A 131,290-nucleotide genomic window follows, 5' to 3' on the forward strand; every position below is an offset into this window, starting at 1 on the left:
CACCAGGCACCTATTTGCATCTTTAAGCACCTAAATACCTTTGAAAATATGGTCCTAACTCCATAACCCCCAGCCCAGATTGCAGGAACTATCCAGTTAGGATGCTTAATTTGAATCTAACTATTCTCCATGCCATAGCAAAATAGGTTACGTATTTGAGTAATGCAACAACTTTTGTAAGAACTTCAGACTTTCAGCTTGCTTTGTTACACCCCAGACCAATGTCCAGTGTTTCCACATTACCTTCAACAGCTCAGCCAAGACAGAGTTGGGACTCAGAGCAGCGCAGTGGTGTCAACTCTACAGCCGGTGCCCATATTCAAATAACTTTATAGACATGACAAATTATACCAGTCTGTCAAAGCTGGTGTAACAACATATTTTGAATAACAAATAGAGCAGCGGTTGAAAAATAGATTTTAATCTCTTTACAGCACATTTTTAATCTGATGGCAAACAGCAATGTATCCTGAAATTGCTACTGTTTTTCTCATTGCTCTGAAAGACACGGGCAGTTTTTCTTCTTCATTGTTTAACTTACAATATTTTATTGTTTCTGATCATTTGAGACAGTATTTCTCAGTAATCACCTTGCTTTTGTACAATGGAGAATATAATGCTTCTCTGTTTAATTGCCCCCCCCCTTTTTTTTACATTGCTTGAAAACCTGACCTGTTTTTGCTTTCAGTCTTGGCTCAATCCTGCAATTACATAAACATGTGAGCAAGCCCATTGACTTTATGGGACTAGTCATGTGAGTAAAAGTTACACATTTGTATTTGCAGAATCCGGGTCTTAGATCCAGATCCTCAAAGGTATTTAGGCTGAAAGTCAGGAGCCTATATATCTTTGAGGATCCGGGTATTAGTTTGTACCTGCCAGCTTGCATGTCTAAGACACTATAATCAGAACAGGATTACTCAGTGAAGTGAAAAGTGAACACATTTAAATTGGACAAGGAAACACTTTTTACGCTATTTGTTTTCTTTTGATTTATGCAAAAAAGTAAGAGGGGGCTAGTCCAAAGTTCTAGGAGGTCCTGCCATAAATTAAAAAAACAAATACATTTAGAGCCAGCAGAACACACAAACAATGCAGTCATCCTGTAGATCTCACTGCCTCAAGATAATAAAAGCCCAGAGGTAGGTATAAAAAAGCTGACCTTAACAGAGGGCTAAATATTGGGGGAGAAAATGAAAAATTACAATAGGGTCATATGAACAAGAGAGAAATCAGTGGAGGACTCTATTCAACATCTTAGCTGCCTTTACTTAGTTGTAAGGAGCATGGGGATTAAACAGGAAGAACTGGAAGTATTAGTACACAAGCTAAATTATGACTTAATTGGCATCACAGAGACTTTGTGGGAGAAATCTGATGACTGGAATATTAGAATAGAGGGATATTGCTTGTCCAGGAAGGACAAGAAGGGGGAAAAAAAGGTGGAGGTCTTGCATTATATGTCAAGAATGTATACACTAGACCTGAAGTCCAGAAGGAGGGGAAAGACACATCAGTTGAATATCTCTGGATGGATGAGGCATTTCTAAAACAAATAACAGAAATATCCAAAACACAAGATCTGCAAGTAATAGGAAAAGTTAGCTACCCAGACATCTATTGGAAAAGTTATGACAAAACACAAAATGTCCAATAAGTTCTTGGAACGTATTGGAGACAACTTTTTGTTTCAAAAGGTGGAGGCAGTAACTGGGGGAATAGCCATTTTAGACTTGATTCTGAAGAATAAGGAGGAATTGGTAGCAAATCTGAAGACTGAAATCAATTTGGGTGACAGTGAATCATGAAATGATAGATTTCATGATTCTAAGGAAAGGAAAGGAGGTGAGAGCCCCAGAATAAGAACAATGGACTTCAAAAAAGCAGACTTTAACAAACTCAGAGAGCTGGTAGGTAAGGTCCTATGAGAAGAAAATCTAAGGGGAAAAGGAGTTCAGGAGTGCAGTTTCTCTAAAGAGACAACATTAAAGGTGCAACAATAAACTACACTAATGTGAAAGAAAGATAGGAAAAATAGTAAAAGGCCAATATGGTTCCATCAGGAGTTCTTTAATGACCTGCAAATCAAAAAGGAATCCTACAAAAATTGAAAACACTGACTGCTGAGGATGAGTACAAAAGAATAGTACAAGCGGGTAGAGACAAAATCAGAAAGACTAAGGGCACAAAATGAATGACACCTATCAAAGGGCATAAAAGGCAATAAGAAGTTCTATAAACTACCTTAGGAGCAAGAGAAAGACCGAGGAAAGTGTAGGTCCTCTACTTAGCGAGGAAGGAGAGCTAATAATGGACAACATCAAAAAGGCTGAGGTCATGTCTACACTACAAACTTTGATGCAAGTTATGATGGCATACAGCCATCAAAGTTTTTGCATTGTTTGTGCATGTGCATATTTGGCTGCGTGTGTCTGTGCCACATATACATATATGTCAATGCAAAGGGCAGTGCATCACAGGTAGGTTTCCCAGTGTGCCATGCAGTGCTGCCCAGCGTGATGCCTTTTGGGAATTTTTTGCAATGTCTTGTGGGACAGAAATGATTTACCCATGAATCTATGAGGGCTACGGGATCAACTTCTCAGTATGCAACTTTCTCCATCCCATAATACCATCCATATTCCATAATGTTTGCACCTCTTCTTTAAATCCTACAAATCTGTGAGGCACTTTTTGGTGTCCACCATTTCTGACAGAAGCATGGAGCCCACAGAAATCTGCACTATTCTCATGAAAGTTAGGATGCTATGATCCTCCTGTATTAGCAGACCTGCAGGAAGTACTGTAGCAATGGGTAACATGACAATTTCTTTGAGGCCAGTTTGCTGAGGAACATAGTGAAAAACAAGCCCAGGTTGTTGGTGACATTCACAGAGCAGCTGCAGATGGTTGAGACCATTCTGGGCTTCAGAAATGAGCATTGCCTGTTGGGATTGCATTGTAACGAAGGTTTGGGTTGATGAGCAGTGGCTGCAGAATTTTTGGATGTGAAAATCCACATTTCTGGATCTGTGTGCAGAGCTCACCTCAGCCTGGCAGTGGAGGGACACCAGAATGAAAGCAGCATTGACAGTGGAAAAGCAAGTGTCAATCACATTCTGGAAGCTTGCAACACTGGCTTGCTACTGGTTAGTGGGAAATCATTTTGGAGTTGGAAAATCCACATTGGGGACCATTGTCATCCAAGTGTGTTGGTGTAACATTCCCAACAGTACAATCTGGACAACTGAACAATTGTGTCCTCTTCAACCTGGGGTACCTTTCACCCTTCTTTCCTGTGAGAGCACCCACTCCTGGTCTGTTCACATACAGTCACAAGCATGCAAAATAACTCCTAGCTGAATGACGAGTCGGGGTTCTCAAACTTCATTGCACCGCAACCCCTTTCTGACAACAAAAATTACTACATGACCCCAGGATGGGGGACCAAAACCTGAACATGCCCAATCCCTGCCATCCTGGGTGCAGAGGGAGGGAGGAGGATTAAAGCCAATGCCCAAGGGCTTCAACCCCAGGCAGGGGGCCTGTTACCTGAGCCACGCCACCCAGGACTGAAGCCCTCAGGCTTCAGCTTCAGCACTGGGAGGTGTGGCTGGGGCTTGATCTTTGGCCCCGGGTGGTGAGGCTCAGGCCTTGGCCTTGGCCCCAGCCAATCTAATGCCAGCGTTGGTGACCCCATTAAAATGTGACCCATACTGACCCACAGTTTGAGAACCACTGATATGAGTGAGTCTAGCCAGCCGTTGTTGAATTATGTTGCAGAGTGACACCAGCAAATTCTCAGTCCCAGACTTGCCCCCAGAAACGTGCAACGTGTGCTGCCCAGCTCATTCCATCTGTGCAATACAAACTCATAGAAAGTCTCTCATTTCATTAATAGAAAATGATATGCAGAAACTCCGTTATCTCCAGTGGAGGTTCCAGATACTTTAAGCTAAACACACACTGGTTTATATAAAACAACAAACCAAGTGTATTAACTACAGAAAGATTACTTGTAATCACCTAAAAGCTATGAGGCATAAAAGTCGCAATTGATTACAAAGAAATAAAAAGAAAAATGAAAAGTATATTTTCCTGAACTTATGAGTTATACAGCGTTTGCTGTACATTTACCAATACTGTGAGCTTTAAGTACCACTATGCATTTTGCAATGTGTTGTGAACTAATAAAGATAACTTTATTCTCCAAATATAGAAATTAATTTAGTGTCAAAAGCAGTGCAAAAATATATGCAAAAATCAACAGGCAATCCAATACAAACTTTTTACTTATATTAATGGAATGGAACTGTAAGACTGGAAAGGCAGCAAACATTTTTGTCCATTTCAGGGCAGTGTAGTCAGTCACTAGTCTGTGTCTACACATACGCCAACTGTGGTTCTCACAGGTGTGTGTATGTGAAGCTGTAGTTTTCCTGGCTGTCCCTTGGCGTGAAGTGGGTAGGGGTAAGGATATGGTCTGTGATGCCACACAGAATGTTGACAGTCAGAGGGTTCTGCTGCCATGGAGTTCTCCAACAACTGTACAGGATAGGGAGTCTGGGATTTTGGGACCTGTAGGTCAACCAAGGTCTGCAGCATTTGGGTTTGCTACCATTATATCCTGGTGCATCTCACTGTACTTTTCATGCTGGAATTCCTGGCCCTTTCTCCTGTCCACTCTTTCCTTCTTCACGCTATCTGCCACATTGCCCCCCCCCCCCGACTCTTTGTTTGCAGTCCGATGCAGCACTGACTTGTAGGTTCTTGCTGACCATTTCCTCCCTAGTCCTTTTCTTTCTCTTCCCCATCAGGGTCAGGCACTCTGAGTGTGTGGAGGAGGCAACCCTCAAACCCCAATGGCAGCAGATGCTTATAAGAAAAGATAGAAGTATCACTGGATTTACAGCCACAATGGAAAGGAAAAGATAAGTTTCAAAACTTCCTTCCCTTATTTCCATGAATGTCTTATTAAAAGTTTTCTTATTGATACTTCAGCTTTGGAGCAGCTCTGCAGAGCACGTCTCCCCAGTCCCAGCCATGGTGAATATGGCCTGCAAGGGGTGAGGGAGGAATTTTGGTTGTGCGAAACAATGAAAATTCAGTCCATATTCCATGGGTACAAGTACAGGGCAATGGCACTGAATATTGCCACTATTTTCCACAGGTGGTGGTGGTTTTAGTTGATATCTCACTCCTGAGGTAAACAAAGGCACAGAGAGCACAGCTGCTATTGGCATTCCAAAGTCACCTATGTCTGTATGCTGCTAACAAGTTTACTGCAATGGTGCCAACTGAATTCACTGTGTAGTGACATGGAAAAGTGTCTTACCATGGAGGAAGAAATAAGGCAGCCGTCCCTAGAAACCTTCAGTAAAGGATTGCAGAGTATCTCCATGAAAGTTTAATCAAGATCTCTCAGGAGGATACAAGGGACATCCCTACGTGTACAAGCAAACTGCTCTGAATGCTCTGTCCCATCCCCCCTGCCCTAACCCAACAGGGGAAAGAAAAGCACATGCCAACTCTACCTCTGTTTGTCATACAGCTATTTCTTCTTGTACGAGTAAAACAATGAAAAGTTGATACATTTGTCTTGTTAACTTGGGGATGGGCTGGGTTCCATCTTTACATTTAAACATAGTAAGGAAAAATGCATGCACACACCAACAGGTGCTGACTTGTATTTTTACCTGTGGGTGCTCCATCCCTGTTCTGCCCTGAGACTCCTTCCCCTGAGGCCCTGCCCTCGCTCTGCCTCTTCCCGCCCCTGCTCTGCCACTTCCCCTGAGGCCCTGCCCTCGCTCTGCCTTTTCCCTCACCCGCTCCTCCCTCTTCACCGCCCTCAAGTGCCTACCGCCTGCTGAACAGCTGATTGATGGTCAGCCCCAGGCCGCTGACCAGCTGCTGGACGGCAAGCCCCAAGCAGGAACCATTGTGGCTGGTAGGTGCTGAGCAAGCCCTATTTTTTTCCCATGGCTGCTTGAGCCCTGGACCCCCCACGGGGTTGGCACCTTTGTACACACTTACCTGAGGTCATTTCCCCTTCCCTGTGCTCATCTGTCCTTGCCTGGTGGGACTGGCTAGACGCTGGTGGAGTCTCGAACAGGTCATGGTGCATGAACTGATTAAAGCCCCCTACCACATCTCTTCCCTCCTCCTCCTCTTCTTCTTCCTCCTCCTCCTCATTGTTCCCACAGGGTTCTCTATCTTGGGCTCCTCCGAGGTATCCACAGTGGTCTGCAGCAGTAGCGTAGCTAGGGCGGTTCAGAGGAAGCAGCCGCTTCCCCTCAGCCCCAACATCGCCGCCGCGGCCGCCTCCTGTGGCAGCTCAGAGCTTGGCGGCCGAGCGCTCCGCAGTTGGCGGGCAGATCCCCTCTCCCCGGCAGCTTACTGCTTCCGGGCCGAGGGAACTAAGCAATTTTTAACTTGTTCTTTTTTTATTTTATCTGCTAAACCTACCCCCTTTCCATTAGCATTCACTATGTTAGGCATTCCTTCAGACTTCTCGGTGAAGACCAAAACAAAGAAGTCATTAAGCATCTCTGCCATTTCCAAGTTTCCTGTTACTGTTTCTCCCTCTTCACTAAGCAGTGGGCCTACCCTGTCTTTGGTCTTTCTCTTGCTTCTAATGTATTGATAAAAAGTCATCGTTTCCCTTTATTCCCGTAGCTAGTTTGAGCTCATTTTGTGCCTTTGCCTTTCTAATCTTGCCCCTGCATTCCTGTGTTGTTTGCCTATATTCATCCTTTGTAATCCGTCCAAGTTTCCATTTTTTATATGACTCCTTTTTATTTTTTAGATCATGCAAGATCTCGTGGTTAAGCCAAGATGGTCTTTTGCCACATTTTCTATCTTTCCTAACCAGCGGAATAGCTTGCTTTTGGGCCCTTAATAGTGTCCCTTTTGAAAAACTGCCAACTCTCCTCAGTTGTTTTTCCCCTCAGGGTACATCTACACTACAGGGGGGAGTCGATTTAAGATACGGAAATTCAGCTACGTGAATAGCGTAGCTGAATTCGACGTATCGCAGCCGACTTACCCCGCTGTGAGGACAGCGGCAAAATCGACTTCTGCGGCTTTCTGTCGGCGGCGCTTACTCCCACCTCCGCTGGTGGAGTAAGAGCGCCGATTCGGGGATCGATTGTCGCGTCCCAACGGTCGATCTCCGAGAGGTCGATTTCTACCCGCCGATTCAGGCGGGTAGTGTAGACCTAGCCTCAGTCTTGATTCCCATGGGACCTTACCTATCAGCTCTCTGAGCTTACCAAAATCCGCCTTCCTGAAATCCATTGTCTCTAATTTCCCATTCTCCCTTCTACCCTTCCTTAGAATTGCAAACTCTGATTTCATCATCATTTTCACCCAAGCTGCCTTCTACTTTCAAATTCTCAACGAGTTCCTCCCTATTTGTTAAAATCAAGTCTAGAACAGCTTCCCCCCAGTAGCTTTTTCAACCTTCTGAAATAAAAAGTTGTTTGCAATGCAGTCCAAGAATTTGTTGGATAGTCTGTGCCCCGTTGTGTTATTTTCCCAACGTATAGTTGGATAGTTGAAGTCCCCCATCTTGCACATCTACTTCTCCCCACAGGGCCGGGAGACCCAGTACATCCAATACTCCAGGCAGGAGTACATCTAGCGCTTGTAGCTGACATAGTCGGCTGGTCAGTTGCATACAACAAAGGAGCACAGCTAGGTGTGCTTGCCACGCTGGGCAATCAGGAAAAGGCATTTGAAAAATACAGGGAGGGTTTTTAAGGAGTGGGAGGGTGATTTCCAGTCTGTGACCCATGAGCAGTGGAGTTCACAATTGTCACCAGAGCGGTGACGGTCACAGAGAATGAGACGTTGTGGGACAGCTGCTGGAAAACTGTTACGATCGATACAGGTCCCACTGTGTTAACAATGGCACTGTGTCAACCTCATTAGGTGGCCATAGCTTCACATTGTTGTGTCAAAGACACCCACGCAATGATTTTAGTTCAAAGACTCAAGCCTGAGGCCAGTTTATTGACATACATACCAGTGCACTGGGGTGCAGTCCGAAGACTGACACCCCGAGGGCCGCTCGCAGGTGGGTTTTTATTTCATTAAACCGCAAGCAAAGTACAAACAATACGTCATGAGTTAAGAAACTGGGGTTGGGGTCAGCTCCTCCCCCAAACCGTGAGTTAAGAAAGTAGGGTCGGGGTCAGCTCCTCCCCCAAACCGCGAGTTAAGAAAGTAGGGTCGGGGTCAGCTCCTCCCCCAAACCGCGAGTTAAGAAAGTAGGGTCGGGGTCAGTCCCCCCTCCCCCTTCTCCCCTGGTACCTTCCTCATTATTTTCCGAGAATTGGGTGTTTATTTGGGTAGAGGGGTGCTTGGTGGTTTTCCCCAGGGGTGGTACTTGGCACCAGTTTGGGTACATTTCTCAAGACACATGTTATTTTCCGGGGTCTTTTGGTTAAAGATTGGGGGGGGGGTTTCCATGGGATGCCTAAAGAGGATCTATGATTGGCTATTTTTGCAGATAGCTGGAATCACGGAGTGGGTCACAGATCACCCAAAGGAGAAGCTGCATGAGTTAAGAAATTGCATCTAGCTAAAGTTACCTATTGCTTCACACAAGCGGTTATTATATTTCCTCAGCCATGAACATATTTAATTAGTGATGCTGCTGTTGGGGCTTTTTATTTTTATTCTTTCCCTCCTTGCCCCCCCCCACCCTCTGGTCATGACCCTTGACCGAGTTTGGCAGGGAATTGTGCAGTCTAGTCTAGCTCAGGCTTTAGGCCTGCCCTACTCTGTGTAAAGGCCATCAGCATAACAGATCTCTGTTGGAGGGTTTATTTCGGGGCCCACAGATTCAAAGCTCTGACTATCAAAAAGAAGGCCCCCCTGCTCTATTTCCCCACAACATCATTCAGGGAGCTGGTTTTACTACACTACTGTAATGGAGTGCTTATGTCGGCCGGAGACAAATTTGAGTGTAGAGAAGCACAAATAGGTTGACACAAGGTGACTTACATCGACCTAATTTTGTAGTGTAGACTAGACCTGAAGTGTTTAATGCCTATTTTGCTTCAGTCTTCACCGAAAAGATAAATTGTGACCATAATTTACGCAATTAATCTTAACAACAAGGAGGAAGGTATGCAAGCCAAAATAGGGAAAGGGTAGGTTAAAGCAGATTGTAGATAAATTAGATGTATTCAAGTCAGCAGGGCCTGATGAAATTCACCCTAGGGTACTTAAAGCATTAGCTGAAGCAATCTCAGAACTGTTAACTATTATCTTTGAGAACTCATGGAGGATGGGTGGGGTCTCAGAGGACCGGAAAAGGGCAAATATAGGACCTGTCTTTAAAAAGAGGAAAAAAGACGACCTTGGGAATCATACATCAGTCAGTCTAACTTCAATACCTGGAAAGATACAACAACAACTTATTAAACAATCAATTGGTAAGCACATAGAGGATAATAGGATGATAAGTAAGAGCCAACATGGATTTGTGAAGCACAAATCATGCCAAACCAAACTAATTTCCTTCTTTGACAGGATATCTTGATTTTAGCATGTTTTTTGACAAAAGTCCCACATGATGTTCTCATAAGCAAACTAGAGAAATGTGGTCTAGATGAAATTATCATTAGGTGGGTGCACAACTGGTTGAAAGATTATACTCAAAGAGTAGTTATCAATGGTTTATGGTCAAACTGGGGAGATGTATATACTGTGATCCCGCAGGGGTCTCTCCTGAGTCCGATACTATTCAATATTTTCATTAATGATTTGGATAATGGAGTGGCAAGTATGCTTATAAAATTTGTGGATGACTCCAAGTTGGAATTGGTCTGAAATCAAGATGAAATTCAATAAAGACAAGCACAAGTATTACACGTTAGGAAGAATAACTCAAGTGCACACCTTCAAAATAGATAATAGTGAGTTAGATGGTAGTACTGCTGAAAAGGAATGGAAATCGTATATGAGTCAACAATGTGAAGCAGTTACTAAAAACTCTAATATCATTCTGGGATGTATTAACATGAGTGTCGTATGTAAGACACGGGAGGTAACTGTCTCATTTTACTTAGCACTGATGAGACCTCAGCTGGAGGATTGTGTCCAGTTTTGGGCACCACACTTTAAGAAAAATGTGGACAAACTGAACAGAGTTCAGAGGAGAACAACAAAAATGATAAAAGGTTTAGAAAACCTGATCTCTGAGGAAAGATTAAAAAACCTGGGCATGTTTAATTGAGAAAAGAAGACTGAGGGGGGATCTGATAAGTCTTTAGATATGTGAAGGGCTGTTTTATAAAGGATTGTGATCAACTGTTCTCCATGCCCACTGAAAGTAGGACGAGAAGCCATGTATATATTCATAGATCCCAAGGCCAGAAGAGACCATTATGACCATCTAGTCCAGGGATCGGCAACCTTTCAGAAGTGGTGTGCCAAGTCTTCATTTATTCACTTTAATTTAAGGTTTCGCGTGCCAGTAATACATTTAAACGTTTTTAAGAAGGTCTCTCTCTAGAAGTCTATATTTATATAACTAAACTATTGTTGTCTGTAAAGAAACAAGGTTTTCAAAATGTTTAAGAAGCTTAATTTAAAATTAAATTAAAATGCTGATCTTACGCCACCAGCCTGCTCAGCCCGCTGCCAGCTTGGGGCTCTGTTCACCTAGGCCGGCAGCAGGCTGAGCGGGGCCTGCGGCAGGGATGCTGGCTGGCAAGGGGCTGTCAGCTGGGACCCCAGACCTGGGGGGGGGGGTCAGGGCAGAGGGATGGGTTGTGGGGGTGCAGGGCCGAAGGCTGTGTGTGGGGAGGTTCAGGGGTCAGGGCAGAGGGCTAGGGTGCTCGGCTTGTGGAGGTGCTCCCAGCCCCCTGCCCTGAGCGGCTCATGGCAGGGGACTGGAAGGGATATGCCTGTTCCACCCCCTTCTCCCAGGCCCCATCCCTACCTCTCCTCTGCCTCCTCTACCGAGCAGTGAGCACACTGCCACTTCTCCCCCTCCCCCTCGCAAGGGCCATCAGCTGATCAGCGCAGGGAAGGGGAGGAGGAGAGGCAGGAAAGCAGCAAGTTGTGGGAAGAAGCGGGGAAGGGAGGAAGCTTGGCTGCTGCAGGACCAAGCTTCTGCCTCCTGCCCCCCACAGGGGAGAGCGGTGCGGCTGAGTGGGACTGGGGGCTGGGACCGCAGCAGGCAGCAGCATGCCACTCAAAATCGGCTTGCGTGCCATCTTTGGCACGCATGCCATAGGTTGCCAACCCTGATCTAGTCTGACCTCCTGTAAAACACAGGACATAGAACTTCTCCAAAATAATTCCTAGAGTAAACAGTTTAATCTGCAGCAAGGGAGATTTAGGTTAGCTATTAGGAAAAACTTTCTAACTATATCGATCGTTAAGCAATGAATAGACTTGCCAAGAAGATTGTGGAATTCCCATCACTGATGATTTTTAAGGACGGGTTAGACAAACACATGTCAGGGATGGTCTAGGCATACTTGGTCCTGCCTCAGTGCAGATGGCTGGACTATATGACCTCTTGAGGTTCCTTACAGCCCTCTATTTCTACAATTCTATTAAGGGAAATATCTTAGTAACATTTAAAAAAATGGATTAGACATTTAGATGGATAATAAGAGTATAGCTACAATTACATAAGAAAAGATAAAAACCTATAAGGGATATAAACCCTCATGCTTCAGGACATAAACTAATCAGTAACTGCTTGTGGTTATAAAACAACGTTCTTTATATTCATGTTAGTGTATGATTGTACATTCCAGGGTATATTCAAGGGTTTTTACACCTTCCTCTGAAGTATCTATTGTTCCCTCAGAGATAGGATACTAGACCAAAGGGTGTGTGTGTGTGATCGATCTCATACTCTATTGCTTTTCCTGCATGCTTAGCAACCATGTCAATGGCATTAAAACACCATTTCCTGAGACAGTAAAAAAGTGGTTCTGCCTTGTAGATAGGACCTAATAATGTTTGAACCATGCTACTAACCCGCTTCTGTCCAGGCAACTTTCAGGGAATAGTTTGAAAATAGTTCGGTCCCATCTACATTAAAAGAAAGAACCATGTTTTAAATATATCTGGGAGGAAGTTTATTGTAACCAGATCCCTTGTCATGGTTATTATAGTGCATGCAGTTCCTAGTGCTGGTTACAAGCTCTATACTTGGTTAGGAGCTGCCTATGTCTGGAATTATTTTTACTGTTTGCATTAATCAGTTATGATAGAATATGATTTCTATTTATAAATCAGTGCTTAGCTACCATAGTGATAGGCACTATATATAAAAAAACTTAGCAAGATCTGGAGCAATCTAATTGGTTTTGTTGTTTAATCTGCTCTCTCCCATAGCTGATATGTGGGCTCTCTGCTCCCATGTGTTCAGCATGACCTGCTCATGGGTCAAGTTGCTTGTTATTCATGCTCTTTCTCTATCTCCCAGTGCAATTTACTGATTTGTCCATGGGCCTAATTTTCACTCCCTTGCCACTTGCAGTCATTTGCACCTGTGCAAACTGCTACCAAATCAGAAGGGTGACATTCTACACCTACTGTGCCAATGCTGCCAACTCTTGCACAGTCTTTTTACAAGTCTAATATTTGGAGTTATTCTATAAGCCACTGTCATAACTATAAAGGGAAGGGTAACAGCTCTCCTGTGTACACTACTATAAAATCCCTCCTGGCCAGAGACTCCAAAATCCTTTTCCCTGTAAAGGGTTAAGAAGCTCAGGTAACCTGGCTGGCATCTGACCTAAAGGACTAATAAGGGGACAAGATACTTTCAAATCTTGGGGGGTGGGGAGGAAAGGTTTTTGTTTGTGCTCTTTGTTTGGGAGTTCGTTCGCTCTTGGGACTGATAGGGACCAGACATCAATCCACGTTCTCCACATCTTTCTAAACAAGTCTCTCCTATTTCAAACTTGTAAGTAAATAGCCAGGCAAGGCGTCTTAGTTTTACTTTGTTTTCTCAACTCGTAAATGTACCTTTTACTAGAGTGTTTATCTTTGTTTGCTGTACTTTGAACCTAAGACTAGAGGGGGGTCCTCTGAGCTCTAAGTTTGATTACCCTGTAAAGTTATTTTCCATACTGATTTTACAGAGATGATGTTTACCTTTTTCTTTAATTAAAAGCCTTCTTTTTACGAACCTGATTGATTTTTCCTTGTTTTTAGATCCAAGGGGTTTGGATCTGTATTCACCAGGGAATTGGTGAAGGTCTCTCAAGACTACCCAGGGAAGGGAATTAGCTTTGGGATGGTGTCAGTGGACCAGAACTAAGCTGGTAGTTAAGCTTAGAAGTCTTCATGCAGGCCCCCACATCTGTACCCTAAAGTTCAAAGTGGGGATACAGCCTTGACAGCCACAGTTGCTGAATTCAGAAAACTGCTTGAGAATCGCTGCTTTCATTAAATTATTACATTTCTAGCTCTCACCGCTGCAGAGAAAAGCTTAGACTCATAGATTTTAAGGTCAGAAGGGACCATCATGATCATCTAGTCCAGGGGTTCTCAAACTGTGGGTCGGGACCCCAAGGTGGGTCGCGATCCCATTTTAATGGGGTCACCAGGGCTGGTGTTAGACTTGCTGGGCCCGGGGCTGAAGCCAAGCCAAGGGCTTCAGCCCTGGGTGGCGGGGCTTAGGTTACAGCCTGGGGCTGAGGCCCTGGGATTTGGCTTTGTCCCTGCCAGCCTCTGCATGCGGGGGGTGAGGCTTGAGCTTTGGTCCCCCACCCAGGGTGGCAGTGCACAGGTGGGCTGAAACTTTGGTCCTGCCTCCTGGGGTCATGTAGTGATTTGTTGTTGTTAAAAGGAGGTTGCGGTGCAATGACGTTTGAGAACCGCTGATCTAATCTGACCTCTTGCACATTGCAGACCACAGAGCCTCACCCACCCACTCCTGTAATAGACCCTTAACCTCTGGCTGAGTTACTGAAGTCCTCAAATCATGATTTAAAGACTTCAAGTTACAGAGAATCCACCATTTACACTGCTTTAAACCTGCAAGTGACCCATGCCCCATGCTGCAGAGCAAGACGAAACCCCCCAAAGGTCTCTACCAATCTGATCTGAGAGAAAATTCCTTAACAACCCCAAATATTATCAGGTGGTCTGGATTTGGTCCGTGGGCCTCCTATTGACTACCCCTGAGTTAGATCCATAGCATGTGGCAAGACCCACCCAGCCAGACACCTATGAAAGGATTCTCTGTAGTAACTCAGAGCCCTATCTATCTAGCGCCTCATCATATCATCTCCTCCATAAACTTATTAAGGGCAGTCTTGAAGCCAGTTAGGTTTTTTTGCCCCCACTGCTCCCCTTAGAAAGCCGTGCCAGAACTTCACTCCTCTGATGGTTAGAAACCTTCGTCTAATTTCAAGTCTAAACTTTATATCCATTTGTTCTTGTGCCCACTTTGGCACTCAAATAACTCCTCTCCCTTGCTGGAATTTATCTGTCTGATATATTTATAGAGAGCAATCATATCTCCCTTCAGCCTTCTTTTGGTTAGGCTAAACAAGCCAAGCTCTTTGAGAATCCGCTCATAAGATAGGTTTTCCATTTCTCGGGTCATCCTAGTAGCCTTTCTCTGCACCTGTTCCAGTTTGAATTCATCTTTCTAAAACATGGGAGTCCAGAATTGCACACACTATTCCAGAGGCAGTCTCACCAGTGCCTTGTATAATGGTACTAACGCTTCCCTGTCTCTTGGAAACATGAACCAAATATAAACTAAAGACTTAAAAACTGGAAAGGAAAAGAGCCAAACATGTAATATTTCTAAAAAAAAGTTATGATTTTTAAGCCAAGCTCATGTCCCCGTTTCCCCCCCGGAACCTGCCATGATTTTTGAACACCCGAGGCTGACAATACTGTGTGCACAGACATAAATACAGTAACTGCGCTCCAGGTTCAAAGGCTATGGAGAATCAAGCTCTGCCTGTGCATCACAGTCCTCTGCAGGGAGAAGACAAGTACTGTATTACCACTAATGAATGCTGAAGACGGGTCTACTGTACACTTAAAACCTAGGGTGACCAGATGTCCCGATTTTATAGGGACAGTCCCGATTTTTGGGTCTTTTTCTTATATAGGTACCTATTACCCTCCACCCCCTGTCCCGATTTTTCATATTTGCGGTCTGGTCACCCTACTTAAAACCTGACACGGGCATAGTCATGTCAGCCAGGAGGGTTGAAAAAACTGCACTCACCATCAACCCAGCGAGACCAACAAACCCCTCGGTCTGGATGCAACAATGCCCACAGAAGAGTGCTTCTGTCTGCACCGCTAGCGTCACAGGGGGAGGTTGCGTCCACACCAGCAGAACTCCCGCTGGCGATCGCCGCCTCTACAAGGGGGCTCTGTAGTGTAGACGTATCCCGAGGTGTCCTTCAGTGCAAAGGCTGGAGGGTTGCGCAGCTGTTTTGCGGGCGTCCCACCGGCGCAGGGACGCCGGGGGGTTCCGACTCCTTTGCCGGGAGAGGCCACTCGCCTGCCTCCGCCCCACGAGACGTGCCCCGGATGGTGGGGCCACCCCATGTCTCAGGGGAAGAGCGCCTCAGGGGTCTACTGTCCTGAGTCCCTTCCCCCCTCCCCTTTTCTCCCCCGACCCACGGCCCCCTCCCCTTCTCCGCGGCAGAGCCGGCGCGGCGCGATTGGCTGGGCCTCCCCACGTGTCGCGTGTCCGCAGCCGAGCGGCTGCCCGAGCCGGTTACCGCGGAGCCCAGCACAACCGCGGGCGGGCGAAGCGGAGCGGAGTCGGGGCTGCCGGGCGCTTCGCTTCGCTTCGCTTCCCCCCCATGCAGAGGAAACGCGACGAGGCCGGCGCGGAGCCCAGCGCAGGTAGGGGCTGGGAAGGGGGCCACGGGGGCGGGGCCTGCAGGGGCTGGATGAGCTGTGGGGCAGGTCGCGGGGGGCTGTGGCGGGTTATGGGGGGCGGGGCTGTGTGTTGAGGTTGTTGGGGGTCTGTGGGGTGTATTGGTTGCCCGGGGGGGGGGTTCTGGGGAGAGTTTTTGTAGGGGGCTGGGCTGGTGTTTTTAGGGTACGTGGGGGGGCCTGTAGGTGGTTATGTGGGGGCTGGGTATTGGTTGCCTTGGGGTTATGGGGTGGTTTTGTGGGGGATATTTGGGGGTGTGAAGGGCGTTATGGGGGTTGGTGGGGGTATTTGGGGGGTTCTGTGAGCGGTTACAGGAGTGTGGGCTGGGAGTATTAGTTGCCTGTAGGAGGCTGTGGGCACGTTGGTTCTGGGGTGGTGGGAGGTCTGTAGGGGATGTTATGGGGTCTGTAGGCGGGTATTGGGCAGGTGTGGGTGCGAGGGCGGTGTTCAGAAACTTTGTAAGGAAATGTTATGGGCAGAATTCAGTTAGGGATGGATTTTTCAGTATTCTGGCAAGTCTGAAAGTATCTTGTTTTGGGGTGAACTGAGAACAAAATTTTTATAATTTTTTGGGGCATATACAAAGAATCAGGAAACATTTCTAGTTGGGTCCAATGAAACACTTTCTTCAAGCCAACTCGTATTTTTTTTGTTTTGATTTCAGGCATTTTTTTTTTTAAGGGATGACTGTACTCACAAAACCAGGGAGGGGGAGATTGCGGTGGTGGCTGGTGGTGCTCCCCTTATTACTTGGGATGTGGGAGACCCAAGTTCTATTCTATTTTTTTTGTTTTTTTTTTTGTTTTTTTTTCTCTCTTAATTAATTGGCCTCTCAGAGTTGGTAAGACAACTCCCACCTGTTTATGCTCTCTGTATGTGTGTATATATATCTCCTCATTATATGTTCCATTCTATATGCATCCGAAGAAGTGGGCTGTAGTCCACGAAAGCTTATGCTCTAATAAATTTGTTAGTCTCTAAGGTGCCACAAGTACTCCTGTTCTTCTTTTTGCGGATACAGACTAACACGGCTGTTACTCTGAAAGTTCTATTCTGTCCTCTCTGCAGTGTAGCCAACCCAAATTCAGAGAGTGCCCTAACCACTGGGCTGGATGTTCTGGTGTGGGTCTCTCTCCTGTTGAAACTGTTTCATTCTGTTTAAATAAACAGTCCTCAAATCAGGGATTGAACTTGGATCTCCCATCTCCTGTGAGTGCCCTACACCTCTGGGCTATAAAGGCATTCTCATTCTCTTTCCCTGGTCCAATTGTTCATTGTTATTCATACTATCAATTCATAGTTATTCATAATGACAGTGGGCCAGGGAAAGGGAATGAGTCTATGGCTCCACAGGGGTTAGGGCATTCACTCAGTATGTGGGAGACCCAATCACTGCTCCAATGACTGATTAATTATCTAGATTGAGACCCCCCCCCCCCCAGACTATCCAGCCCAGTGGGTAGGGTACTCTCCTACAGTCCCAGGCGAGTACACTAAACTTTATAAAGGGGGCACCCCCACCCCTTCCTTCAGCTGTTTTGTTACTCCAACCTGAAAAAAATGATGTTTTGGTAATGTCAAAGCAGTTTTGACCAAAAAAAAAAAAAAAAATTTGGTGAATTTGACACAAATTCACTAATAGTTTTGGGTCAGCTGAAATTCTCTCCCCCCCCCCCCCCCCCGTTACATAGTTTGTTGGGAAGGTTTTGGTGCTGTGAGGTGGTTGGAGAGTTTGTACGGGATGTTACCGGGTTTGTATGGGGTTATGGAGGTGTTGTGTGGGGTCTGTTGGGTTAGGGAAGGACTAGAGAGGGTTATTGAAGAAGTTTTGATGTTGGTGGCTAATAATGAAGGTTTGGAGATTTTGGAAATGGGGTAGTGTTGGGGTACTTGGTAAGACGGGGAGAAGAGGAGTGTTCTTAGAAGGGATGGGTTGCAGGGTATTTGGTTTTGGAGAGGGCAGTTTGTGAGAAGTGGTTTATTTGGTTCAGAGGAAGGGAAAATCCTGTTTATGGGGTAAATTTACCTCTTTAAATCAAGTTCTCAGCTGTACCATCCCTGGTACCTGCTATATTCAATCACACAAGCTGGAACTAGCTGTGGGGTCTTCTAAACCCCATTTTTGCTATTGTAAGTGACCAAGCTGCATAGCTGGAACACACCCAGTTGAATGGGTGATGGTGCAGTAGGGGGCTGCCATAGGTGCTGGCCACAAAACCCCAAAGTACCAGTATTGGGGGCATATCCTACTGAATAGGAGCTTCTCATTTAAATTGTGGAAGCTGCAGCAAACTTGATTTGGGGTTGTTGCCAACCAGGAGTGAGTGGGTGGGTGGAACACGTAGATTATATAATTGTCTGTGCTGCATGCTTTGCCTTAAAATAAATAAAATCCTATCCTGTTGCATCATTTCTGTCTTTGTCGTGTGGTCTGATGCTCTACATTGGGTTTCAGGGCAGCAGCCGTGTTAGTCTGTGTCCGCAAAAAGAACAGGAGTACTTGTGGCACCTTAGAGACTTAACAAATTCATTAGAGCATAAGCTTTCGTGGACTATTGCCCACTTCTTCGGATGCATATAGAGTGGAACATATATTGAGGAGATATATATACACACATACAGAGAGCATGAACAGGTGGGAGTTGTCTTACCAACTCAGAGTTGAGAAGAGAATTTTTTTTGGCTTACGTTGTTTTGGGTTTCCCCTGAAACATATATATTTACATTTGAGTGTGTGGTTTGTGTGTATTTTTGCTGCTGTAATTTGAAGCAGTAAAGAGGCAAGGCGGAAAGAAATAGCTTCTTCTGCTATTAAAACACATTTCCCTGACTCTGGCCTTGACCCTCTTTAGTAGTCAGGGCCAGCCTTACAAAGCCTTGTGACATGAGCAACCACCCAGGGTGCTGTAGTCAGGGGAGTGCTGTCTGAGTGCTGCAAGATGGCGGGCCTGGGCTTCTGGAGCAGGGTGAGTGTGGGTGAACCCGGGGCTGGAGCCCCTAGGCAGGGGGGTGGAAAATGCTGCCCTGAGCTGCCAGCCTGGTGGGGAGACACAGGCAGCAGGGCTCGCCCCTGCAGAGCCACTGGGCCAGCCCCTGGGTCCTCCCTTCCTGTGGGTATGGGTGGTGTCTGCACACCCACTCTCCTCCTGCTAGGTCTTCAGGTGCATGGCCAGGGGAGCCCCGGACTCCTCCCTCTTCAGCCTGGCCGGGCTCCAGGGCCAGGAGCTGGCCCTTGTGCTCTGAGCCCCATGGTGCTGTACTCAAACTCAAAGAAAGGGCTCCAAAATACAAGTTTGCCCTGGGGCTCCATTTTCTTCCCTAAGGCTGGCCTTGTTAAGGAAGATGGTAATTCTGCTTATCTTCTCCATTTTGCCATTCTAACTTACAATTGTAAAATGCTACTTTGGACCTTTAAAATTGTGAGAATAGGGGAGAAATGTTTAAGAATTTCTTTTGGGAAAACAACCTTTTCCTTCCTGGATGATTATTTCTGTTTTTTCAACTCAGAAGTTGTAAGGGTGATCAAAATGTGTGTGTGCTTCTTTATTCTGCCATGTTTAAAGAGATATTGTAAAGGTTAGAAATGTATTTGTGTGTTGCAAATGGAAATTTAGGTTAATAAAAATGAACAGTTAAAACATCTAATTTGATTAACTATTCATTTGGGTTTTTTATTTATATTTTTCTCTGGACAGTGAACATGGACTAATTGGCTTCAATTTCAGGCTCTTACATGCTGAGACTTAGTGTTTGGGTTGCAGATACTACAAGGAAATATTTATGTTTAAAATACTCTCTGTTGGACTTAAAAAGAGAGATAATGGAAATGTTTCTCATGGTCTTAGCTTTTGTAAAAACTTATTTTATGTACTTAAATTTTGAGCTAAATTCTGATAATGATACTCTAAACTTAGACTAGCCCTGGGCTTAGGTCTCCAATTATATGTGGTGTCTATGGCATAGTTGAATAAATTTGGTTTACAAATAACATTTTGGGTTGTGGGTGTTGTTGTGGATAGTTTAACTCAAGCACAGCGTTCACACCAACCTAATATGCTGTAAGACTCTTTATAATAATTTATAATAATAATTTAAGTAAAATCTGGTGGTAAAATATGTATCTGAGGTCTAAGGAAGGTTGTCTCTCCCATGGGATTTAGAAGAATTGAGTGTGGGCATTGGTGGTGGTTGTAAGTTGGAAGTGAAAGCAAGTTTGTTGTGGCTTTTACGCTAGAAATAACAGATGCGACAGGCAACAGGTGTCAGGAGAATGGTTGTTTAGCTGAAAGTGTAGTTGAGGATACATGTTCAGTACTGTTCCAGCAATCAGAAATGGTACTGAACCTCTTCTATAACTTTGTGAAGCTCTTATTTTGTGTAATGTGATAGAGATGATAAAGAAAAGCATTCCCTTTCTTAGGTGTCATCGATGCATGTTTTATTAAACAAATAAGGTGAGTGTCCCAACAGGTGATTCATGTGTACAGGTGTCTGTAACAGGTGTCCTATGGTCTTGACTACACAGAAATAGTTTTTTGGTATAACCTAAGGTGTGATGATAATAATGAATACACTCAGAACTTTACAAAATAGAACATATTATTTTTCTTCTTTTTTAACTTTATGCAAAAAGCCCTGCAGATTCAACACCTCCTGTTGCTTAAACTTCTACACCAGAATTTAATTATCCCTAATCATGATCAAAGGTGGCATTTCCATTTTCTAAACGTTTTTGACATCTTTTCTGCAAATTATTTTTATTTTTTATTGATTTGATTTTTCCAAATACACCAACATACTATTTTCTTTTATAAAATGATTCTTTCTTGCCTCTGAAAAAGAAAGTGGACCAGTGCATTTGGAAAAAGGAAGACTTTACACTTAGTGTTCTCTTTCCTGTATTATTGACTTAGGCTCTATGTTGTTATATTCATATGTTTCTTTTAATAAAGTCTGATAGTGGCATATAGAAAACTTACTGGGAAATGGAGATGCTCACACACCAAAAAGAAAGGGTAGTAGGTAAGAAATGGAGGAGGAAAAAAGAATTGTGTCTTCACCTCTCTGAGTAACTTCCAGGGTTGGGATTGCAGCCCAGCTGCTGCCCTTGAACTGCATTGCTTCCCCTCCCAACTTTTGTACTGACTTCTGACTACTTGGTGTCTTTGAACTTTTCAAGACTTATAGCCACGTATAATGAAAATAGGCTTGGCACAATTTGATTTTTTTTTGGTAATATTGATGGATAATATAGCAATGTGTTTATTTTTAAGCATTTTTTATTTTTATCCATTTAAATGTTCACAGTTGTGCAAAATTATGGGTTTTAAGCATTTTCTTCAATTTTTATCAAATTAAATTTTCACAGTTGCGGAGAATTATGAGGGGTGTCAGACAATAGTTATTTAATGACTAGATGTTGAGATTTAGAAAGTTAAAGCTTTATAATTTAAATCAAAAATTGTCAACATCACATGTCAAAATATACAAAGTAACCATCTTTAAATCAAACTCTAGTTCTCCAGCAGCATTTTTCTTTCTTTGCCTATATGTAAATCTGGACGATCATCTATGGAAATATTTTTAATTGGTTTGTGTGCGTACAGTGAAAGCAACATTTACCAAATATTGGAAATAATTTCGCTAATAAGTTTATTAAGGTTTACCATGACTCAGTTTCCACACAAGCATTCATTTATTTGTCCAAAGGTCAGTTGGTGTTGGTTACATCCAAAATACAAATACAAGCACATATGCACGTGTATACCACATTCTAGCAACAATACAGTTATAAACATTGGCAGCTACTCTCAACAGGAACAGGCCTAGGAGATACCTTTCCATCATGGCATGACTCCAAAGGGTTAAGGAAAAGCTCTGTCAAAGAAACCCCTAGAAAAACTTGCTGCTTATATACTATAATAAACAAGTGATGTCACTGCTCGTTATTGGACCTTTGCCAAAGCCAGATGAGGGAGTTTTAAGACTGAACACTGTACCTGATATCCAGTTAACCATGTTTTTTTTGTTTCCATTACCTCAGCTTAACCTTAAATAAGATAATGCTGGTATTTCAAGGATCACTACAAGTTTAACACAAACAACTCTTCTTTCTCATGATTTCATTATATGTGGTCACATGCTTTGGGTTTATCGCCTATGCTAATATTCAAACTCAATTTAAAACCAGTTCACCCAGTTCTAAAAGTTTCCAATAAAAATCTAATCCTTCCAAGCCTAATGTTAAAGAACAAAGAGATACCTGGAACACACACTTAAACAAAAATAGATCTGCAACTAGATTTCAAAAGGACAAACTTAAAAAAATTAAGGGAATTAGTTAGGGAAGTAGACTGGACTGCAACTATCTGAAGCCTGCATCCCAAGCAAGGGGGAAAAAAAATCTTAGGGAAGCGTTGCAGGCCAAACTGGATGAGCAAGCATCTCAAAAGAGGTTATTAAGAGAGAGCCTATAAGGAATGGAAGATGGGAAGGATCAGCAAGGAAAGCTACCTTTTGGAAATCGGAAAGAGTAGAGAAACATGAGAACTGCCAAAAGCCAAGCAGAGTTGGACCTTGCAAAGAAAATTAAAACAAATAGTTAAAGGTTCTATAGCCATTTATATAAAAAGAAAACAAGGAAAGAAGTGGGACTGCTAAGCACTGAGGATAGGGTGGAGATTAAGGATAATCTAGGCATGACCCAACACCTAAATGAATACCTTACCTTAATTTTTAATAAAGCTAGTGTAGGACTTAGGGGTAGTGGCAGGGTGGCTATTGGAATGAAGATATGGAAGTAAAAATTACCACATCTGAGGTGGAAGTCAAACTCAAACATCTTAATGGGACTAAATGGGGGGCCCCAGATAATCTCCATCCAAGAATATTAGAGCAACTGGCCCATGAAATTGCAAGCCCAATAGCAAGGATTTTTAAAGAATCTGTAAATTTGGCGGACATACCCTATGATGAGAGAATTGCTAATATAGTTCCTATTTTTAAGAAAGGGGAAAAAAGTGATCCAGGAAACTACAGGCCTGCAAATAATTTGTTCCAAGACCTCAATTGTATGCAAGGCAAGGTCTTGGAGCAAATTTTGAAAGAGAAAGTAGTTAAGGACATAGAGGTATACGGGAATTTGGATAAAATACAGCATAGTTTTTCAATAGGTAGAGTGTGCCAGATGAACCTGATCTGCTTCTTTGAGAAGATAACTGATTTTTTTAGACAAAGGAAATAGATGTACCTGGATTTCAGTAAGGCATTTTATACAGTTCCACATGGGAAATTATTAGTTAAATTGGAGAAGATGGGGATTTATATGAGAATTGAAAGGTGGGTAAGGGACTGGCTTGTTTAGCCTAACCAAAAGAAGGCTGAAGGGAGATATGATTGCTCTTGATAAATACATCAAAGGGATAAATACCAGTGAGGGAGAGGAGTTATTTAAGTTGGGTGCCAAAGTGGACACAAGAACAAATGGATATAAACTGGCCATCAACAAGTTTAGGCTTGAAATAGACAAAGGTTTCTAACCATCAGAGGAGTGAAGTTCTGGAACAGTCTTCCAAGGGGAGCAGTGGGGCAAAAAACCTAACTGGCTTCAAGACTGAGTTGGATAAGTTTATGGAGGTGATGGTATGATGAGACTGCCTACAATGGCATGTAACTGATCTACGACTGCTAGCAGCAAATATCTCCGATGGCCAGTGATAGGACACTAGATAGGTAGGGCTCTGAGTTACTACAGAGAATTCTTTTCTAGGTGTCTGGCTGGTGGATCTTGCCTACATGTTCAGGTTAACTGATCTCCATATTTTGGGGTGGGTAAGGAATTTCCTCCCCAGGTCATATTGTCAGAAACCCTGTTTTTTTTTTTTTTGCCTTCCTCTTCAGCATAGAGCCTGGGACACTTGCAGATTTAAATGTCTTTAAATCATGATTTGAGGACTTCAGTGACTCAGCCAGAGGTTGGGGTCTATTACAGGAGTGGGTGGGTGAGGTTCTGTGGTCTGCAGTGTGCAAGAAGTCGGACTAGATGAACACGATGGTCCCATCTGGCCTTAAAGTCTAAGAATCTGAGTTTAACTACACTGTGTACAGGCCAGGTTGTAGATCGGGGAGAGCAAACTACTGCCCATGGGCCAGATCCAGACTTTCAATCCGGATCACGGGATTGCCAGCTCTGTGGTGAAACAGGGCTAAGGCAGGCTCCCTGCCTGCCCTGGCCCGGCACCGCTCCCAGAAGAGGCTGGCACCACGTTCCTGCAGTCCCTGGTGGGGAGAGGGAGGGCAGAGGGCTCTGTGCGCTGCCCTTGCCTGCAGGCACTGCCCCCTGCAGCTCCCATTGGCCGGGAACGGGGAACAGCGGGAACGGGGAACCGCGGCCAATGGGAACGGGGAACCGCGGCCAATGGGAGCTTCGGGGGTGGTACCCACTGGTGAGGGCAGTGTGTGGAGGTGCCGCCTTACCCACCCCACCCTAAGGAGCCACTGCCGGACATGCTGGCCACTTCTGGGAGCAAGGCAGTTAGGGAGCCTGCCTTAGCCCCGCTGCGTGCCATTGCCACCCTGGAGCCGCTTGAGGTAAGTGGCGGTGGGCTGGAGCCCGTACCCCAACCCCTTGCCCTGAGCTCTCTGCCGCACCCTGTACTCCCTCCTGCAACTCAACCCCCTGCCCCAGCCCTACATTCATGGCCATGCATACAATTTCCCCACCCAGATGTGGCCCTCGGGCCAAAAAGTTTGCCCACCCCTGTTGTAGATGCAGGTAGGGGTATCTAATTACGGAAGCTAAATCACCAAGAACGTGATAAAACATGCATAAAATAACAGCTGAATAATATGAACAATCCAAGAGTCACATGGTGTTTAAAATTTTATTAGAGAATGTTTAAAAATAGATGATACAGAGAGTTTGAAACGTCAGTTATTAGTCATCGGGGGTAACATACAGAGTATAGGGGGATGTTAGTATTTTGATAATGGATAGCACATAGCCCATACAGTCTGCAATATCCCCAATGGGGGGGGGTATACGGTGGGTGAAAACAAGGTACAGTCAACAAGCAGTGGGGGTACATCACTCATACAGGAGTTACAGGCAATCTTGGGTATAAATAAGCAGGCAGGGTAATGAGGATAGGATGACCCTCATATGGTGGAATTCAGTTCGGTTCGGTGGGTTCAGGGCTCAGGGGATAAGGTCCAACAGAGGAAGTCTGCAGAGTTGAATGCAAAAAAAACTCTGGAGCAAGAAATTCCACAGCCTTTCCAAAATTTCCTGAACACTTCTGTTGTTTTAGAATCATAGAAGATTAGGGTTGGAAGAGACCTCAGGAGGTCATCTAGTCCAGTCTCCTGCTCAAAGCAGGACCACATCAACTAATTCATTCCATTAATTCATTTGTTAAGCCATGCCTTAAAAACCTCTAAGGATGGAGATTCCACCACCTCCCTAGGAAACCCATTCCAGTGCTTCACCATCCTCCTAGTGAAATAGTGTTTCCTAATATCCAACTAGACCTTCCCCACTGCAACTTGAGACCATTGCTTCTTGTTCCATCATCTGCCACCACTGAGAATAGCTGAGCTCCATCCTCTTTGGGAACCCCCATTCAGCTTAAGCTTTGTATGATGAGTTCATTGTGTGACCTTTGAGGAATTGAACAGTCTCACATCTTATTTTTTCGGCATTACTGCCAGTGTTATGTTAGTGTAGTGTAGTTTTATAACTTAAGTCTTCCCGTGTGTTAGGTTAACTCATTTTCAGAATGGCTAACCTCAGTGATGAAGGCGCATGTTAAATAGCAGAGAGTACTTCAAATAGATACTTTGGTTTTTTGTTGTTGTTGTTTTTTTTTAATTATAACAGTCGAACTGATGGATAGGAGAGTTTGAATGGTTGATTCTGAGCATAGTAGGTTTTGGCGGGCCCTCTTTTATCCCCATGCTATTCATATTACACAGTCAGAGCTGCCACAATTACTCTCTGTAGAGTTTGCAGTTCAGCAGGGAGCCTCAGAGTGTTAACAACTTTGGACATTTGTCTAAGGGTACGTCTTCACTACCCGCCATATCGGCGGGTAGCAATCGATTTATCTGGGATCGATATATTGCATCTCGTTAAGACGCGATATATCGATCCCCGAACGTGCTCACTGTCGACTCCGGAACTCCACCCGAGCGAGCGGCGGTAGCGCAGTCGACGGGGGAGCCGTGGCCATCGATCCCGCGCCATGTGGACCCCAGGTAATTCGATCTAAGATACTTCGACTTCAGCTATGCAAATGACTTCAGCTACGCTATTCGCGTAGCTGAAGTTGCGTATCATAGCTCATTCTCCTCCCCCCCCCCCCCCCCAGTGTAGACCAGCCCTAACTTTCAAAATCTGTCCTTTGTAACTCATGTGAAGGCAGTGCAATAGTTCGTCACTATGAGAAGTGGAGAGAGATCACCTTGTATAATTAAAGATTCAATACCATGCTGTTCTGTTGCTAGACAAGAATGGTTACCTGTTTGTACTAGCAAAATTAGTATCTGTGTTACAATTACTACCACCATGGCTGTGTCTACAGAAAAAAAAAAAAAAATCAGAACCATAATTTTTCACTGGTAGTAGTAAGAGTGGACATTGTAGTGTAAAGAGGGTGCAGGCATTTTTATTACTGTGTCCTCTAACCAACGAGGGCCAGTGTCCTGCCCACAGCTTCCACTGTTGCTATCATTGGTGATGACTATGCACCTGATTTATTTATTTTTGTGGGGGTCAGTATAAACATGGTGTTAAGAATTCTGTGTATGTGTCCGCTGATCGTTACCGTCCATGCCATGATGAGGGAAAACATTGAAGCTGCTTCTAAACTGCTCCTCTCCTGCAAGCTCAAATGGAGATTTAGCCTTGTCTAACCTAGGCTCACTTCTTTAAAAACTCCCATCACTGGTTCAGCTTCACTGGTGGTAACAACAGTGCACTACTTGTAGAAGAGACTCCAGGAGGCTGCTGGCATTCTAAGCACTGCCAGGTAGACAGGCTCTGAACAGTGTTAGATGTCATAGTGCTTTGAATGCCCCGAGCTGCCTGGAGGCTTATTTATACTAACACTCTCACCTTGCTACTGCTAGTATAGTTAAGAACATAAAAATGGCATACTGCATCAGAACAAAGGTCCATCTAGTCCAATATCCTGTCTTCTGACAGTGGCCAGTGCTAAATGCCTCAGAGTGAACAGAACAGGGCAATTTATTGAGTGATCCGTTCCCTGTTGTCCGTTCCCAGCTTCTAGCAGTCAGAGGTTTAGGGATACCCAGACCAGGGAGTTGTGTCCTTCACCATCTTGGCCAATAGCTATTGATGGACCTATCCTCCAGGAACTTATCTAATTCTCTTTTGAATCCAGTTATATACTCTTGGCCTTCACAACATCCCTGGCAACGCATTCCACAGGTTGATTGTGCGTTGTGTGAAGAAGTACTTCCTTATGTTTCTAAACCTGCCGTCTATTAATTTCTTTGGGTGTCCCTTGATTCTTGTGTTATGTGAAGGGGGAGAACACTTTTTTACCCACTTTCTCTACTCTAGTCCACTCTTTTTTCACTTTCTCCACTCCCTAATTTTATAGACCTCTGTCATATCCTCCCCTCAAACTTTTCCAAGATGAACATTGCAGACTTTTTAGTCTCTCTTCCTATGGAAGCTGTTTCATACCCCTAATCATTTTGTTGCCCTTCTCTGTACTTTTTCCAATTCTATTATATATTTTTTGAGATGGGGCAGCCAGAACTGCACACAGTATTCAAGATGCAGGCATACCATGGATTTCTGTAGGATCATTATATTTTGTCTTATTATCTATCCCTTTCTTAACTGTTGAACTGGTAGTGGCAATGAAGGAAAAATTTTAAGAAACAGAGGGTAGTTAAATCAAAAAGGAATCCTATGAAAAGTAGAAACATGGTCATATTGCTGAGGAGAAGTACAAAAGAATAGCACAAGCATGTATGGACAGAATCAAAAAGACTAAGGCACAAAATGAGGTACAATTATCAGAGGGTATAAAGCAATAAGAAGATTCCATAAATACATTAGGAGCAAGAGAAAGACAAAGGAAAGTGTTGGTCTTCTACTTAGTGGGGAAGGATAGCTAATAATGGATAACATCAAGGAGACTGATGTGTTTAATGGCTGTTTTACTTCAGTCTTCACTAAACAGGTTAATGATGACCAGATACTTAACACCATTAATATTAACAACAAGGGGGAAGTAACACAAAGTAAAATAGGGAAAGAACAGGTTAAAGAATATTTAGATTAAATTGGATGTATTCAAGTTGGCAGGGCCCATTAAAATTCATCATAGGGTACTTAAGGAACTATCTGAAGCAATCTTGGAACCATCAGCAATTATCTTTGAAAACCTCATGAAAGATGAGTGAGGTCGCAGAAAACTGGAAAAGGGCAAACATAGTACCTAACTTTAAAAAGGGGAACAAAGACCTAGGGAATTATAGACCAGTCAGCCCAACTTCAATATCTAGAAAGATTCTAGAACAAATTATTAAACAGTTAATTTGTAAGCACCTAGAAGTTAATAGGGTTCAAAGAAATAGCCAGCGTGGTTTTTTCAAAAACAAAACATGCCAAACCAACCCAATTTCCTTCTTTGATAGGGTTACTGGCCTAATGGATAGTAGTGATGATATAATCTTGATTTTACTAAGGCTTTTTATACAGTCCCACATGACATTCTTATAAGCAAACTGGGAAAATGTGGTTTAGCTGAAATTTATATAAAGTGGGTGTGACCTGAACAGAATCCCATTGCAAGACATTCACGGGTATCTGATAGTGATTTTCAGCTGGCCTGACCCCATTCATTGTGTCCCAATTCACTAATGTTCTAACTATATCTGATGTGTGTTGTGAATTATACTTATAGGTCACGCGTAGTTCGAGTCTAGGCTGAGGCACATAAACAAATCCACGACTGCAGAGTATCCAAAGATAACAGATTTATTATGCCCGAGCTTGGTGCCCCCCTGCTAATCAGGAAGGGACCCAAAATGGAGGGTATACAAAGATTATATATCTTTAAGCAAGGCATGCTGCCCTCGTGCATCGTAAGCCTTAGCCAATAAACAAGCCTTTTTCTTATCTACCACCTATCCCCGCTAGGCCCTTGCCCGTGCTGCCTAGGGTTGCAACTACTTAGGCATGCGGTTAGCTTTTTTCCCTGTTGCCCTTATCTCTGTGTCCAGGTGTCCCCCTTTCTCCCCCCTTGTCTCCTGGTACGCGATGTGCTTGCTTCTAGCTAAGGGCGGGCCCAAACCAAAATGGAGTTACATAAGCAAACTTTCCTTAACAAGTGTCATGTAAGGTATCTCTGGAAAACTAATAACCCACTGATCATTAATATTCTTGCATGGTGTATGTACAGTATATGCCCAAGGGGCCATACAAATATGAAGGCAATGTGGAACTAAAATGTGTTTATGAGCTACATCTGGGGAATGGATAAACAGGTGGTTTCAGAGCCAATTAGCAATCATGTGTCAAGTGGTCATTCATTTGCATTAGCGAGAGCACGAAATGATCAATTTGTATTTTAGAAAGCACCAGTGAGGAAAGAAGCCAGCATGGAACTTCCTTCGCCATGAGACTCCGTGTCTCCTTTCTCATAGCTTGAATGCACTTTATTTTGGGGGATAACCTTCTGAAGAATCCATTTCAGAGGTTCACTGGACTATAAAAGAGAGGGGCAACAAACCCCAAGTTCTCTCTCTGCTAAGACAAAGAGCACTTTGGACTTTGACAGAGATTCAGATCGGAGAGGTGGTCAGCCATCTTGCTGTAAGGTAGTATGGTAAGAATCTTACCTGGTACAAAGACTAGTTAGATTAAGTATTAATTTCTAGAAAGCGTTTTTCATTTTTATTTGCATGTAACTCTGTCCTTGAACTCACTTAAAATCCTATTACCACTTGTAAATAAACTTGCTGTACTTTTAATCTAAACCAACCTGTTGCTGTGTTTGAATTGAAGTGCTTAGCTAACTCCAGTTAAAGTGATAAGCTGTGCATTTTGTCTCTTTAGAGGAGCAAACAAACCTTCTTCTTCTGAATGATCCAGGAAAGGGCTGGACATTACAGAGCATGTGGTTTGGGGAAAATTTGGAACTGGAGGGTGTTGGGGTCATCTTGCCAGGTGTAACCAAGGCTGTTGGAGGACAGAGTGTGGCTGTGGTGAAACAAGCAGGCTGTTGAAGTCAGAGCTTCTGGGGCTGCTTATCACACAGACACTCAGTACAAGCTTGTATGCTGGCTGGGAGAGTCCATACAAGGGAGCTACAGCAGCAGAGTATTTTAAGGCATCCAGAATTACAGGGAAGTTGATGACACAACCCCTCAGTAGTTTGTATTACATTGCAGAATGTGACAGTGGGTGTATAAGTGGTTGAAAGACTGTATTCAGAGTAGTTATCAGTGGTTCACAATATGGGAATACTTATCTAGTGGGGTTCCTCGCGGGTCGATCCTTGGTCTGGTACTAGTCAATATTTTCATTAATGACTTGGACAATGGAGTGGAGAGTATGCTTATAAAATTTGCAAATGACACCAAGCTGGGAGAGGTTGCAAGCATTTTGGAGGCCAGGATTAGAATTCAAAACAATCTTGACAAATTGGAGAATTAGCCTGAAATCATCAAGATGAAATTCAATTAAGATAAGTGCAAAGTACTTTAGAAAGGAAAAATCAAATATACAGCTACAAAATGTGGAATAGCTGGCTAGGTGGTAGTACTGCTGAAAAGGATCTGTGGATTACAAATTGAATGAGTCTGTGATGCATTTGTGAAAAAGGCTAATATCCTGGAATATATTAACAGGAATGTCATATGAGAGACACAGGAGATAATTGTCCTGCTCTACTTGACACTGGTGAGGCTTCAGCTGGAGTATTGTGTTCAGTTCTAGGTGCCACACTTTGGAAAAAATGTGGACAAATTGGAGGAAGTCAAGAGGAGAATAACAAAAATGAGAAAAAGTTTAGAAAATCCGACCTATGAGGAAAGGTTAAAAACACTGGCTATGTTCAGTCTTGAGAAAAGAAGATTGAAGGGAGGACCTGATAACATTATTCAGATACATCAAGTGATAGTATAAAGATCAATTTTTCTCCATATCCATTGAAAGTAGGACAAGAAGTAATGGACTTAAACTGCAGCAAGGGAAATTTAAGTTAGATATTAGGAAAAACTTCAAAACTACAAGGCTAATTAAGCTCTGGAAAAGGCTTTCAAGGGAAGTTGTGGAATCTTCATCTTCGGAGGTTTAGTAGGTGGGACAAACACTTGTTGTCAAGGATGGTCTAGATATACTTGGTCTGGCCCCTCAGCAAAGGGGGTTGGACTTGATGATTTCTCAGGGTCTCTTCCAGCCCTACATTTCTATGATTTCCTAGCTTCTGGGAAGGCCCACCTCCTTCAAACTCTATCTGCAGAGTCTTTCCCTGTGTTAGCCTGTCTCCCTAACAGCTTCTGACAGTTGGCCTCTCTTCTCCTGAGAAGCTTTTATTAACTGTTTAGTGTTCTCTTGATCCCCAGGCTGACATACATACAAGGCTTGTAACTTGTTGGAGACACAATTTTCCCAATTGTCTTTTGTGTTTGTGCCTGGATGGTCTTATGTGGGAAGCCATTGTGTTGCCTTCCCTGTTTGTTCTTCCCACAGCCTCTAGATCAGTGCATTCATACAGGAAAGTCTTAACCCAGTATACAATAACTTCCCCTCATTGTGTTAGAGCAACAGGTCAACTATTTGCCTATAAGCCCAGCTGTTATATCAGGAGCAACGACTGTTTCTGCAAAACACCCGCTGCAGCCCTCTGTGCAGCAACATTGTGATAACACAAGGTGGCCAAACCACCAGCCTAGGTGAGACCGACAGGCACTGCTGTTTTAGTCTAACTTATGCCTCAGGGTGGAGTGCATGGGGGGGGGAGGGAGGTGCTGTGGAAAGAAGTGATGAGTTCAAGCAAATGTTAAACCGCATCCTGTTATGTATCCATTCCCTTGCCTCTCTCTCAATCTGCATACAAGGCCTTTTGAAATGTTCCTTCCGCATACGCGTATAAGGTATGCATGCTACGTTGTTTGTTGCTAGGTATAAAAAGGCTGCTCCGCACTTGTAAGGGGCTCTCTCTTTGGCATTAGCCGAAGAGAGCGCCCACTCAGCTGACTGGTCAATAAAAACTTAAAGCCGTCTTCTAGACTCCCATGCCTCCTTGGGGTAATTGGGCAGCTCCAGGGGGAAACGAGCCCATTTGGCTAACGATTGACAAGGTCACATACAATGTTGTTAAAATTGTTACTCCTCTGTGTTCTTAGATTGTTTCGTGGCATTTCCACGTCTGTCACAAATTTGAGGTTAAATCCCATCATCCATCTCAAAGAGGATATAATTCCTGAAGTTGAGTCTAGAATTGTTTCCTCCACTCTATTACAAATTTCTGTTAGGCCCTGCTTGGTCTAGAAAATTCTGGCATTGCAGCCAGCGGTTGTTTAAACTTAAATGTAACTTTTTCCACCATGTCATGGAGGGTTAGATGATATGATTGTAAAAATGCTGCTGAACGGTTAACATTGTTTCATAATTATCAGTTCGCCTGTTGTTCAGTGCTATTCTGCTGCATAATTCAGGTGTAATGTAGAAAACTTTTTGGCTGGGGAGAAAAAAAAGGAACTTGTGAAATTCAGGCCTGGCTGTAACATTATGGAACAAAACAAATGCATTACTGAGAAAGAGAACTGTATTTAATACAATTTAGATCTTAACTAATATAATTGACTTGCCAGTTCTCAACTAGAATGGTGAAATTTGGTACTATCCTAATTTATCATATGATGCTAAATAGGAGGAGAAATCCCAAATCCAAATACTGACCTTTCCATCAGAAAAAAAGGACACATTTTGTTTTAATCACTGAAGTGCCTTTTTGAGATTGTATCAGATTTCAAGACTGTTTTTCTATATGGGTCATTGTTTGTAAACTTTGCAGTGATGGTCTAAGGGCACCTTACAGGAACACCTTATAAAAGGTCTAGAGAACATGACTGGTGAGGGAAGATTTGAAAAAAAAATTGGGTTTGTTTAGTCTGGAAAAGAGAAGACAGAGAGGGGACATAACAGTTTTCACGTACATAAAAGGTTGTTAAAAGGAGGAGGGAGAAAAATTCTTCTTCTTAACCTCTGAGGATAGGACAAGAAGCAATGGGCTTAAATTGCAGCCAGGGAGGTTTAGGTTGGACATTAGGAAAAATTTCCGAACTGTCAGGATCTATCTGTCAGGGTGGTTAAGCACTGGAATAAATTGCCTAGTGAAGTTGTGGAATCTCCATTGGAGATTTTTAAGAGCAGGTTAGACAAACACCTGTCAGGGATGGTCTAGAGATAATACTTGGTCCTGCCATGAGTGCAGGGGACTGGACTAGATGACCTCTTCAGGTCCCTTCCAGTTCTATGATTCTATGAAAATTGTCACATAACTGAAAGAAAGGTTGGAATAATTTCTTTGCTTCTGATGGCATTACCCACTCAACAGTTATTGCTAATTTATTCCTGTCACAGATTTAACTCTGTGGTCTTTGGTTATTGAAAATACATCTGAAAAGCAAATGGCATAAAGAACAGTGCTCAAAATGGCAGGTATTCTTACAAAGCACATGAGGAAAGAGCTCTAAATCTGTTTACCTCCTCTCAGAGCCATTTCAAAATGCACAAATAAAACACTGTTGTACAGTCAGTATAGTCAGGCAAAGTAAAAACGTTTCTAGCTGAGGGTACTTCAATTTGCTGAGTACTCTTGTGTTTTCACTGAGTTATGTGAGAATATTTTTTGTTTAAATGTGAAATAGATCCAAGAGCCATGTGTGAAGGTATTTTGTTAGGAAGGATGGTCCAGTGGTTAGGACACTAGTCTATAACCTGGGAGGCCTAGGTTCAATTCTCTGCTCTGCCACAGATTTTCTGTGTGATCTTGGGAAAGTCATTTACCTTCTCTGTGTCTCAGTTCTCCATCTGTAAAATGGGGATAATAGCACTTCCCCCCACCCCCCAGCTCACTGGGGTAGTGTGAAGATTAATATATTAAATAATGTGAAGTGCTCTGAAGTCTGTTGATGAAAAATGATATATAAGAGCTGGGCATAATTATTATTATCATTTGTTATCATGGGCGGCAAGTATAATAGACCAGGGAAGACTCTGCCTTTCCTGGCTGCAGCCACTGCTGTGGGATGCCGGGCTGGGACCGGCCGGGGCGTCTGCACTAGGGCGACTCTGGGGCGGCCCAGCCCCGGGCCTGCTGGGGCTGCTCGGGTTGGATGCCAGCTTGGGCTGCCCCAGGGTTTTTGTGGGGGCGGGGGTGGGGTAGAGGTGGGTGGCTTGGGGTTCTGGCAGCCCGGGGCTTCTCCCTTCCTTTTAAGAGCCTGATGATAGTAAATACATTTCTTAATATAAAACATCAATGCCAGAATCAGAAACGGCACAGGATTCTGTAACAGAATATTCATCCATGGAAAATCAGTTTGTAAAAACCCACAAATTGAGAAAGATCATCTTGAAGACAGTTTTTAAATATTTTCAGTCTCTTAATGCTCAAATTGGCTAAACAAGGGAGACTGAGCACTTCACCAGCATACAGATGTGTTGCAAAATGATACCTGCAGTATGTAAATGCAGTTAAACAGCATAGCGTTTTTCACATCCAAGCGAAATTGCAGCAGAATCTTTAAGAAATAACGTAGAATGGGGAAAATTACACTTGTATAGGAGGCACAATTTATCTTTAAGAAACAGAAAACCGTAATCCACTCCAGAGGATGAAGTCAATTTTTATTAATAGTTTTTGAGGTCAGAAAGCACCATTATGACTATCTAGGCTGACTTTCTGCATCAATCCTGTAATTTCTGGTTGAACTAGAGTGTTCCTTTAGAAAGGCATCCATTCTTGATTTTAAAGACTTCAAGTGACAGAGTTGCTCCGATGGTCTATTATCTTTATTGTTAAAAATTTGCACCTTGTTTCGAGTCTGAATTTGTCTGGCCTCCGCCTCCAGTTTTTGGATCTTATTATGCCCTTTTCTGCTAGATTTATGGAGCCCTTACCTATCAAAAATATTCTCCCCATATAGTTACCTATAGACTGTGATCAAGTTACCTGTTAACCTGCTCTTGGATAAACTAAAATATTTATCTGTATTTTAGATAACCCTGCTTTCTTATAAATCCATTGAAACCTACTCTTCGGTTTACCCTCTGTTAGACATTCTTTTTGGAACTAGGTCATTTAATACATCACACCTGCCCTCTCTCTACAGGGGCTCCCTGCTTGAAATATTTTATTACTTTCTTGTATGTTGTCATAGATGTACGTGATGCTGAATAGAATTTAGAGATACAATCATTGCCTGGGGTAGTTTGTAGTCAGAGACGTGATGTAATGCTGGAATAGATGACATAGGGCTTGTATGTTATATATAATGTGTATATATGTGTATATAGTACATGTAAACTATAGTCAGTTATTGTGTTTTGTGATAGCTTTATATATCTTCTGTATAATGTAATTTATATAGTTCAAAATGTTGTATCTCCTATGATTTAAACTCGCATGAAATCTATGCTTTGTAAATAGTAAAACTTGTATATATTTAGAATTGCTTCCTAGCAGTACAGTTGAGAGTTGATTGGGATGAATTCATTCATTCATTGCAACTCATTGGGATGAAGTAATTTTTAACAATAGAGAAATTAAAACTGCAGTTCACCATTGACAACAGGGTAAACAAAACCAGGATCTATTCCAGGAAACTTTCCACTTTAATTGCTCATAGTAATTGGATGCCTTCAGAAGCTTTTTGAATGCATAGCAACAAGATTCTTATTTAAAGTGTATTTTTCTTTACAGCAATGCTGAGTGATGAAGATAATTGTATGAAGTTGAAAAGTGATCACGTGCCCTCTGTGCAATGGTATAAGCTGGTCATACATGAAGATGAAAAGACCAAGCTGTTTTTTAAAAGGTACTCTCAAGTAAGTGTGTCTCTGTCATGATAAATTAGATTTAAATTGCTGTTTAATCAAACATGCTGCATGGCGTAGGCACTGAAGATACCTCAGTGATGTGTGGTATAAAAGCCTAGGGAATGGAATTGTCACATCTGCCAAAGGGAGTTAGGTACCCAATCACATTGGGATCCAATGGAAGTTGGGTGCCTGTCATTTTTTTTCAAGATGCCAGCCTCTGTCTCTATTATATATAATATACACAACCCATTTCCCCCCACCCCGTCCCCAATCTCCCAATAAGAATTTAGCAGCAAACCCTGGAATGTCAGTTTTATTTTGTGCCCAATAAATCATCATGCCAAGACACTTCCATAGTGTGGTACTTGATGAAAATAAAGTACAGTGGAAACGCGTTGTGGATTACTGAATGTTCATTTACTTGCTAAACACAATTGTGTTTTTTAAAAATATTGCACAAAAGATGTTTGTTCCTTGTAGTTAGTTTTAATTTGATAATACTTCACAGCTAGTAGTATATTAATATAAATGCTAAATTATATAAAAATAAATATATATTTGTATTAAGACACATCATTACAGTGTGGGCCATTAAATCTTTGTGAAGTATGGAGAACCTGCCGGTTTACTAGAGTGTGGATTAGCAAACTTTGCTTTTCACATAGAACTTCAGAGCCTAACTTTAGTCACTCATTTGTGAAAATCTTGGCTTTACTATATATTAACTTGTGACATGCAGCAACCAAATATACAGTCATTAGTTTATTAAAAATTATCTATGCTACGCTAAGTGGGTGACCATTAATATTTATTTGTGTATAAAAATCCATAAATTGTTATGGTTGGCTTTTGTTCCATAGGAATAAATGAACAACTAAACCTCAAAAATAAATAGCCAAATTTCCTAATAACAAGAAATTATTCAAATTAACTACCAAGTAGAATAAGAACGATATGCATTTGTAATGGTCAATTTAAAAATATTTTTATTTTTTAGCATATGAGTGTTTCTAAGATATCAGTGACCAAATAGCATTTTGCTAACTATTTTTGGTTTTGTTTTTTAACATGACAAATCAGGCTATTGACATTGCAGTGTTACTGTTATACAATAGTCTTTGTCAGAAAGTAGTTAATTAACATTATTCTGTTCTGGGTTAAAAAAAAAAAATCAGTTATTCGGAAAATGCCATTTTTATAGCTGAGTATTGGCAAGGACTCCATCAGTCTAAAACACCTTGGCTGTGCCTTCTCAGAAGCAATAGCAGATGAATTGAAACTTTTTTGCAGCAGTGATGATATAACATCAATTTTTTGTCTCTGCAGAACTTGTGTGGTGGGTTGTAAAATGCTGTGCAATTTTTGATTGACCTACATATTTCTAATTAAAAAAGAAAAAAAACCTAACGTAACACACTGGGTTTGCCTATTAGCAAAACTGACTGAATGTGTGATCTTGTTACTGTAGCCTTTGTTTTTCTCATCCCTTCTTCTCTATTGTGTGTTACTGTGTCTTGGCAGAATCTTGATTGTAAGCACTTCAATGAAGGGGCATTGCTTGTTGCTTTGTGTGTGTGTGTGTTTATTTATTTATTTTAATTGTAAACCATCTAGCACACTCCTAGATTCTGTAGCTTTAAAATAAAAGGCAAATACAACACATACACTTAGGGTACTTTTGAATAAGCTGAGTTTCCAAAAAAAAGGATGCTGTTAAGTAGCATAAAAGTGCTGGATGGTGCATCCACCTTTGAGGCTTAGTCCTCCATTAGCTCAATTTCATGTGAATTAACGCTTAAGTCAAGGTTGTTCTTTGAGTGATGGTCCCTATCTGGATTCCAAACGCAGGTGCGCATGGGTGCCGTGCGCTGGAGCTGGAACTGTTTGCAGTAGTGTCTGTTGACCCACATGTGCATCGTGCGTCAACTGCATGGTACGTCTGAGGCTGTAAGAGGCTGTGCGGGTCGACGATACTCCAGCTCCCTCTTACCGCCACATGGCCAGAGTCGGAACCCCTCTTTCTCGCTAAGAGAACTGCTCTTGTTTCTGCTGTATATAGTTGTCATCCCTGAGTTTTTAGTAGTTAGCTAGTTTTTCCTTGGACTTCTTCCCTTCAGGGGTTTCTTTCTCCCTGGCCTGGGAACGATGCCCCAACAAGCCGGCTTCAAGAACTGTGACTTGCGCCCTTGTTTCTTTTTCAGTGAGAGACGAGCACATTCGTTGCCTTTACGCCTTGTACTGTTTCTTGTTGCCCGGACTCAAGCAGCTCGTGAACTTTACCTCCGCAAATATCTGATGGAGGAGGCAATGCGCCCACGTGCATACCTGGACACGGCTCCATCAGATCTGCTGGAACAGTGCCCGACACTGGTGGTGAGCGCTTCACTGGGCCCCTCCCGTGTGGCACTGCCGCACCCACCGAAATCCCACTGGGTGTACAAGAAGCATGGGCATAAGAGCGGTTCCCCGGCGGGGACCGCTTTTAAACGCAGTGTTACCTCCCCGAGCCATGTTAGGTTGGGCGAGAAGTTGTGTGCAGTTGTGGATGCTCCTGCTCCTAAGAAGGCTTATATGGAGCACCGCTCCAAATACTGTTGTACGCCACTGGCCCTGTCTTCTGCTCCGGCACCTGGGCCTCCTCCTTTGCCCTCGGTGCCGTCAACACAGCCAGGACCTTCTGGCCTGTCCCACCCAGTCCTGCGCACTCTGGCATGCTTATCACCCCTGATGCCATCAGATGAGCTCATGCTGCCTTTCGTTGGCTCTCCCCTGCGCTCTGGACCCTTGCCTGTTCTGAGACTCTCCTCTCCAGTGGACGAGCCTCTCCTGCTCCATCCTTCGCCGCTGGCTATGGTGACAGACGAGCTCCTTCTAGTTGTTGACCATCCTCTCGGACCTAGTCTTGCGCCACCAATTCCGCCTTCACTGATGGCCCCTCCTCTACTGGACCCCTCTTCGGAATCAGAGTGGTCCTTTGTCCCGGACACAGCCTTCTCTTCTGCCTGGTCCTAGAGCCTTGACTTTCGGCCCCGGTCATACCCACCGACTTGTGGGCCCTTGGCTGACCCATGGTTCCTCTACCCATGGGTACCGCTGATGCCTGGCAATCCCTATGCTTGGCCCTACTGGCCCTCTTGAGACCCCTACCAGGATCGTGGGATGTACTGCCTGCATCACTGCTTATCGGTCACCCATACCGCCATCTTCCACGAGGAACCTCTGGATGCTCCTGCTCCGTCAGCACCAGCCGCGCCATTGACACCTTCAGCCCTCACAGGTGCCTCTTCGTCCCCGGACGATGCCCGCATTCCACCCACCTTCTCAGTGCCTAGCGACCATACCCAATACCAGAGCTTGCTCCGCCGCATGGCTGCTGCATTTAATTTTACAGTGAAGGATGTTCGTGATTCCCAGGACCACTTCCTGGACATTCTCCAGCCTCTGGGGCCTTTCCATACTGCCTTGCCCATCCATGACACCATCTTGCAGCCAGCTCAGGCTGTTGGGCGCATGCCAGCCTCCTATGTCAAAGCGGGCAGAACGCTGCTCCTTTGTGCCAACTAATGGTACAGACTATCTCTTTACCCACCCAACTTCCTGGTAGTCCAAACGGCCATGGAGCGCACCCATCAGCAACACTTTAAATCCACCTGTCCTGACTGCTTTACCAAAAAGCTGGACTTGCTGGGCTGCAAGGTATATTAGTCCGTGGGCCTACAATTCCGCATTGCCAGCTACCAGGCTGTCCTCGCAAAGTATGATTTCCTGTCCTATTCCAAGCTGGCTGACTTTCAGGACTTCCTTCCTCCAGAAAAGCAGCAGGAATTTCAGCATCTGTTGGATGAGGAAAAACTGGTGACCAACGTATCTCTCCAAACGGCTGTTGATGCCACCGACACTGCGTCACGCTCCTTGGCATCTGGAGTGGTGCTCCGTCGCTACTCTTGGCTCCAGTCTATCGGTTTCCCTACGAAGGTCAGACAACTCTTGAGGACCTTCCCTTTGACAATCATAAGCTATTTAGTGACAAGATGGACGAGTCCCTCTGCTCCCTCCAGGACTCTCATGCCACCCTCCAGTCTCTGGCATTTCTACTCCGGCTCCGACCCGCCTTCTGCCCTCGCCCTTTTGCCACTTACCAGCCGTACCCTCAATGGCCACCTGACCTGCATCGCCCTTGCTCCCAGTGACCTCGATGTTCTTCCTCTGTTGCTTCCATCACCATCCATCTAAGCAACCCTTTTGACTCTTTCCTCAAGAACCGTGAACCCTCCTCCATCCCTCTGGCTACACCATGGATCGGGGTTGTCTTGCCCTCTTTGCTCACAACTGGGGTAGGATCACCTCTGACCATTGGGTGCTGGACATCATCCACCAAGGCCTCCTTATTGAATTCCTCTCCTTCCCTCCTCATCATCCGCTCAGTGGCCACCCTCCGGACCCCACCCAGGACCATCTCCTCTGTGAGGCAGCAACCACCCTCCTCTAAAAGAACACCATAGAACCCGTGCTGCGGCGCTACTGTGGCCGTGGTTTTTATTCCCCGTTTCCTCATCCCAAAGAAAAGGGGGTGGTCTTCATCCCATTTTGGATCTCTGCTCCCTGAACAAGTTTATCACAAGTTTCGCTTCAGGATGGTCACCCTCCCCCTTATTACTACTCCCACTAGGAGTGAGACTCCTCAACCCCACTCTCCAGTCCATCTTCCGTTGGTGGAGCACACTGCACTGGGACCTCTGTGACGCTGGAGAACTAGAAGCTTTCCCCTCTTCTGCTCCTGTTGAGCCCTGGGCCCAGGTTCACAGGGCGATGCTGTGACGGGTTAGATCACAGAACCCCCACTTGGGAGCTGCCACCTGATGCTTAGGACTTCAGTGCCCTGCCCGGTTCGAGCCAGACTCTCTAGCCTGCTGCAAACCCAGGCCCAGGTCTGAATCACGTCCCCTAAGAGCTGTAGGCTTAGCTGAAAGCAGCTAACAGAAGTGTTCTTGTCTTTAACACTCAGATGCCCAACTCCCAATGGGGTCTAAACCCAAATAAATCCATTTTACCCTGTATAAAGCTTATACAAGGTAAACTTATAAATTGTTTGCCCTCTATAACACTGATAGAGAGAGATGCACAGCTGTTTGTCCCCCAGCTATTAATACATACTCTGGGTTAATTAATAAGTAAAAAATGATTTTATTAAATACAGAAAGTAGGATTTAAGTGGTTCCAAGTAGTAACAGACAGAACAAAGTAAGTCACCAAGCAAAATTAAATAAAACACGCAAATCTATGTCTAATCAAACTGAATACAGATAATCTCACCCTCAGAGATGCTTCAGTATGTTTTTTTCCTTAGACTGGACACCTTCCAGGCCTGGGCACAATTCTGGTACAGCTCTTGTTCCAGCTCAGGTGGTAGCTAGGGGATTTCTCATGATGGCTCCCCTCTTTGTTCTGTTTCACCCATTTATATATCTTTTAAATAAGGCGGGAATCCTTTGTCCCTCTGGGTTCCCAACCCTCACCCCCCCCAACCCCCCCGCCCCCCCCCCCCCAATGAAAAAGCACAAGGTTAAAGATGGATTTCAGTTTAGGTGACTTGATCACATGACACTGTAAGACCTTCATGTCACCCAAGCCTTCATTTCTCCCAGCCTGACTCACAGGAAGGCTTGCCTGCAAACAGAGCAATCCACAGTCAATTGTCCTGGTTGATGGGAGCCATCAAAATTTCAAACCACCATTAATGGCCCACACTTTGCATAATTACAATAGGCCCTCAGAGTTATATTTCATATTTCTAGTTTCAGATACAAGAATGATACATTTATACAAATAGGATGACCACACTCAATAGATTATAAGCTTTGTAATAATATCTTACAAGAGACCTTTTCATGAAGCATATTTTAGTTACATTATATTTACTTATTAGCATATTTTTATAAAATCATATAGAGTGCAACGTCACAGACCACCCTTCTCATTCCCTGGACCTCGGATCTCCATTATGCCTTCCCATCCATTCCCCTCCTTCCCCAAGTCCTGCGCAAAGTGCGGAAGGACTGAATGACTGTTATCCTCGTAGCTCTCTCCCGACTTCACCAGTATTGATACACCAATCTGTGCTTGCCCTCCGATTCCTCTTCTGACCCTCCCGGGTCTCCTAATGCAGGTGCGTGGCTGGCTGTAGCACTCCAACCCGAGCCCTCTGCACCTCACGGCCTGGTATTTGGATGGGGCTCGCATGTAGACCGGGCTTGTTCCGACTCCATCCAAGACATCCTCACTCATAGCAGGTACCAATCCAGTTGAATCTGCTATCAAGCTAAGTGGCACCGCTTTACCGCATGGGCACAGTGCCATCACTTCTCTCCAGACTCTGTCTCCTTTCCTGTCCTTCTGGACTACCTCCATCATCTCTGCCAATCAGGCCTTGCTCGTTCCTCCGTCTGCATCCACCTGGAGGCACTCAGTGCCTTTCTTCCTCCTGTGGATGGCTTCTCTGTCTTCACCCATCTGACGACCTCCCGCTTCCTCTGCAGCCTTCTCAATGCTTTCCCCCCCACTACGAAGGCCTATCCCCTCTTCGGTTCAGAATCTGGTTCTCTCTGTGCTCACCAAGCCACCCTTCGAACCCCTCGCCACTTGCTCCCCCTCAATCTTTCCATGAAGATGATCTTCTTGGTGGCTATCACCTCCGCATGACATGTCAGCAAACTGGCCGCCATGATGGTGGATCTGCCATTTACCATCTTCCATAAAGACAGGGTCTCCTTACGTCTTTGCCTTGAGTTCCTGCCCACGGTGACTTCCTCCTTTCACTTCAACCAGAGTACAACCAGAGTACACACCTTCCGGTCTTCTGCCCTAAGCCACACGCCTCCCCCATGGAGCATGTATTCCACTCCCTGGATGTCTGCCGAGCATTAGCTTTTTATCTCCACCACACACATGATTTCCGAGTGGTCCCCGTCGGGCAGCTACTTGGTCCTCTGTCCACACCTTTTCCTCTCACTATGCCATTGCCCCCTCGACGGTGACAGATGCAGCAGCTGGTCACGCTGTCCTACTGACTTGGTCTTCTCGAGAGCCCTTGTGCCCGCTTCCATACTGACCACTGCTCGCTACTCTCCCGCGTTTGGAATCCTGACATAGGGACCATCACTTGAAGAAGAGAAGGTTATTTACTGTAACTGGAGGTTCTTCGAGATATGCGGTCCCTATTTGGATTCCAATTCCGCTCTTCTTCTCCTATGCTCTGGGCTCCATTTGCTTCCTGGGAGGGGTGTCGGCTGGCACAGCCTCTTAAAGCCTCGAATGTGCCATGTAGTTGATGCATCTGCGGGTCAACAGATACTACTATGAACAGTTCCGGCTCCAGCGCATGGCGTGCATGCTCACCCATGTTTGGAATCCAGGTAGGGACCACCTGTCTCAAAGAACCTCCAGTTACAGTAAATAACTTTGTCTCATACTTAATCCCATCCTTTGTGAGGTTAAAAGCCAGACAATTACATGCCTTCATATGTTGGCAGCACAAAAGACATCTGCTCTTTATAGTTTATTTTAATCCCTTTCGGAACAAGGGAATAAATTTTAATAAACATTGTCTATTAGCATTCTTAGGGAGTAGTTCCCATTACAGGAACTAGCACTGGGGACAGGGGAGCATAAAGTAGTAACTGTTTAATAGTAACAATTTATAATTACTCTCTCCTATGTCACAAATTAAAGGTACTGCTTTGACTGGTGTCTGTGGGGAAGGGATGGTAGTGGAACAAGAGGACAGAAACTATCGTTTAAAATACTTTCAAGTGTATTCTAACTAGGGCCCTACCAAATTCGTGGCCATGAAAAACGTGTCAGACGGTGAAATCTGGTCTCCCCCCGTGAAATCTGGTCTTTAGTATGCTTTTACCCTATACTGTACAGATTTCCACAGTGAAGACCAGCATTTCTCAAATTGAGGGGCCTGACCCAAAAGGGAGTTGCAAGGGGGGGTCACAAGGTTATTTTTTTTGGGGGGGGGTCACAGTATTGCCACCCTTACTTCTCTGCTGCCTTCAGATCTGGTCAGCTGGAGAGCGGTGGCTGTTAGCCAGGCACCCAGCTCTGAAGGTGGCACCCTGCCAGCAGCAGCACAAAAGTAAGGGGGACAGTACCATACCAGGCCACCCTTACTTCTGCGCTGCTGCCTTCAGAGCTGGGTGGCTGGATAGTGGCAGCTTCTGCCTGAGGGTCAGGCAGCAGCACAGAAGTAAGGGTGGCAATACCATACCATGCCATCCTTACTTCTGCACTGCTGCTGGCGGTGGCTCTGCCTTCAACACTGGGCTCCCAGCCAGCAGCTGCCACTCTCCAGCTGCCCAACTCTGAAGTAGTGCCACTGCCAGCAGCAGCGCAGACGTAAGGTTAACAGTACCGCAATGCCCCCTGCAATAACCTTGCAACCCCCCCCCACAACTCCTTTATTGATCAGGAGCCCTAAAATCAGGGGCGGTTCCAGGCATCAGCGCACCAAGCACGTGCCTGGGGCGGCAAGCAGCGGGGGGCAGCCTGCCGGTCACTGTGAGGGAGGCAGACAGCCAGCCTTCGGTGGTGTGCCTGCGGGAGGTCCGCCAGTCCCGCGGCTTCAATGGCACTTTGGCGGCAGGTACGCCAAAGGCGCGGGACCAGCAGATCACCCACAGAAACGCCGCCGAATCCGCGTGCCGCCGACTGCCCACAGGCATGCCTCCAAAGGCCGCCTGACTGCCGTGCTTGCGGTGGCAAAAAACATAGAGCTGCCCCTGCCTATTAATTACAAATTAATAGCTGAAATAATGAAATTTACGATTTTTTTTTAAATCTTATGACTGAATTTGGTAGGGCCCTAACTATAACACTCCATCTAAGGTAACAGCGCTCAGCTGACTGGTAGCTCTTATTACTTATGTTATTCAGATAGTAGTTCCCAGTAATAATACTCAACAATCACATAGCCCTTTACCATGCTCAAACCACTGAGGAAAACCTGGATTAAAATGATTCTAGGAATGCTGGCTTTTTAATATAGGGCGGAAAGTTGGGTGTTTGGGTGTCTTTTTAAATTTGGGATTATAAATCCTGCATTCTGGCCTTCCAAGTAACCCAAAATAGATTTGGCAGCACCTAAGTGGTGGTTTGGGATTTTAGGCTTTGAAGTTTTCAAATTGTGTTTTCAGCACCAAAAACATTTAAGTATTTTTGATACTGAAAACCCAGTTTGCAACTGCACTCTTTACATGAGTAATGTTTGTTTTGGCCATTTTTAAAAGTGAAGTAAAACTATTCTTTTTAAAGAAATCGAAAAGCACTTTAGTGTAGTCCCAAAATGTACAGAGAGCAGCCTGTTGATATAGTCAAATTTGATGCAGGACACATCAAGGTCATTTAGTTTAAAGTAACCAGTGCAGAACCACACTACAAAGCGAAAGCATCCTTGAGCACCAGTCTCCATACTACAGTATTGATCCACTTTAGTGCAAAAAGCTTTGATGGGTTGAGGAAGAATGTGGTTTACAGCATTAGGACTGTGCAGTATCTCACTGTGGGTTGCACTTAAACGTGCTTCTTTACATTTTTGAACTCGCTCACATTTTATCAGCTTCACAAAGGAGTAGTTCAGAAATAACTCCACTCTGGGCAGTGGCCTACTGCCCTAAAAGTAATCAATGTCTCTTGTTCGTTTTAGACGTGTTACACTGTTTGCTGTCGTGGTGTGCTTCCTTTATATCCTCAAGTTAAGTTTTGGCCCTGAAGAATGTGACACGAAGAAAATGCACTATGTGGACCCTGAACGTGTAAAGGTTTGCTATTCTTTATCTGTATCTAGCAAATGTTACTGATGTATTGTGTAGAGTTGGAAAGTTCACTGTAGGACCTGAAGTGATGGAGTTGTAGGCTGAAGTCCTGCAATGAAGGCAGATGAATTTACCTTTCTGTATGCTCCATTACCTGCACTGAGAGGCTGAGGTTTTCAATTCTTATGCTTGTGTAGGCAGTGAGACTTACACAGAGAAAATTATAGAGTTTTTTAGGAATAAAATTGAAGGAGGAAGAAAACAATGGTTTAACATTTGTCATCACAGATATGATACATAGTTCGAAAAAGTTTGACTGCATTAACACAGTGGAAGGTTGCAAGAAAAAAAAAAAGGACTTAGATATGTACATAGAATTCTGTGGCCTGATTATTTTGCCAGGTGCGTGCAAAGAATGCTTTTGACTGTGCTGGAAGTTGCAGAATGGGATGATTAGTCAGACTTAAAAAACAGTTTCTGTAGTGCCACAGTGGAGATTGAGAAGGCTTGAGAGTTGTTCTAAAAACTGAAACATTATGCTTGCTATTACACTGTAACACAAAGGTGCTGATTCTCACCCTGTGTTGGGAAAGAAGGAAGAATTTGATATTCTAAATATCTGCTTAGAATTCTAAAACACCAGGGCCTGTTTAAACATTTTTTGGTACCTGTAGGGTCTGTTCTGCACATCTGTGGAGTTCTTGTAATTGCAATTAAAAAAAAATCCTTCCCTTTTCCCATTCTCTTTTGTTCCCCTTTTTCTGTAATCTTAACATCAGGCTTGCATTTTTGACTCTCCCACATATATCACACCAACATATCTCTTTGTTTTCTACTTGCCTCTGTTCCTCCCACCTTTCCATTTTGTTCTTGTTTTTATGATAAATCCTCTAATTTGTGGAGGGGTGGTAAAATGGCGTCTTTGCCTTTGAACTATACTAAAGCTTCCTCCTTGTACCAGACCGCAATTTGTAGGTTCTACTCTCTAAAAATGTGCAGGAGGATCTTGTTTCAAAGAGACAGATCATCATTTATTTGGCAGGGGAAGATTCAGATGAAAGTTAGTACTGTAGGTTTTTATATTGGTACTTCATCTTCATTTTAAGGAGAACTTGAGACCCTCCACTTCTGGGTGAACATTTTAAGCATGGTTATAGTGGGATTTTTTTAAATGACCGTAAACATCTAGATTAAAATCCGTTTGCAAGTCAAAATGCTGCAAGCCCTGTCTTGGATGTGACAGAGTTTTTCTTTCCAGTTTACGTGTCTCTGGTAGTACAGTTTCTGCAATCAAAATTTAGCTGACAAATTTGTACTGATGGATGACCATCTTCCTTTCCCATAGCTGTATTGTCCATGAACAAAAATAACCAGTTATTGCTTGAAAATGTGCAGGAAGCAGACGAACTTTATAAAAAGGTACCATTTTACATAGTAATTTTTCTGACAGCACCTGCACTCTAACTTACTCCTAAAGAAATCTTCCACCTGAAGGATGTAAAAGTTATACTCTGAAATCTGCACTCACGATAACACCACAAACAGGTAGCTTCTTGTTTTAACTGACTAGTTTTAAATTTCCCACAGTTGGTGGTTCAGCTTGGTTTATCTTTCTAAAACCTACACCTGCTAATTTATGGATGTCTGTTGGCCTCCTGGGAGGTTGCTTCAGACAAGATATGCTATATTTGTAATACTGAAATGTACTAGCTTGTGTGACTTAAATTTCATATACCGTCTTGTTTCAGAGAGCACAAAAATATGCCAAACTCATACAGCAAGGAGAATGTCGACCTTCTTTTGTGAAGAAGGAGATGGACAGATTATTTGCTGAGAAGTACAGCGCGAACATATTTCCCTTTGTAACGGAAGATATATTCAGGCATGAAGATGTGTTTAAATACAAACCTCCGTTTGGATTTCACAAGAACTCTCATAAACTTCAGAACCTCTTAAAACTCTTACCTGAGCATGACTTGCCAGAGAACTTGAAATCAAAACACTGTAAGCGTTGTGTTGTTGTAGGAAGTGGTGGAATACTTCATGGATTGGAGCTAGGCCATGTGCTGAATGAGTTTGATATTGTTATAAGGTGCATATTTCTCTTCTGTCTAACGTTACAAAGTAATTTAACATTTGTGTTATTTGCAAACAGCCTCTCTTTTTGGGAGGGGAAAGGGAAGTCTCAAACTCCATTTATTACTTCGTTTATGAAACTGAAAGTACTTTATTAATATTACTTGTCTTTACAATGTTCAAAATATGGTGAATCAGATACACTTACTCAAATTCAGACTGCAGGGGCCAGGAATCTGTCATTATTTCAGTGTGCTCTAGACCAGTGGTTCTCAACCTTTTTTGGACCAGGACCCATTTGTAAACATTGATGGCCAGTCCCACTCCAGTAAATAGAAAGTAGAAAACACACGTATTTTGCCTCCAAAATACTTATCACGCACTATATGTAGCAGTAACAACAACAATAATAGTAATAATAAGTGAAAGCAGCTCAATATCGAGCAAGTTAAAGGCAGAAATCAGCATCAACAGGAACACATTAACGGTATAATAAATCCTAGGTTCCACTTAATGAGAAACCTGCGCTTGCTTCTCTTTGACACGTTTATCAAAGTTGGGTGTAATTTTAGTCAGCACAATCTGAAGGTTGTGTTCAACATCCAGTCTACTCCTGTTTTTATTCTTCAGTTGAGTCAAGGCAGAGAATCCAGTTCCGCACAACTGCATTGTACTGAAAGGCAAAATGACACTAATTGCATGGCAAACAAGAGCAGGACATTCTCCAGCAGCAGCACTGTGCCAAAACTGGGGAATGCTCATTTCAGTGTATTTTCTCTCTAGACTGCGAATGCAAGATCACTCGACCAGCTGAGATTCTTCCTCCTTAGGTAGGAGGAACACAACTCCAAATGGATCCCGTATCCATTCTTTGCCCTTAAGTTGTTCGTCTGGAAAGTAATTGCAGAATCTTGTGTGCCATTTAGTTAAATGACTACTGATCGTTTTCTTCAGTGCTTCCTGGCTAGTGAAATCTTTCAGATTTTTTGTTTCTGGATATGTGTTACGAAACATGTCCATCCTATCATTTGAAATGTGTTTGTTCCACAGAGAGAGGGTTGTTGTTTTTTTAAATGCAGCAATTTTGTCAGTTAACTCAAAGCAGTTGTGCCCTCTGCCCTACAAAGACACATTCAAATCATTCAGGTGATCGAATATATCTGCCAGATATGCAGCACAAACAACCCATTTGTTTTTACTGAAGTGCTCTGCCAGGTGAGACTTTTTTTCTTCATTTTTAAGTTTATATATATGAGACAACACTTTGCCATGGGACAGCCAGTAAACCTCAGCATGGTAAAGCAGATGTACATGTGTACTGCCCATTTTCTGACAGAAGACGTGAAAGCATCATGAATTCTTGGCATTTTGTTTGATGTAATTCACTATTTTTACAGCATTTTTAAGAGTTTCGTGAAGCTCAGGTGCCTTGTCTTTAGCTGCTAATGCCTCCCTGTGCAGGAAACAGTAGTTCCACATTGCATTGGGTGCTTTCGAAAGGATTCTTAGAGCAACTACTGAATATTTCCGTCATCAGTTGCAACACCAACACACTTCGACCAGCTTAATCCTGCTGACTCCCAGTAATTATCCAGTATAACAAATATATCAGCAGTAGTAGTAGAAATAGGCAAATCTACACTAAACAAGTACTGTTCTTGCAAATCACTTTTCCATGCATGTCTCACATAAACCAGCAAGATAGCATGGTTTGATACATATATAGATTCATCTAATTGTAAAGCAAAACAGTCGCTTACTGAAAGACGATCAGTTGTTTGCAGTTTGGTGTATTCTGAGCTATATCACAGATTCTTCTCCATATTGTATTGTTGGAGAGAGAGAAATTGCTGTTAAATTTTTTTTGCCACTGACTCGCCCCACAATTTAGTGCATATATCGATAGCAGAAGGTAAAATTAACTCCTCAGCGACAGTGTGAGCTTTTTTGCAATGCGCTGTGCAACAAGGTCAGAGGCATGCAGTGTTTGCTCACGGACAGTAAATACATGTTCATGTTTTTTTTGACATTTCCATTTGGCTTTTTCGTTTAAAAAAAATCAAGAGGCTTGTCTTTATAGCTAGACTGCTTTGTCTCCAAATGTCTACATAAATGTGATGGTTTTAGGCTTTAATTTGTTAACAGTTCACCGCAGATGACACACTCTGGCCTGTGTTCACCATTTCGGTCCACGGTAAATGAAAACCCAAACTTTAAGTAAGCAGGGTCGTACTTACAATTACTTTTCTTCTCAGGTTGTGATGAATTCCTACTATCGTTGGTACTTGCAGTTGCAACAGGACAGTTTAAAAATGTATCCATTTCACTAACTAAAGACTCACTTTGTGATTAAAACACATACTCTTCACTTGAAACTCTACTAAGCACTCTTTTCCCATAACTCTTCCCACCTTGCATTCGATTGGCCAATCGGTAAGGCTAGGTCATGGAGGTCACTGGTTTCGTGATTTTTATGTGACCTTCATGACTTCAGCCCTTGGTGGCAGGGCTCAAGGCTTGGGTGGCTGTGAACCTTTTGTACATTTGTGCGACCCACTTTTAGGTAGCAACCTGTGGGTTGAGAAACACTACTCTAGACACCAGATACCACACAATATGGATAATGAAAATAGTGAGTTAGAAATTACTGCAGTCACAGACAAAGCACAACGTACGCATGAAGTTGGTACTACATAAATTCCTAAAGTAAATAGATGTCTGATCATTCTAATGTAGGCTCTTGAAATTACCTGTGCCATCTTCTGGTTATCATGGGGAGTTGATCAGTTGTCTTGCTTTTCGACTATTAAGTGTTCCAGGTGAAAAGGTAAGTGGATCTGTTAGTGTTAGAAAGTATTCTGTTTCAGAGTTGTGATACATAGCTTTATTTTCAATGCACCTGTCTCGTTGACACACTCTGGAAGACACACAGTATAACAGAAGCATAATAAACAGTCAATAAAAATGAAATAAACCCCTGTCTTCTTTAAATGAAAAACAATTCTGAGGTTCCAATTAAAAGAAAGAAAAGAGAAAAGGTTTGGGAGTGATGAGATGGGCAAAGAATAATATGGGCTCGCTAGAGGTCATATTAAATACTCATTGGAATTAAAAGATGACAAGTGGAATGTAAAATATAGACTGCTTGCTCATTTTAGTGACAAAAGTAAGCCTTGACTGCTTTTTACCCTCGTTATCCCTGCAGAGATACTACTTTTCTTGTCACCAATAGATTTGCAAGACACTTAAAATTATGGACTGAATAGAGGCTGGATTTATGGCTTATTACAGCCATCTATAACCCACTAATAGCCCTCTTCCCAGCTGCTTCTCCTGCCTTTTCCTCCCTCTGACTGGAAAGGTGTTAACGGGCCACTTTGCCTTGAATAGTCCCTTGAAATATGTGTTAACTTCTTATGCTAAACTATCTGTTCCATCTTGCATTTAGCAGTGACACTCGGATGTTAAAGCTTTGTCTACACTGCACTTTCATTGGTAAAACTCGTCGTTCTCGGGTGTGAAAAAACCAAACACCCGAGAATTACAAAAGTGTTACGGACAAAAAGTGCCAGTGTGGACAGTGCTACCGCCTCTTGTTGGGAGCAGATTTATTTTGTCAGCAGGAGAGCTCTCTCCCACTGACAAAGAGCGGCTACACTGCGCACCTTTTAGTGGCATGGCTGTAGTGGCCCAGCTGTGTTGCTAAAAGGCACATTTTGTAGACATAGCCTTAGTCTACACTACAGAGTTAGGTCAACACATGGCAGCTTAAGTCAATGTAACTATAGAAATGTCTACACTTCAGTTTTGCTCCTGTCACTGTAACTGCCCTGCTACGCTGACTTAACTCCACCTCCAGAGTGGCATAGAGTCAAGGTCGATGTAGTTCGATTGAAGCAGTGTCAGTGTAGACACTGTTTTGTGTATGTTGACTGTTCCTGGCTTTCAGGAGCCATCCCACAATGCCCCACACTGACAGTACAATCGATACAAGCACTCCCCGTGAGGAGACACACTGCTGACACAAGGAGCAAAGTATAGATATACACAAGCAGTGTAACTAGTGCAGCAGCTGTTTGCCGACATACATTAGGTCAATTTAATTTTGTAGTGTACACATGGCCTGAGTTAATTTCCCAGACTTGCAGAAGAGCTCTGTTTAAACTTGAAAACTTGTCTCTCTCACCAACAGCTGGTATAATAAACGATAATACCTCATCCACCTTGTCGCCTAAATTCCAGTCAGTTAGAATTGTGCAAACCCATATAGGACATTGGGATTCCTGCGATGTCATTGATTGGGTAATTTTGACTTGAAGAGCCTTTTATTACTGGTGTTGATATGCAGGAAGCTTGCTGTTTGCCCCTCAGAGCCCTAGTTGAGTTATAGGGCAAGAAGAAACATGAACACTGCAATAGTATTTGTACAGTTGCTTTTCAGAGCGAGGCCACCCATTGAGGTTTGTTCTTGTTACCAGGGGACTAATTTATTGATGTATTCAAATAAAATTTGGTGAGCCAACTAAAACTTGTTACTTAAGTATTTAAAGTCACTTGTATGGTATTTTAATGACCTCAGATACCATGTTTACTTACTGTGTTTTGTTTCACTTTTTTTAGATTAAATGATGCACCAGTTCAGGGCTACACAGATCATGTTGGTAACAAAACTACCATAAGGATGACCTATCCAGAGGGAGCCCCACTTTCTGAAAATGAATATAACCCTCAGAGCTTGTTTGTTGTTGTCTTATTTAAAAGTGTCGATTTCAATTGGCTTCAAGCAATGGTAAAAAATGAAGCATTGGTAGGTATAAACAGTTGACTTATTGCCTGCATATCTTGGTTTTCTGATGCACAGAAAACTGATTTTACTGTATTGAATTCTTCACAAGCAGTCAGGGTGACTTGTTTTAAATCAGCAAGCAGGAAACTTTGATTTAAATATTCAGTTTTAATCCTGTTTTGCATTTGTACTTTTGAATGATTTTTCTAAAGAAAGGTTGAGTCTCATTGGTTGGTATAACCTGGTACTACTTTTCGCTAACCAGGAGGGTACACAATATTTAATAGCACAGAGAGTACACTTATAAAGTTTGCGGATGATACCAAACTGGGATGGTTGCAAGTGCTTTGGAGGATAGGATTAAAATTCAAAATGATCTGGACAAACTGGAGAAATGGTCTGAAGTAAATAGGATGAAATTCAATAAGGACAAATGCAAAGTACTCCACTTAAGAAGGAACAATCAGTTGCACGCATACAAAATGGAAAATGACTGCCTAGGAAGGAGTATTGCAGAAAGAAACGGGGGGGTCATAGCAGGCGTGTTGTACGAGAAGTAATTCTTCCGCTCTGCTCCACGCTGAGTAGGCCTCAATTGGAGTATTGTGTCCAGTCCTGTGCACCACATTTCAGGAAGGATGTGGACAAATTGGAGAAAGCCTAGAGGAGAGCAACAAAACTGATAAAAGGTTTAGAAAACATGACCTGTGAGGGAAGATTGAAGAAATGGGGTTTGTGTAGTCTGGAAAAGAGAAGAGTGGCGGGGGGGGGATATGGTAACAGTTTTCAAGTACGTAAAATGTTGTTATAAGGAGGCGGATGAAAATTTGTTCTCCTTAACCTCTGAGGATAGGACAAGAAGCAATAGGCTTAAATTGCAGCAAGGGTAGTTTAGGTTGGACATTAGGAAACACTTCCAAACTGTCGGTGGTTAAGCACTGGAATAAATTGCCCAGGGATGTTGTGGAATCTCCATCATTGGAGATTTTTAAGAGCAGGTTGGACAAACACCTGTCAGGGATGGTCTAGAACAGGGATTGGCAACCTTTGGTATGCGGCTTGCCAGGGTAAGCACCTTGGCGAGCCAGGCCGGTTTGTTTACCTGCTGCGTCCGCAGGTTTGGCCGATCGCGGCTCCCACTGGCCGCGGTTCGCCGCTCCAGGCCAATGGGGGCTGCGGGAAGTGGCGTGGACCGAGGGATGTGCTGGCCGCTGCTTCCCGCCACTCCCATTGGCCTGGAGTGGTGAACTGCGGCCAGTGGGAGCCGCAATCGGCCGAACCTGTGGATGCGGCAGGTAAACCGGCCTGGCCCGGCCCGCCAGGGGGCTTACCCTGGCTGGCCGCGGGCCAAAGGTTGCCGATCCCTGGTCTAGACAATAGTTAGTCCTGCTATGAGTGCAGGGGACTGGACTAGATGACTTCTCGAGGTCCCTTCCAGTCCTATGTTTCTATGACTTGCATGCATTTAAGCAGTTACATAGCTTACCGTAGATTAAGTCCGATTCTTAATTTTTATATTTTTGTGAGAATATGCTGAATGACACATTTATGTACTAGATTGATTTATTTTTTTAGCAGTGACTTTTCTAGCTGCCTTATATAGGAGATAGTATGGCTTAGTGGCTAGAGAACTGAACTGGGACTCAGGAGATGTGGGTTTAATTCCTGGCTCTTCCACTGGCCTGTGACCCTGGATAGATCACTTCTCCATGTCCCTTAATTTTCGCATTTATAAAATAGGGATGGTAATACTGTGACCTCTTTTGTAAAGTGTTTTGAGATATAAAAGATGAGAAGCTCTATATAAAGACTAAGTGGTTGTCATATTATTATTGGTATTATTTGGATGGAAACAGTTTGTGCACATAAAAATACACAAAAAATAGCATTTTAAAATTTTTTGTTAAAACTACCTTAAATATGCTAGATACATAAGAAAAAAAAAAGTATATCAATTTTTTTTGCGCTTAAAACCAATTGATTTATTAAACAACAAAAGCATTATCTGTAGTTAATTGAATTGCTTTCTTTCTGGTTGTCATGTCCATCAAGATTTTATAACTGGTAGATCTCATCCTGTCCCCTCGTGTTTATTGATAGATTAAAAGAGGAAAACAAGTTTTCTGCTTTTTAAGCTGCCAGCTGGTTTCACAACTTTGAATGAATTAATCATTGTACTGAACTACTTGAATAAACTGAAATGAAGAAAATATTTTCTTTGCACCTGCAGTAGAGGCTAGATCTGTCAAAAGCTGGTGTAACACTTCAACAAACTCTGGTTCTAGGTTCATAGCCAATGAATTCAATTAGTTCAGTGGTTTAACTTTTCTGGCAGCAAACATATACTGTTTGAATATTATTTTGATATTTAAATTATTGTAATATATTTTAATAAATTTAGGCCTTAACATAGCATCATTTCAAATTTAATTTGAAATATATTTTCTAAAAAAAAATTGAATTAAAATAAATCGAATTTTTGTGCTTTTTTTATCCACCTTGCAAGCAATCTAGTTGTTGCAGTACTTCTAGTTATTGTTCATGTTAGTACATCCATGTAGTACTGTATGCTCACACTGATGCCTTTCATCCAAGTGTCTTGATCCTTTACATGCACTAAACATCAAAATACCTTATGTGCTCAGTAAAGTATAGTTCATTTTGTATTTGGGTTAAGTGACTTGGTTAAGGTTTTAGAGGCAGGAACAGAAAACAAGTGTTCTGACTGCCAGTCCCCTTCCTTAACCGCTAAACCACATCATGCTCGTGTAGGGGTGTTTGTGTTATATGTAATAGATATAATTAAATAAAAATGTCACTAGTTGGTATTAGCTGGCCTTGGTTACTGCCTTTCAATTTCTGTATGAAGATTCATTCGTTGCTTAATGTATATTTAAAGAAATAGATCTATGTGCAAGAGACACCTGAAGTATTGTATTTTATTAATTAGAGTTATTATGCAAACATGAAATGCCATAAATTATTCAATAGTGATATATTTAATAGAAAATCTGTCACAATATTTAGCAGTTTGTGCACATAATATTATATTATAGATAAAGCAAAGGAAGGTTAAATTCTATGGTTTTGCAACCTGAACTAGTTTATGTAAGGCTTTTAGACTTGCAGAATTGACCACGATTACCTATGACTTTGCGCATGCATTTAGGTAGAATATACTGTTTTATTACAGTGCTTGGCATTATATGTTCTGCTTTACATATAGTATATATAAAAATGCTTTATATATAATACAAGGGACACTAATGAAGAAATTATCCTTAAATTATCCTTTGAATTTAAATATTGGTGATATCACACTGAGTGATTATTGATTTTTTAGAGTTAACAGGTAAACGTATTACATTTGTGGAACTTTGAGGAACTATCACTGAGTGATCTATTGGGCCCAAGCAATGTGTAGTTTTATAGCACACAAGCACACCTTTCAGAAAAAATGGCACAATTTCACATAGCAGCATTATGTTAACAACTATCGAATGCACCCTCTGATCTGAACTGGATATTTGACTGACCTGTGGTGGCTCTAATGTCGTTTTATGGGCTTAAAACTGCATATAGTATATTCTAATAACAAAAAGTCCCTGTATTTTTGTAATATCAGAAGAGAAGTCATATTACAGCAATACATATAACAAATATTTTTCATAGGGATTTTTTGGGAAAGAATGTGCCCAATGTACAGAAAAGGCACCCTCTTCTTGCATCACTTTTCTTATTTGCTCACTATGACGCAATTTATGGAGAGAAACATAAAATGAGCCTGATTCTGATCTTTCACCAGTTTAGCACCGGTGCACATCCATTGACTTCTTTAACATTCTGGCATGAGATCAGAATCGGGCGCGCTGAGTCTCATTGCTCTTCTCTCCTTCTATCCTACAACACTTGTCTTTAAATGTACACTGTCAGCTAGAAATACAGTTAATTTGAAAATGTGAGTAAAATAGTTTCAGGTCCTACACCTGTTTGCGAGTTACTCAGCCAACTGTTGTGGAATTTTGATCATGCTCTTCCTCTTTTCAAATGCTTTCTCTACCGTGTTGCTGTGAGAAAGCCCAAATAGAGGCAAGAGGGGTGGGTGGATGGGTGAGTGACTGTCCACGGAAGTGCAGTCACATGTTCAAAGTAAATGAACTAAACAGATAAAGAATTGCATTTTCTCTTTCTCTCAACTTAAGTATTATTTGTTTAAAAGAATTCAGGCATTTGGGAATTCTACATCAACGTCCTAGTAAGTCTTTGCCATAAATAATTTCTGATGAGATGTGGACAATCTTATGTTTTAGTAGTATTGAGTTACATGCTAGGCCCCAGTATCAATTTGCCATGTCAAAGTATTTGTTTCCCTGTGTTTAATTGATTTTTTTTTCCTCTTTAGCCACTATGGGTGCGACTGTTTTTTTGGAAGCAGGTGGCTGAGAAAATTCCTGTAACACCAAAACAGTTTCGTATTTTAAATCCGATCATCATTAAAGAGACAGCCTTGGATATACTACAGTACCCTGAGCCTCGATCTAAATTTTGGGGCTGGGATAAGGTAAGATACCTTTTTTGGAAGGTGCTGGATAGATACATTTAACTCCTTCGAAATCTAATACGACAAGATCAAATAAAAAAGAGTTTGGACTTTTCATTCAGTGTAGTCTCTTTGTGCAATTTCTCAGTCATTGTAAAACACCAAAGTCTTCTCTTCTCAAACACTATTTGTATTTTCTTTAACATTCCCTATTAAATATTTGTAAAATAGTGGGGTTTCAGCGTTCTTGTTAATCATAGAAAAAGTACAAAATCTAGGGCCATTTTAGTTTTTAATTTAGGGATTAGGCTTGTTTATGTTCACGTAAGGTGACCTGCATGTGATTTTTTTTTTTTTTTTAAATACCCCAGAGTTTTAAAAAGAAAGTACTTCTGTGAAAGCATTAAGGATGCAGGTCTTCTCAATACCATATACATGTGGTAGGCCATTCACTGCACTTAAGCATTAAGAATTTAAGGCTTTTTGAATCATTTGTGTGAGGAGGATTTTGCCTAAGAATATGTCTACACTGTAAGAATAGGTGAGTTCTTCACTTGGGTAGCTCACTTGGGTTAAAATAGCAGTTATTAAGCAATCAATTTGTAAGCACCTGAAGGATAGTAGGGTAATACGTAATAAGCATGGATTTATCAAGAATACATCATGCCAAACCCCAACCTAATATCCTTCCTTGGCAGGATAACTGGCTTTGTGGATATGGGGGAAGCTGTAGATGTGATGTATCTTGATTTTAGCAAGGCTTTTGACACATCACATTCTCATAAGCAAACTAAGAAAATGTGGGCTAGATGAAATTATAAACTGGGTGCACAGCTGATTGAAAGACTACTCAGAGTAGCTATCAATGGTCAGCTGTAAAGCTGGAATGGGAACTATAGAACATAAGAACGGTCATACTGGGTCAGACCAAAGGTCTATCTAGCCCAGTATCCTGTCTTCCGACAGTGGCCAATGCCAGGTGCCCGCGAGGGAATGAATAGAACAGGTAGCTGGGAATTGGTCCTGCTTTGAGCAGGGGGTTGGACTAGATGACCTCAAGAGGTCCCTTCCAACTCTGATATTCTATGATTCTATGATTAATCATCAAGTGATCCGTTCCCTGTTGCTCATTCCCAGCTTCTGGCAAACAAAAGCTGGGGATACTATCCCTGCCCATCCTGGCTAATAGCCATTCATGGACCCTATCCTCCATGAATTTATCTAGTTCTTTTTTGAATCCTGTTAGTCTTGGTCTTCACAACATACTCTGGCAAAAAGTTCCACAGGTTGACTGTGTGTTGTGTGAAGAAATACTTTCGTTTGTTTTAACCCTGCTGCCTGTTAATTTCATTTGGTAACCCCCAGTTCTTGTGTTATGAGGAGTAAATAACACTTCCTTATTTACTTTCTCCACACCAGTCATGATTTTATAGACTGCTGTCATGTCCTCCCTTTAGTAGTCTCTTTTCCAAGCTGAAAAGTCCCAGTCTTATTATTCTCTCCTCATACGGAAGCCATTCCATACCCGTAATAATTTTTGTTGCCCATTTCTGTAACTTTTCCAGTTTCAGTATATCTTTTTGAAATGAGGGGACCACATCTGTACATAGTATTCAAAATGTGAGCATACCATGGATTTATATAGCGGCAATATGATATTTTCTGTCTTATCTATCCCTTTCCTAATAATGCCCAACATTCTGTTTGCTTTTTTGATTGCCACTGCACATTGAGTGGATGTTTTCAGAGAACTATCCACAATGACTCCAAGATTTCTTTCTTGAGTGGTAACAGCTAATTTAGACATCATTTTGTATGTATAGTTGGGATTATGTTTTCCAATGTGCATTACTTTACATTTATTAACATTGAATTTCATCTGCTATTTTGTTGCCCAGTCACCCAGTTTTGAGAGATCCTTTTGTAGCTCTTCACAGTCTGCCTGGGACTTAACTATCTTGAGTAGTTTTGTATCATATGCAAATTTTGCCACCTCCTGTTTACCCCTTTTTCCAGACCATTTATGAATAAGTTTAATAGGACTGGGCCCTGTCCAGACCCCTGGGGGACACCACTATTTACTGCTCTCCATTCTGAAAACTGAACATTTATTCCTACCCTTCGTTTCTTATCTTTTAACCAGTTACCAGTCCATGAGAGGACCTTCCCTCTTATCCCATGATAGCTTACTTTGCTTAAGAGCCTTTGGTGAGGGACCTTGTCAAAGGCTTTCTGAAAATCTAAGTACACTATGTCGTGGAAAAAGTCACCCACGCATTGATTTTAGTTCACAGACTCAAGCCTGAGGCCAGTTTATTGCAATACATACCAACGCGTTGGGGTAGCAGTCCGAAAACTACCACCCCTAGCACAGCACGCAAGCTGCTTTTATTCTTTTAAACTGCAAGCATAGTACAAATAATACATCATTTGCGAGTAATAAGAGTTGGGGTCTGTCCCCTTTCCTGGCACCTTCCTTATTATTTTACGAGAATTGGGTGCCTATTGGGTGGAGAGCTTCTTGGTGGTTTCAGCCATGGGTGGTACTTGGCACCAGTTGGAGTGTTTTTCTCTGCAAGGTACATATTATTTTCCAGGGTTTTACGGTTAGGGGCATAGGGATTCATTACAGGACACCCCAAGAAGATATATGATTGGCTAGTTTGGCAGTTAGCTGGAATTACAGGGTGCTCACTGGAGAAGTTGCATTTAGTCAGTTTGCATTTAGCTATTGCTTCACAGAAGCGGTTATTATATTTCATCAGCCATGAACATATTTCATTAGTGTTGCTGCTGAGGCTTTTTATTCTTTCCCTCCTTGCCTCAGACACCCCCCCCCCCCACCCGGTCATGACCCTTGACCGAGTTTGGCAGGAGGCTGTGTCACTTAGCCTAGTTCCGGCTTGTGGCCTGCAGGGCGGGCCTATATGACGAGTCTTCGCCGATGTTCTGATCGGTGCAAGGGAGGCCAGCCAGGCCTATTCCCCACAACTATAATCCACTGGATCCCCCTTGTCCACATGCTTGTTGACCCCCTTCAAAGAATTCTAGTAGATTGGTGAGGCATGATTTCCCTTTCCAAAGCCATGTTGACTCTTCCCAACAAATTATGTTTATCTATGTGTCTGACAATTTTGTTCTTTACTATGGTTTCAACCAGTTTGCCCGATATTGAAGTCAGGCTTACTGTCCTGTAATTGCCAGGATCACCTCTGGAGTCCTTTTTAAAAATTGACATCACATTAGCTATCCTCCAGTCATTTGGTACAGAAGCTGATTGAAATGATAGGTTACAGATTTCAGTTAGTAGTTCTGCAATTTCACATTTGAGTTCCTTCAGAACTCTTGGGTGAATACCATCTGGTCCTGATGACTTATTACTGTTTAGTTTATCAATTTGTTCTAAAACCTCCTCTAATGACACCTCAGTCTGAGTGAGACAGTTCCTCAGATTTGTCACATAAAGAGTGGCTCAGGTTTGGGAATCTCCCTCACATCCTCACCTGTGAAGACCAATGCAAAGAATTCATTTAGTTTCTCTGCAATGGCCTTATTGTCCTTGAGTGCTCCTTTAGCATCTCAATCGTCCAGTGGTCGCACTGGTTCTTTAGCAGGCATCCTGTTTCTGATGTACTTAAATTTTTTTTTTTTGCTATTACTTTTTGAGTCATTGGCTAGCTGTTCAAATTCTTTTTTGGCCTTCCTAATTATATTTTTTCACTTCATTTGCCAGAGTTTATGCTCCTTTCTGTTTTCCTCACTAGGATTTAACTTCCACTTTTTAAAGGATGCCTTTTTGCCTCTAACTGCTTCTTTTACTTTGTTGTTTAGCCTCAGTGGCACTTTTTTTGTTCTCTTACTATGTTTTTTAATTTGGAGTATACATTTAAGTTGTGATTCATGCTTCATCCATTAACTTCTGTTTTCTTTCATTGTTGATGCAAGGCCTACACTGGGCCTTGTACAGTTCAATATTTTCACTGATAACTTGGATAATGGAGCGGAGAATGTGCGTCTAAAATTTGTGGATGACACCAAGGTGGGAGGGGTTGCTAGCACTTTAGAGGACAGGATTAGAATTCAGAAAGACTTTGACAAATTGGAAAAGTGGTCTAAAATCAATAAGATTAAATTTAATAAAGACAAGTGCAAATTACTACTCCTAGGATGAAAATAAATAAATAAATCAAATGCACAACTACAAAATGGGGAATAACTGGGTAGGTGGTAGAACTGCATAAAAAGATATGAGGATTATAGTAGTTCTTAAATTGAGGACGACTCAACAGTCTGATGCAAATGTGGTGATGCAGTGCTAAAAAGGCTAATATCGTTCTGGGATGTCTTATGGATCTTAGTATGTCAGGCACAGGAGGTAATTGTCCCACTCTATTTAGCATTGGTGAGTACTCAACTTGAGTACTAGGCTCAGTTCTGGTCACTGCACTATAAGAAAGAGATGGACAAATTGGTGAGAGTCCAGAATGGATCAACAAAAATGATACAAAGTTTGGAAAACCTGATCTATGAGGAAGGTTTAGAAAAAAAAAGGGGGGGTGGGGGAGCTTGTTTAGTCTTGAGAAAAGAAGTCTTTAAGCATGTTGTAAAGAGCTGTTATAGAGGACTGTTTTAAAGAGGACAGTGATCAGTTGTTTTCCATGTCCATACAAAAAGTGGTTGACTTAAGATGCAGCAAGGAAGATTTAGGTTAGATGTAGGGAAAAATTTTCTAATTATAAGGATAAATAAGTACTGGAAGAGGCTTCCAAGGGAGGTTTTGGTATCCCTGTCATTGGAGGTTTTTAAGAAGAGGTTAGACAAACACGGCAGGGATGGTCTAGCTATACTTGGTCTTGCCTCAGCGCAGGGTGATGGTCTACATGACCTTTAGAGGTCCCTTCCACCCCTACATTTCTATGACTCTGTGAAAACTGATAAAGGAGAGAGATGTTGTATTGTAAATGTTTATTTTTCTTTTTAGAATGTTCCCACAATTGGGGTCACTGCAGTTGTTCTGGCCACACATTTATGTGATGAAGTGAGTTTAGCAGGATTTGGATATGACCTCCGCCAACCCAACACACCTTTGCACTACTATGACAATCTCTGCATGGCTGCAATGGAAGGACAAACTATGCATAATGTGACAACTGAAACAAAATTCCTACAAAAACTGATCAAAGATGGGATTGTGAAAGATCTCAGTGGAGGAATACAGTGTGAATTCTGCAAAAAACCAAGCTAATGACTGGAACTGAGAGCACAGACTGGATTAGAGGTTCCTGCAGCCTTGCTAGCAATGGCCCTTTCAGTGCTCTCATCCCACAAAGACTTTGAAGAATCTCTCTTCTTTGTATTTCTGTTGCTTTTTAATGTCAAGTTGAATTTATTGTATTTTTTTTATTTATTTTGAGTCCAGGTTTTTACCTTGCACACTTTTTGTGGGTAATTATCAATACAGTTTTGAGTTTAGAGAGATTCATTTAAAATATGTCATGTTTTAAGCTATCTGAAGGAAAACAGAAAATTTAAGGGTTTTATATGTGAAGGGCACTCACGGACCTAGGTGTGTGTTTCCTAATCTGGGGAGAGAAGAATTGTTCCCACTGAAGTGGTGTTGCCGTTGTGGGTCCATTTGTCAGTACATGATTCCTCTGTGCATACAAAGAAAAGCAAAGGTGTGTGTTCGTAAGAGAACTTGCTTTGTTGCTTGTAGGTTCACTATTCTTTGGTAGATCATCCACTTGTATAACCTTCCACAGATATTTAGGCTACTCCCTTTCTGTGCTGATACCTATTTTTGGGGGGTGAGGGGGCAGGGAGCAGGAAAGGGCAAAACTGATGCAGCAGTGGAGCTGAACAGTAAGTTCATTAATGCCACATCTAATCATGCCTGGTATTTAAATCATTGACCGGTGTGAATGCTTTAGGATTAGAATGCTGGCCACTTAAACACTTGACACATTTGGGCCTGACCATGTTATAACCAGATTTAGCCTACAGTAGATATCTAACCTGAAGCCAAACTCTTCTGTTTCCCAGTTCTGGCTCCCAAAAACCTGGTCATAATGTGGTTGGGTCACAAAAAAGTTTAAGCATCACTGTTACAGGAACAGCATCAACATGAATTCCAGTCCTCTTTAGGGAGGGAGTTAAAAAGTAGTGTTTGGGGCTACACCTGCCCTTTTGCTATTTTATAAAAATGTTTTAGTCCTTGCTGCTGAGTGAAAGACCCACAAACGAAATGGAAACTTACTCTGTAGTAGTCGGAGTGAAACTGACTACAGACAAAATAAAAGAACGGAAAGATTTTATTTAATCTCCTTCATGGTACAGTAGGTATTAACTTGCAACAGTACTATGTAAAATAAAAATTCAGATTCAAATATAGTTTAAGTTGATAGTGGCCCTTTTATGTTGTGAATATGGTGTATGCTTCTTAATTGGAAGGGAGAGAGTGGAATTTTGCTTTGCAGACCACCTAATAAACTGGCAATTCTGTGTGCACAAATAACTTATGAAGAAGAAATTGCCTTTGAGGAAGTAGTATGATCTACTAGCACTGTACAATGTCTTCTAAGTGCAGATTGCTTTTAAAAATTCCTGTATAAATGTACTTTCTAATGACCAGAAATCAATGCAATTGAAAGAAAGCGGGATTGCAGATTTGTGAGCAAGTCTGAACTGTGTCATTTTATTGTGCAAATAACACAGTTGTGGTTATTGGATTGCTTGATTTTGAGTGCTGTCTGTTACTCAGAGCGAGTGAAAAATGCTTTATTTGAATGTGAAATCTTACCAGAAAGTTAATAGAAGTGAACAGGTGAAATATAATTATATGAATTACAGGAATCACTTTGACTTTCCAGGTGACAAACCTTCCTATTAGTTCCTTATCATATGGTAAGATACACTAGGCATATTTTTAAAATTAGCATCAGGTTAAATTGCATCAAGAAAATAGGATGTGGAATGGAATATAGTATTCATACTTGCCATGAAGAGTAGGTCTAATGGATGATTGTGTATGAACGCAGAAGTTGCACTGGCTATGGTTGTGGAGAGACAATAAAACAATGCCAGTTTACAAAGTGTAACATTGAAGATAGTGGCTGTGAGCCTGATCTTTCCTAAGTACCCACACATCCCCTAAAGTGAATGATTAGAAATCACGCTCTGTGTGTTCAGGGCTCCATTTGTGCAACAGCAATAATTATTAACCTAACTTCCTCTTTGTAACTTGGAACAAACTAGTTTTTCTTAACAGCAATAAATTTCTAGTCCATGTTTTTGTATGCTTTTAAGTATAGATCAAACTGTTTACTTGATAAATTACTGATATGTAAAGAGTTTTTACAGATAGTTTCGTTTAATATAACATGTTGATTATTATCCCCTTATAGTTAAGATAAAGCAAGCGACCTTAACTCCATTCAATATTACTGAAATATGAAAGGGTTTGGGAAAGTTCAAAATGTGCATATGGACAGTAGTACATTGAAGTCTTTCAAAGCGCTGTTACATAAACGTTTTGTTATACATCAACTGTTAGTTCACCAGGACTTCACACTGTTATGACTTAAGAATATGAAAATGTGAACTTAATAGAATGAAAGTATTATTAAAGCAATCAGTAACGTCCTTTGAAGTTTTCCATTTATCATCAGCTCTACAAGATGCTTTAATGTGGGCTTAAACTGTAGTTCAACCAGCTTTGTCAGTTGTGATAAAACTTTTTTCTCTGTAGTAGTAAATATTATGTGGAATACCCGTATGTGGACTTGACCATTCCTGAAACAACAATGGAATTCAGGCTGTGAAAAGCAATAAACAAATGGAACCACTTTCTATTTATGTAGTTTCACAGGTCACAACATATTCTGTCTCTTTCAGTAAGAATTATATATAGCTAGAGATTTCACTGGTCCAATAGTTGACATTAGATTCCACACCATCTAGAAAGAGGAGACCTTATGGAATAGTGCCTCATTTCCTCTCACTTACGCCAGTTTAATTTCATGAGAGTTATTCTTGGATCTCCTTGGTGTACATGGGAATTGGTCCCCTACTCACAGCCAATGTGCTCTCCAGCTTCTTGAGGCTAATGTAGATGAGAATATATTTGTCTTCATTACAGCATTGTCCTTAGTGTTTACATTAAAAGTACTTGTACTGAGATTTAAAGATTTTGTGAGTGAAGATAAAGAAACCTTACATTAGAATTTGCCTTTTATAATAGCATTATAGGTGGGAGGAGGCACAGATGCATATTCAGTATCAGTGCAGTTTGTATGCTTTTTTCATAGTTACTGGATAGGTTTTTATTTTGGTGTCTAGAACTTTGTTCATTTTTCAACTTTGAATGGTGGTAGGTTGTTAACTTGCAGCATCTGTCACCTGAAAAAGGCAAAAAATGATATACGAGATGATCTGTTCAATCTTAAAGTATTTAAACCTGTAATCTACTCTAAACTACTTTTTTAAAGAGGGCACTAGCTTGCCCATTTAAAAATATATTTTATTAAAAAAATCTTTAAAGTAATTCTGAGTTTAGTTCATATTTGGGGGGTTATTTAGAAGATAGCACAAGAGACACACCTAGGAACAGCTCAATTATTTTGGCTTAAAAGAGGTTGCCCATTCCAATTTTCTTTCACAGATTTTCACAATTTTGTGTATGCAGAGTATGGATTTCATTGCTGTGTGTGTACAGGAATCCTGCATGTAACTGGAGGCAAGCCAATGTCCGCTTGGGATTTTTGTATGGTAGTGCTACTTACGATTAGTTTGTACAGTGCTATGAACATGTAAAATGCTGATGTATGCAAAATACAGGCAAATGGAGACGTGTAAATACGGAGTGAGAATATTCTACAAAGCAGTGTTAGTCTCCATGAAAGATCTGTAACCCAATGGTATTCAAATAGGATTGTGACCCAGTCTTGAGGTACTTGGAGATGTTTATAGAGACTGAATGTAGACCAACCTCTTCTGCCAGTGGGTGCCGGGTGGTAACTTGGACTTTAGTGTGGCAGCCTGGTCTTGAATAAGAGGTAACAGAGGAGACCAACTGACATAGAAATGAGAGACCTGCACAGAAAAGAAGCATGAGGTGGCTTTTGTCACCAGGTCTTGTGTCCTTCAGCAAGGTGGGGCAGGGAGGTTCCTTGAAACCTATTCTTCTTTCAGAGGCGACAACAGAGACTACACAGAGGTGGTCAGGTAGCATTCTTTCTCTCTCCCACCAGCAGGAGGGGTTCTTGCATGCATCTCCGGTTCAATAAGCAGTGGGATCTCTTCCTTAAGGTTGACTTTCCAGAACCTTTCCCTTTTGCCAGAGTGTGACTGTCTTGGAGAGCATAAGCCTTGTTTTCTATGTAACTAAGGCTGTATCTGTATGATGAAGTTTGGTTGGTACAAGTAACATCTGTGAACAGCCACCAGAGTTTGTATGTTGCTCGGGAGTGTGCATGCTTGGCTGTTGGCTTTGGTGCGGTGCATACTTGCTGGGAATGCTTGTGTCGGTGTAAAGTTAGGTGCAACACAAGTCGATAGCCCAGTGTGCCCCGTGCCACTGTCTGGCACAATACCTTTTGTGATATTTTTGAGTGCTTTGTGGAATAGCTGTGATTTGTCTCAGGATTTCTTAGAGACAGGGGTCAAGGTCACACCATGCCACTTCCTTCATCCCATCATACTTTCCACATCTCATAATTTTCGCATTGTTTTTTGAAAACTCCCTCCGTTCCATGCGGTGCTTTGCCATCATTTCTCTGTCAGAACCCTGGACCCTCTTGAGCTCAACACAATTCTTACATGCTAACTGAATGCTGACGTGTATATAGTGAGGGGGGGAAATGCCAGGTTGCTGCTGACATTGATGGAGCAGCACCACACTTAGCCACACAAGCCAAAGAAAGGAAATTTGAACACTCAAAGAAAAGAATAATAGAATATCAGGGTTGGAAGGGACCTCAGGAGGTCATCTAGTCTAACCCCCTCAAAGCAGGACCAATCCCCAGACAGATTTTTGCCCCAGATCCCTAAGTGGCCCCCTCAAGGATTGAACTCACAACCCTGGGTTTAGCAGGCCAATGCTCAAACCACTGAGCTATCCCTGGTGACTCTACCTTTGTTTTATTACCTCTGGCTGAGCACAGGACACTGTTCTGATGTGGGTTGTGTAACTGGATTGCCATACAACCCTTTCTAGAACTTGTTCCCTAACCTGTTATTTTCTAACACTATACCAGTAAAGCAAAGAAGCGTCAATGCCTTTGCCTTAATTTGGAGGTGGGCCAGGTGCCATTTTTAAATGGGAAACAAAGATGGCTTGGTGGCGGGGAGGGAGGTGAGGTTTGAGGGAAAGGAAAAGCAAAAAACACATTTCAAGGAATAATGCATGTACGCACTTACCCAAGCTCCTTCACGAGCAGGCTCATCTGCGCTTTTTTAGAAGGGGAGCAATTTTAGCCTATTTCTTCACTGCATTATACTCCAGAAGGAGGATCAAATTCAGCCCTCTTCTAATTTCCTGGACTGTAATGGAGATAAACCTGTGGTATAACAGGTCTGTAGCGTTGAATCATTGTTCCAAAGCCCATGGCTGTTACGTTTCTTGCAGGCATGCTAAAAGGACATAGGACTGGAAGAGCCCTGAAAGGGTCATCAAGTCCAGTGCCTTGTTACCACAAGTAACCCCATTTTATAATTGTGTTCCAGACTTCCACTCCTGATGGCTAAAAACCTAAATCCAGCCTAAATTTAATAATTGTTACTTTATATCCATTGTGCCAACATTGCCATTTAGCTTAAATAGCTTTTCTCCCATGCTGCTGTTTACCTCCGATCTATTTACTGAGCGTACTCATATCCCCTGTTAGCCTATGTATTTTGCTAGGCTAAACAAGCCAAGTTCTTTTAGTCTCCACTCATTGCTATGTCCTCCATTATCTTGATCTTCCTAGTAGCACTTTCTTCACCTGTTCCAGTTTGAATTCATCATTCTTCAACATAGGTGACCAGCATTGTAAATAGTATTCCAGATGAGGTCTTACCAGTGCTTTGTACAAATGTCAAAGGGGAGAGAATCAAGTGGTCAGAAAACAAACTTGAAGAAACTCTGGAGAGCTCACACTCTGTGTAACTGGGAAGAGCATGGTTTTTCTCCCAGCTGAGATCCAGTCTGAGTGGAGGATGTGCTTCACAACTGCAGGATTTATTGGGAATCAAAAGTGAGTGCCAAATACAACCTACTGCCTGCACTGAGTACTGCTGTTAGGAATGTTGTAATGTGGGCAGGGCTAATACCAATATCGCCATATAATGTAACTTGCCACTGTTATTTAAGTAGAGCTGGGGGCAAGAGAGGAAGTGGGCTACAGATCGGCATTGCAAAAACTGGATCAACAAATTCTTTCCTCGCTTGCATAATAGGCTTGTGGCTACTACCTGCTGCTTTGGCCACTGTGCCCTGAAAAGTTCTGTGGACGAACTGTTTGTACTTGTGCATTGCACTAGGAGACTCAAAGTGAGGAAAATGCAGTGCCAAGACTGACGGATTCATAGAATTCAAGGCCAGAAGGGACTATTTCATAATCTAGTCTGATCTCCTGCATGTCATAGGCCATTAAATTCAACCAGTTACCCCTGTAATTGAACCCAGTAACTTGTCTGACTAAAGGATATCTTCCAGAAAGGCATCCAGTCTTGATGTGCAGACATCAAGAGAAGGAGAATCTACCACTTTCCTTGGCAATTTGTTCCAATTGCCAATCGCAGTAGTTTAGAAATTTGTGCTTAATTTCTATTTGGATTTGTCTGGTTTCAGTTTCCAGCCATTGGTTCTTGTTATGCCTTTGTCTGGTAAATTAAAGAGCACTTCAGCACCTGGTATTTTCTCTGTGTGAAGTACCTATATGCTGTAATCAAGTCACCTCTGTCTTTTTGATAAACTAAAGAGATTGAGCTTTTTAAGTCTCTCACTGTAAGACATTTTCTCCAGCCCTTGAATCATTTTTGTGGCTCTTTTCTGCACTGTTTCCAATGTTTCAGTATTCTTGTTAAAATCGATCTCACTGATACCATATAAAATCCCCTCCCTATTCCCGCTCACTACTTCCCTGTTTATACATTGTATATGTTACAGCATTGCACTGGGAGCGCATGTTCAGTTGCTTCTCCACTCCTATATCCTTTTCAGAGTCATGGCTTTCAAGGCTGCAGTTCCCTGTTCTGTAGATATGTCCTGAGTTCCTTGTTCCTAGACGTTTCATTTGCATTTGGCTGTATTAAAAGTAACTTTTTTGAATGGACCAAGCTTACTATGTGATCAAGTTTGCTATGCATGACGGCCCTGTTCTCCTCATTTACTATTCCAGAAATCTTGATCATCCACAAATACTATCAGCGGTGATTTTATATTTACTTCCAGATCATTGGTGAAAATGTTTAATAGTGTCAGGCCTAGTATCAGTGCCTTCAGAATTCCATTAGAAACGTTGTCCTTCCATGATGATTCCCTGTTAACTACTTTATGAGATCTGTCAGTGAGCCAGCTCTTAATCCATTTAATATGTGCTCTGTAGTTATTGTTTAGTGCCACTTTTTAAATCAGAATGTGGCATGGTACGAAGTCCAATGCCTGACATAAATCGAAGTATGTTATCTCTGTGCAGGTACCTTAATCAAATTTGTAATCTCATCCGAGTGAAATCAGGTTTGTTTGACAAGGTCTGTTTTCAATAAAACCTTGAATTGGCACTAACTATATTTCTATGCTTTCATTTTTTTAGCAGTTGAAGCACGTGTGTGTGTGGGTGCGTAATTTTATCTTACGGGTTGGGACTGTCTTTTGTTTGCTCATATCGAATGTTTTCAGGTCATGTGAAGGCCAAAAGTATAACAGGTTTCAAAAAAGATTTAGATAAGTTCCTGAAGGATAGGTCCAATGATGGCTATTAGCCAAGATGGTCAGGGCTACAATCCCATGCTCTGGGTGTCTGTAAACTTCTGACTGCCAGAAGCTAGGACTGAACAAGAAGGGATGAATCCCTTGATAATTGCCCTGTTCTGCTCATTCCCTTTGAAGCATCAGGCACTGCCCACTGTTGGAAGACAAAAACAACGAGGAGTCCTTGTGGCACCTTAGAGACTAACAAATTTATTTGGGCATAAGCTTTCGTGGGCTAAAACCCACTTCATCAGATACCTGGAGTGGAACATACAGTAGGGAGGTGTAAATACACAGCATATGAAAAGATGGGAGTTGCCTTACCAAGTGGGGGGGTCAGTGCTAACGAACCAATTCCATTAAGGTGGAAGTGGGCTATTCTCAACAGTTGACAAGAAGGGATGGGTTTACAGAAATTACAGAAACTGGGTTTAATAATAAAACAAATTTTATTAACTACAAAGGGTGCATTTTAAGTGAATATAAGAGATAGACAAAACAAAGCAGATTACTAAGCAAATGAAACCAAACACGCAAAATAAGCTAGTTTCACTGAAGAAATTGGTTGCAAATAGTAATTTCTCACCCTAGATATTGTTGCAGGCAGATGACAAAGTCTTGAAAGGCAGCTGCACTAGTGTCCAGCTTGAGACCTCAGGTATTATTACTCACAAGCTAGACGCCCTTCCAGCTTCGGCTCAACCCTTCTCCCCCCAGTTCAGTTCTTGCTTTCTGGTCTTTTTCAGTGTTTCTTAGGGTGGGGAGGCAGAGGAGAACCGCGATGATGTCACTCCCCTGCCTTATATAGCTCTTGTGTAAGGTGAGAACCCTTTGTCTCCTCATGGAAAACCACTGGCATTCCAAAAGGGGAGGAAGGGTATCCAGTACCAGGTGACTCGGACCCCGGTCTCTGCAGGGCTGTGGCAGTCATTGCTCGTAGGCTGTCTCCAGCGTCCACAGGAAGACCAAGCTCTTTCACAGTCCATTGTCTCTGCTAATGGCCCATTAGCCCTGTCTGGCTTTTCCATTGTTGTACCTGAAGGGCTAGTTGGGGTTGACACTCAAAGTAACATATTTGAAATACAGACACATAGTTAATATTCCTAACTTCAGATATAGAAATGATACAGGCCTACAAGTTGACTAATCACATTCAGTAAATCATAACCTTTCCAATTATACCTTACAAGCCCCATCTTGCGTAAAGTACATCTCAGTTATGTCATATTCATGTCATAAGCATATTCTCATAAAGAATATGGAGTGAAACATCACAGTAATATTTACATTGCAACAGTTTTCTTGTTCAATAAAGACTCAGTATTTGGCGAGATTAGAGCACCCCCAGTCTGTCGGCTGGCTTGCTAGTACCATATAGTATTTGGAAAAGCTAGTCCACCTGGGTTTAATAGGTCTATACAAAGTATCTGCACTTGCACTCCATCTTTTCATATTCCATATAAATTCTAATAACATTCTCTGTATTCCTGCTAGAGTTTTATGTGGGATAATTAGAGGAATATTTTGAAACAAAAAAAAAAAGTCCTTGGTAAAATATTAATATGATTGTGGCTGTTCTTCCGTACCAAGAAATTGCATACTTCCCTCAGCACTCCAAATCTTGTTTCATTTGCTGAAGTAGTGGTTTAATATTTAAATCATACAACTTTTCTAGGTTGTTTTCAGACCTGAATTGGCTGCCCAGTAGTAACTAAATGTTTTCTGTAAGTATAACTTCTCAGAGTCTGGCAACTGTATAGCTATTATTTTAGTTTTGGCATAATTTATTTTAAAGCCAGATGTAAGTTGTGAAGTAATGGGTTTCTTTAGATACTAATTTCAGGGAAATATTCAGATTAGCTAAAAATATTACATAATCTACACAAAGTTATTTTTAATGAATTCCTGCAAATTTTAGTCCTGGGATGGATTAATTATTCCTTATCCTCTGTGAAGAAAGACTCCATGGCCAGTGTGAAAAGTAAAGGAGACAATGGACATTCCTGCCTAATTCTCCTATGTAATTCAAACAGGGCAGATTTAACCCCATTGACTATATCAGCACCAAATCAGGTGTGCCAAAGAGCAGTTTTGCACTTAAGAAACGGGGGCCAATGTCCATAGAGGATAGAATTTAGCATCAGAAGTTCCATGCTATTCTACCCAAAGCTTTTTCTGTGTTGTAATAAGAGAAATGGATCTTTTTATCTTGCACTATGAATGCTAGCTGCTATCGATGGTATGCCACAGTTCCCAAGACAAGAAGAACTCAATAGACCACCAAGTTGTATCAAGACAGAGGCCACTATCAAACAGTTGTCACAAGGAAAGGCACCTGGTTTAGATGGAATGCCACCAGAAGTCTATAAGCATGTGTTTATCACATGTCTCGAATGCTCATGTGGCTCTTCAATGCTATTTGGGAGTAGGAAACTATGCCTCAAGGATGCCTCAATTGTCCATGACCGACAACCATCATGGGATCTCGCCTCATTCCATTGCAGGGAAGAGTTTAGCATGTGTCTTATTCAATACAAATTCTCCACCATCACCAATAAAATTTTCTCCGAGTATCATTGCAGCTTCCGCGCAGGATGCGGCTCAGCGGCTATGATTTTTGCTGCTCGCCAAATACAAGATAGGTCACAGTTTTGTTCCTGGCACTTCTGTATGGTGTTTGTAGACCTGACAAAGGCCTGAGGCATTGTTCGTCAAGAGGGTATCTGGTGGCTCTTGCACAAAGTTGGGTGCTCACACAAATTCTTCACCATCGTGCACTTATTCCATGTCAGCATGCTGGCTAAAGTGCTGGAAAATGGTGCTTCATCAGAGCCTTTCTTTGTCTCCAATGGTCATGAAGACCTGCTGTCTGCTTGCACCTACATTATTTACCATTCTTTTTGGTGCTATGCTGCTAGATCCTTTTGAAGACTGTGACCGGAGTATTTACAAGCAATGCAACATAGACGGCAGCATCTTCAATCTCCAGTGCCTGTGTGTGTCACTAAAGTGATTGACTCTCTTCTCTGAGAGTTCCTCTTTGCTGATTGTGCAATGGTAGCACATACTCTCGAAGACATGCAGCCTCTCATCAACTGCTTTTCCAGATCAGCAAAGTGATTTGGGTTCTCTATCAACCTCAAGAAAACAGAGGTGCTTTACCAGCCTGCTCCAAGAAAAATGTACTCTGCCACCGAAATTGCAGTCAATGAGATGCTGCTTAATGCAGTAGAAAAATTTTGCTATCTTTCTCTTGGTTTTTAATATACACCTCTACCCCGATATAACGCGCCCCAATATAACACGAATTCGGATATAACGCGATAAAGCAGTGCTCCGGGGGGAGGATCAAAGCAAGTTTGATATAACATGGTTTCACCTATAATGTGGTAAGATTTTTTGGCTTCCGAGGACAGCGTTATAGCGGGGTAGAGGAGTATTTATAAAACCTCTTTTTATTGCCTTTTATGTTCCTTGATAGGTGTTAACTCATTTTGTGCCTTAGCCTTTCTAATTTTGTCCTGAACACGTTTCAACACGAAAAAGGTTTTCAGAAATGCACCATCTATTAAAAAAACTAAAAACCTCATGACAAGAAAGACAGGTCTGAACATGTTGAAACATGTTTGGGCTTTTCTGGACGTGCCTGCCTGTTTTAGGAGGTACATTTCTGAAATGAAGCTACACCATAATTTTGTGGGGTAGGTAAGCATTACTATTGCCTTTACAGACTATATTTTCCTATACTGGTTTGCTTGGTGGGGGCTGTGCTTCGATAGGCTTTGCCCAAGATGAGGTTGTATAGCTGTTTATTGATCTGTTTGTATGATACCGGGCCCACTACTGGGGAGCTCCATCAAAACACACTTCCTACAATCATTTGCAACTGACATTTATGACACTTTCTCATTCCTTCCTTTTCTTGACATTTATTTAAACCACATACTTTTATTTTATTATTACAACATACCCCATTCTGTTCCCAAACCACATCTAACTGATTTTTGCTCAACAGGATTTTGTAATTTGCTGAATGGAGAAGCCTCTTTCCCCTTGAGTTGAGTGCTCCTGGGTTAAAGAGAGTCACTGCAGTGCATATCCCAAATGTGATGATATTTAAAACACAAGTTACCACTAATTTCTTTTATTTTTACAGTTCACTTCATTTACGGTCTAGTTCACAAAGTCTTGACTTCTCTGGCCGGGGTCATTAAAGATGCACCCTGGGAAGTTCTCAAATTGTTTCTCTCTCAGGTAGGGCTTGATGATTCCGTGCACAACAACTCATACCATTGAATGCAGAACAGTTTTACGGTTACAGCCTCGCACAAACTCGATACCATATTTGTTCCTCAAAATTAGATAGTACAGGCCTAGAGAATAAGCATCTCTTTTGGCATCCTGTTGAATATCTGCTTTTGAGCCTGGGCAAAACCAAAATTGGCCCAATTTGTTTGCTTCTTCGGAGCTGTCAGTGTTCAGATTCCCTCAGTCCTCTGAAGAACAATCACTCAGCAGCTGAAAAATGTACAGTAAGAAATATGTGAAAGGCATCTTTGTATTTTTTTTATCATGTGCTTTTAAAACCTTTTACTTTGTGTGGCAAGAGACCTCTTCAGCTTGCAGCTTTAAAAAACACCAAATTGCCTCTATATGGGCTCAATCCAAAAGGCTCTACCGAGTTGAACTACAGTGGTCAGGTCCCCTCCAAGTCCCTACATAGTCTTACATACGACATACCTGTGACTGGTCTCTGTATAACTCTCTCCATTGGAATTACTTGGGGTCTCCTGGTTGGGATGTGTGGGAGTTGCAAACAAAACTTGGGTCAGTGGTCTGGCCTTGTATTTCTCCTCTGCAGTGTCCTGCAAAAACAACAAGGAGTCTGGTGACACCTTAAAGACTAACAGATTTATTTGGGCATAAGCTTTCGTGGGTAAAAACCTCTCTTCTTCATGCATCTGAAGAAGTGAGGGTTTTACCCACGAAAGCTTATGCCCAAATAAATCTGTTAGTCTTTAAGGTGCCACCAGATTTCTTGTTGTTTTTGAAGATACAGACTAACACGGCTACCGCCTGATACTTGACACTTTGCATTGTCCTGGTGATCACATTCATTGGCTGCTAACATGTCTCAAATACCATTTGTGTCAACAATATATTTGTTTCTCCAATTCCCACAACTTTGCCTGTATAACATCTCTTCATGAGCCACTTGACTGCGGGTGTTGGCCAGGGACTTTAAGGCTCTTCCATCTTTAATCAGAAGTTGAGTTTAAATGGCCCATCCTCTTTTATACAATGGCTGCGCAATACTCTTAGCCAAAAGTTTAGGGCTAATGTTTCAAAAGTGCATTGTTCTCCCTCCCTAAGTAAGGAGGAACTTCTGTTTTAGGGCATAGGAGGATGGGCATTGTTGCACCCTTACTATTGTATTATTTGTATATCTTATACTTTCCCGAGTCAGTACTCTTACCGAATTAAAACCCAAACCAAACCAAGTTATGTAATAAAAAGGTGCTGAAGTTAAACAAGTGGTTAATGCTTTTTCCTATGATTTAACAGCATAAAATTAAAAAAATTGTATCCTAAAAAGCCATAAATTGACTTCTCCTGACTGCGTTGGGCTGAACAGGCGAATCTCTGGCCATGCTGTCTTCACTAGACAACCACAAACAAGATGAAAGAAAACACGCTGCATTTCTTTGCTGGCCATACTGTAAATGTTGATATTCAGGGGAGAATTAACAACCACCAAGGCAACGAAACAGTCAGCCTTACATAAAATGGCGCATACTTTTATTTTGCAGGCTACGTGTACAAACCACAAAATAAACAATGAAACCAACAAGCAATAAATGTCCTAAGCAGTGTCCTCGATCTCTTTGCGTTTTTATGCTTAGCGACATTACATTTACTGGACTTTCCCAGTGTAAATATTTACCAAAATAAGCCAACTTGTACCAATAAGAAGGAAGCCCCTGTACTTTTTATTTGCATCATAAGGCCTCCTTTTAATCATAGTCAAACACCTCTTGATGGCTGTGGCTAACAAACTAAATGTGGAAGCCTCTAGGCCCACAAACATACTGCCTTCCTGAATAACCATTTGTCAACCACAAAAAGCATATGGATGCCCTGTTCCTCGGACGACCCCTGTGTGCTTGTGCATGAGGAATATAGGCAGCGGGGTGCCTGGGCCTGGGCCATCACAGAGTCGCCCAGAACCCCTCTTAAATCATACCCTCTTTCACTTCAGCTGTTGTGATGGTGTAAGGAGTATTAACCTGGTAATGTTGCGTGGGAGTTTTACTCGTGTACGGTCTTCTGCTGACACGGGGCGTGCCTCCGTTTCCCTGGGGTACTGCACCATACTAGATGGTGATGGGAAATAAGGGTGTGACTTCACTGAGGGATGATACTTGATGGGCAGCAGGTAAACGATGATAGCTGCCCTTCGTAACCTGAGCCCAGGAGGTGGTTGGGGCCAGGTGACACCATCAGCCCGGGGCAACTGGACACAGGCTGGAGGAGGGGTTGGGGTGTGAGGCAGCAGGAAGGGGTTTCAGTTTGGAGCTGGCTGGAGAGATGGGGGGAGGCCCAGAACCTGGGTCTGGGCTCCCCACCCCCCCAAGAGGGACCCGATTGAGGGGTCCTGTTTTCTGTACCTACAACCATGACACTCAATAACAGACTTAAAGTGGCCATTCTTCAATAAAAAAAAGTTCAAAAACAGACTCCAACGAGAAACTGCAGAACTGGAATTAATTTGCAAACTGGACACCATCAAATTAGGCCTGAATAAAGACTGGGAGTGGATGGGTCACTACAAGAACTAAAAACTAATTTCCTCATGCTAATTTTCCCCCTACTGTTACTCACACCTTCTTGTCAACTGTTTGAAATGGGCCACCCTGATTACCACTACAAAAGTGATTTTTCCTCCTGTTGATAAAAGTCCACTTTAATTGAATTGTCTCGTTAGAATTGGTAAGGCAACTCCCATCTTTTCATGTACTATGCATATATAGCTTCCTCCTGTATTTTCCACTCTGTGCATCTGATGAAGTGGGTTTTAGCCCACAAAAGCTTATACCCAAATAAATTTATTAGTCTCTAAGCTGCCACAAGTACTTCTCGTTGTTTTTGCTGATACAGACTAACACGGCTACAACTCTGAAACCTGTCACCATGTAGTTTAAAATAACTGATACCAGCACAGAACTTGCTATGAAGCCAAAGCATCTTTGAACACCAATCTCTGTATTACGGCATTGAATCACTTTAGTACTACAGGGCAAATAGCTTTAATGGGGCGAGGAAGGATGTGGCTTACAACAGTAGGACTGTGCCATGCTCAGTTTGGGTTGCATGTAAATAGGCTTCTATAAAGCTTTTATTAAACTAGCTCATGTCTTGTCAGCTCCATGAAGGAATAGTTCAAAAATAACTCGTGGTGGCTGTGGCTGGCTGCTTTAAAGAGAATCAATGGCTCTTGTTCATTGTAGACTTCTTTTATTATTTGCGGTTAGAGTGTGCATCCTTTATACCCAAAGTTAAGTTTTGGCCCTGAATAATGTGACACAAAGAAAATGTACTACATAGGCCCTGAACATATAAAGGATTGCTGTTCGTGACCTGTAGCTAACAGATATTACTGATATATTAAGTGGAGAGTTGGAAAATTCACTGTAGGACTTGTAGTGAGGGAGGTGCATGAAGTGCAGCCAGATGATTTTTGCATTGTTGTGTGCTTGGTTTTTTACTGAGAGATTGTGGGTTTTGTTTCCTGTTCTTTGTGCCCTTAGCCTACCACATCGGGTGGCAGCTCCCAAGGGGGTTTCTGTGATCCAACCCGTCACATGGGCTTCCTCAGTGAAACAGCACATCAGATGCCAAATGGATGGAAATAGGATGAGAGATGTATAGAAGGAGGGAGAACCAGCAGATAATAGAAGGTGCCGGATTCCTCTGGGCCCCGGGGGTGCTCAGCCCCCCACTCTATCCCAGGCCCCACTCCCACCCCACCCCTTCTCCCAAGCCCCCTCCCCGGCCTTGCCTCTTCCCACCCAGTTCCACGCCCTCCCCCGAGCATGCCCCCCTGCTCCTCCCCCCCCCAGTGCGTCCTGCATGCTGCAGAACAGCTGATCGTGGCAGGTGGGAGGCGCTGGGAAGGTAGGAGTTGATTGGTGTGGCCACCAGCAGGCAGGAGGTATTCGCGGGGGAGAGGCAGAAGAGGGGGTAAAGTGGCTGCCAGTGCTAAGCACCCGCTAATTTTTTTCCATGGTTGCTCCAGGACTGGAGCACCCACGGAGTCAGCACCTATGGATAATACTTAGTTCTCCCTCAGTGCAGGGAACTGGACTAGATGACCTATCAAGGCCCCTTCCAGTCCTACATTTCTGTGGTAGCTAAGAGCAGAGGTGGGTATTAGTTTTCATTGGTAGGCTATTTACTGACCAGCCTCAAAGAGAGGCTCCTTCAGTGCGATATGGGAGACTGCTAAGTTCTTAAAGTTGTTCTAAAAACTAAAACACAGTGCTTGCGATTAGAGAGTAACACAGAGCGATGCTGGCTCTCACCCTGGGAAAGAAAGAAAAGCACAATTTTATGCAAAAGCATCTGTGCCTGCTTAGAATTTGAGAACCGCTGCTCGACAGGCACCACATTGTGTAACCTAGGTTGCAGGGGCCGGGTGGCAGAGCGGCGGCAGCCTCGAGCTGACCCTGGACATGACCCCCGCCGAGTGGCTGCCAGCCGCAGCCCAGATCCCAGAGCTTGTGGGGCCGCCAGCTGCTCTGGACCCTCAGACCCCTGCCATGCGGGGCGGGCTGGCTGCCCGTTTCTGTCCACCGCTGTGTGGCTGCCCCGGTGTAATGATGCGGTTCTGGCAGGCCCCAACTAAGAGTGCCAATTTAGGACAAATTACTAAAACAGGGCAGTTACAGTCCAAGGTTGGGGCTTTTCCACTTCTAAGACAAACCAAACCAGACAGACTAAGAGGATTCTGGTCTCACCCCACTGGCTAACCACAAGTCACAAAAGCAATTTCCTTAGGCACTCCAGTTTCCCAGTATCACCACCAGTGCCACTCGTTATGGGGACAAATGGTTATGAAAACCAATACCCCAATAAAAGAAAAAAGGTTCTCCTGATCCCATAGGACCAAGCCCCAGTCCCAGATCAATATACAAATCAGATCTTACACAAATCACGCTGTTGCCAATCCTTTAGAATCTAAAATTTAAAGGTTTAATCATTAAAGGAAAAGGATATAGATGAGAGTTAGAATTGGTTAAATGGAATCAATTACATACAGTAATGGCAAAGTTCTTGGTTCAGGCTTGCAGCAGAGATATAATAAACTGCAGGTTCAAATCAAGTCTCTGGAATACATCCCCCGCTGGGATGGGTCATCAGTCCTTTGTGTAGAGCTTCTGTTTGTAGCAAAGTCCCTCCAGAGGTAAGAAGCAGGATTGAAGACCAGCTGGAGATGGGGCATCAGCCTTATATAGTCTTTTCCAGGTGTAAGAACACCTCCAAGGCCGTCCTTAGCCATAGGCAGAACAGGCAACCGCCTAGGGCACCCACGCTACCTGGGGGCACCGCTCTGCCCGGAGCCCGGACAGATGGGAAGCAGTGGAGCATGTAAGAGCAGGGCTGCTAGGTCCTAGAGAGAGCCGAATGCAGCACAGTCTGAGGGAGGGGATTGACTGCTGGGGTCTCTGGGAAGGGAAGGGGAGGGGTGGGGGAAGGAACTCACCTGTGAGTGTGACTCTTTCCCCCGGCGTGAGGTGAGGCAGGCTCGACAGCTCTGGCACCAGTATCCTTTGTTGTCCCCAGGGCCGGCTCCAGGTTTTCTGCCACCCCAAGCGGAAAAAAAAAAAAAAAAAAGCCGCGGCAGCACGATTGCGCCATTCCACTCTTCGGTGGCAATTGGGTGGCAGGTCCTTTGCTCCGAGAGGGACTGAGGGACCTGCCACCGAATTACTGAACTGCAGACCCAGATGTGCTGCCCCAATAGCGGCTGGAGTGCCGCCCTTTGGTATTGGGCAGCCTCAAGAACCTGCTTTTTTAGCTGGTGCCTGGAGCCGGCCCTGTTTCCCACTTATTCTGTAGCTACATCTGTCATGCTTCCCCACTCCTTCACAATTCTGCAGTGCAATTTCCTTTGTTCCCCTTGCTTTATCCATAATGGCTGTTCAGTAAAACCACTTTTCCCTGGCTGATGGAATTGATCTGCAAAGGGATTTATTAAATGCAGCATTTGTCAGAGCTGTTTTTTAAAAGATATTTAAACCCACTTGCTTTACTCAAAGGGAATATTTGTGGTTATGCTTGTGCATCCAGTGTGCCTTCTTGGTGGCTAGTAAGAGGTAATAAGATCACAATTATTCCTTTGAGGTCATGGATTAGTCCAGGAAAGGAGAGACGAATTAGGTGGCCCATGCTAGGAGATTCCCTATGCATCTACCAGAGGGGGGGAAGAGAAGAGATGGAGGGCAGGGAATAAGTCAGTTCAGCCTGCTTATGGAGCTACAGCAATAACTGCAGTTGTGTATCCAGTTGTGTATCCCCACTCTATCACTGAATTGTTTTCTTCCTAACCAGGAGTCAGATTCTATTCTATTCATGTTCTTAAAACAATGCCCATCCCTGACTTATGTGAGCCCTGGGGCCTTGACAATTTGTCCCTTATATGGACTAACCTCGTTCCTTGGATTTAAGCAAGTTATGTTAAATGATCACATTAATTTACATTTTGATAAAACAGCCAAAGTTTTATGGGTGGGGTAAAACATAGGAGTACTGTTAACTTTCTATAGTACTTTATGATCTAAAAGAAGTTGGTGCCTAACTTCCCTTAGGCTACCACTTTTTCACAGAGGCTTACAAACATGCTTTATTTGGTTATGTTGACTGAACTGTAAAAACCCAGCTCAGCCCTTTGGGCCCCACACCAGTCAGCTGACTCCTGGGACAAGGGACCAGGCTGGATCAGAAGTGCTGGAACAATTTTTATAGTGGGGTGCTGAGAGTCAGTGAACCAATCTGTAAACATAGGATGGAAACCACTTCAAGCCAGGGGGTGCGCACTTCAGCACCATGGGCTGGAATGGTGGTGGTGGAGGGTCTGGCTGGAGTCAGGGGACAAAGAGACTTGGCTGGGGCGGTGCATGACTACCATGATGGGGTGAGAGGCTGAAGATGCTCACTGGAGTGAGAGAAGATAGGAGCCCAAATGATTGGACAACAGTATACGATTCACATAAAATAGAATAAAAAATAGAAAAAATAATACATTTATAAAAAGTGCAAAATAAATTTAAAATAGTAATAATGAATAAAATACAAAAATATTAACAGACTTAAAAAAAAGTAAAATAATAAAAACTGAAAAATAAAAGAATTGTAAAATACATAAAAAACCATAAAAGGGGAAATAAAATTAGAAGAAACTTAATATATATATATATATATATATATATATATATATATATATATATATATATATATATATATAAACAATAAAATAAAAAAGGAAATACAAGTAAAATATATTAAAAAGGTAAAAATATAACTATTAAGAAAAAACACACACACAAAAAGAAAGAAAAAAGAAGTACAATTGTAAAACCGAGGGTGAGAGTCCATGGGGCTTGTGCTCCTATATCATAGGTGAGGAGCTCTGGTGTGTGCCCCCGTGTCCCCCTCTCTGTCCCCCGTGTGGACAGGGCTAGACAGCAGTCTCACTCCGGCCATGCGGCCACCCCAGCCTGGGAGTGAGGGGTGGCGCCCTCCCGGGCTTCCGGACCCACAGACAAAGCCCGGATGGAACCACTCCCATTTATACTTGCTGGGCACGAGGCTCTTGCTCGTGTTGTACAGGAGGCTAAGCGACCCCCCTGTTATACACTGAGCAATGAGGGCTCCCTCCGTGTGGGGCAGAGGCGAGACCTTGCGCTCGAGGGACGAGGTAGCTGGTGGACAGACCCCGCCGGAGCGGGGAATGTCGGCAGGTGCCACTCTGCCTTGGACGGAGTCATCTCCACTTGAGCAAGCGAGACTCCCCGCAACCGCCAGGCACCTCTTCCGTCACTGGACGGTGACCCTGACTCCGAGAGAGACCCCCGGGAGAGCGAGAGAGAGACGGGGTGTCCCTCGGCTGGGCCCCCTGGGGCGAGATTCAGCCCAGCCGCAGCGGGGTACACAAGGTCCTAGGTGGAGAGGGGAAGGAGAGAGAGAGCCAGGCTGGAGGCCTCTGGGCTCTGCTCCCCTCTCTGCACCAGCCTGAGTGGGGGGCCTCAGGGCTTTTCCCAGCGTGTACCCAGCTCACCCAACCTTGTGTCATGGGTCTGGGCCAAGCCTTCGGAATGAGGGGGGAGAAAAGGGCAACGCTGCCTCTGCCCGGGCTGTGCAGGGAATCACCCCGCCCTTCTGGAACTACCTCTGGGGACCCAGCTGGGATTGTAGCTCATTGAGACTTCCAGAGCCTGGCCCCATTGCAGTCACCCCATGAGTGAAACACCTGCCTTTAAAATTCAACTGTATCTAGCGTGACCCCACCTGAAATACAGGTGGGGTCACGCTAGATACAGTTGAAGTTGAATAGAGGACACTGCTGCGGGGGGAGGGGGTATTTTGGGGTGCTGGAGGGGTGTGTGCGTACTGGGAGATGGTATTTGGGAGGTGCTGGACAGAGTATTTGGGGTGTGTAAGAGAGGGAAAAACAGTCCCAATTTTTGGGTCTTTTTCTTATATAGTCTCCTATTACCCCCCCCACCCCCGTCCTGATTTTTCACACTTGCTGTCTGGTCACCCTAGGTGGGGGTAATTGGTGCCTATATAAGACAAAGCCCCAAATATCGGGACTGGCCCTATAAAATCAGGACATCTGGATCTGGTCACCCTAGCTGGGGAGCGCGTCTCTCCCCCGGGCTGGCAGCGATCCATCTCATCTGGGGGGAGCTGCACAGGGCAGGATGAGCTGCGGTGGCTCCATGGGTGCCCCGTCCCTGAGATCAGATGCTGGGCTAACTTCACCATGGTCCGTGGGGCTGGCGGTGGTGCCCATTGGTGTGTGATCGGACCCGAGGGTTTTCTGCTGCTGTTGCCACTCTGCACCCCAAGAAGTGGATTTTGGGGTCCTGCAGTTTTCCACCTATCTCCTCCTCTACTGCAGCTGTGGGCCCAGCAGGCTGGGGGTGAGCCAAGCATGAAAGCAGGACTGTGTTGCCATTTAGATTGTCATTTAACAACTTTGTTTGCCAAAAATGCTTGCTAACAATCCCTGAATTCAATTTCAATATATTTTTTTTAAATCAATATCTTAGCCAAAACCAGAAAATTAAGTTGTTGACAATTATTTGTGACAGGTTTGGTTTGGGGCAGGGAGTGGGCCAGTTTTCATCAGAGAAACAAAAAATGTTGACTGACTTTCCTATAGCCCTGTTACTGCTAAATAGAGCCTCCAACAACTGTAATATCTCATCCCCTTACTAGTGTACAGAGCAGGGGTCGGCAACCTACGGCACACGTGCCAAAGGTGGCACACAAGCTGATTTTTGATGGCACGCCGCGGCGGGCTGAGCGGCTCAGCCCACCGCCGCTCTGGGGTTCCGGCTGCTGCCCCATTGCTAGCTGGGGTCCCAGCCGCCAGCCCCACTCAGTGCCTGCTGCTGGCCTGGGGACCCCCAAGGAACCCGAGGCTGGCAATGGGCTGAGCAGGCCGGCGGCTGAGACCCCGGCTGAGCCACTCAACCCGCTGCCGGCCTGGGGTTCCATTCACTCAGCCGGCAGCGGACTGAGCGGGGCCGGTGGGGGGCTGAGCGGGGCCGGCAGCAGGCTGAGCGGGGCCGGCGGCTGGGACCCCGACTGACAAGGGGCCGGCAGCCGGAACCCCAGAGCAGCAGCAGGCTGAGTGCTGCCGGCACCCCAGACTGGCAACGGACAGAGCCGCTCAGCCCCCCTGCCGGTCCCGCTCAGCCCGCCAGCGGCCCGCTCAGCCCGCTACCGGCTGAGTGAATGGAATCCCAGACCGGCAGTGGGCTGAGCAGGGCCAGCGGCTGGACCCCAGACTGGCAGTGGGCTGAGCGGGGCTGGTGGCTGGAACCCCAGACAAGGATCCCAGGCAAGGATCACACTAAACTGATAAGATCTGCATTTTAATTTGATTTTAAATGAAGCTTCTTAAATATTTTAAAAACCTTATTTACTTTAAATACAACAATAGTTTGTTTATATAATATAGACATAGAGAGAGACCTTCTACAAATGTTAAAATGTATTACTGGCATGGGAAACCTTAAATGACAGTGAACTTGGCACACCACTTCTGAAAGGTTGCCGACCCCTGGTATAGAGTGACCATCTGTTGTACTAAGATTCTCTTGCTTTTTTCCCAGTGAGTCAGGATAGCTTTTGCCAGCCCAGAGGTTGGGCAGCCAATGTCTTACGTTTTCACAATGTTTTGTCCAACTTTCATAAAGTCAATACATGGTTAATATGAGTTTAAAAGGCCAGGGACACTTCCTTGTGAAGAATCTGTGTAGCAGATCATGCAAGAGCTGTGAAAATGTCAGTTTTTGATGGAACTTTAGAGGCAGTGATTTATCCTGTCTTTCTGGCAGTGCCCAAAATGTGCTGCTATGGCTCGCCTCTTTCCAAAGAAAAATAAGGCACAATAGGACTTCTGTAACATTTCTGTGCTGCCTTAATCTAGAGGAGATGATTCTGTGCTGACTTCATTCTGGTCACTTTGTGCTTTACCTAGGAGTAAAATTAGGGGTTATATTTCCCCACTGCTTGGAAACTCAGCTTATTAAACTGGACAATGCCATTGATCTATTTACAGTAGAAGATTGATATAGAGTTGTAACTAACATTAAGACTGATGCCCCCTATACATTTAAAACTAAAAAGTGGCTTTGTAAAAATGACATGGGTTTCCAACTCTACCGTGTCTCAGTCAGGGCGGAGCGCCTTGTGAGGTGTCTTCACACTAGATCAAGGTCACAGCGCAAGAACCTAGAGAGCCTCGTGAAGCACGGTGATAGTTTTGATTTAAACGGACTTGAACTGAACGAAGATTTGAGTACACGGCAACCAATGTTGCCACATGCAAAATCGGTGATGGACTTGTACAGTTTATTCATACCTAGGGTTACCATACGTCCGGATTTTCCCGGACATGTCCGGCTTTTGGGGGCTCAAATCCCCGTCCGGGGGGAAATCCCCAAAAGCCGGGCATGTCCGGGAAAATCGGGAGGGAGGGCTGGGCCGGGGTCGCGGTGCCGGGGTCGCGGTGCCGGGCCGGGGTCCAGGGGCGCAGTGCCGGGCCGGGAGCCAGGCCGCCGAGGGGGTGCGCTGGACCGGGAGCCGGGGGGTCGGGCCGGGAGCCGGGCCGCCGGGGGGGTGCGCTGGGCCGCGGGGCCGGGCCGCCGGGGGGGTGTGCGGGGCCGGGGGGGTGCGCTGGGCCGCGGGGTCGGGCCGCCGGGGGGGTGCGCTGGGCCACGGGGCCGGGGGGGGTGCGCTGGGCCGCGGGGTCAGGCCGCCGGGGCCGGGATCCGGGGGGTGCGCTGGGCCGCCGGGGCCGGGATCCTGGGGGTGCGCTGGGCCGCCGGGGCCGGGAGCCTGGGGGGTGCGCTGGGCCACCGGGGCCGGGAGCCGGGGGGGTGCGCTGGGCCGCCGGGGGCCGGCCGGCAGTGCTGGGCGGGCCGGGGGTGGTCGGCCGGGGGCCAGGGCCGGCACCCCAGGGCCCCAGCCGACCCAGGCTGGAGCCGCCGGGGGGGGGCAGCCTGGGCCACACCTCCTCCCCCCACACCCTCCTTACCTGCCCAGGCTTCCCGCGAATTAAATGTTCGCGGGAAGCAGTGGAGGGGGCGGAGACTTTGGGGAGGGGGCGGAGTTGGGGCGGGGGAGGGGGCGGGGCTGGGGGCGGGGCCAGGGCCCCGTGGAGGCACAAAATATGGTAACCCTATTCATACCAGCAAACTTGTTGACATATATCCTAATGTGTACATTGCCACTCGTATTCTACCGACAATTCCTGTAACAGCAGCATCAGGAGACCGGAGTTTCTCAAAACTAAAGCTCATTAAAAACTATCTGCGTTCTACAATGAGTCAGGAATGCTTGACTGGACTTGCTATTCCTGCAATCGAACAAGACATCACTTTGTCTTTGTCATACAATGACATTATTACTGCTTTTGCAGCCAAAAAAAGCCAGAAAGATTGCTTTTAATTAAAAACACATCCTTGTTTCAATACCTCTTCATATAAATTTCCAATAAAATGTTGACAAATTAAAAAAATTATATTATTTGCATCATTCTGTCAAATCAGAATGTTTTCTATAGCGCTGCTTCTTTAGTGCTAGTCCATCAGCATCACAGTGTGCTTAATTAAGTTAAACTGGGTTTAATAACATGCATGTGGCAAGTTTTCCAATACTGTCAGCTTATGTTTGTGTTGTTAAGAGCAAGTCAGGCACAGGGGCACCAGTTTAATAATCCCGCCTAGGGCACCATGAATCCTAAGGACGGCCCTGAACACCTCTTTGTTCTTACTGTGGAAAATTACAGCAAAATGGAGTCTGGAGTCACATGGGCAAGTTCCTGCATATTTTGCTGAGTTACAAGGCGTATTTGCCTTCTCTCCATGGGTCAATTGTATAGCTGATGGTCCTTAATGGGCCATCAAGCAGGCTAGGCAGAGCTAACACCAACTTGTCTGGGATGTCACCCAGAAGCATAGCATAAGTTTGAAATATAGACAGGATAGAGCCAATATTCACAACTTCAACTACAAAATTGATACACACATATAGACAGCATAATTATAACCAGCAAACCCTAACCTTGTTTAAGATACCTCATTTGACCCCCTTTATACAAGATTTGGTGCCACTACAGGACCTTGGTTGCAACCATGTTCTATATGGTCCTAGATTATATCAATAACGTCACACCCGGCCCCCGGAGCTCATGGGGCTACGTGGCTGCCCTGGTTCCTCGACCCCATAGTGCTGGGTGAATGGGCAGCCCGGACCCCTCCACACCAGGCAGCTGGGAACCTGGGACTCCGGCATGGGCTGACACGCTGTACCTCAAAATAACATCCTGTGCCCCATGTTCACCACTTTTATATGGTTATGAAATATATTTTGTACAAAGCATGCCTTGTGAGGTATCATTTGAAAACTCATGAGCTACTGAACATCATTATCCTGTTAATGTGTGTATCATCATTGTTTATGGAGTTATGAGATTTTGCTATATGTTTGCTACTCAAACATGTTGTGAGTCTGGGGAACGCTCACAAACTAGCTCCTCAGAAATAACAAAGGCCTTGCATGTCATCCCAAATGTCACATACAAAGAAGGTGCTAGCAAGAAATTTACAATCCACCTGAGAGATGCTTCCAATCTCATGTACACAGGAGACTGCTTTGTCTATACCCCACCAGGAGGGTGTTCCTGAAGGAGAGGAGGAGGGTATAAAATAAGAGACAATGGCTCATTAAGCCCTGCTCCCCTCCATCTTGACACCTGGAAGCAAGAGTATTTGGAAGACAAAGAGTAGCACTGTTGATCTGGGGGAAGGGATGGTCCTAACTGCAAGGCTTTCTGATCAGTATGAACAGTGAACTGCCTGCAGCATCTGGTGGGGTCAAGAAAGTTGAATGCTTCAAAGTTTACCCAGCTTGGCAAAGTTTAGAATTTAGATTGTGGTTTTATCGTTTTATTTCTTTTTGTAACCAATTCTAACCTTTTATGTCTATATCACTTTAGTAATCACTTAAAATCTATCTTTCAGTAGTTAATAAGCTTGTTTTATTCTTTGATGTAAACCAGTGTGTTTTGATTGACCTGTTTGGGGAAATCTCTGCTCAGGGCTGGTGCATATTCATTTTCTTTGATTAAAATGACAGATTTATGAGCTTGCACTGTCCAAAGGGGTCTTGAGCAATGTAAGATGCACATTTCTGGGGTTCAAAGCTGGGGGCATTTGTGGGTGTCTCCCCATGTACAGTTCATGATTGGCTGGGAGAGTATTCCTGTAACTTTGTTGGGTGCTAATTGCTGTGACACAAAGCCTGGAGGGGCTGCATTTCACTAGCAGAGCCATGTAAGAGGTATCCTGAACTATAGAGTTAAGGGGGCACAGCTGTTGCACAGCCCAGATTGTACCCCGGGGGATGTCACACCTTCTCTTTCTCCATTATCCTTTGTTGCTCTTCTCCTATAACTTTTTTCACATCAGACTTGCATTTTTGACTCTCACTTACTGCACAAATGTCTGTTTTCTAGTCTCCTCTGTTCCACTCCTCTTCTCCACCACCTTCCCCTTCTACTTTGTTCTTATTTTTATGAGCAGGGAACCCCCCCTGTAAATCTCCTAATTTTTGAACGGTGATAAAATGGCATCTTCGCCATTGCACTATACCAAATCTTCATCCTTCCTCCAGAGCTCAGTTTGCAGGTAGCATTCTCTAAAAATGTACAAGAGGAGCTTCTTTCAATGAGACTAATTGCAGTTGATCCAATAAACTATATTACCTCACCCACCCTGTGTCTCTAATATCTTGGAACCAATGTGGCTACTACACTGCATACAATGAGACAAATTAGCATTTAGTTGGAAAGGGCAGATTTGGCTAAAAGCTAGTATGGCAGGGTTTTACGACATCTTCATTTTAAGGAGAATTTGAGACTCCATGCCAAACACCCTTTTAAAATATGGTTATAGTGGGGCTTTTAACGACTGTGTAAACATAATGGTTCTAGATTAAGTTCAGTTCAAAGTCAAAATGCTGTAAATCCTGTCTTGGCACTGATGGTCAGTCTTTGTCTTTCCAGCTCATGCATCGCTGGCAGTCTTATGTTTCTGCAATCGGAATTTGGGTGACGAGTTCGTTACTGATGTGTGGAATGGAGCAAAATGTCCCATCGCTGTTTTGGCTGGGCACAGATAGCTTGCTTTTTAAAATAAAATAACCATTCTGTCACAGATTGTAGTGAGTACCCTCTTCTAGCTACCCACAAGGGCTGCTGTGAGGGGAACTAAGCCGCAGGACCAGGCTGACCCTGAGATATCCCAGTTACAGAAACACACCCCTCTTCCAGAACTTCACAAAAAAGGAATGTAGCTTCTGGTTTACAGTTTTACACTCTTGGGGGCACTCAGTAACTGGACAGCAGTCAACACACACACACTTTGCACAGTCTAACACCTTTATGCTCTGTTCCACTTAACCATGTAAAGCATGGGAGAGTACAGATCATATAAAACAATAAACACAAAACTTGTGTCTTTGTCTCAGGTTCCTGAACCTCCAAGGCATTCTTTGGGCTGGGGTCCATGTCTCTTGGGTTGTCCGGAGTCCTTGAGGCCATCTGGGTTTAGGAATGTGGGCAGGGTCCCCCACCTCCATGAGGCTTCCACGTGCTGGGTGACTTCTCCCTCCTGGTGCCCCTTACCCTGCTTCGGTGACCTTGCTTTCTCCTGCCCCATTCTGCGTCTTCCTCCTGGCTCCTGTTTCTATGTGTTTCTTTATTGAAACATCTCCTGGCCAATTCCACTCCTCCTACCTTCCTTCTTCCATCCAAATGAATCATCTACATTGTTTTTTTCTAAGACTGCAGCGTCTATTTTGCATAACCTTTATGAGGCATCATTAACCTTAAGTATTTCCCTGTGATTCTGTCTGGGATGTACATGCTACAGACCCTGCCCAGCACTGGTGGATCCCCTACATATACGCACTCATAATACAGCAGTTTTTCATAAGACGACTTCATAATATCAATCAGAATTCTTAAGTTGTACAGGCATAGACCCATTCATCACACCATATTACTTGAAAGTATTCAGCAAGCAGACGAGCTTTGTGAAAAGGTACCATTTTACATAGTAACTTGTCTGACTCCATCTGCACTCTAATTTATTCTTAAAGGAAACTTCCACCTAAAGGATGTAAAAGTTATTGCAAATACAGTGATGGCACCTGCACTGTTCTGTTCTATAAAGGATTTTTATAACACACTCATCACCCTAGTGTCAGAGCGCCTTCCAGTAGTGTGTACAATACTCACATTATTTAACACATCTGTCATATGGTATTAGTTCTCTCAGCCTCTCCCCAGAGGGAGAAGTGGGTGCGATGGTGTGTCTTGTCTTGAAGGGTTCTTTTTTATTTATTTGTTAAAATATACCTGTTCCTATGTGTTTATATGAGAGGAAGCAAGGTCGAAGAGATATGCCTTTCACTGAAATGCAAGGTGGGGAGGTTTGTGATAGGCCTTAGTTCCTGGGGGAGATTATTCCACAGCTGGGACCACACCTCAAAACACACTCAGGACTACTCCTCAGACAGACAGCTCCCTGTTTTAACTGACCACTTTAAAATTTCCCATAGTTGGCAGTTCGACATGGCTGGTCTTCTTAAAAGCTACATCTGATATTTTACCGATTCCTGGAGGTCTCCTGGGAAGTTGCTTCAGACAGGATTTGCTATATTTGTAATACTGAAAGGCACTAGCTGGTTTGACTGAAATTCTATATGCTTTGGTGTTTCAGAGAGGACAAAAGTATGCCAAACATATGTGGTAAAGAGAATGTCAACCTTCTTGGGTGAAGAAGATGGACAGATTATTTCCTGAGAAGTACGGCATGAATATATATCCCTTTGTAAGAGAAGACATAAAGAGGCATGAAACTGTGTTTATATACAGTCTCCCATTTGGATTTTGCACATACTCTGATAAACTTAAATTCAGGATCTCTTGGGACTCTTACTTGAGCATGACTTGCCAGAGAAATTGAAACATTGTAAAAAGAACAGGAGTACTTGTGGCACCTTAGAGACTAAATTTATTAGAGCATAAGCTTTTGTGGGCTACAACCCACTTCTTCGGATGCATATAGAATGGAACATATATTGAGGAGATATATATACACACATACAGAGAGCATGAACAGGTGGGAGTTGTCTTACCAACTCTGAGAGGCCAATTAAGTGAGTGAAAAAAACTTTTGAAGTGATAATCAAGATAGCCCAGTACAGACAGTTTGATAAGAAGTGTGAGAATACTTACAAGGGGAGATAGATTCAATGTTTGTAATGGCTCAGCCATTCCCAGTCCTTATTCAATCCTAAATTGATTGTATCTAGTTTGCATATCAATTCCAGCTCAGCAGTCTCTCGTTGGAGTCTGTTTTTGAAATTTTTCTGTTGTAAAATAGCAACCCGCAGGTCTGTCATTGAATGGCCAGACAGGTTAAAGTGTTCTCCCACTGGTTTTTGAGTATTACGATTCCTGATGTCCGATTTGTGTCCATTAATTCTTTTGCATAGAGACTGTCCGGTTTGGCCAATGTACATGGCAGAGGGGCATTGCTGGCACATGATGGCATATATCACATTGGTAGATGTGCAGGTGAACGAGCCCCTGATGGTATGGCTGATGTGATTAGGTCCTATGATGATGTCACTTGAATAGATATGTGGACAGAGTTGGCATCGGGCTTTGTTACAAGGATAGGTTCCTGGGTCAGTGTTTTTGTTCAGTGATGTGTGGTTGCTGGTGAGTATTTGCTTTAGGTTGGGGGGTTGTCTGTAAGCGAGCACAGGTCTGTCTCACAATATAAACGTGTTGTTGCAGGAAGTGGTGGAACACTTCATGGTTTAGAGCTAGACATGTGCTGAATCAGTTTGATATTGTTATTAAGTATGCGTTTCTCTTCTGTCTGTTACAAGCTAATTTAGCATTGACATTGTTCGCAAGCAATGCTCCCTTTTACTTTTGGGGACTAATTAATTCATTCATTTATGAAGCTACATTTGAAAGTACTTACATCAAAATTACTTATGTGGCTTTACATAATTAAAGTATGATGAATCAGAAAGCAAACTAATTATTTCAGTGAACCTTGGACACCAAATGCCACAGAACTTGGATAATAACAATAATGAGTTGAAAATTGCTGCAATCACAGATAGTGCTCAAAATACACATGAAATTGGTGCTGTACAAATACCTCAGGTAAACGGATTTTTGACCAGTCTAACCAAGGCTCTTGAAATAACCTGTCCCACCTCCTTGTTATTAGGGGGAGTTTATCAATAAATTTGCTTTTCCAGTAGCAAGGATTTCAAGTGAAAAGATAAGTGGATCTTCTAGTGTTAGGGTATGTCTACACTTGCAGAGTTTTCGCGCGGTAAGTTTCACCGGTGATAGGGAACCGGTGAAAGTAAAGCGCTGGTTTGTGTACTCACGCCATTCCTCAGGCATCAGAGTGTGTTTACATTAGCAGCAGTTCCGTTGCCTATGAGAGCAACACTCTAAGACAGCTATCCCACAGTGCAGTTCTCTCCAGTTTGACGATGGGTCTTCTGGGAAAGGATGTGGGATGATTACGGGGCATCCTGCGTCCCTACACAGCCTCTTCTCCCCAAACACTGATCAGGTCGAGTAGCTCAGCATTGCTCCAAGCAGGGGATCGTTGCTCCGTGAGGCAGCCATTGTCACCTGGCCAGATAAGTGAGCACTTGTCAAGAAAACAGGAAGGGGAGTTTCAAAGTTCCCAGGGCTTTACCGGGGGAAGGGTGGATGTCTGTTTATTTGGCATCAGAGCAGCAGAGCTGCTGGCCAGAGTGGTCATCTAAAAGCTCTGTAAACAGGAAGAACCTGTCTTCACTTGCACATCACCGCAAAAGCACCACCAGTAAAAGCTGTATGCCTCTCGTGGAGGTGATTTTCTTTTTGCGGTGAAACTTTGGAGTTTTACTGCAAAACTTTGGAGTTACACTGCAAAAAGTCATTGGCAAGTGTAGACACTCCCACGGTTTTTGCGCAAAAAAGGGACTTTTTCTGCTTTAAGTGGCAAGTGTAGACATGCCCTTAGAGAGCATTCTGTTTCAGAGTTAGGATACATCACATTATTTACAACACACCTGCCTCACTGGCACACTCTGGAAGCCACATCGTTTAACAGATGCATAATAGACAGACAATAAAAATATCACACCTTGATCCATCGATCCTTCAGCCCTCGTATAGATTGTGCGGATCACAACACAACTTCCATTCTTCTCGTATCCTGGCCTTCCTTCTCCATGTGCGGCCATGTCTTTTCACAATAAAATCTTCCCATCTCTTTGGAGGTTGGCCAAGTGGTCATTTCAGTTCCCGTGGATACCACTTGGCGACAGCTGCAGTCCATCGATTGTCAGTGAACCTCGCTATATGCCCGGCCCCTCCCATTTTACTATGCCTGCTCTCAACAACGACGTCCTGCACTCCACTCTGCTGTCTAATCAATTCATTGGTGACTCTGTCGGGGATTGAAATTCCCAGAATTCTTCTTTCCATTGCCCTCTCTTTGATAGACAGTTGCTGTTCCTCTGTATTTGTCAGCGCCCATGTTTCACTGCTGTACAACATTGCTGGCAGTACTGTTGAGTTGAAGAGGCTGGTGCGTGTTGCCTTGTTGATTTTTCCTTGGAGAACATCCTTGATAGAAATCAATCTGCTTGATTTCTTTGCGAGAGTTCACCTTCCTGATCCTGGTGCATGTTCATTTCTTGGCCCAAATAGACATATTGCTCAACTTCTTCTGTTTGTTCTCCCTTGATTGTTGTTTGGCTTTTGGCAAGGTATCACACCGCATACATTTTGTTTTGGAGCGGTTAATTTTCAGTCTGACTTGGCTGCTTTTTGCGTTGAGTTCTCACAGCATTTCCTGTAGTTCGATAGTATTTTTGGCAATCTACACAATATCATCTGTGAATCTGAGATGGTTTAACTGCTCGCTGTTGATGATGATTCCACCCTTCCAATTCATCCACCTCATTACCATTTCGAGGCAGGCTGTGAAGAGTTTTGGTGAAAACTGTGTCTCCTTGTTTCACACCTTTCTAAACTGGAATGTGAAGGGGAGTATCAAAAAATTATATCTGTAGTGCAGTCAGAATTTGCTTCCTTTAATACTTTGACCAACACTTCAACAGACCAATAAGCATGTACTCTCAGTCCTTGTCAGTGAAGTTCGACATTCAGTTCACCAAATGAAGGAAGGAAAAGCCCCAGGTGAAGAAGGACTGACAATCGAAATGGTAAGAGCTGGAGACAAGACCTCTGGGAAACCCTTGCTCAGAGGTTTAGCCATTACTTGGAAATGCAGAAGATACCATCTAGCTGGAAGGAGTCCAACACCATTCTGCTGTACAAGAAGGGCGATCGTGAAGATGTAAAGAACTATCGTCCAATATGCCTGCTCTGAGTCTCACAGAGTCTGGATGAGGAGCAGCCGAGAGAGCAGGCAGGCTTTCGAAGGAATTTCAGCACAGTGGACCATATTTTCACTATAAACCAGCTATTGGAACGCTCAAGGGAATACAAATTCCCTTTATGTATTGCCTTCGATGATGAAAAAGCGTTTGACAGCGTAGAGATCAATGCAGCATTGAAAGCTCTTGCAGAGCAGGGCATCGACACAATAAAAATATAATAAGTAAAAAAAACCCAGTTAAGATGTTCTAACTCAAAAGATAGACAAGGTTTGGGAGTGGTGGGGTGGAGGAAGAATAATATAGCATCAACAAAGGCCATCCTAAACACTCATTGAAATTATAAGGTGACAAGTGCTATGTAAAAAATGGGACTTTTGTTTGCTCATTTTAATGACAAAAATAACGCTTTACTACTTTTTACTTTTGTTAGCCTTGCAGAGCCAGTAGAGTTGGATGCTACTTTTCTTGTCTTCAGTACAATTGCTTCCTAAATTCCAATCCATTAGAACTGTGCAAACTCATTGAGGACATTGGGGTTCATCAGGGTCATTGTAGGGATAATTTTGACCTGAAGAGCCTTTTATTACTGGTGATGATGTACAGGAAGTTTGCTGTTTACCTCTCGGAGACCTAGTTTAGTCAGCAGGGCACAACATGAACCCCATAATCCAATTTGTACAACTGCTTTTCAGAGCAAGGCTGCCCTTTGACGTTTGTTCTTGTGCCCATTAATCTAGAAATAGAATTGCCTGCCTCTCAAACAAGACGGAAGGCTGAATTCGGGGGATTAGGAATGAGGGTTACCAGGAGAGTCATTTATTGATTTATTTGAGCACAATACAAGTTTGTGAGCCAAATACAGCTCATTACTTCAATATTTAAAGTCACTCGTGCGGCATTTTAATGAAATTAGGTACCAGGCCTAGTAGATGTGTTTTGTTTCTCTCAATCTAAAAAAAAAAGAGAGAGAAAGTGATTCACCAGTTCAGGGGTGCACAGACATGCTGGTAACAAAACTACCATACAGCTGTCCTATCCAGAGGGAGTCCCACGCTCTGAACATGAATATTATCCCGACAGCTTGTTTGTTGCTGTTTTTATTTAAAAGTATTGATTTCAGCTGGATTCAAGGAATGGTAAAAAATGAAGCCCTGGTAGGTAATGACAGGAGACTTATCACATGCCTGTCTTAGTTTTCTGACTCCTATGAAACTGACTTTCTAACCAAGTATCTATAGTTTACTGTGTTGCATTTTTCACAAGCAATCTGTGTTGCAGTACTTCTAGCTACTGTCCTCATAATAATAATAATAATAATATTGTGCACTCATATACTATATACTACCTTTTGTCCAAGCATCTCGATGCTTTATATGCACTAACCATCACAACACCCTATGAGTTTAATAACAAATAATTCATTTTGCTTTTGGTTTACGTGACTTGCTCGAGGCTGCAGAGCCAGAAATAAAAACTAGATTTCGTGACTGCTGGTCCCCCGCTTTAACCACTAAACTACATAACACGAAGATAGATGGCTGTGGTGATGGTTAGCTGATGCTGATTAGTGCATTTCAAATTCTAGATGAAGATTAACTAACTGCTTAGTGACTCTTTAAAGATTCATTATCTTCAAGCAACACCAGAAGTATTTTAAGTTTGCATAGTCTCTCTCCATTTTTCATTAGTGATCCATTTGGTAGAAAACCTGTCAAGTTATCTAGCAGTTTGATGTGAACACAATCCTATAGATAATGTTACTTAAAGTTACATTCTATGATTTTATGACCCGCTTTAGTTAGGGAAGGCTTTTTACACTTGCAGAATTGACTGCATCATCTATCACTTAATTCCAGTGGGCATGCATTTAGGTAGAATGCACCGGTTTATTACAGTGCTCAGCCTTCTATGTTATGATTTTTAGCATGGATCAGTGTCAGGGTTCCCTCCCCACTCTGAACTCTGAGGTACAGATGTGGGGACCTGCATGAAAGACCCCCCTAAGCTTATTTCTACCAGCTTAGGTTAAAAACTTCCCCAAGGCACAAATTCTTCCTTGTCCTTGGATGAGTACTGCTGCCACCACCAAGTGAGTTAGACAAAGATTCAAGGAAAAGAACCACTTGAAGTTCCTGTTCCCACAAAATCCCCCCAAACCCCTTCACCACCTTTCCTGGGGAGGCTTGAGAATAATATACCAACCAAATAGGTTAACAAAGTGGGCACAGACCAGCCCTTGAGTTTTTAGAACACTAAAAACCAATCTGGTTCTTAAAAGCAGAACTTTATTATAAAGAAAAAGTAAAAGAAACACCTCTGTAAAATCAGGATGGGAGGTAATTTTACAGGGTAATCAGATTCAAAACCAGAGGATTCCCCTCTAGGTAAAAGTTTAAAATTAAAAAAAAAAAAAAAAAAAACCCCAAACAAAACAGGCCTAGGGAAAATTCACAAGCTAAAACAGAAGATAATCTAACACATTTCCTTCCTATTACAATTTGTAATCTTAGATGCTTAGTTCAGATATGGCTTTAGGTTCCTCGTTGATCTGGAGAGGACACACAAAGAGAGACAAAACGAAAACCTTTCCCCACAGATTTGAAAGTATCTTCTCCCCTCATTGGTCCTTGTGGTCAGGTGCCAGCCAGGTTATTTGAGCTTCTTAACCCTTTACAGGTAAAGGAGGGATTTTATACTACCCTTAGCTGTATGTTTATGACAATCAGTTTTTGCAATTACAAGTTACTACCTGTTGTGGGCAAGAGCTTAACTGCCATGTTTTTATTTAAAATGTTTTAAATGCCATACTAGAGAAACTAGTGGGGAAATTATCTTTAAAAACTTTGAATTTAAATTTTGTGATCTCAAAAATGTGGATGATTATGGAATTTTAGAATGAGTAGTCAAAAATATGTCAAACTAGTGCCCATATGAATTGGCTATTTGACTGACTTTGGTGGATCGAGTGTCTTTTTGTGGGCTTGAAGCTGCTGATAGTGTATTCTGGTCTTATACTCAAAAAGCTACATTAAAAGAACATTATTAAGGTTGCAAAGTCAAACACTCCAAAATTAGGAAATGCCATAATAAAGGTTGCTGTGAAGCCTTATTTTGGTCCCCTTGTATGTATGCATTATGATACAGTCTTTAGTCTGTAGCCCGGAACTGGAAGAAACCTGCTCATTCCGTGCCCTCACCTCCCCAGTCTCTTTGCCAATATTAGTTCTCTCCCATTTCCCAGCTGCTTGTCAGTCCTGTTTCCTTCCCCCTTTCTTCCTCCCCAGCCCAATGATTCCCAATCCCATTCTCCTTGCCCAGCCAGTCGCACTCTCTCCCTAGCTCCTCCTCTGCTCTCAGTTCTTTCCATTCCCACACCCAGTCTTTTTTGCCCAGTCCATCTCTGCTCCCTTGCCAGCCTGCAGTCTCAGTCTCTGCTCACTAGGCTCTGTGTCCTGGTCTACTCCCCCAGCCCTCCCACACAACACCCTAGGTCATCTGCATTTGAATCAGATTTCTTTCTCCTCCACACTGCCTGGCTGCTGACAGGAGTCGTTGAGAGCACTGGAAAAAGGCTCCCTGCTCTCCGTTCCAGTGCCTACCTAAGAGAAGCCATTACAGGGAAAGTCCAGCTTTGTCCCGTTAGCCTGGGGCTGGAGAGACCATTCTCAGTTGCTCTGTGGGACTGGCAAATGTATAGTCCAGTCAGTCATAGGAGCTGGGAGGGGATGTGGCATGCTCACTTGCTCTGTGGGGATGCAGCACGCTCAGTCGCTCTGCAGGGATGGTGCATGCAGTCTGGTCTGCTAGAAGAGCTGTGAGAATCTCAAGCATGCTCAGTGAGGATGCAGTCATCCAAGATTTTAGCTGTTAAGCTCTAGCAAGTCTCTACAGAGCACATACAAACTGATTTTTTTCCCCAAAGGCTTATAACTTGGCCAAATTTGTGTGGATTTTCATGGAGATGGCAAAAGGCATGTCCCTGACACAAAGGCCATCTCCTGGCCGAATTTCAAGTCCCTGCTCCAAGCATGCAAATGCAAGAACTTTCCAAAGAAAAATTTGCCAGAATTTTTTTACATTGAATGTATTTTTTCCTAGCCTCGTTCTCAGAAATTGCTGAACTACTTTGGCTGGTCTGCTTCAATCCAGTGTACTTAGCTTTAAATGGATACTGTCAGCTAGAAATACAGTCTACTGCCAGTTTCAAAAGGGGTGCAAACTAGTTTCAGGTCCTACGCCTGCTTCTGCGTCCCCCCAGCCAACTGTTGCAGAATTATGATTACATATTCCTGTTTCTTAAATGCTGATGGTCTACCTTGTTGCCATGGGAAAACCCGGCCAGAGGCAGGTGGATGGGTGAGTGATTATACACAAAGTGCTGTCACGTGTTCAAAGTAAACAAACTAAACAGATAAAGAACCTCTCTCTACTCTTAAGTATTATATGTTTAAGTAAATTCAGGCATTTGTGAATTATGCATTAATGTAAATCACTTGTGAGGAGATGTGGACAGTCTTATGTTTTAATATTGATGAGCGAGGTGCTATGCCTTAGTACCAATTTGCCCTTTCAAAGTATTTAAGTTTTTCTGTGTTTAACTGATTTTTTTTCTCTTTAGTCACTACGGGTGAGACCATTTTTTTCAGGAGCGGGGGGAAGAAGGTGGCTGAGAAAATTCCTATCACAGTGTGACCAGATCCCCGGGATACAACCTGGAACTGTGGGACTGCTGTGCTCCTTTAACTCTCCAGCCAATGTAGTTCTTTTAAATCAAGTGTTAGGCTTGTTTGTCTTCATATAGGGTGACCTGTATGTGATTTTTTTTTTTAATATCCCAAAGTTTTATAAAGCAAGTATTTCTGAGAAACACAAAAAGGAAGAAATTAACCCCAATATTCTATACACACGTGCATGTGCACACTAGCCCATCCACGCCACTTAAGCTGTATAAATCACTCGTGTGTCCTTTCTTTACTGGGGAGAATTTCATCTGAAGTCAGAACGTTTCAGAAGGCAGAGACAACACGGAATAAGTAATAATAATTGGAAGATATATAAACAGTACACAGGTGAGAAGCAAATAATTCAAAACTTAAAACATCCAACTAACGAAACATGGTTGTATATAAATAGGATTATCTTCTCCACCAACGGTTTCAGGGAAAAGTAGTGTTTAACATCATATCAGAAGGTTGTGGGTAAATCCAGAGATTCAAATAATTAAACCCTTTGTTCAATAATAATCTTAACACCTAGGTCTTATATAGATTCCTTGACAAAGCAGAAGCTTTGCCTTTTAACAAACATTAAATTTTCTTTCTTTTATGAATTGAAGTAATGCACTAATGTTAGATTTGAAAATAACACTTTAGTTTTAATATAACTAAATTTTAAACATCTAACCTTCAAAGTGATGGTCCTGTTTCCTGAGTCCATGGGGAGGGGAGGGGAGCTGCAGAGTGATCGCCCACCTCTGGGCAGCCAGTGGCCTGTGCTCCCCAGTGCCATGCTGGAGCCTCCACATTTATTTGACAAATACAATTTCAAAATTTTAAAATATTGTGTGCAGAATTTTTTTTGGTGCAGAATGCCCTCAGGAGTATAAAATGCTAAGTTATGTAAAGTGCAGGGAAATGGAGGAGTGTAAATATGGAGTGAGAATACGCTACAAAGCATCATTATTCTCCATGACCAGGCGGTAACCCAATGGCATTCAGATTGGGGATGGTGACCCACTCTTGAGCTTTTGGGAGGCTTGGAAAGAGACTGAACAGAAGACCAACCTCTTCTGTCAGTGAGTGCCTGCTGATAATTTTGGATTCTAGTGCTGCATCCTGGTATTGAGTAAGTGGCAATAGGATAAGAGAGGAGACAAGCTGGCATGGGAAGGAGAGATATACAAAGAAGAAGCATGAGGTAACTTTTGCCACCAAACCATGAGTCCTTCATCAAGGCGAGGTACTACTACCTAGCCAGTTGTTCCCCATTTTGAAGCTGTGGCATTTGATTTTTTTTCCTTCCAAAGTGAAGCATTTTTTACTTGTCTTTGTTGAATTTCATCTTGTTGATTTGAGACCAGTTCTCCACTTTGTCAAGGTCTTTGGCATATATGGATCAGGCGCTTTCTGAAGACTTCTGCTCTGGGCAACAAAATACAGAATGGTAATCTGAACAACTTGTTTGTTTTGGTAGTTCGAACTCACATATGCACCCCTTTTTATGTTTACCAGCTGTATGCCTACAGCTCACTTACGTAATGGTCTCTAGTCATAAATATGCTTTAAACAGAGCCAGAAAAAATCTTTTCTCGTGTGGCTACAGTTTTGCCTTTTCTCCTGGGAGGGATAAATTGTTTAAAGAGAAGACATCTAGCGTTTGCCGGAGTTAGTCCTCCCCAGCTGGCAAGAGGGCAGATGGGCAGCATGTCAGCTGCAGAGATGGCCTTCAGCATCCCCCTCTAAACCTTGGGGAATTTGGTGGTATTAGCTCATGAGGCCCTGTCAGCAGCATAAATTTACATGTGGTTCCCCTCTGTGTTTTGGAACAGCTTTTGGGAAGGGAGCCCGATGTAAATTTGTGCTCTCAGGCACCTGAGTGTGAATAAAGAGACAAAGGCCTAGGCCCTCAAAGTAGGTGCCATACTGCCCTTGAACTCAATGGATTTTAGGTGCCTAAATACCTTTGATCATCTGGGCCAAAGAGCCTCCATCACCTCAGATAACTGGGTTACAACACTGGAACCCCATGTCCCCACTCCTGGATGTAAGAATTCTAGGGGACGCTGTAGTCCAGACACATAGCATTTCCCAGCCCCCCTCCCCGAAGTACAACCTACCTGGGACTTACAGCTTTCTCAGGGCCACAGCACATCAGTGGCGGGTGTGGGAGTAGACCGTAGGGCTGGATACCCTGTCTCCGACCTTAACCACTCGTCTATGCTGCTTCAAGTTTTCTGGTTTAATTTCGACTCACTGGTCCTGGATTTCCTTCCTCACCAGTAAAACTCTGTGTGTTACAAGTCAATGGAGAATCAGACCTGTAGGGTCTAACCTATTAACTATAGTTCAACAAATATTTCAAATAACTAAAGACAAATTCCAGTTATTTTTCTTACTTGCTAATGCACTGTTAATGTGATAATTTTTTGTGGTTTAACAAAGAAATTTTGTTATATTTAGGGTTACCATACGTCCGGATTTTCCCGGACATGTCCGGCTTTTGGGGGTTCAAATCCCTGTCCGGGGGGAAATCCCCAAAAGCCGGGCATGTCCGGGAAAATCGGGAGGGAGGGATGGAGGGCTCGGGCGGGGCCTCTTTGGCCGGGCCGGTGCGGGGCCGGGCCGGGGTCGCGGGGCCGGGGGCATGGTGCCGGGCCAGGCGGGGAGCCGGGGGCGCGGTGCCGGGCCGGGAGCCGGGCGGTGCGCCGGGCCGCGGGCCGGGGTAGCGGGGGGGTGCGCGGGGCCGCGAGCCGGGCCGGGGTAGCGGGGGGGTGCGCGGGGCCGCGAGCCGGGGTAGCGGGGGGGGGGGTGCGCCGGGCCGCGGGGCCGGGCGGGGAGCCGGTCCGGGGTAGCGGGGGGGGGGTGCGCCGGGCCGCGGGGCCGGGCGGGGAGCCGGTCCAGGGTAGCGGGGGGGTGCGCCGGGCCGCGGGGCCGGGCGGGGAGCCGGTCCGGGGTAGCGGGGGGGTGCGCCTGGCCGCGGGGCTGGGCGGGGAGCTGGTCCGGGGTAGCGGGGGGGTGCGCCTGGCCGCGGGGCTGGGCGGGGAGCTGGTCCGGGGTAGCGGGGGGTGCGCCGGGCCGCGGGGCCGGGCGGGGAGCCGGTCCAGGGTAGCGGGGGGGTGCGCCGGGCCGCGGGGCCGGGCGGGGAGCCGGTCCAGGGTAGCGGGGGGGGTGCGCCGGGCCGCGGGGCCGGGCGGTGCGCCGGGCCGCGGGCCGGGGTAGCGGGGGGGGTGCGCGGGGCCGCGAGCCGGGCCGGGGTAGCGGGGGGGGGGTGCGCCGGGCCGCGGGGCCGGGCGGGGAGCCGGTCCGGGGTAGCGGGGGGGGGGTGCGCCGGGCCGCGGGGCCGGGCGGGGAGCCGGTCCAGGGTAGCGGGGGGGTGCGCCGGGCCGCGGGGCCGGGCGGGGAGCCGGTCCGGGGTAGCGGGGGGGTGCGCCGGGCCGCGGGGCTGGGCGGGGAGCCGGGGGTGCGCGGGGCCGCGGGCCGGTCCGGGGTCGCGGGGCCGGGCCGCTGGGGGGTGCGCGGGGCCGGGAGCCGGTCCGGGATAGCGGGGGGGGTGCGCTGGGCCGCCGGGGGCCGGCAGTGCTGGGCGGGCTGGGGGTGGTCGGCCGGGGCTGGCACCCCAGGGCCCGAGCCGACCCAGGCTGGCGCCGCCGGGGGGCCAGCCTGGGCCGCGCCTGCTCCCCCCACACCCCCTCTTACCAGCTTCAGGCTTCCCGCGAATTTAATATTCGCGGGAAGCAGGGGAGGGGGCGGAGACTTTGGGGAGGGGGCGGAGTTGGGGAGGGGGCATGGGCGGGGCTGGGGGCGGGGCCGAGGCCCCGTGGAGTGTCCTCCATTTGGAGGCACAAAATATGGTAACCCTAGTTATATTTGACTCTGATTAAAGTACTTGTGTGTATAATAGTTGCACTTTTCAGTCCACAACTTACAATTAAAACAGACCTGTGCTCCTTACAGGCCTTTGGGCTGAGAAGGACAACAAAGAGTTACACACGGTATCAAAGCTTTGTCTCATGTTTGTCTCCAGCTGGCTGGAGCCTCTTCTATTTACACCAATTGTCTGTCTTGTGGTCAGGCCAAAACCAACTAGTTTCTGAACTTCCATGTGTGTGAGACCTGTGTCAGCACAAAGCATTCATAATCAGCTCTGCCTTTCCCACCCTTCTTGTGTGGCTACCATCCTGACTAAAGCAGTGTTTTTCAAACCGTGGGTTGCGACATGTAAGGCAGTGGGTCGCCTTGCTCTGGTCAGCACTGCCGACCGGGAAGTTAAAAGTCCTGTCAGCAGTGCCTACCTTTTCCGACACTGCGCTGCGCCCCAGAAGTGGCCAGCAGTGGGTCCGGCTTCTAGGCAGGGGGACCACGGGGCTCCAAGTGCAGCCCCCGCCCCGAGCCAATGGGAACTGGGGGGGGGTGTGCCTGCAAGCGAGAGTTGTGCAAAGCTGCTTGAGCGCCTCCGCCTAGGAGCCAGACCTGTTCCTAGCCATTTCCGGGGTGCAGCGTGGTCCGCGGTGCCAGGACAGGCGGGAAGCCTGCCTCTGCACCCCGACTGCACCGCAGACCAGGAGGCGCCGGAGGTAAGTCTGTGCCTCAACACCGTGGCCCAATCCCCTGCCCCAGCCATGAGTCCCCCCCAAACCTGGAAACCCTTCCTGCACCTCAACCCCCCCATCTCTACCCCAGATCCTGCACCCCCAGCCCAGATCCCTGACCCCCGCCTGCACTCCAACCCCCTGCTCCAGCCCAGAGCCCGCTCCCACACCCTGAACCCCTCATTCCCGGCCCCACCCTGCAGCCCTCACCCCCGCACCTCAACCGTCTGCTCCAGCCCTGAGCCCCTCCCACGCCCCAAACCCCTCATCCCCAGCTCCATTGGGTCGCAGGCATCAACAATTTTCTTCAACTGGGTCCCCAGAAAAAAAGTTTGAAAATCACTGGCCTAAAGCAATAATTAATTGTGTCACAGACAGTTCTGAGTGGTGACTTGCCACAAATCTGCTCTTTTTCCATGTTCTGATGCTGTCTGCAGTACTGTGGCAGGAGTAGGCCACATATGCAATCATGTATCAATCTATTAAAACCCAGTGTTACACATGGTAGTTACTGAAAGTGCTCAACAAGAACACCACATGTTGCGCTGCACAGAGAAAAAGAGCCGTGGGAAAGGAAATGTCAATGTTTCCCCCACACGCACGTCTTTTCTAAAACAGAAAAACCCAAAGCACCAGGAACTTTTAATATGTTTGGAAATAAAACTCACAGCCAACAGCAGTTCTGAATGCTCAACGGCTTTCACAGCAGCGAGAGTCTGACTAAATACCGTGAGAGTCTGATTAAAAAGTTCTTTGACATAAATGGGATTCTTGGACTTTGGATCAGGCCCCTGTGAGCCTGATTCTGCCAAGTGACATCAAAGGGAGTGGAGGGAATCAACTGGGTGTAAAACTGATGCTTCTAGGGTCTTTCGTTCCATAATCTCATAGGAATACTCTGAAAGGCAATGTGCTGCGCTATACGTGTCCAAAACAGCTTTGAGTAAATTGGATTTTTTTTTACAGGGTCGAGGGAGAAAGGAGGCGAGGGCATGGGTATATTCCAATAACGGACAAGCACCAGAAATGTGGTTTGGATTACTCCCTGCCCCGTCTGGATGCTCATCTAAAGCTCTGCATTTTCCCTCCCACTCTGATCCTCTCTCTTTCTCATTCCTCTTAGTGCCTTGGGAAAACATCAATAAATGATTCTTCTCTTTCCCGCCTGCCATGCCCATTACTGACGTTCTTGTTGTAATTTAGATCGAATGTGCTGCATTTGGATGCATGGCCTTGTCTATACAATACTTGTTTCTGGTGATCAAAGGGTCAGAGGGAAGCCTTCCCAGGGTTTGTGGGTTTTCAGTAACTTCTTGAATTGAGGACACAGCGGCTTGTTGTGCTTTAAATAAAAGACTTATCTGGGCATAAGTGGCAACATGAAAAAAGACACATATGTGAAGGAGAAGAAGGGAGCTGTTGGGTTCAGAGGCTTGGGCAGAAGGAGGCTTAGGTGGAGACAATGGCTATGTAGGCTAAAGCAGAGTTGGGAAGGGGCTTGAAGGTGAAGATGAGCCTAAACTTGGTGAAAGAAGAGGAGCAAGCACAGGGTTTCATGATTGGAAGAATATGATTTTGTTGGGCATCATGAGCCAGGCATGAATTCCAGAGATGCTGAAGCCAAAGAACATCAGAATGGCCATATTGGGTCAGACCAATGGTCCATCTAGTCCAGTGTCCTATCTTCTGACAGTGGCCAGTGCCAGGTGCTTCAGAGAAGATGAACAGAACAGGGAAATTATTAAGTGATCCATCCCCTGTCATCCAGTCCAGCTTCTGGCAGTTAGAGGTTTAGGGAGGCCCAGAGCATGGGGTTGCATCCCTGACCATCTAGGCTAATTGCCATTGATGGACCTATCCTCTATGAACTAATCCAATTCTTTTTTTGAACCCAGTTATACTTTTGGCCTTCATAACATGCCCTGGCAATGAGTTCCACAAGTTGACTGTACATCGTGTGAAGGACTTCCTTTTGTTTGTTTTAAGTCTGCTGTCTGTTAATTTCATTGGGGGACCTCTGGTTCTTGTGTTATGTGAAGGGGTAAATAAGACTTCCCTATTCACTTTCTCCACACCAGTCATGATTTTATAGACCTCTAGCATGTCCCTCCTTAGTCATCTCTTTTCTAAGCTGAACTGTCCCAGTCTTCTTAATCTCTCCTCATACTGAAGCTGTTCCATACCCCTAATCATTTTTGTTGTCCTTCTCTGTACCTTTTCCAATTCTAATGTATCTTTTTTGAGATAGGGCGACCAGAACTGCACGCAGTATTCAAGGTGTGGGTGTATCATGGATTTATATAGTGGCAAGGTTTTAGTGATGAGCTTAGATACAGGTCAGGAAGTCGAAGATAATGATGGGAAGGTTACCAGTCCGAGGGATGGGAAATATAAATGCCTTTTAAAAACATTAGGCACCATGTTAGCTCAGCAGCAGTAAGTTGCAAAGCCACGTTCTACTGGGAGATGGCCTTGACATGTCTAATATTTATAGCACAGCAGGGTTGCAGCCTAATGGAAGCCCCTGGGTGATACCATAAGAATACTAGTAAAATCTGAGCTAGCAGAAGCCGTTGGCTTACACTTGGTCTCAAAAAAGGAGACCGGGGTATAAATTTGCACTTGTGAAAAGCATTGGCATGGCGGCCTGGTGGTGAGAGAACAGGTACCGAATGGCCAGTCCCTGTGCAAGCTTCCTCCTGCAGCTCCACTAATGTGTATCAACCCTGTTCTGGAGGGATCACCGACCTGGTCAATGACTAGCTCAGTCTCCAGGCCCATTCAGTCACACGCGTCTCCAGCAAGGGTAAAGAGATTCCTCGTCTCTAGGGCCTAGATATATGTCTTAGACTTTTTTTTTTTTAAGTGGATTGTTCCAAGGTGGCATTTTAAACCTTGTCAGTTCTTATACAAGAGCCTGGGAGGTGACTGTCCCATATGGGCTGCAAGGAGATGGAGAAGAGCTATTAGATCATCCAGTACAACCTTAGCTGCTATGATCCTATGGAAAGAAAAGAGAAAGGAACTCCAGATCTGTTTTGTCCACCTCCTTCTAGCAGTTTCTCCCACCCCTCCTGTTTTCAGGATGGGCTGAAGGGGAGCAATTAGCCTATTTCTTTACTACTTTATACTGCAACAGGGGTGCCATTTAGTGGGGCAGGGGTGGTCTCCTGCTTCCCTCCCTTCCTCCCAAGTTTCCATACAGGAGTCCTGGGCCAGGCACATGTCCTACCCCCAGAGGAATCTTATCTGCAGCACAGCCTGAGTGTGGAATGTGAGTTCTACAGAGTTCTATGCATCCGATGAAGTGGGCAGTAGCCCACGGAAGCTTATGCTCAAATAAATTTGTTAGTCTCTAAGGTGCCACAAGTGCTCCTGTTCTTTCTACAGAGGAGAGGTGCGGCTCCCAGTTTGTGCCCCTGGGGCAGGGAGTCAGTATTTTGTTGTTAAACAGAGGCAGGGTGATTAAGATAAGAAAGGACTGGTAGTTAAATTAAGGATCAGGAAGTCCTTAGATGAGCCTGTAAAACAGGAATCCCTCTGTGGAGGGTGGGGTGTTGACAACAGAACGCAGGGGCCTCTGAAGAAATACAGCCAAGGTTATATTCAGGCTGTGTACCCTCAGCTTATGTCAGCCTATGTCGCTCAGGGTTGTGAATGAATCACTCACGTGAGCGACATAAGTTACACCGACCTAAGCGCTCGTGTGCACCGCTTCTCCCACCGCCTTAGCTTTTGCCGCTTGGAGAGGTGGTTTTATCAATCCGCATTGGCAGAGCGTGTCCTCACCAGATGTGCTGCAGCAGCGTAGCTGGATCAGTACAGCTGTGCCACTGCGGTGCTGTACATGAAGACATGGCCTTAGAAAAGAGGGAGATGGGAGGCGAATAGGTGAAAAGAAGGGGCCAAAACCCAGGGAAGGGCTAGCAGTGGTACAGAGATGTTCCCACTCTACCTGTGGTACTTATGTGGCCCCATTACTGTGATATCTGAGTGCCTCACAATGTCTAACCTATTTCTCCTCACAGCCCTCTGTGAGGTAGAGCAGTGCTGTTGTCCCCATTGTACAGATGGGGCACTGAGGCATAGAAAGTAAAGGCCAGATTTTCAAAGGTATTTAGGCACCTACTGGGATTTTCAAAAGCGCTTAGAAGGTTAGGTGCTTTGTAAAACCCACTAGATGCCTAGCTGCATCTTTGAATTCCAAAAAAACCTTTGAAACTCTGCCCCTAAGGCACTGACCTGAGGTCATACAGGAAGTCCATGGGGGAAGTAGAACCCAGGTCTCTAAGGGCTAGCTCCGTATTCACGGCACCTGCCTATCTCTCTGCTGCATGCTGCCAAAAAGGGGACTCTGCTAGTTGGGAGCAAAACCAAGGCAGCCAGTTCTCTTAGGGCTTGTCTTCACTACCCGCCCGGATCGGTGGGTAGAAATCGATCTCTTGGGGATCGATTTATCGCGTCTCGTCGGGACGCGATAATCGATCCGCGAATCGACGCGCGTACTCCACCAGCCCAGGTAGGAGTAAGCACCGTCAACGGGGGCACCACGGCGGTCGATTTGCTGCCGTCCTCACAGCGGGGTAAGTCAGATCAGATACGTCGAATTCAGCTACGCTATTCCCATAGCTGAATTTGCGTATCTGAAATCGATCCCCCCCCCGTAGTGTAGTCGTAGCCTGAGACTCCAGCAAACGGTCCCAGGACGTTGGGATGGAGGTCATGGTTGACAGCATGAAAAGCAGCACAGAGGTCAGGAAGGACAAAGAAAGAGAGAGAGAGAGAGCGTGAGAGTCACGTGAGAGGAGATCACTAAACCCCCAAGGGGTGGCAGGCTCTGCCCGAGGCTGGGCTGTAGAGCAATGGCTGCTGGGCAATTTTACATTTTAACTGAAAACCATTTTGGTTTGTCATTTTTTGTTCTGAGTTCAAGAAAAGGAAGGAATGAGGAAGTGTCATATGAGTATCAGATGTGCTTATGCCTCAAATTCTTAGGGTTTCCGCTGTATTCAGGCCAATTCCAGAACAAAGATCAGAAATTGCCTCTACAGACGATTATTATCATGATTTGTATTATTCACTGGGCACCATCTGTGTGCTCAGCACTGTTTAGAATATGCCAGAAAATGTAGTCCCTGAGCCAATGTGTATAAAATGTGTAGCCCTGATAAGATGGCTCAGACATTTAAGTATGAAGTGTATTGTTCTTAGGCACATGTTAATATCTATGAGTGGAGACACTGACAGCTATAGAAGTTTTACCTGATTAAGCACTGGAAGATTTGACCCTCCCTCCCCCCCCCCCAAGTTTCTTTCAAGAGGAAGAGCTGCCCAGAGCTCCTCTGTCTGTTTGTTTTCCTTTCCTGCCTGCAGTGGCCCTGATATACATCAGAAGACTCAATTTTTTTCTCAACTTTAAAATGTGGAGTTTTTTTGGTGTTTGGTTTTAGATATTCTCCTGTGAGAACTGCAACTCACTCAGCGTAGTGTTGTTATACCAATAGAATAAAAACCAGCAGGATCTTATTAAGAGGGATAAGGCAAAGATGCCACATTTATTGTAAATATACTGATAAAGCAAAAGATAAAAATAAACAACGTTGTTTGACTACTTATTTCTTATACACACACACACACACACACATACATATATATATATATATAGAGAGAGAGATTCATTCACACAATTATTTATTCAAGTTCTGTTTAGGTGTTATAGTTACCAGCCTAGAAGTTGCTCATGCCAAGTTACTGGCCAGGTATCTTGGTCATGAGGATGGAGCCGAGTCTGTGTCAGGTGCACCTGATGCTCCTGGAGGCTGGCAGCAGAACCAGAGACTCAAAGTCATCAGTCTTTAGAGTCCATCCTTATAGGAATTAGTTCCCATGTTAGTCTATGGGAGCTGTTTCATCCTGCTGTTGCTGACTCAATCAGCAGATGGCACATTCCTGTCCAAAGTGGCACATTCCTGGTGGCTCCGCACTGTCCAAAGTTTGTGTTTCTCATCCTTCCAGGTGATGGGGTGGATCCCAGTTTACCCTCCGGGGGTTTCTGGTCATCCACTTGACACATTCTTCGGCCTCTGGATACTCCTTTTCTAGGCCGGCACCTCCCTAACCATTCATGTATATCAGGCATTCATCAACATACATTCCATATATTAACCATATTTTAATTTACTGTCTCCACCACTTTCGGGGTGTGTGCTAATTCATTTGAAACTCCCGGCCCTTTAATCACAGAGAGTGGGGGTCTGTCCTAGCAGCCCGTGAATGACGTGAAAGTCACTTAACAGCTTATAGTGTTTGTTTACATTGTATCAATTACTTCAAGAACAAAGTCAGTTAACTTGTTTGTAAGTTTTACATAGTAGTAAAGTATCTTTCACAGGATAGATACAATCAATGGTTTCTACAGACAGTAGCTTACAAGTTTTAACAGAAGACCCAAAAGATTTTTGTACTTGGTGAAACTGTTGGATTTTAAAGTGTGGGGGACAAATTATGAGGGGGTCACTGTCACTTGGGGGAAATCACTGTTAGTACCTTCTTTTATATCCCTACAGTGTTGTGTTTAAGAGCCTTCTGGAAAGTAACTAGCCTTTAAATAGAAATGAAAGAGGTTTTGCCAACTCTCATGGTTTTGTCATGAGTCTCATGATAATTATTTTTCTTAAAGCCCCAGCTCCTGGAGTCAAGTGAAGATGTGATGATTTCAGCCTTCATTCTTAAAGAAAAAGTAAGTTTCTAGCCCTCATGGCTGTGGAGAAAGCTTCAAAATGTGGCCCCAGGGCACCCTAAAGGCCCAAAAAGCAGAAGGCAAATAAAACGAACACAAATCTATTGTTTTTAAATAATCTCAGGATTTTTAGGCCAATTTCATTTTTGGTGAGCCTGATTCATGATTTTTGAACATTTGGGGTGGGCAATATTGTGAAAGTGACTTGAAAGTGTCAGTTTCACCTCCTGTTTAAAGTCAGTTTCTAGTCTATTATTTGTGGTGAGGTAACATTCCTAGAGCACCAGCAGGTGCAGTATAAACTCACGGGGCCTTACCCTAGTAGGATGTTTCCAAAAGTTTATGATCTATTCCAAGCTTGGTGACTGCAAAAAGTAAGTAGCCTAAATGATAGAAAGTAATCTAAATATTTGAGGGGGGGGGAATTGTTGTATTCAAAAGTTAGTAACAAAGTAAGAATATACATTAAAATTTTAAACCTAACCAGTGTCCTTTAAATGACTTGCCAAAAGATGTCAGAACATGTTAGTATTGGAGCTGAGATAGTCTAATATTTATTTAATTTTCTTCCTTTATATAGGAATTAGATACAGTGCTCCTGTCAGCTAATTTCTAAGTTATTATCTTTAAAAAAAACACTAGCGTTTTCAGGTGCCTATGTAGCCCCTGGAATCACAGTTAAAGTTGCCCCTTTGCCCTCCATGAAAATCTGAAATGGCGCCCCTGTTCAAACGTCTGGGCTATAATGGAGATAAATCTGCTATATAACAGGCCTGAAGACTCAATGCCTCATTTCAAAGCCCAGGGCTGTTATGTTTCTTGCAGTCCCGTCAAAGTGGAGAGTCTCAAGTGGTTCAGAGAACGAATTCCAAGTAGAACTCCAGAGAGTTACGGCTCTTTAACAGGGCAGAGCATGTTTTCCTCCTAACTGAGCCTCAGGCACAGTAAAGACATGTCATTTACATTTACGGGATGTAATGGCAATTGAAAGTGAATGCAGAGCACCACCTGCTGCCTGACCCGAATACTGCTAAGAATTTTGTAACATGGGCAGGGATAGGCGCAATATCTTCTTATACTGTAACTCACAATGTTAGTGAAGTAGGGCTGAGAGAAAGGAAATATATGACAGATCAGGGGTTCAAAAACTAGATCAACAAATCCTTTTCTCACTCTCGCAAAATAGGCATGTGGCTATTACCTGCCACTTTGGACACTGTCCAACTAGAAATGAGCCCCGAAGAGCTCTGTGAATGAACCGTTTGCACTTGTGTGTTGCACTAGGTTTGTAAATAACTTTCCATAGCCCGGGTCTGGCGCTTACCAACATGAGCCAAAGCATTTTTTATCACGCTAGGGCCTTGCTTCATGTGTGTGAGTGAATATGGCTCACAGGTGGCTCTGATTCCATCCTTCAGGGCCCACTCTCAGTTTAACACAATCTTTGTAATCAATACCGGAAAAAGGGGTAAAGAATCTTCTAAATGCTCTTTTAAAAGAAGCCAGGCCTAGGTAGTTCAGTGCTCTGTGCGTGGGGATTCAGGCTCCCAGCTGCCTTTATTAATAGTCACGCTTATTAGCAACTAAGATTTCAATAGTGCCTTTCATCCACAGATATCAAAGTTTTCAACACCCTTCTGAAATTTAGTTAAAGGCCAAGATTTCCAAAAGCAAATAGTGATTTGGGGGGCCCCACTTGAGACACCTTAAAGGGGATTGGTATTTAGAAAGTGCTGAATATTCACCCTGTGAAAATCAGCCACCTTCAAGGTGTCTCAAGTTGGGTGTCCAAAAATCACTGGTTACTTTGGAAATGTTGGTCAAGAATCACTTCCCCCACCACTGCCATGCAGCCTCCTCGGGCGTGGAAGACAAGACAAAGATAAAGCTGCTGAACAGAGGTTCTCAGAACTTTTTAGTGTGGCCCATCTCTTAATTGGCATCTTGGCTTGTGGACCCCTCTCTCATTTGTCATCAAACATGACACCTCCCTCCATCCCCTGGGGTTCATCTACCTTCTCTGTGACAACTGCAGCAACTGCTTACATGGAGAAGAGACACTAGGAAAGTATTTAATGTAGCATCTGGAAATGAAGAGGTGGACACTAGTGCCCTTTGACCAGCCTGCTCTGCACGGCCAACATGCTTGTGTTTCCCAGACAATCAATAGTCCATGGGCCATGCTATGAGAACCACTACACTAGAAAATGTCCTTTAGGGACTAATCCTGCACTGACTGGAAGATTGCCTACATGCTCCTATCAAGTCTTTTTCCATCTCCAATTTCTGTGAGGGCAGCAGTTTAGGATAGGATGTGCAGAGGATACTGTATCCAAGGGCCAGCAGGTTAGCGAGACGTTTGCCACTGTATCCCTGCAAACAGCAGCCACGCGCTTGCTTCTCCAGGTCTCCCACCGGCATCATGGCCCTTCATCCCATGCCTTTCCTCCTGCAGGGAACTCCCAACCCAAGTTCTTCAGTAAAGCAACTACAATGTTGTTCAAACCCCACATCTGCTGATAAGTTGCCGGTCATTAATGGCTAGGCAGGTGGCTGGTTATTCTGCCATTATTATTCCTAGTTTATTTAGACTTTTAACAAAATTCCTTTGATGTGAGCGGTGCTCATTGTCCCTTAGCTCGGATGTGTTCCTGTCACTGCTACCCCCTTCCCATCAGTAGTCCCTTTCACATGCTTGAGTCTGGTCTCTAACCTCTCTGGGCCAGGGACTGCCTTTAAATATATATATATATATATATTGGAAGTTTTAACAGGTTTACACATCATTGCCATGTCAATATCAGAGCCAAAATGACAGACAGTGAGCTTGTGTTAACGTGAATGTAATAATCAGATCTCGCTTGGTACCAGTTTAAAAGAGTGAGCCTCTTTCCACTAACCGGGGTCTGTTGTTTCTGGTGATTTTATTAAACTGAGGGCAGCTTCCGATTACACATTGAGTAAACTGGGCATTTCTACCAAATGTTATTATTTTAAAAACTTGACATGTGTGGTGGGTTTTTTTTTCTTTTGCAGGTGAATGGACTTTGTCTGAGTACTGAATAAATGATAACCAAATATCTAAGTAGCTGTTTGTCCCCTGGGACTGCCTTTTAATGTGTATTTGTACAGCTCCTAGCACAATGGGGGCTGTAATCCTGATTGGGGCACCTAGATGAAACTACGAATGAAACCACAATGTCTATTACAAGCATGCTGTAATACTGGCTAGATCTGAACACTTGTAGTGTGGAAAATAAGCCAAACTTTGCCAATTCATCCCATGTGAGCTATCAGGCAGATAGGTACCTGAAACCCTGATGCACAGAGATGTGATCTGAGCACAGGATCATCATTGCCTTTTCCCCAGATGGCATCCCACCGCTATCACTTTCCAATGTACTGTGCCTATCACATTCAATGCCTATGCTTAGAAAACAAAACCCTCAGCCTGCGTCCTCGCATGTAGCTGTACGAGGATGTTATTCCAGCTCCTCTTTAGTTTCATAGGCACAGGCAGGGAATAGTTTATTAATTCACACATGTATAATCCTAGCTTTGGCCCCATGCTGGACAAATCTGCAGACAGGCTGAGGAGTGAATGTGCAGGGGGAACCTAAACAGCCCTTATGGCTTGAGAGGTGGCCCTCCCAGGGCAGCACTGGCCTGTGGAGGGTACTATGGAGATGCAGCATTTGCAGCATGTTTGGACTCGGAAGTTTGCTCAATTCACAGGTGGCAACATGCTGCTCTAGTCCTCGCTTCCCTGCTAGTTAGGGCAATGTGGGATTTTGATTTGGGGTGGGTGAAGGCTTAGGCGCCGACTTCCCCTCTAGCTGGGGGGTGCTTGACCACCCCTCTGCCCCAGGCCCCACCCCCACTGTATTTTTTCAGTAGTCGCAAATACATCAAGTTGCTACTACAAAGTGCTGCTGTTTTCTGGAGGACTAACACAGGCAACTGCAAGCCAATGTATCGTGATTCCTTAGCTGGGGTAAATCGATATAGTTCCACTGAGCTTCACTGATTTGCATCAGATGAGGAACCGGCCCCACTGCATCTTTGGCAAGTCTCACTTCTCTATCTATTCCTGTCAGTGCTGCTGGGTCAGATGTCCCTGAAGAATTCTTTTACTGAGGGTGTTTAAAGAATTTCCTCCACTTCTCCTCCTCCAACAATTCCTGAGTTTTCTGTATTATTTTAACATGTAATTGTTTAGGGGGAAGGAAGGCAAAGATCAGTGGTTAGGGCACTAAACACTGGGCCATCAGGAGCTCTGGATTCTTTGTCCCAGCTACTCAAATCTACAGCACAAGATTTAATTAATTAGTGTAGGTAATGTGCTTTGCTTGCCTGAAAGGAATTTTATGTGTGTGAGATATTGTATTAATTATCATTATTTGTATTACAGTAGCGCCCAATGGCCCCAGCTGAAATCTGCTCCCCATTGTGCTAGGAGCTGTACATAGTATTTTGAATATTTCTGAAATAGGCCTGTATCAAAACCTCTGATCAGAACTGCATCCGTATCCAAATTTTACAACTGCCACTTATCTTTATAATGGGCCAAAATTCTGGATCCCAAACACCCCTTGAACTCTGAAGAGTTTGTGATCCAGAGGCTGAGCAAGCCCCTTTTATGTGGCCTTTGAGTGGAAATGTAGGGTTTGGTCCCGTAGTTTCAGTGGCAGTTTGCATGATAAGTTAATGATCATTATAAATCTGCACAGGGGTCAGGAAGGAAATACTTCCCCCGTCCCTCCCCCAGCCCCTGTGCACAGCACTGCAAATACGGCAAGCTGCAGCAATAAGGTTTATATCTTCGGTTGTAGCATTGGCCATCTGGCACCTCTGCTCGGGATGCTGGTCTTGATGGATCAATTTGACCTAGTCTAGCAAATGCAACTGTCTGTCCCTGGATTAATGCACCATTGCAGTACTGCCTTGTCATCATTAGCTAGACCAAGCCTGTGATGCTAAATTATACCATGACAACTGCATTGTCAATAGAAAAAAATAATTTCAGTTGTATATGACACTAACAATGACTTGTGTATAGTGTATTCTGTTTGCAGGGGGAGGGAGATGGGAAGGAGGCAGGACTGGTTTCTGGACTTTCATGTCTGATTAGAGCCAAGATAAATGAATGCCTCCCAGAGGTGACCTGCACAGGCCTAACTCATTTCCCCCAGCTCCAGTTAACAGGGTTCTTTATATCCGTCGCAATCTCACATTTCTTCTTGATAATACAAGCTTGTCACCTGCAGGTCTCTGGAGGCTAATCCTGCTCCCATTAGAGCTGATGGTTGTTTTTGCAATTGACTTCAAAAGGAACAGGAGCAGGCCCATTTTAGTCTTAATCTTGCAGGTGCCTATAATTAAAAATTTTCATCTGTACGTAATTTTCATCTATACATTAGTTAGCTCCTTACATATGTCGATGCCAGGTGTCGGAGCTTTGTGACTTTGTGAGGATTTATGCTTCTGATTGGATGCACCGCCCTCATCTTTAATCCTCTGTGTGTATCTTTATCAGATCTCTCTCTTTCTAAGCTCTGAGCAGCTTTTGTTCCTGGCAAAGAGCCTGATCCACCCGGGAAGTGCTAGGCACCTTGCAGTATTGGATCCAAAGTGACATTGCCTAATTATCTCCTTCCCTGCTACCAACCTGATTCCTGAGCACACGCAGCCCAGACAGGTGAAAAAGGTCAATTGCGAACAGCCTGGATTACCTCCCCAACCCCCCTACACACACACCTCCACATTCCAAAACTAGCTTGCAAGGGCTGGAATGTTACCGTCATTTCTCCGGTGGCCCACAAAAGATCCTGCTGCCATAAAATGATCACACTTGGTAGCCTAGAAACCACCCAGTGTCCCCATGACGAGATGCTGATGTTCAGCCTAGCAGCTGGCAATAGTAAACATGCCGTACCCCAAATGAAATGCATTCCTCTAAGGGCAGGTCTTCACTACGGGGGGGGGGGGGGGTCGATTTAAGATACGCAAATTCAGCTACGCGAATAGCGTAGCTGAATTTGATGTATCGGACCCGACTTACCCGCTGTGAGGACGGCGGCAAAATCGACTTCTGCGGCTCCCCGTCGACGGCGCTTACTCCTACCTCCGCTGGTGGAGTAAGCGCGTCGATTTGGGGATCGATTGTCGCGTCCCGACGAGATGCGATAATTCGATCCCTGAGAGATCGATTTCTACCCACCGATTCAGGCGGGTAGTGTAGACCTAGCCTAAGGCTTTAGGTTCTTCCACAAAGATGTTTCCCGGTGTCAGAGTGCCATGTAACGGGTGAGCCAAGAACAGAACATTTCTCACCTGTTGCTGCAAAATACTGGGAAGAAGAATACACCTGGAGTTATTTTTTATTCTGGCTCTCACTTTTCTCCCCGTCATACACTGGAATCTGGGACTTACCAAACTGGGTCAGAAATGAGGTCCATCTAGTTTGTCTCTGACACTGGCTAGCAGCATCTGCTTCCGTGAAAGGTTCAGGAACTCTGCCATATCTGCCTCTCACATTGTAGTTACTAAGTGATTCTAACCACTGTCACTTAGTGTCAAGATTCAAAATGCAACATATTAGATATAGTCGTCACACCTCACGGTGCTTGGTTTGGTTAGCTCAGGTTCCTTCCGGGTGTCCTGAAAGATATGAAAAATCTGGTTTAACGTGTGCATTCTTTAATGTCAGTGATTGCAAATCAGGCTAACTGCCAACTGGGCAGCACCCATTGAAGGTGGGTTTAGTGTAATGTTTCTGTATGTGCATTTGTATAAACAGCAGCGATCTGGTTTACTGATCAGATGAACAATGGTCCGTAGATTCTTTTAAAAAAATAAACAACCCAAACAGACAGCAAGTCCAGATCGATGGGGCTTTGTTAAAAGTGCACCATGGCCCAGGGCAGTGGCACCATTTGCTATGCAAGAAACCAGAGAGAGGTTCTTGGATATGGTTCTCTAGTTGGCAGGCAACTGAATGTTTTCTTCCCCAATCCTTAATCATTAGAGATTGGCTTAAGTCCTGAAGCATGAGGTTTAATATCCTTCCAAAATTTGTCCTAATTAATTATGATAACGATATGCTTGAGAAAGAGAGCCTTATAGTTATTTGCATTGCAATAGTGCCTGGAGGCTTTATTCAGGGATTAGGACCCTATTGTGCTGGGCTCTGTGTGCACACCACATACAAACCAAAAAGGTGTTTCCTGCCCTAACGACTTTACCAACTAAGTCTATAGCTACATCAGCACTTTTGTTGATAAAACTTTTGTCTGTCAGGGGTGTGAAAAAAACACCCCCCTGAGCGACGTAAGTTTCACCACCAGAAGCTATGTGTGGACAGTGCTATGTCTCCCGCTGACATAGCCACCGCCACTCGTTGGGGTGGTTTAATTATGCAGATGGGAGCGCTCTCTCCTGCCGGCCTAGCGCGGTTACACGGGAGACCTTACAGCAGTGCAGCTGTAGCCTAGACTGAGTGGGACTCCAGGTGGTAACCCCAGACAAACCGGTGGTGCACAAGGCAACCCTTGAATGATTGTAATAGTGTTAGCAGCAGCGGTCATGGACATTTTAGATTGATTGATTGAATTTTAGATTTGAGAACTCCAGTCTTGGTTTTATAGGGCAGTATCAGCTAGTCACGCTTCTGTAAGCACTTTTGTTAAGGGAAAGGGGACAGAGAACCTGACCTACGGCATTTTTGATTTCACTGAAAAACCCATATGTTTAAAATTACTGCAGTCAACATTTTCAGGGCCGAGTTTCACTTTAGCTTGAGGAATCCAGGGTTGTTTTTTTGTTTTTGTTTAGATCGTCTTGTCTAGCAGTGAACAGGGAATTGTTTGTTGGGCTCAGGTAGGTATGTCCCGCCTACTCACTTGTTTGGGATTAAAGAACATCCTTCCTTCCCATTCATTGTCTTCTATGTTGTATTTGCTATGTAGTCGAGGTCAGCAGGGAGATCTTCAGTGCCACTATCACTGTGGGGAGGCTGAGCACGCTGGGGAAAGATGAGGTTTTAAAGCATGTTAGAAAGTTTGCTGCCTGCTTTTCAAAGCATTTTGAATGGGGCATTAAATAGGCAAGAAATAAAGCCATAAACCCCTGATGCGCCTCATTTACAGCTGGCTCCATCTTTCCACTGGCCCCCAATGATTAAGAGACATGAATTGATGATGATAGGAAGAACATTTGAAGCAGGTTATTTTCAAGAGAGAATTTGGGGAAAACCTTTAAAGACCCTAGTAGTTAATAAGAGATTCAAAGTTTGGCATAGACACTCCATCCTATAAAAGTTCCTTGGACAGCTTGTGGGATTTCTTTCCCATGGGCAGTGGGAGACCTTTTTCCCTTTTCTGTTTGCTGCTGTTGCTAGCATCCCTTGAGTGAGTGTTTCTTTTCCTTCAGACTTGGACGTACCTTTCATTGTTCAACACCCAAATGTGTGGCCTTTAGAATGTGAGATGATGGACCCAAAATAAGGGACATGCCAAAACAAACAATAGTGATGAAAGAGTAAAATGTTGTGAGTTTCTTTTCTTTAACAAATATAATGTTTCCCGTGATCACTGTTTAAAGACTTTTTGGTCTCAGCTACAGCAGTATAAATAGATCCATGATTCCTGATGTCAGTAATTTCCTTTTTGAAATGAGGTAACCAGTATTGCACAGGGTATCCTAGATGTCCCATTGATTTAAATAATGGCATTATAATATTTTCTGGGTTGTTGTCCATCTCAGTCCTTATACATCCTAACAGTTTGTTCGCTTTTTCACACAATGTGTAATTAGACTGTGAAACTCATTGCCACAGGATATCACTGAGGCCAAAAATTTAGCATGAGTCAAAGGGAGATCACCCATTTCTATGGATAACAAGAACATACCGATTTATAATAGTTAACAAAAGTTTTGGAAAGGAGATAAAACCTCATGTTTCCCTAATCATTAAGGATTAGGATGAGACCTTCATGGGGGCGGGGGAGGGGGAGATTATCCCATGACTGCTACTGTGGGGTTCTTGCACCCTCCTCTGAGACAGCTGGTAGTGGCCAGGTGAGACAGGATACTAAACTTGGTGGACCACAGGTCTGATCCAGTCTGGCAGCTCCTATATTCCTAATTTACAGGGTTAACCAGGTCAGTAGCTAACAATATGAAATGTGTCCAGAGACTGGCTGGCCCATTGCTCATTAATATATTCAGTATCATTATCTGTCAGTGCAGAGTGACCATTGCACACCTTCCAGCGGCTATCAGATCTGGGGCAGTTAGGAAGGTTCCTGGCTGTGTAAAGAAATGGTTAAGACTGAAATACCAGCCAGGCACCATAAGTAAGGTTGCTCCTGAGAAATGTAAGAATTGTGGGACACATCCTCAGAGGGCATAAATCAGCATGGCGCCACAGAAGCCAGCTGACGCTCTGGCATAAATGCTGGTGTAGATGGTGCTTTTGGGGAGGAGGGATAGCTCAGTGGTTTGAGCATTGGCCCACTAAACCCAGGGTTAGGAGTTTGATGCTTGAGGAGGCTAAGAGTAAGAAGTTGGGGATTGGCCCTGCTTTGAGCAGGGGGTTGGACTAGATGACCTCCTGAGGTCCCTTCCAACCCTATGGTTCTATGATTTTGTGCTAATGCCTTTTTAAGACTCAGCAGCAGGTTTGTGGGGGACAGATGTAATGGTGAGGCAGGTTCTCAGACAGGTGTTCTGTAGCAGTGCAGGTTTTAGGAGCCATGTTTTAGAGCTGGAGCTACTGAGGCACAGAGAGGTTAAGTGCATTGCTCCAGACCGCAGAGATAGAGCTGGGATTAGAACTGAAGGAGTTCCTAACCGCCAGCCCTGTGAGCAGGCCACAGAGCCCCTCTTACTGCAGTTCTCTGGTGTGGTCCATGGGCCATTCCCAATCTCTGACTCCCAACAAATGAGGTGAGCAAGCAGAAGAGGCTTAGAAAAGAATGGAAGGAAAGAGAGAAATTCTCATGGGCCAAATTGAAGGAGGACAACAAAGAGCCTCCATAGGCTCCATAATTACCAACCCCCTTTCTCTTGGCACTAGGAAGTATTTCTCCCACCCATCATTCATGTTATTTCCACCCAGTGCCACACATTTACCGGTCTAAACCATTGTTCCTAGTGAGGACCAAACACAAACTTATTGTGCAACAGGACAGCGCTGGGGGAGCGTCCGCAGACACCACAGGCACATAGAATAGAACTAGCAGCCCTCTGTTCCTGACGCACAAGCCTCTGCCCAGAGTGCAATAAGAACAGCTCTGTGGAGGTGGAGGCTGGGAGGACGGGTTGAGTTTATTGGCCTAAGCATCCGGCTTGCAGTAGCTAAACGTTATTGCCCACAAATTCCTATCCCAGCAGAGTCCCAGCCTTGCATGATAAACTGGGTTCTCTACAGTTTATTGTGCTGGGTCTTTCAGAGAAAACCCATCTGGGTTCTGTCTGCTCTGCATGGATGCTAACAATCCCTGAAAGCAAGGTTTGGCCCTATGGTTGTGGGCAAGATTTCCCTTGGTGCCATTGTGCTGGTGCCTGCTGGTTGTCTCCTTGGCTGCTGCCCTCCACCTCAGTTTGTGCTGCACATTGTGGAGTTTGTAAAGCACATTGGGATCTTTAAAAAGGAAGCAATAGAAATGTATTATTTTATTATATGCACCTGGGCAGAAACAATCTATTCTGCCCAGCAGATGGCAGTGGTACACAGACACACAAACTAGCGTACTCTCCATATAATATTTTGTACATATCTAGCATCACCTCTTATCCAGGGACTTCAAGCCATTAAGATTTAGCATAAGCCATACACTTAAATGCTTTGCTAGATTAGGCCAGAGTGCTTAGGAGCTTGCAGGATCGAGTCCTGGTTTCTTATCTTCCCAGCTGATGAAGAAAATGACTGAGGCTTTGACCCATAAAATCAGAGCTCTGTGTAACTATTTGGCTAGGCTGGGATAGGTTGAAAGAGTTACTGCAGGCAGTTAACTTCCACACTTCTGATTCAGGGAGCATCTGTCTTGACACAAGTGATTTTGGGGGAATGTTTTTGTGGAGCGAAAAAACAAGGTGAAAACCTACAGTTCTTCCTCAGGTCTGATTTAGAACTTACTCAGGGGGGAAAACTGCCAATGACATTAACAGGAGTTTGAAATCAACAGAGCGAAAACGGAGAAAGCACTCAGGGTTTTTCACTTAGACAGAATTCACCATAGGTGATGCTAAGAGAAAAACCACTGCTCTACAACGTGCAGCAAGGTGAAGTTTCTTCACCAGTCTCCTCCTTCTCCCTTTTGTGCCCTGTCTTTAACTAACTCCTTTACTTAAACTCTGCATAATGACCAAAACAAAGCAAAACCCATCTGATCTACCAGAGCAGGTATGAGAGATTGTGTCTGAAGACCTGTGCTCCAGGGAAATTGAAAGACTGGGGGCTGAAATGAACCACCAAGGCTGTCTAAAATAATCCGTTAAAATAGGAGAGCATCTATTGCTATACATTAACAGATTCACTTGCAGAGGGCATTGCAAAATGTAAAGCAGTATCACTTTGCACTCTAGTCTCCTCAGATCTTGCAAGCTAAGTAGTAAATAGGCTGTTTAAGATTTGCATGGGAGACCTCCAAGGATGTCAGGTTGTGGAAAAATTAGTGCTGGGAATTCAGTAAGTAGCATTTCCTTCCTGAGTCAATGTTGAATGAATGTCCAGGAACAGGAGATGGCATTCTGTAGCGCAGTCATCCTGGCACCCGTCAGCAGTAAGAAAATATTGACAATAGTAGAGCCTGGAATCCTCTCTCCACAGAACAGGACCAATGCAGAGTGCATGGTGTCAGCTGGCACAGGTTGCTCTTCTGTTAAAAGTCAACAGTCTGCCATGTCCGTGCCTCCCTCAGAATTCTCCTAAGTGAAAGAAAATGGGTGTCTGTCCCCCTGCGCTCCTCCAGTAGACAATATTATTGCTACTGTGGCCTGTAGCTTCAGAGGGAAAGGAACTCTCTGCCTCCCTCTGTTGGTAAAACGGGAAAGAATGGCCACAGAGCAGCTTCATTTGCATAAGTGTTCTACCCAGAATTCTTTCAGAGACACTTTGGGAGCCCCCATAACTAGTTGCAAACTCAAGGCTGGTCAGGAAGGTGGAACTGAGGAAAAAGGGAGTAAAAAGGTACCTAACTGGTGGCAAGGAATGCATCTGCAGGGAAAGGAGTCAGCTAACAGGTCTTATGTGCTACTGGTTCCCCTCCCCTGAGGATCCTGGGCTGTTGGGAGGGCTTCATGATTAGAGATGTAGAGGACTTTGTGACAAGAGCTCACGCTGAGGTGACTCCTTGACAAGGTGTAATGCAAAGAGGGGTCTTCACTAAAGCCACAGAAGACAGCCACAGAGCTGAGTGACCTCTGGTGAGACCCCTCTTACCTAGCCATAAATAAAGCTGAAATCACTCTAGCTGGGTTCAGTGATGGACCAGCAGGCCCAGATTGAAGAATTCTGGTGCCCCCCACCCCAATTTCCTTAAAGTAGACAGAGCATGTAATATACAAGACAATAGCCATCTTCTTCCTTCCCCCTAGAACAGAGGGGGGAGGCTGTGCCCTCCTGGGAGGCATGCTGGCCTTGTGGGGGGCTGTGGCCAGCCATCTCATGGTTCGGTGGTTATGGCAGAAGTGTGGGAGGGCCAAGCACTAGACTGAAGCTCTACTCATTCAGGTTTGGCCCAACCCCCTCCACCTTCATGACAGGGGATAGCCTGGCCAAATCTGAGGGAGTGGCGTTGTGACCTGGTGCATGGGGTCACAGCGCTGCTCAGGTTTGAATGGTGGGGCGGCCAGGCCAAATTCGAAGGAGTGGCGTTGAGACCTGGTGTGGGGATTTTCAGCAATGTGCAAAGGTTTTTTTTTACCCCTTGTTTTGTTTTTCCAAAGGCCAGGGCGGCCCCTGAGATGGGAGCCCTGTGCAAAGCTGCACTGCCCAAAGGACTGGAGACAAGTCTGTCCAAGAGCACCTCAGGACTCTGGGACTGTACAATCCACTGACACCAAACCCTCAGTGGGGTTTAGTGCATGGTGAAGGGGGAAGTGATGTGGTAAAGAGACATTTGTGTATTGAATATTAATGCCAGTGGGGGGGGACCCGAGTTAACAGACTGAGACAGATGTCTTGTTGCTGTCTATTTCCAAGTTGATTCTGTTCCCTTTCCCTCTAGTAAAGTTTTCCTTGCTTCATGCACAGACTCAGTGCTTGCTAGAGGGGACTGGTGAGCCTGTCCAGGGAAGGTATTTAGTGATCTCAGAAATTCTGAGTGGGTCTCAAGCTGGTGATGTGTTTTAGTTTTAAGAGGGACCCCTAGCTATTTGAACTGGCCCACACTGCTGCTGACAATGCCTGGCAGCCAGGTTACACTAGGATCAAGATTACTATTTGTTTCATTTTGAGTTGGAGAGGGAGAGCGCTAGCAGCATTGGGTCAGTGACAGTGAGGTCTGGACTCCAGATGTGCAACAACTGGCAATGCAAGATGGGAAGATTATTTGTAGAAGAAAATCTTGGAAGCCCAGCGGGGTGGGAAGTGGGATACCAACTTTAAAATTAAATTCTCAGCCAAAAAGAAAGGAATTTAGCTGTGGTCCCCATCAGACCAGGCTCCTGCATAAATTGCTTCTGCCACCCAGCCAGGAGGATTATTGAGAAATGGGCTCCAACAGCAGAATTATCCAACATGGGGGAATTCTATATTAGACCTTGTCTTGACAGATAAAGAGGAACGAATCACAAAACTAAAAATTAATGGTAACTTAGTTACATGTGATCATGACTTGATCACATTTATAATGTGCAAATGGAATAAAATCCAGACCAGTGATACATACACTTGGTGCTTTCAAAGGGCCAGTTTCAAAAAGCTGACAACAATTATGAGCCAGATCATCTGGGAGGAAGAATTTAACCATAAAAATGTGAATGATAATTGGGAATTGTTTAAGAACGCTTTACTAGATGCCCAAAAAGCCACAAGCAAGGAAGAAGACTATATTTAAAGAAATGACCTGGTCTAGAGGGGAAGTGAAGGCAGCTATAAGATATAACAGATGGAATAAAGGTGCAGTTAATAGTAAAAACTATTAATCAGAAGCTAGAAATTATAGAAAATTGATAAGGGAAACAAAGGGACACAAGGAGAAATCTATAGTCAGCAGAGTTAAGGAAAATAAGGAGTTTTTAAGGTATACCAGGAACAAAAAGAATCCTAACAATGGTATTAATCGATTACTGGATGGAAATGGTAGCATTATCAATAATAATGTACAAAAGGCAGAAGTGTTCAATACATTTCTGTTCTGTATTTGGGGAAAAACACATCTTGTAGTTATATCATATGGTAACACACTTTCCATTCCACTGATGTCTCAGGAGAATGTTAAACAGGAGCTACTAAAGTTCAATGTTTTTAGATCAGGCCTAGATAACTTGAATCCAAGAGTTTTAAAAGAGCTGGCTAAGGAGTTTTCTGGGCTGTTTATGTTGATTTTCAATAAGTCTTGGAACATTGGGGAAGTTCCAGAAGGCTGGAAAAAAGCTAACATTGTGCCAATATTTAAAAAGTGTAAATGGGATGGCTCAGGTAATTATAGGACTGTCAGTCTGACACTGATCTCGGGCAAAAAAATGGAGTGACTGAAATGGGACTCAATTAATAAAGATTTAAAGGAGGGTAATTTAATTAATGCCAGTCAATATGGGTTTATGGAAAATAGATCCTGTCAAACTAACTTGATATCTTTTATTGATGAGACTACAAATTCAGTTGATAAAGGTAATAGTGTTGCTATAATATATTGAGACTACCGTAAGGTATCTGACTTGGTATCGTATTACATTTTGATTTAAAAAATAGAAAGATATAAACTTAACATGATACATATTAAATGCATTAAAAACTGGCTAACTGATAGATAGATCTCAAAATATAATTGTAAACACGGAATCATAATTGAATTGGTGTGTTTCTAGTGAGGTCCCCCAGGGATCAGTTCTGGTGTTTGTCTACAATTCAAGAAGGATGTTGATAAATCCGAGAGGGTTCAGAGAAGAGCCATGACAATGATTAAAGAATTAGAAAACATGCCTTATAGTGATAGACTCAAGGAGCTTAATCTATGTTGCTTAACAAAGAGAAAGTTAAGGGGTGACTTGATTATAGTCTCTAAGTATCTGCATGGGGAATAAATATTTAATAATGGGCTCTTCAGGCTAGCAGAGAAAGATATAACATGGTCCAATGTCTGGAAGTTGAAGCTAGACAAATTCAGACTGGAAATAAGGTGTACATTTATAATGGTCAGAGTAATTAACCCATGGAACAACTTACCAAGGGTCATGGTGGATTTTCCATCACTGACAATTTTTAAATCAGGATTAGAGGTTTTTCTAAAATATCTGGTCTAGGAATTATTTTTGGGCAGTTCCAGGGCCTGTGCTATACAGGAGATCAGACTAGATGATCACAATGGTCCCTTCTGGCTTATGAGTCTACGTATCTATGAAGGTTGTGCATGTCAGGAAGCATTATTACAGAGATAAGAGGGACAGACTGTGGCCAGTAAATGCAGGGGATCTATTGTTTCTGAAAGCTTAGCCTTCCTCATTGACTCACACAGATGAATGTGAAATTAGTAGAAAGTTCGGCAGCAAGTCAATGGGAAGATATTTAAATGTAAAAAGGAACTTCTTCTGTGCGTAAGCATCACTGAGCCACAAAAACCAGATCCTCACATACAGGTGGACTAAGGGCTTGTCCCACAGTTCGGGGTGTGAATTGCAGCATGCTCCAAAGTGTTGAGCTGTAACGCCCCCCTGTGGATGGCGCAAGCGTGACCCCGTTTGAAGAGGTCTGCGTTAATGCAAACTAGGAATCTTTTAGCTGGTGTCTGCAGCATCCACACAAGGGAGTTCCAGCCCCACACTTCGGTGCGCACATCTATTCACATTCCCCCAGTCCGAACTACGGGGCAGCGTAGACATGGTCTTAGATGGCGTTGGGTCTTTAGAATGGTATGCAGAACCTTTCGCCACAAAGTCACTTGTGTGGATACAGCCTCGGACAATAGTAGCTGAAAACTGCTGCCATTTGACAGGTGGTCAATGTCATGCATGGTCAAGATCCCAAAACTAGATTCTACTAAGGGGCCTGAGGGTGTGTTTCTAAAGAGAAAATGAAGGTCTGCTCTAAGCTTAAAAGTTTTGCCAGCATAGCTATTGGTTAGGAATGTGGGGAGAGGGGGATCACATGATGTAGCTGGGCCAGCAAAAGCCCCAGTGTAGATGCAGCTATACTGTCAAAAAAGTCCTTTTTCTGGCACAGCTTATTTCATTTGGAGAGCTGGTATAGGCTATGCCAGCAAGCCCTTTCGAAGTGCAGACAAGGCCCAAGTATTTAACAGTCCCACTAAGATAACTGCATAGTTTTTCTTCATGTTGTATGTGATATGCCCGTCACTAAGGGTTGCCTTGGTTCTTTGAGGAGGATAATAGCTGTAGATAGTAACTTTCTTACTGTTAAAAGCAACAGAGTGTCCTGTGGCACCTTATAGACTAACAGACATATTGGAGCATAAGCTTTTGTGGGTGAATACCCACTTCGTCAGACACAGTGAGTATTCACCCATGAAAGCTTATGCTCCAATACGTCTGTTAGTCTATAAGGTGCCACAGGACTCTGTCGTTTTTTACAGATCCAGACTAACACAGCTACCCCACTGATATTTTCTTACTGTTACTTTCTCTCTTCACATTGTTCTTCCCTGAACTGTAAAGACTAGACACCAGGATGAAGAGAAATCAAGTTTATTTTTAGCTCTATCGTACAAAAATTACTGGTAAAGTACACACACACAAATGGAGAGGAGTAGAACCCCTGCAGAGATACAGTGGTCAGCACTATAGATAACCCATAGGTAAAGGTATATAGCCATTACAGGGGAGCACCTATAGTTAAAGTTACCTACTTTTTCCAGTATAGACCTTGTTTTCAGTTGCTTGTAAGTTTGCCAAACTTAAACCATTCAGGCTGAAATTTTCCATGCTGGATGTTTGCCTCCGGTGGATTTTTTTTAAAATAATCATTAAAAAAGGCTCCGCCGTTGCTCAGAATGAGGTAGGGGAAAATATGTTGTTTTTCCACTGTTAAAAAAAATAAATTCTTATAACTATTTTGTTGAGGAGCTCTAGAGCTTCCATGACTTGGAGCGGGCACTTGAAATGTGGTGGGGGGAAGGAGAGGTCAGGGATCTGCCTTTTGCCTTCCCTGTGAAAGTCCACCCAAATCTAGCCAAGTTATGACTTTGTGAATCTGTTTTCACATCAGGCTCAGTAGAGACTAGCTAGAATTTGTCAACTGAATTCTCTGACGCTTCCTTCTAGTTAGCAGGAATGAATGAATTTGGGTGGATAATAGCCAGAAGAACATTTTGTTTGGCCACAGAAGAGAATCGGGCAAGCCCTTACAAGGGAAAGTACAGTATGTGGGCACATATGTTTAATATCTATCAGCAAGTACAGTAACAGCCTAGAATAATTTGGCTGTATCACATCACATGAGAGAATTGTCCTGAAATAGGCTGATACTCTTGATGTTATTTTTGCCACGCTAGACATTGTAGCCCTGACATCTCATGCTGCTGGATTATGAGGGGCTATCCTCTGGATCATAACACACCAAGGGGAGGATGCTTGATTTCAGTCTGCAGGAGGGGACGCATTGAAAGGTGAACTGCAGAGGTGCTTTAAAAACCAAGCAAGTTTGGAACATGACAGAAGAGTGTAGCATGGGGAATCCGCTCTGGCCCAAAACTCCGGGAGTCAGTGCACAGACTGAGTAGAAGGGCTGCGCACTAGTGGTCCATTCCGGGAGTCCTTCCCCTCTGATGCACAACCGCTGCACAGCCACTCCACCGCTCCTTCTGAGCTTGCTGTTGCTATGGCATGGATGCGACGGGCCATGTGTCACACACAGACTCTTCCTTCTTGAGATGAGTCTTGACTTATTAAACATTTCCAAAAAAACCCGTTCCCGATGGAAACTTGATTCCTTGCATGATGGTTCTCCAAAGCTCTTATTTCTCCAAAGGCTGGCTATGTGCTCCGAATTTTAGCCTCAGTGCAAGTATTCTGTGTAGAAGTTTTCTGTGCTGAAGTTGTAAATCACTTATGCCTGCAGCCCAATAAGCTCATGTAGAGCCTTTTGGCCCCAGTGATCACTATTTATCCAAAGCCTTGAGTCTCTGTGTGAATTTCATGTCCCCATCTCCTAGGGTGACCAGATGTCCCGATTTTATGGGGACAGTCCCGATATTCGGAGTTTTTTCTCACATAGGTGCCTATTACCCCCCACCTCCTGTCTCAGTTTTTCACATTTTCTATCTGGTCACCCTACCAGGTCCGAACAAACTTTAGCAGAATAATTGTTAAATGCTTAAACCATTTTATTTTGCAGAAAAGGATTGGTAAATAGGAAGGAAGCTTTAGCAAGATGATTTTTTTTTAAATGAGTCTTAATTTTGAAAGGTCTTTTCTGTCTCTTGCGCATCTATTTTAATTTTTTAAGCAGTTTATAAAAAATGTCAAGTTTAGAGTTTTGTTTAAGGGTTAAATTGGGTGTGGGATGGGGGGGCAGAAGCTGTGATGTCTTCTACAAGCCAAGCCCCGCCCTGTCATGACCTCATAGCGAGTTACCGCTCATAGGAGACTATGCAGGTCTTGATAATGAGGGCCTCTCTTCTTTCGGTGTGCTTGGACTAGCAGTGAAGTTGTCAAAAATGTTGATATTTAAACTGCTGTTATTAAGCTCTAGTTTGTTTTTATACTGCACATTAAACATTAAAGCTAAACACAGTAAGGACTCGTATGCATTTGGCAGGTCAAAATTCAGAGACCAGGGCAGAGCTTAATTTGTAATGAAAGGGATGGTGGGGCTCAAGCAATTTTTTTGCTTTCATGACTGATGCGGCAAGCCCAGAGGAGCTGGGGCTTTGTACGACCAAACCTAGAGGTGCCAGACTCAGCCCCGGCAAGTCCTGGCACATATTAAGCACTGGACCCGGTGTTTTAAACTGATCCTGAACACCATGTTTGAATTCTTGTCCCAGACATCTATCAAGGTCCCCACAAAGGAATAGCATCAACTGAAAGACAGTAAAGCAATGGCTGGATCCATGATTATAAAGATCAGAATCAAACCAATAACCTATAAAAAGCAACAGAGGGTCCTGTGGCACCTTTGAGACTAACAGAAGTATTGGGAGCATAAGCTTTCGTGGGTAAGAACCTGTCTTGCATCTGAAGAAGTGAGGTTCTTACCCACGAAAGCTTATGCTCCCAATACTTCTGTTAGTCTCAAAGGTGCCGCAGGACCCTCTGTTGCTTTTTACAGATTCAGACTAACACGGCTACCCCTCTGATACTTGAAACCAATAACCTAGAACATGGCAAAAATAACCTTTTCTCCCCCCTCTAAGCCTTTTCTAATAAGAAGAGCACCTTGAGGGGGAATGGATGGATGTGGCATGGAACTGAAAGCCAGACAAATAGTTGTGCAACAGGAGGAATTTTTGCCAGATACACCAGAAGCTTCCTCTTCTGAGGCTGTATGTAGGAGATACAGGAGGCATGTTGGTACCACCTCTTTTGCTCCTACATGAGTCTCTTCCTTGGAAAGAACTGGTTCATTATTTGGCAGGAGGAGCAGTCCTTCAGGAAGGTGTTTGTGACCTGTGTGTCTGTGTATGGTACTTGTAAAACACCCATTGCCTTAGTATCTCAACACCTCATGGCACCTGTGTGAGGAAGAGAAGCACTATTATCCCCATTCTACAGATGGAGAACTGGAATACAGAGAGACTAAGCAACTTGCCCTAGGTCTCACAGGATGGCTGTGGCAGGACAGAGACCTGAACCCAAGTCTCAGGAGTCCCAGGCTAGTGCACGAACTCCTGGGCTAGCTTTCATCTCTTAGACATGAGCTTCTTGGTTCTCACTTCCTCTCCTTGCTATGTGCATGTTTTATTAACATATTATTTGCTAAGCCCTATCGATACGCTCACAAGTGACACAAACTGAGGGCAGTCCCTGCCTCAAAGAACTCACAATGTACACCTCTACCTCGATATAACGCTGTCCTCGGGAGCCAAAAAATCTTACTGCGTTATAGGTGAAACCGCGTTATATTGAACTTGCTTTGATCTGCCGGAGTGCGCAGCCCGGCCCCCGGGAGCGCTGCTTTACTGCGTTATATCCGAATTCGTGTTATATGGGATTGCGTTATATCGGGGGTAGAGGTGTAACATGCTGTTGTTTCTTGCTCCATCCCTGTCTCTAGCCTTCCCCCAGGGGTTCTTGTTCTCCTGCTGAAGGACGAAACCCTCCCATGGCCTTTCCAGTGAACTCTTTTCTTCCTGGAAAACCCAAGGCCGTGATTCTATTCGGAGTCTGAAAGGGCCAGCACTGGATCACGTCCAGGGGAATGTGCTGGGGCCTGATGCCTTGAGAAGAAGGGATGGGGAGGAAAATGAGGTGATTCTGGTTCAGTTTCCGACAGATGAGCTTAAGACCATTTCATATGGAAACGAGAACGTGTGAGCGCCGTGTTCGGGAGTGTGAAGGAGGTTTCAGTTCACAGGTGTAGGGCTGGATTTGGGTTAGTCTCCTTCAGACCAACTCTTCCAGGGTGATGAGGAGGAGTATTTCCTTTGGCAATGCAGGAAGAGAGGGT

At 44.0% G+C, this 131,290-nt stretch overlaps 1 protein-coding gene across 3 annotated transcripts; it reads left to right on the forward strand.

Moving 5' to 3' along the window:
- Positions 1-15,328: 15,328 nt before the first annotated feature.
- ST3GAL5 (ST3 beta-galactoside alpha-2,3-sialyltransferase 5) lies at positions 15,329-64,845 on the forward strand. 3 transcript variants are annotated; one of them, XM_054029552.1, is made up of 7 exons: positions 15,329-15,864; positions 35,869-35,983; positions 45,694-45,808; positions 47,551-47,894; positions 52,499-52,685; positions 57,067-57,225; positions 62,186-64,845. In XM_054029552.1, exons 1-7 carry the CDS (start codon positions 15,822-15,824, stop codon positions 62,447-62,449), a joined length of 1,227 nt encoding a protein of 408 aa, XP_053885527.1. In that variant the 5' UTR covers positions 15,329-15,821; the 3' UTR covers positions 62,450-64,845. The 3 variants fall into 3 exon arrangements, with proteins under 3 accessions (XP_053885527.1, XP_053885528.1, XP_053885529.1); XM_054029553.1 differs by lacking the exon at positions 15,329-15,864 and having other exon boundaries at positions 35,872-35,993; XM_054029554.1 differs by lacking the exons at positions 15,329-15,864; positions 35,869-35,983; positions 45,694-45,808; positions 47,551-47,894 and adding an exon at positions 47,907-50,705.
- Positions 64,846-131,290: the final 66,445 nt, after the last annotated feature.

Source organism: Malaclemys terrapin, chromosome 5, assembly GCF_027887155.1.
Source record: "Malaclemys terrapin pileata isolate rMalTer1 chromosome 5, rMalTer1.hap1, whole genome shotgun sequence".
Lineage (NCBI taxonomy): Eukaryota > Metazoa > Chordata > Testudines > Emydidae > Malaclemys > Malaclemys terrapin.

What these genes read in the sequence shown, in the direction of transcription:
- ST3GAL5 (XM_054029552.1), top strand. Translation starts at nt 15,822, where the DNA reads ATGCAGAGGAAACGCGACGAGGCCGGCGCGGAGCCCAGCGCAG. An exon ending in CGGCGCGGAGCCCAGCGCAG is followed by an intron (nt 15,865 to 35,868) that starts GTAGGGGCTGGG and finishes TTTTCTTTACAG; the next exon opens with CAATGCTGAGTGATGAAGAT. An exon ending in TGGACCCTGAACGTGTAAAG is followed by an intron (nt 45,809 to 47,550) that starts GTTTGCTATTCT and finishes GTCTTGTTTCAG; the next exon opens with AGAGCACAAAAATATGCCAA.